Source organism: Zea mays, chromosome 8 (genome assembly GCF_902167145.1).
Source record: "Zea mays cultivar B73 chromosome 8, Zm-B73-REFERENCE-NAM-5.0, whole genome shotgun sequence".
Classification (NCBI taxonomy): domain Eukaryota; kingdom Viridiplantae; phylum Streptophyta; class Magnoliopsida; order Poales; family Poaceae; genus Zea; species Zea mays.
The window spans coordinates 95,819,825-95,964,003 of record NC_050103.1 but is presented as its reverse complement, the minus strand read 5'-3'; the positions used below and the strand labels follow the sequence as shown (position 1 = coordinate 95,964,003).

Here is a 144,179-nt window from a genome sequence, read left to right as displayed (position 1 = left end):
GGACGGAACCTCGTTGACCCAATTTGCACCATGATTTTTTAAGCAGTCATAGGTGCGTGTCTTGAGTCCCCTAAGGATTTCTGTGTTTGCCCTCTCAGCCTGGCCGTTGCTCCTGGGATGAGCCACAGACGTAAAGCAGAGCTGGGTGTTGATGCCCTCGCAATACTCTTGGAAGAGCCGACTTTTGAACTGGGTCCCGTTGTCCGTAATGATACGGCTTGGGACCCCAAATCTGTAGATAATCGACTTGAGGAAGGAAACAGCAGCACCCTGGGTGATACTGACCACAGGGGTGGCCTCTGGCCACTTTGTGAATTTATCGATAGCGACGAAGAGGAAACAGTACCCGCCAACAGCCCTGGGGAATGGTCCCAGGATATCCACCCCCCATACGACGAATGGCCAGGAGGGTGGAATCATTTGCAGAGCCTGAGCCGGTATGTGTATCTGCTTTGCATGGAACTGACATGCTTTGCAGGACTTTACCAACTCAGCTGTATCCTGGAGAGCGGTTGGCCAGTAGAAACCGTGCTGGAAGGCCTTACCAACCAGTGTGCGGGATGACGAATGACTTCCGCACTCACCTCCATGGATCTCTGTGAGCAACTCACGGCCCTCCTCCTGGGTGATGCCCCGCATGAGAATGTCGTTGGCGCCACGGCGATATAGATCCCCTTCTACCACTGTGTATCGTTTAGCCAACCGCACTATGCGCCCTGCGGACACATGATCTTTAGGAAGGATATTTTCTTTCAGGTAGTCCTGGATCTCGGAGATCCATGCATTGGGACCACTCTGAGATACTGGTTGTGCCGCTAAGAGGTTGGCAGGACCCTCTGTAGCACACACAATCCTTGGTGGGTTCTGCAGATGGAATGCCATCGAGACCGCTAGCTTCGAGGTGCTAGTCTCGCCCCCTTCACCCGGTTCGGCAGGCTGGGCGGTAGGTCTCAGCAGCCGTCTTTCGAAGACACCCTCGGGCACGAGTGCCCAAGTTGATGCCCTCGTGAAGAGTTCATCTGCCGCTGAGTTGTTAGACCGAGGAACATGTTGCAGTTCCAGGGCAATGAAGTCCTTTTCCAGCTTCCTTACGTGGAGGAGATAAGTTGCGAGCCTGGGGAAGGTGACACTATATTTCTTTAATGGAATAGGACTTACTATATTTTTTCTGGCGCTACACTACTTAGACATCCTAAGAAAAATATGGTTGCTTATTGTTTCTCAATTTTATGTCCTTTTTCCATTTTCTAAAAGAATGGGCAAAATCATAATTTAGGGGTTAAACTCCACTTAGGTTGGTGAACCAGGGTGTTCAATACTTTTATATGAGGTTACTTTTAATCAAGCATCTACTCGATTTTTCTTAACCCTAGCATAAAAGTTCTACTATTTTCCCTTTATGTCTATGGTTTAGGCAATATCCTAATTTAAATCATAATTTTCAGAAATAGTGCTGGACTAGGGTGGTTTTCTATTTTTGCTCTAAAGTTTATACTATATAGAGTCTAGCAAAATTGGTTTATGAAAGTCGGATAGAGGGGGTGAATAGGCAAAACCTATAAATTATAAACTTTGAAAACGAACTTCACCTGGGGTTAGGATTAGAAACAAATAATAATGAATACAGAGTGTGGAAGAGAGTTCTTCTTGCTATGAGTTGCTCAATCAATGCGGACAACTTCGGGAGCTAACTCAAACGATTGTAAGCAAGAGAACTTAGAGAGAGGGGAGAGGAGGAATCAAATCATAAGGTGAAGATCAACAAAAATGAACACAACAATTTGTTTCCCGAGGTTCAGTTCTAATGAACCTACTCCCCATTGAGGAGGCCACAGAGGACGGGTCTTTTTCAACCATTTCTCTCTCAAACGATCACTCAGACCGTTTGAGTGCTTCTTCTTAATCTCAAGGATCACAAAGACCCTGCAAGGATCACCATACACTTAGGTATCTGTTGCTAACTTTACAAGTCACTAGAGAGTTTAGAAGGAGGTGAAGAGAGCACGATTAAGGCTCACCCTAGTGTCGTGGATGGTTCGTCGCAAGGGCCCAGACGGTTCGCGCTCAGGTGAAATTCCAAAAAGCTTCTCCTGTCCGGAAGACCGGAATAATCTACGGTATTCTGAATAGTCGACTTAGAATTGATGTAGATGAACTTTATGCACTTGAGAAATGTTCAACTAGGCAAACTAGTTAGGCCATAAGATTTGTGATGGTCGTCAAACACCAAAATCGATTATAGAAAATGGTTGAGGACATTTCCCTTTCAATCTCCCCCTTTTTGGTGATTGATGCCAACACAAACCAAAGCAAATAGAAAGTATAGAAATGTAGCTAGTTTGCATTTTGCAGTTGTGCATAAGTTACTTTGAAATGAAAGCAGTTCTAAGTATATGAATGTTTTGCCATAATTAAAATTTTGGACCACATTTGCACCACTTAGCTTATTTTTGCAAATCTTTTGGAAAAGTATTTTCAAATTCTTTTGCAATTAGCCAATGGTATAAGAATATAATTTTGAAAGGCATTTCCAAGTTTTGAAGGATTCTCCCCTTTTTCAAATGCTTTTCCTTTAGCTAAATAAAAGCTCCCCCTAAAAAAGTTCTCCCCTTAGTTGTCAAGAGGGTTTTTGCAAATTTAACAGTTCCAATTTGGAAAAAGTTTTCAGAAAATAGGGTGGTGGTGCGATCTTTTGCTTTGGCCTATTAATTTCTCCCCCTTCGGCATTAAGCGTCAAAAACGAAGAAAACTAGAGGCCTTTAATAAGGAAGATATGTAAGTAAATACATGAGTAGAGCAATGTGTATACGATACTAACGAAGATGTAGTGGAAGCCTTGCCTTTGTGATGAGGACATCACTTCTATACATACAATGAATGGACCGATAACACGATCGCGTGCACGACAACTAAATCTCCAGGTACATTCTACCCTAGTCAATTGTGTTTCAGAGCTTACGCTTGGGGCCATGGATGTTTTGTGGATTAGGAACCTTGGAGAGGACCAGCAAGGACTTGGGAAAGGCCTAGGTGTTGAGGAGGAGCAGCAAGGGCGTCCACAACAGGAAGGAGATCAAGTTCGAGTCAGCTGTGACTCCATCTCGGGTTCCAGGACCAGTCTGCACTAAAATGGATGCCCAAGATGCATCCGGACTCCGATTGCGACGGACTGGATATGGTTGGAAAGATAACGAGATTATCCAACCAACCCAACTGGTTCCACCCTAAATTCATCCGGAGTCAACGGGAATCATCGAAACAAGTCAGCGTTCAGATTCTGTTTTGGTGCTGCGACACCGTCTGTTGGGCCGTTGGGCCGTGTATCGCGTCGGAGCCCATTAGGGGCGAGTCCAGGGGTCACGCACGCCCTAATACTCTATTTATTCAGTAGCCTCCGCCATATTTAGGTTTGGGTTTTGCTTAGATCAATTCTGTCAACAAACAGTGTCACCGTCATCGGCTTGTGAGACCCCCTCCCGTAATCAGTACAATTTTGGTTGCGTTTCTTTCCTGTTCTTGCTTGTGTTCTTGATTGCGCTTGCAGGGATAAGCCTTCGTGGCGAGGTCATTCGTGTGTCACAGGTGATAACCAACGGAGCCGTGGTGTAGTGATTGCGAGGAACCGTTTGCTCGGAGCCTTGGATCATCAACGTCGAGATCTCCACTCAATCAAATTATCGTATCTCACGGAAGATCGGGCCGCGTCTACTATCAATTGGTATCAGATTTCCAGGTTGCCCGTGAGGTATAATTCTACCTTTAGATTAGTTTTGTTTCGTCCCATAGTCCACAAAAAGCCAAAAAATTACGATCAGTTTATTCCGATCTAAAACCATCGCCTTAGCCTTTGCACAATTCAGTTTTAGAGTCCGCAGTTCTGAGTTCGTGTTCTAGTTGAGTTTGGTTGCTGGATTAGATTTGTTTTGGTTCAGTTTGATTGTGTCCATCCGCTTCCATCCTACAAAACCGACTCTATCCACAAAACATATCCTATCTCAAAAACTGACGCTATCCACAAAACAGATCCTATCTCTAAAACCGACCATATCCACAAAACAGATCCTATCTCTAAAACCGACCATATCCACAAACCAAATCCTATCTCTAAAACCGACCCTATCCACAAAATATATCCTATCTCTACAACCGACCTTATCCACAAAATAAATCCTATCTCTAAAACTGTCAGGGACCATAATTAGGGGTACCCTCAAGGCTCCTAATTTTCAGCTGGTAACCCCCATCAGCATAAAGCTGCAAAGGCCTGATGGGTGCGATTAAGTCAGGGATCAGTCCATTCGAGGGACTCGATCACGCCACGCCCGAGCCTAGCCTCGGACAAGGGCAGCCACCCCGGAGGATTTCCGTCTCGGCCGAGGCCCCCCTCCAGCGGCGAACATATTTCCGGCTCGCCCGAGGCCCTGTCTTCGCCAAGAAGCAACTCTGACCAAATCGCCGCACCGACCGACCAAATCGCAGGAGCATTTAATGCAAAGGTGGCCTGACACCTTTATCCTGACGCGCCCCCCAGCCGACAGAGCCGAAGTGACCGCCGTCACTTCGCCGCTCCACTGACCGGCCTGACAGAAAAACAGCGCCGCCTGTGCCGCTCCGACTGCGGTGCCACTTGACAGAGTGAGGCTGACAGGCAGTCAGGCCCGGCCGCAGGCACCATAGGAAACTCCGCTCCGCCCGACCCAGGGCTCGGACTCGGGCTAAGCCCCGGAAGACGGCGAACTCCGCTCCGCCCGACCCAGGGCTCGGACTCGGGCTAAGCCCCGGAAGACGGCGAACTCCGCTCTGCCCGACCCAGGGCTCGGACTCGGGCTAAGCCCCGGAAGACGGCGAACTCCGCTCCGCCCGACCCAGGGCTCGGACTCGGGCTAAGTCCCGGAAGACGGCGAACTCCGCTCCGCCCGACCCAGGGCTCGGACTTGGGCTCAACCCCAGAAGACGACGAACTCCGCTCCGCCCAACCCAGGGCTCGGACTTGGGCTCAGCCCCAGAAGACGACGAACTCCGCTTCGCCCGACCCCAGGGCTCGGACTCCGCCCTGGCCTCAGCCGACGGTCTCCGCCTCGCCCGAACCAGGGGCTCGGACTCGACCTCGGCCACGGAAGACAGACTCGACCTCGGCTTTGGAGGAGCTTCCACATCGCCCAACCTAGGGCGCAGACCAGCCACGTCAACAGGAGGCGCCATCATCACCCTACCCCGAGCCGACTCGGGCCACGGGGAACAAGACCGACGTCCCATCTGGCTCGCTCCGCCAGATGGGCAATGATGGCGCCCCGCAGGCTCTGTGACGATGGCGGCTCTCAGCCCCCTTACGGAAGCAGGAGGACGTCAGCAAGGACTCAACAGCTCTGACAGCTGTCCCTCCGCCAGGCTCCATCGCTCCTCCGACGGCCACGACATCACACCAGCTGGGTGCCAAAATCTCTCCGCCTGCCACAACGGCATGTACTTAGGGCGCTAGCTCTCCTCCGCTAGACACGTAGCACTCTGCTACACCCCCCATTGTACACCTGGATCCTCTCCTTACGCCTATAAAAGGAAGGACCAGGGCCCTCTTAGAGAGGGTTGGCCGCGCGGGGACGAGGACGAGACAAGCGCTCGCGCGAGGCCGCTCGCTCCCTCTCCCGCGTGGACGCTTGTAACCCCCTACTGCAAGCGCACCCGACCTGGGCGCGGGATGAACACGAAGGCCGCAGGATTCCCACCTCTCTCACGCCGGTCTCCGGCCGCCTCACTTCCCCCCTTCGCGCTCGGCCTCGCGCCGACCCATCTGGGCTGGGGCACGCGGCGACATTCACTCGTCGGCTTAGGGACCCCCCCCGTCTCGAAACGCCGACAGTTGGCGCGCCAGGTAGGGGCCTGCTGCGTGTTGATGAATAGCTTCTCGTCAAGCTCCAGATGGGCAGTCTCCAGCAACCTCTCCAACCCGGGACGTTGCTCCGTTTCGGGAGTCTTGAGTTCATGTCCCTCGACGGCAGCTACGACATGATACTCATTCCACCACCGGGCGACAACGGCAATGGCGGCCGACAACCCGCCCGCCGGCGGCGGAATCGACGACGTCTTCCCCGCGTGGTGGAAGAACAACCTTCGAGCTCATCCTGCCCTCTTCTCCACTGACGGAGGGGAAGGCGGGGCAACCAAGGCCAAGCAGGAGGCAGCGCCTCGTCGGCTGTCGAGCGAGTCGACAGCGCTAGCACCCCAACGGGGGGCGCACCGGGCATCGACCTCGCGCTTGAGACAAAGACGAGCGCTATCTCCCCGCGACACGCCTATCTCGAGCAAACGGACAACGCCAGCACGCTCGCGGAAGGCTTGCTGGGTGTCACCCTCGTGCCTAAGACGACGGTGCAGACAGTCCCCGACGTGACTTCATCACCGCCCGTCGACCAAGAGGTACCGACCGATTCCCATCCCACGTCATTTGGATTCAGCCTCAACCCGCCTAGCGGCTTCGCTTTGGCGGGCGCTCTCGTAGAGGCGAGTCCAAACCCTCTGGGGTTTCGTATGCGGTCACCTTGGGACCGGCTGACGGACGTCTCGACCTACGGGCCCTCTGGGTCCGAGGAAGACGACGAGCCCAGCTTCTGCTGGGATTTCTTTGGACTTGGCAACCCCAGTGCCATGCGGGACTTCATGACCGCATGCGACTACTGCCTTTCCGACTGTTCCGACGGCAGCCGCAGCCTCGGCGACGAGGACTGCGGCCCAGGCCGCGAATGTTTCCATGTCGATCTAGGGGGTCCCCCCGAAGGCAACCATCTCGGCATGCCAGAGGACGATGATCTCCCTAGGCCGGTGCCTCGCGTCGACATCCCACAGGAGCTAGCTGTGGTCCCCGTTCAGGCGGGGGGCCATGACCCACAGCTCGAGCAAATCCGCGGGGTGCAGGCCAGGCTCGACGAGGGAACAGGAACGCTTGAGCCGATCCGCCGGGACGTCGGGCAGGCATGGGCGGGCCAACCTCCGGTCGGAGAAATACGTCATCTACCCCAGGGCTTCTAGCATCGCATCACCGACGATGTCAGGGTCAGGCCGCCACCAGCATCCAGTGTGGTTGGCCAGAACCTGGCTGCAGCAGCAATGCTCCTCCGCGCGATGCCGGAGCCGTCAACCACCGAGGGGCGGCGAATCTAGGGAGAGCTCAAGAATCTCCTGGAAGGCGCCGCGGTCCGACGGGCCGAGAGCTCCGCCTCCCGAAGGCAGGGGTACCCCTCGGAACCTCATGCCGCGACTTCCCGTTTCATGCGGGAAGCCTCGGTCTACACCGGGCGCACGCGCAACACAGCGCCTGCGGCCCCGGGTCGCCTCGACAACGAGCACCATCACCGCGACCGTCGAGCCCACCTCGACGAGAGGGTGCGCCGAGGCTACCATCCCAGGCGTGGGGGACGCTACGACAGCGGGGAGGATCAGAGTCCTTCGCCCGAACCACCCGGTCCGCAGGCCTTCAGCCAGGCCATACGACGGGCGCCGTTCCCAACCTGGTTCCGACCCCGACTACTATCACGAAGTACTCGGGGGAGACGAGACCGGAACTGTGGCTCGCAGACTACCGTCTGGACTGCCAACTGGGTGGAACGGATGATGACAACCTCATTATCCGCAACCTCCCCCTGTTTCTCTCCGACACCGCCCGCGCCTGGTTGGAGCACCTGCCTCCGGGGCAGATCTCCAACTGGGACGACCTAGTCCAGGCTTTCGCCGGCAATTTCCAGGGCACGTACGTGTGCCCCGGGAATTCCTAGGACCTCCGAAGCTGTCGACAGCAGCCGGGAGAGTCTCTCCGGGACTACATCCGGCGATTCTCGAAGCAGCGCACCGAGCTGCCCAATATCACCGACTCAGATGTCATCGGCGCGTTTCTCGCTGGCACCACCTGCCGCGACCTGGTGAGCAAGCTAGGTCGCAAGACCCCCACCAGGGCGAGCGAGCTGATGGACATTGCCACCAAGTTCGCCTCCGGCCAGGAAGCGGTCGAGGCTATCTTCCAGAAGGACAAGCAGCCCCAGGGCCGCCCATCGGAAGATGCCCCCGAGGCGTCAACCCAGCGCGGCGCCAAGAAGAAGGGCAAGAAGAAGTCGCAAGCGAAACGCGACGCCGCCGACGCGGACCTTGTCGCCGCCGCCGAGTACAAGAACCCTCGGAAACCCCCCGGAGGTGTCAACCTCTTTGACAAGATGCTCAAGGAGCCGTGCCCCTATCACCAGGGGCCCGTCAAGCACACCCTTGAGGAGTGCGTCATGCTTCGGTGCCACTTCCATAGGGCCGGGCCACCCGCGGAGGGTGGCAGGGCCCACGACGCCGATAAGAAGGAAGATCACCAAGCAGGAGAGTTCCCTGAGGTCCGCGACTGCTTCATGATCTACGGTGGGCAAGCGACGAATGCCTCAGCTCGACACCACAAGCAAGAGCGCCGGGAGGTCTGTTCGGTGAAGGTGGCGGCGCCAGTCTACCTAGACTGGTCCGACAAGCCCATCACCTTCGACCAAGCTGACCACCCCGACCATGTGCCGAGCCCGGGGAAATACCCGCTCGTCGTCGACCCCGTCATCGGCGACGTCAGGCTCACCAAGGTCCTCATGGACGGAGGCAGCAGCCTCAACATCATCTACACCGAGACCCTCGGACTCCTGCGTGTCGGTCTGTCCTCCGTCCGGGCAGGCGCTGCGACCTTCCATGGGATCATCCCCGGGAAGCGCGTCCAGCCCCTCGGACAACTCGACCTTCCCGTCTGCTTCGGAACACCCTCCAAATTCCGAAGGGAGACCCTAACGTTCGAGGTGGTCGGGTTCCGAGGAACCTACCACGCGGTACTGGGGAGGCCATGCTACGCGAAGTTCATGGCCGTCCCCAACTACACCTACCTAAAGCTCAAGATGTCGGGCCCCAATGGGGTCATCACCGTCGGCCCCACGTACAAACACGCGTTCGAATGCGACGTGGAGTGCGTGGAGTACGCCGAGGCCCTCGCCGAGTCCGAGGCCCTCATCGCCGACCTGGAGAGCCTCTCTAAGGAGGTGCCAGACGTGAAGCGTCATGCCGGCAACTTTGAGCCAGCGGAGACGGTTAAGCCCGTCCCCCTCGACCTCAGCGGCGACACCTCCAAGCAGATCTGGATCGGCTCCGGGCTCGATCCCAAATAAGAAGCAGTGCTCGTCGACTTTCTCCGCTCGAACGCCGACGTCTTCGCGTGGAGTCCCTCGGACATGCCCGACATACCGAGGGATGTCGCCGAGCACTCGCTAGACATCCGAGCCGGAGCCCGACCCGTCAAGCAGCCTCTGCGCCGATTCGACGAGGAGAAGCGCAGAGCCATAGGCGAGGAGATCCACAAGCTAATGGCGGCATGGTTCATCAAAGAGGCGAAAGGCGTCAAGCTCAATCCCAAGAAGTGTGTCTTCGGGGTGCCCCGAGGCATGCTCTTGGGGTTCATCATCTCCGAGCGGGGTATCGAAGCCAACCCGGAGAAGATCGTAGCCATCACGCAGCACCTCGAGCCCTTGTTGAAGACACCCGGGGGCTACACGCGCCTCTGGGAAGGGCCGCTTGTCATCGCCAGAGCTCTGAAGCCCGGGACAAACGAACTGGCCGACAGTCAAGGCGAGGTCTACACCAACACTTCGAACGTCTAACAACTACGTTGCTTCTACCCTTAAGATGCTTTCGAGTTGTCCCCTTACCTTGCCCCCGCGCAAGTTTTAGTCGTCAAGGAAGGGTCAGCCCTGCCTCGGCAGAACCCGACCCTCCCTTAGGGGCTAAAAAGGGGGGGGAACCCCCCTGCGTCAAAATTTTCAATCAAAAGGATTTTGCGTTCCCCCGGCTATGTCGGAAGCAGGACCCTAAGGAGCGAACGCGGGCGCATGTAAGTGGCAAGGCCGACTGAGCCGAGGGACTCCTACGCCTCCGGGTTACGGACACCTCACTCGTCACCCGCCACGAAAAGTGACCCCTACTTGGGGAAGCCACCCTGCTACTGACAGGCGGGGCCGGACACGCAAAATGAAAGGGAAAGGAGTACGACTTCATGCAACGGTAACAAAGTGTTCAGGCCCCAGCGGCCGCAGAAAGACACACGCGCATCCAACAGAAACTGCTCCGACAGAGTTAGGCGTCGCCCCGGGAAGGAGCAGCGCCTTCGGCTTCGTCCCCGACCTCGGCAAAGTCCATTCCGGCTTCGGACGACGGCGCAGGCGGGAGGATCTATGCCTCAAAGGTGGTCACCAGCACTGCGCTCGGACCCGCGGCGGCCGCATCGAGCCTCTGGACTTCTGCCAGGGCGGCTTCATCTTCGTCAGGAAGGCAATACCCCTCGCTGACCCGCTCCAGGTCCACAACGTAGTGGGAAGCGAGCACGGCGAAGGACCGCCTGACGCCGTGGTGTAGCGCCTCGTGGAGTCTGCCGCGCACATGATCGCCCAAGACCTGCAGGCGACTTTGAGGGGAGCTTCCTGAGGGGACGTCGCCGGAGCCAAGGACCCGGCAGAAGTCCGAGACGGCCTCGGACATGGCCGCATGGTCGGCCTCCCTCTGCTCGACCGCCCCAGCAAGCGCCTCGGCAAGCGCCTTGGCGGACTCATCAAGGGCGGACTCGAGCTCTGCGAACAGCCAGAAGAAAGATCTCAAACACAAGCAGAGGAAACAAGCAGGAACGAAAACCGAAGATGGCCAAGGCGTACCTCCGGCTCGGGCACGCTGTTCCGAGGCTGCGACCTGGGCTACGGCTAGGTCGGCTGCAAGGGTCTCAGCCCGGCTTTCGGCCTCGGCAGCCCGGCCCCGAGATTGGTCCCGCTCATTGACGACCCGGTCGAACTCCGACTGCTGTCGTTGCGCTTCTGCGCACGCCGCGGCCGCCTCCGCGCGCGCCGCTGCCGCCTCGGCTCTCAGATCGGTGCAGAGCAACCGAAGGTCTGCCGCCTCGGCACCCTGCTGAGAGAGGCGCGCAGTGGCCCCGGCGAGCGAGGTCCTCAGGGATCGCAGCGAGCCCCAGACGTCGACCTCGCGGCGGATGAACGACGACTTGGCGGCGCTCAGATCCGTCAGATCCTGAGGGAAGGAAGCGGGGCGTCACGAAAGACGCCTTGGTCACAAAAGAGAAAAGGTATGCCTGAAACCGTTACCTGGAGGATTTTGGGGACGTCCCTGCAGAAAACCTCCAGCGACGACCGGAGCGACCCAACCGTTGCTTCGGCACACTCGCGGAGCTCGTCCCAGGACTGGTCCTCCCGTTCATCGTCGAGAACGAAGACGGGATCCGAGGCCTCACGGGTCCGGAACCGGAGCAACTGGCGCCGGCCCTCGGAGCTCCGCCGCACAGCGACAAGGCTGCCGCCCGGCGGGACGGATTGCGTCTCCACGCCCCCCTCCTCCGAGGCACCTAGCGCCGACGCCTCGGCCGTCTCAGCGTCGGCAGCGACCGGTCGCTCCCCTACTGGGACGGCGATGGCTTCAGTAGCGACAGGTGCCGGCACCGCCGGCACGTCCGGTGGGCCCGGGGCCACGTCCGCGTCAGCCACCTCCCCTAGCACAATGGCCGCCTCAGCAGAAGAGCCGGCCTCGGGAACTCGCTCCACGGCGACTGGTGCCGCCTGAGCCCCCTGCTGTGGAGCACCTTGCGAGAAGGTCAGCTGAACGGCAAGGTCCGGAGCGGCGCCGGCCGCGCAAGCCGGCGCCGTCTTAAGGGCCTTTTGGGGAGCCAGGTCGGTCAGGCCATGGCTTCGCTTGCTGAGGGGAAAAGAAAAATCACGGCCGGGGCATACGAATGAAAAGCCAGGACGAAGACATTCCAAGATACTTACCCGCTCCGGGCCATGATCAACCGTGCCTGGGGGGAGGTCTCTCGGTTCTCGACCCCCGGAGCCGCCGCCGAGGTCCGCTTCGCCGGCAACTTTGGCACCACCCTTGCTTTGGGCGCCCTGGACGCCCGGGGGGCGGACTGCCCAGGCACTGCCACGGCGACCTGAGGGTCGCTCCCCTGCGCTGCCGGCGTGGGCGGTGGCTCTCGGGGAGCAGACGCCTCGGCCTGGCTCCCCGGGGTCGCCTCAACTCCTCCAGCCGAGGGGTCAAGTACCCTCTCGGATTGCCCCCGCTCCTCGGGCCGGGACCCCGACGTCCCGACTCCGGGGACTGACGGCATCAGCCCGCTCGGGGGCTGGCTTGACGGCTCCTGGCCTAACCCCAAGCCAGGGCTGAGGCCAAGGCGGGCAGCCATGTCGTCTTCCTCGTCATCATCTTCATCATCGTCGTCGTCGTCGGGCGTTTCCGGCGACGGCTCCCTCGGGAGCCCCTCCCTCTCCTGCCGACGACGAAGCTTTTCCAAGGCGTCTCGAGCCCGCATCCGCTCGCGGGCCCGGGCCTTCTCCGCGTCCTTCTTTTTCTTCTTATCCTCCGCGGCAACCCGCCGCACTGCTCGGTCCACCGCATCCTGCGGGACCCGTGGCAGGGAAGGCTTGTGCCACCCCACCTCCTGAAGACGGAGGAAAATCCCAACCGTAAGAACCAGGAGCAACCCGATGCAAGAGGAAGGAAGGAGCGGACACTCACCAGAGTCACGCACCCTTGGTCTGGGCGCATCAAAGGCTGGGAGAAGGCGCTGGGGTCCGGTTTCCCCAATGCGACGGCCACCCGCCCATGGAGGACGTCGAAGGGAAGAGGGTCCGAGGACATCCGCGAGCCCTCCAAGTCAGCCTCCGGTGTCATCTCCCAAAGCGGCAACCGACGCTCCGCCAAGGGAAGCACCCTCCGGCGGTGGATGGCGGCAATCACTCCCGCGGCGGTGAGTCCCCCTTTCCGCAACACCTCCAAGGCCTTGAGAAGGGGTTCGAGGTTTTTCTGTCTCTCGTGCGGGGTCCCGTGGCGCCAAGCATCGGCGGCGACGGTGACTACTCGCTGGGAAAACGGCAGGAGCAACTCGCCGTCATTCCGGAGGTAGAACCACCGGCGCTGCCACCCTTTGTTCGAAGACACAAGGATGGCAGGGATGTACAGCGACGCCCGCAACTGCCTCAGGTGAAGGATGCAGCCGCCGGCCCGCACTGCCGCACGGACCTTTCTCTCCCCCATCGGCGAAGCGAAAAGCTCCGCGAAAAAGAGATGAGTCCACAGGTCCCAGTGGGGGGGCGATCCCCAAGTACCCCTCGCACACCGCTACGAAGATGGCGGCCTGCGAGATGGAGTTAGGGCTGATGTTGTGCAACTCCACCCCGTAGTGGTGCAGGATCGCCCGCATAAAGCGGCTCGCCGGCACACCAAATCCCCGCTCGTGGAAGGAGACGAAGCTCACGATGTACCCCGGCGGTGGGGACGGAGCGGCTCCGCTCACGGGGGGGAATCCATTCCGACCGCCGCTCATCGGAGAGAGGGTGAAGTAAACCCTCGCCAACGAGATCCTCTAGATCACTCGCCATCACCGTGGAAAAAGGCCATGGGTCGCGCGGCGAGATGATGGTCACCCGGTCGGCCATCACCGAGCAAAAGGGGTGGCGGCGCAAGGGACAGGGAGGGCAGTTTCCTCTTCTCTGGCTAAGTCTCTCGGGTTGCAAAAACCTAAGAGGGAGGCAGGAAGCGGAGCAAAGAACCATCGCCAGACCCTCTCCCGAGTATATAAAGACCAAGGCGAGACCGGTTCAACGTTCCGCCCGGACCGGACGCAGGATTCAAAAACACAAAGCGAAACAGCCGTCCCCTGAACGGCTCGCGCACGCGCAAAGGCCGCCCCGCAAACCGCACGCCCCGTCGCATTAACTCTGCGGCGGGACAGGCGGCGCCTCTAGCAGGAGAAGCGGGCGACACTTCGCCTTCGCCATAATGACTGCGTCAGAAAAGGTACGCCGCGTCGTTCGATTTCGTATCCTTTTCCTTTTTTCCTCTTTCTCTCTCTTGCAACAGGGACCGGGAAAGGGGGATACCCCGAAAAGGATCCTTCCCCGTGAAGGAACCGGGCTTCGAGCCTCCCTACTGATCAGAGGTTCGAAGGCTGGCCCCTCGGAAGGGTTCAACAGCCACCTCAGAGCGCGTGGGCTCCACACCCACTACTGGTCAGAGGTTCGAAGGTCGGCCCCTCGGAAGGGTTCAACGGCCGCCTCAGGCTACTCGGGCTCCGCGCCCACTACTGATCAGGGGTTCGAAGGCTGGCCCCCGAAGGGTTCACAGCCGCCTCAGACACAGAGCGAGGGATGACCATGGGTACGTTCGATACATAACCAAGGCTCGGGCTGCGCTCCCGAGGTACCCTAGGACATTTCCGAGACCAGCGGGAACGATCTTGTAACGGAGTCCCATCAGAGGGAGGCATCGAGCCCTCGGACCCCGTCGCCAGGGGACCGGGTCCGGCAGATCACCCGCAGGTACTTTTGGGCGTGCCTCTGGGCCCCTAGCCGACCCCTAACGAACGGGGCACGGACGTCCACTCGGATCACCCGCCTGCAGCTCACCGGAGACACCATGTTCGGCGCCCATCGAGGGCAACATGGCGCTCTCCCCCCCTCCTCCTTGCGGAAAGGCGACGCAGGGGCGTATATAAAAAAGTCGAGTCTGTCCCTGATCGCCCTCTCGCCCTGTGCAGAGGCTCGGGGGCTGCTCTCGCAAACCTGGCTCCGGCCGAACCGTTGACAACGCCAACATACCAGCCCGAGAACTTGGGACCCGACCGTACACCCGGGCTACGGCTAGCTTGCATGAGGGAACGACCAGACCAGCCGAAGCATTACGCGAGGCATTAAGACCTCGGAGGAGTCAAACCACTCCTCCGAGGCCTCGGGGGCTACACCCGGCGGGTGCGCTCGCGCGCACCCACCGGAACAAAACGCAACCGAGAAAGGCTGGTCCCCTTGCAAAAAAGTGCGACGAAAGCCTCCAAGCGAGTGCTAACACTCCCTTCGAGGCTCGAGGGCTACTGTCGGGGACCATAATTAGGGGTACCCTCAAGGCTCCTAATTCTCAGCTGGTAACCCCCATCAGCATAAAGCTGCAAAGGCCTGATGGGTGCGATTAAGTCAGGGATCAGTCCATTCGAGGGACTCGATCACGCCACGCCCGAGCCTAGCCTCGGACAAGGGCAGCCGACCCTGGAGGATTTCCGTCTTGCCCGAGGCCCCCCTCCAGCGGCGAACATATTTCCGGCTCGCCCGAGGCCCTGTCTTCGCCAAGAAGCAACCCTGACCAAATCGCCGCACCGACCGACCAAATCGTAGGAGCATTTAATGCAAAGGTGGCCTGACACCTTTATCCTGACGCGCGCCCCCCAGCCGACAGAGCCGAAGTGACCGCCGTCACTTCTCCGCTCCACTGACCGGCCTGACAGAAAGACAGCGCCGCCTACGCCGCTCCGACTGTGGTGCCACTTGACAGAGTGAGGCTGACAGGCAGTCAGGCCCGGCCGCAGGCACCATAGGAAACTCCGCTCCGCCCGACCCAGGGGTCGGACTCGGGCTAAGCCCCGGAAGACGGCGAAATCCGCTCCGCCTGACCCAGGGCTCGGACTCGGGCTAAGCCCTGGAAGACGGCGAACTCCGCTCCGCCCGACCCAGGGCTCGGACTCGGGCTAAGCCTCGGAAGACGGTGAACTCCGCTCCGCCTGAACCAGGGCTCGGACTCGGGCTAAGCCCCGAAAGACGGCAAACTCCGCTCCGCCCGACCTAGGGCTCGGACTCGGGCTAAGTCCCGGAAGACGGCGAACTCCGCTCCGCCCGACCCAGGGCTCGGACTTGGGCTCAACCCCAGAAGACGACGAAATCCGCTCCGCCCGACCCAGGGCTCGGACTTGGGCTCAGCCCCAGAAGACGACGAACTCCGCTTCGCCCGCCCCAGGGCTCGGACTCCGCCCTGGCCTCAGCCGACGATCTCCGCCTCGCCCGAACCAGGGGCTCAGACTCGACCTCGGCCATGGAAGACAGACTCGACCTCGGCTTCGGAGGAGCTTCCACATCGCCCAACCTAGGGCGCAGACCAGCCACGTCAACAGGAGGCGCCATCATCACCCTACCCCGAGCCGACTCGGGCCACGAGGAACAAGACCGGCGTCCCATCTGGCTCGCTCCGCCAGATGGGCAATGATGGCGCCCCGCAGGCTCTGTGACGACGGCGGCTCTCAGCCCCCTTACGGAAGCAGGAGGACGTCAGCAAGGACTCAACAGCTCCGACAGTTGTCCCTCCGCCAGGCTCCATCGCTCCTCCGACGGCCACGACATCACACCAACTGGGTGCCAAAATCTCTCCGGCTGCCACAACGACATGTACTTAGGGCGCTAGCTCTCCTCCGCTAGACACGTAGCACTCTGCTACACCCCCCATTGTACACCTGGATCCTCTCCTTACGCCTATAAAAGGAAGGACCAGGGCCCTCTTAGAGAGGGTTGGCCGCGCGGGGACGAGGACGAGACAGGCGCTCGCGCGAGGCCGCTCGCTCCCTCTCCCGCGTGGACGCTTGTAACCCCCTACTGCAAGCGCACCCGACCTGGGCGCGGGACGAACACGGAGGCCGCGGGATTCCCACCTCTCTCACGCCGGTCTCCGGCCGCCTCACTTCCCCCTTCGCGCTCGGCCTCGCGCCGACCCATCTGGGCTGGGGCACGCGGCAACATTCACTCGTCGGCTTAGGGACCCCCCCGTCTCGAAACACCGACAAAAACCGACCCTATCCACAAAACCGAACTCCCACCCTTCCAACACCTCGCCAGAAACCCTGATTTGGAGTCCAAACTTAAAACGACCGTAACTTTCGCCTCGGAACTCGAATCGGGCCCATTTTTTTTCAAATCGCACAGAATTAAATTTTGCATCCGATTCTTTCCGGGACTACCGGATCTGCTCTTTTTAAAATTCTCAAATTCGACTGGGAAATAGGACTTTTCATTTTTCAAACATTTATTCCGATTTTAGGGCAAACTTGCAGAAATTCCAGAGAACGCGTCATTGCACAAAAAAATCTGAAACTTGGTGTGTTATCTTCTTATGTGCTGCTGCAAAATAGAAAAATATAAAAAAATATATTTGAAAAAAAAGAAAATGCAAAAAAAAGAAGGGTAGCGCATAACCAGAAACGCCAGTGTTCTGTGCACCTCTGTGATTATTTTGCCCCAAGCCTGTTTTCTTGCTGCACCCATATACTTGTACCTCCTTTCTTGTGCCTTGGTCCAACTGTTCTATTACATTTTCTAGGCCAGCAACTAGGACGAGTACTTGGAACACTTATTCAGCATTGCTATCTGTTACTGACTTGTGTGCCACATATATATATATTTAGTCAGCCTTCCCAGAATTCCAGCTTTCTCTCGAGCAGAACAGGTACTCCTTTGCAATCACACTCACGCTCGTTGGACAGTCACACCGGTCACTATTTGCCACCTGCAGTGCTGGTAAAAACGTTGTAAGAGCGGGGTAAGACGCTTCATAATTAGTATTCCACCACCACCACCACCACCCTGAGAGATAGTTGTAGGGTTCACATTGTTTGTTGCCTTTTTGTCTCTGTTTGTGCTAACAATGACAGGACCAATGAATCAAATGGACAAGGACAAGGGGCCTAAGCTTAACGACGATGAGTGTGTCTCTCAGCTGGAATTGAAGGAGATGATGCGCGCGATGACTAAAGCTTTTAAAAAATACCAGGACTCTGCGGCGACATCCTATGAGCAGCTTGATCGATGAGTTGATAAACTTGTTACACGCATGGATGTACTGGAGGCTCGTCCCCCACCAACAACTCCAGCCCCATATCACTCTCATGTGGACGACGACAACGATGACAACGATGTTTATGCACCGCTGCCACAACGCTTCGCATGTAATCGACAAGGTATGGGAGGTAATGGTAGACGTCGTCATCATAATCCTGAACCAGACCATGATCCATTTGCTAAGATTAAGTTTTCTATTCCACCGTTCATGGGTTCTTATGATGCCGAAGCTTACTTAGACTGGGAGATGACAGTAGAACAAAAATTTAATTCCCATCTTGTTCTTGAGCAGCATAGGGTTAGACAAGCCACTAGTGAATTTAGAGATTTTGCTACCATTTGGTGGAATGAACTTGTTAACACACGTGCTGCACCACAAACATGGAATTCGTTAAAAGAGGAGATGCGAGCTCACTTTGTTCCCCCTTCTTATAGACGTGATCTTCGAAAAAAATTGCAACGCTTAGATCAGGGAGACATGTCGGTACAGGAATACTACCAAGAACTTCAGAAAGGTATGCTACGATGTGGGGGTAGTTAAGGATCCGGAGGATCAAATGGTTAGGTTTTATGGGGGATTGAGGCGGGAGATTCAGGATATTGTTGATTATAAAGAATATCATTGTATACAACGCTTGTTCCATCTTTCTATGTTGACAGAAAAAGAATTGCAGGGTCGTAAACAACGGAGGAGCAGCACTTTCGCTCCACACCAGCCACCGACGCCAGCCAAGGCGTCATCATCTTCGGGCATACGGACGTCCACATCTTCCACTGTACCTTCAGGTGTTGCAGCAAAACCTGCTACGACCACCTCTTCCACAGGTCGCTCCTCCGACATCAAGTGCCACCGCTGCCAGGGACTTGGTCATATTCAGCGAGATTGCCCCAGCAAATGAGCATACATTGCTACTGGTGATGGTGGGTATGTTAGTGCTTCTGATGTTGAAGATGAAGATACTGTTGGAGCTAACATTGCAGAGACTTATGATGGTGATGAAGAGGTTCTTGGTACAACAGCGACCGAGACCTATAAGGCCTTGATTGTGTAACGAGCTTTGAGTACCACGGCTAGTGACGACGACAACAGACAGCGCCACAACCTTTTCAACATGTTCCTCATCGTCAAGGACTGTCGTGTACATACCATCATTGACGGTGGTAGCTGCAACAACTTGGTGAACGTTGAGGTGGTCAAGAAGCTTGGCTTGACCACACAAGAGCATCCCCACCCTTATCACATTCAATGGTTTAACAACAGCGGTAAGTTCAAGGTAACAAAAACAACAAGGGTGCATTTTTCTATTGCCTCTTACCATGACTTTGCTGATTTCGATGTGGTGACTATGGATGCTTGCTCTCTTTTACTGGGACATCCTTGGGAGTTTGATACTGATGCTATTCACCATGGTAGATCTAATAAATATACTTTCATGCATAAGGGAAAGAAAATTGTGTTGCTTCCTATGACTCCCACTGAAATTGTCCACTTTGAACATGAGAAAAAGACTAATGCTAAGCAAAAAGGTGTTTTGAACTCTGAAAATCAGCAACCTATTAAGTTAAAAACTCCTACTTTGCTAGCCACTAGATCTGATCTTGATGAGTTACATGCCTCTGTTGGACTTTGCTATGCCTTAGTGTGCAAAAATGCTTTATATTCCATTGATGATAAGTCTATTACTTTGCCACCGGCTATTGCTAACCCTTTGCAACAGTATATGGATGTGTTTCCCTCTGAGATACCCCCTGGATTACCACCTGAGTTGCCTCCAGATTTTCGGGTTAGTCCCACCTTTAATATTTCAGATTTGAAGCCAAATATGGGTGACAAAGATGAGATCGAGTCGAGGACGACTCCAATTCAAGAGGAGGAGGATGATGAGGACATCACTTCTATACATACAATGAATGGACCGATAACACGATCGCGTGCACGACAACTAAATCTCCAGGTACATTCTACCCTAGTCAATTGTGTTTCAGAGCTTACGCTTGGGGCCATGGATGTTTTGAGGATTAGGAACCTTGGAGAGGACCAGCAAGGACTTGGGAAAGGCCTAGATGTTGAGGAGGAGCAGCAAGGGCGTCCACAACAGGAAGGAGATCAAGTTCGAGTCAGCTGTGACTCCATCTCGGGTTCCAGGACCAGTCTCCACTAAAATGGACGCCCAAGATGCATCCAGACTCCGATTGCGACGGACTAGATATGGTTGGAAAGATAACGAGATTATCCAACCAACCCAACTGGTTCCACCCTAAAATTCATCCGGAGTCAACGGGAATCGTCGAAACAAGTCAGCGTTCAGATTCTGTTTTGGTGCTGCGACACCGTCTGTTGGGCCGTTGGGCCGTGTATCGCGTCGGAGCCCATTAGGGGCGAGTCCAGGGGTCACGCACGCCCTAATACTCTATTTATTCAGTAGCCGCCGCCACATTTAGGTTTGGGTTTTGCTTAGATCAATTCTGTCAACGAACAGTGTCGCCGTTATCGGCTTGTGAGACCCCCTCCCGTAATCAATACAATTTTGGTTGCGTTTCTTTCCTGTTCTTGCTTGTGTTCTTGATTGCTCTTGCAGGGATAAGCCTTTGTGGCGAGGTCATTCGTGTGACACGGGTGATAACCAACGGAGTCGTGGTGTAGTGATTGCGAGGAACCGTTCGCTCAGAGCCTTGGATCATCAACGTCGAGATCTCCACTCAATCAAATTATGGTATCTCACGGAAGATCGGGCCGCGTCTACTATCACTTTGCCTACAACTCCGTTTCCCTTTCAATCTAAGACTAATTATCGAAGTACACATGGAAGCACATTAGTCTTAGATTAGGCATGAGAAGAATAAGAAATATGCATTTGTACCAAATGAAAGAGACATGACATGATCAAAGGTATAAAATGAGCAATGTGTGCAGGATTTCAATCAAAGTTCCGAGAATCTAAGACATTTAGTTCATTCTTAAGCTTGCTAAAAGTCTTTTCATCTAAAGGTTTGGTGAATATATCAGCTAACTGGTTGTGGGTGCTAACATAAGCAATTTTGATATCTCCCTTTGTTGGTGATCTCTCAGGAAGTGATACTGGATGTCTATGTGCTTTGTGTGGCAGTGTTCAACAGGATTGCCCACCATGGAGATTACACTCTCATTGTCACATAGGAGAGGGACTTTGCTCAATTTGTAGCCATAGTCCCTAAGGGTTTTCCTCATCCAGAGTAATTGTGCACAACAATGTCCCGCAACAATATACTCGGCTTCGGCGGTGGATAGAGCTACTGAATTTTGTTTCTTTGAATCACAAAACACTAGGGATCTCCCCAGAAACTGATAAGTCTCTGATGTACCCTTTCTATCAATCTTACATCAGGCATAATCAATATCAGAATACCCAATTAGATCAAAGGTAGATCCCTTGGGGTACCATAGCCCAAACTTAGGAGTGTAAACTAAATATCTCATGATTCTTTTCACGGCCCTTAGGTGGATTTCCTTAGGGTCGGCCTAGAATCTTGCACACATGCATACTGAAACCCTAATATTCGGTCGTGAAGCACATAAATAGAGTAAAGATTCTATCATCGACCGGTATACCTTTTGATCTACAGACTTACCTCCAGTGTCGAGGTCGAGATGCCCATTTGTTCCCATAGAGGTCTTGATGGGTTTGACATTCTTCATTCCAAACTTTTTGAGAATATCTTGAATGTACTTTGTTTGGCTAATGAAGGTGCCTTCTTGGAGTTGCTTGATTTGGAATCCAAGGAAATACTTCAACTCCCCCATCATGGACATCTCAAATTTATGCATCATAATTCTACTAAACTCTTCACAAGATGACTTGTGAGTAGACCCAAAAATAATATCATCAACATAAATTTGGCATATAAACAAGTCTTTGTCAATTGTTTTAGTGAAGAGAGTAGGGTCATCTTTTCTAACTTTAAAACCAAATTCAATAAACCAAATCCTTTTTTTTGGTTTTCTGTTTTTTATTCACAAATTCCAAATTACAGTTTGAGTTCAAGTTTCAAATTCAATAATGCACATTCAAAATTCTAGCAGGAGATGCAAGTATAATTTTATCTATTTGTACCCTACTTATTTAAATAAATGTTCTCATTTGTCAAAAATAGGTAAATGATTCACATCAATAATTAAAAAGCCCTTCATAACATTTAATTATATTAATTATGACCATAAATTTTAATCACATAAATTGATGTTTATTATTTACTTAGAAAAAACAATATCTATATTATTTAATTTGGATTCTTAGAGAATATTTCTAAACTTAAAAATTAACAAAAGATAGCCTCGTAGGACTACCCTGATTCTAATTTATTATTAGAAAACTTGTTTATATTTAATCTTGTGAGAACTCTTCCAAATACACAGAATTTGAATTCTATGGTGTTACAAATTCTACCCCCTTAAAAATAATCTCGTCCTCGAGATTAGTATTAGGAAGGGATGCAACTAGTTTGGTTTAGAATTTTCCTATATGGTTTAGGGACCAAAAGTTTTGTTCCAAGCTTTTAAATACTAGTTAGTAGATGATTAGGATAGTATGGATATAGTATGCCTAGCCATCTTACTAGGCTAGATGCAGTATGGTTATATCAAGTATAGTTCATGGCAAGGAAGGGTATATTAAGGGAAGACGTCATCCTGAACTGTGGATCTTGATTCCTCTTGCAGTTGGATTTGACTCATCTCCTTCCTTGTCGAGTTGAGCTCTTCTTTTCAGACCTTGATATCTTCATCCGGGATAGGGACAAGAGGTTTTAGTAGGTAGCTATAAGTTAAATGAGATTAGTCAGAATTTGGTTTGGTTGTTTGCTTCCAAATTGGTTGGATAAGTTATGTAACCTGTTATGTAGGTCAAGTTGTTGTGTATGGCCTAGTTGATCTAAGTCACCAATTTATGCTTAAATGAATTAGGAGTATGGTCTTATCCTTTGTTCCAGCATTGAGTAACTCACACTAGATTAGATCATATTAGATTAGATAGGGTCTAGATTAGATTGAATATGACTAGATTAGACTAGTTTAGGTTAGATAGATCTACTAGGGTAGAATAAATATTATTAGGACATGTTAGAATCTTTTGAGATAGGATGGATTATATGGTGTAGGTAGGTCAGAATCTCTGTTGGGTTAAAATAGTGGGGTTATGCAACTGTCGGATGGTTAAGGTAGTTGCATATGGCTGAGTTGGTCTATCGTTCTTAATTTAGTGCAGAGTGAACTAAGTTAAAACATATTTTACCGGAGTAGAGTCTAATCTATTTCATTAGTATTAACTTTCCTGTTACGTAACTTCCGTTATATTAGCTCAACTTAAGGTTAGCCTTCGTTGGGTTAGATTAATCTATCACATTAGATCAGATCTAGGTTGGATTGGTATTACCAGTTTGGACTAGATAAGATCTAATTAATTTGGACTAGATCATGGTTATTACTCTAGGATGAGGTAACCAAAGTTGTTAGTATAAGATGAACCTATAATAATAAGATAGAATCTTCTTAGATGAGATAGATCTATAAGACGGATCTATTAAGCAAGATATATTATAATGGGGATAATCTAGTTGTTTAGTTATTTTATAAATATTCTCCTTTATGCCTAGATGTATATGCAGATGCAATTGTGGACATTACTCCACAACCCATCACACTCAATCAAAGATCCAAATCAGACAAGTATCATAAGAACAAACATTGAAGCACATAGATACTTACAAAAAGAATGAGTTTTGTTTTTGTTCCTGAGATTAGGTCTCCTATTCCTAAAAGTCACTTTAGGTATAGGATTTCAAAGTGTGAAATCCACTTTTGTCTTTTAGAGTGAAAAGGTAAGAGTAATCAGAGTAAAGCAGCAGTGGATGAGAGAGATTAAGAAAAGTTTAGAAAGAATCAGAGTAGCAAAGGTAAGTAGATAATGGTTGTCCAGTTCTATCTAGGTTTTGTCCTACAGTCAATATCGCTCTTATACCACTTCTGTCACACCCGGGTTTCAGGAACACCAATACCCGGGCGCGAACATAATCACCAAGTGTGCTAGGACCAAGTCTTACACATATGATGAATCATGGTACATAAACGAATGTCACATCTTTACTATATAATAGGAGTTCTGTACAAAATAGTTAAATAATACATCATATGAAGACAACGATCCAGCAACCCAAAGTTGACTAGGAGACGACGACCTAGACCTCTCACGAACACATCGCAACATCCTCCATGCGCCTCATCCTGTGGTACCTGTTCTTGACCTGTGGGGGTGTGAGACAACAAGGGTGAGCTCACATACGTTCATCGCTCAACAAGTTGTGGGGAATAATATGCATGAACTCACCAAAGGTGGGAGCCCATGTGAAGTGTAAGGCTTACCAAAAGGATTGCTTTTAAAGTTGGTCAAAATTTTATTTGCAGTTACTAAGTGTAAGTAGATACCAACCCCAATAAGTAATAGATCAAAATTGATATCAACACCCACGATGCAATGCATATGACAAATTAAGTTTAGTTCCATAAATTAACCATGTGAGGGTCCGAGCCGCTCATGACCGTGAGCATGGCTGATATGCCAGTTTTACACTCTACATAGGTTACGCATCTTTACCCACAAGTCATGTTACCCATCTGCCAAGGGGTCATGAATCCCATACACCTCTACCAAGGAGGCGAGGCAGGGTAACACTACGAGGCCTTTACAAAGTTCCACTAACTTCAGAAAACCCGCTACAATTTCTAGGAAGCTCCAATGCAGGTATCCCTTGCCTTACGCCATCGCAGCAAAATCAACCAAGGACCTCCCTACACTGACCACTCCCCTACTTCCATTGCCCCTTTCGGGTAAGGTAGTCATCCACTAGCTTTCCTAATTAGTCAGCCAAGGGCGTCTCATACCACCCTTTTGGTAGCACTGTTTTCCTGGGTGGTCGCTCCATGTTCCAGTTAACAATATGATATTATCATGAACAATAATTAAACAACAACATAATTGGAACATGATCATAGTGAAACATTAGTTTCCCAAAACCAAGTAGAGCAATAGCAAAACTACCCAATAATTCATGTGCTTGCAAGGTGAGGCATAAATAATGCTAGGGAAACCTATTAGGTCCCATCAAATTAACATGAGCATGTCACAGTGATTAAAAGCGAACATTATTAGATAAAAAGGAGTGATCAAGGGCACAACTTGCTTGGGACTTGAGATTCCAGGTACCAGGATGATCTTCAAGATTCTCGGACCTCACTGCTATTCGTAGCAATACAAACAAACATAGTATAGGCAAAATTAACATCACACCAAACATAAACACAAACTGTATAATAATATTCTTCGCGTCGCTACGAGATCCTGGGCTCTAGAATCAATAAATTCGGAGCTACGGTTTAAAAGATATGATTTTCTAAAGGTTCAGGAGTCTGGTACAAAAGAAATCAAGTGCATAATTTTAATTTAAGTTTCATAGCAAAATAAAGTTATCATGGGATAAACAATATTATTATGAATTTAATGCAACTAGAATGGATTAATTTGGAGTTAAAATGAATTAAACAAGAATTAAACAAGTTTCTAGAATTGTTTTCATACTAAAATCCATTTTCTATATTAATATACTTATTTTATTCACTTATGGGCTGCGGCCACTATTTTCGAAGATTTCAGGGTGCACCTTATAAAAACCAGGGGCCTACTTTCAATGTTCTTTAAACTGACCTGGACTGCAGGTTTGTTTATCAAAAACATAAGGTCTTCCTTACAAAATGCATTGGCCGAAGGGGTATGGGCTAGTCACAGCTGTTGGATCGCCATCCGATGGTTGCGAATAGATCGAAGCCTTTAATGAATCGGTATTCAACATGGGCCACCGGATCTGAGATCCACGGTTGTATACGCTTGTTGCACCAGAATCGTTAGATTTGTGATCTATGGCCTAGATAAAACACGAAACGGTACACATTGACACCCCTCTGATCTCGATCTAACGACCCCAATATAACCGCGATGGGACGTTGTCTACACTTTGATCTCCACCGCCCGCCGCTAGATCAATGGTCCATGTCATTCTGGCTGGACTCCGGCGGCAACACACATCATGGACGGCGGCGCCATTGCCGTGAGTGCCACCCACACAACATAGTGCCCCAAACACGAGACCAACAAGTTCTACACGTTGCAGGGGTGATGGTGTGACCATCGGAGGGCTCCACACGACGGATTCAAGCGCCTCTGCCCCAGAGCACGGTGAGCAGCGGACTGCGGCACAAAGCATTACCGGCAACGAATTTCCCTCGCACCGAGGCATCTCTCCGCCCCCCCAAAGCCATGGACACAACCCGCGAGCTCTACTCTCCCTCCCAAACTGGCAAAAGAGGCCGGACTGGTGGTCCTGATGAGGATCGACCGCGGCGACCCTTTCTCTCTCATCCCACCTCCCTGTGCTCGGTAATGGCGTCTTCATTCACATGGCAAGCTACTCATACCAGCCCCAATGGCCAACGGAGGGTGCGGCTGGAAGGGGCGTCGTCCATATCGCGGATGCCGATCACGAGGCCGAGGACTTCGGGCTTCGATTTCGTTGGAAAGGTTACGAAGAGAGGTGGAAGATCTGACGTGTGGGCCCTTCTGTCAGCCTTCCATGCGAGCGCGCGATCAGCTGGTATCCAGGCCGACGCTCGGGAAAAAGGAAAAGTGAGCAAATGGGCTGGTACACGGAAAACCAAGGGGTCGTGGTGGATATAGATGACCAACATGCCGGCCCGGCACGATCTGGCACGGGCCCAGGCAAGCACGGCCCATGAGCCAACGGGCCGGCCCGGGTATACGGGTTGAACGGGCCGTGCCTAGAGAGTTCACGTGCCTGGCCGTTGGCGCAGGCACGGCCCTCTAGGCCACTTTTCGTGCCGGGCCAGCTCGCTAGGCACGCTAAAAAAACGGGCCGTGCCAGCACCAGCCCGCCAAAGTTCCCGAACAGCAGAAAATATAGACAAATTTAACCAAAGTTAAAAAAACAGCAGAAAATATAGACAAATATAATAAATGAGCTGTTTTGTGTAATGTTGCCTCATTAAAAACCTTTCTAGGTAAAACTCACCCTTGTGAGAAACCCTAGAAAGGAAAAAAGAGTGCAGCCAGCTCAAAGTTTAATCACTAAGTTTGTATCTGTTACAAATGTATATTACAATACAAAATAACTCTCTCACAATCACTCAATGACAAAGCAGTGAAAGCACAGATCAGATGACCACATCACAGTCTAGAAGACTAGAACTAAGTAGTAAATACCAAAAGTCACTAAGCAGCAACAGGTTCATCTTCATCAAGGAATAAGTTCTAGAATGAGTCCTCAAGCTCTTGATTGTCAACGGCATGTTGTTCTCTCTTTTCTCCTAATTCCCAATCTTTTAAGCAAGTCAACATCTCCACATTCTCAGGCAATAAGCATCGTCGTCGCTCCTCAATTATCCTCCCTGTCAAACTAAAACAAGACTTCAAAGAGACAGTAGATACAGGAACAGACATAATATCCCTTGCCATTATGGACAAAACTGGATATGTTAGCTTGTGGTCACGCCACTAGAGAAGTATATCAAAATCATTCTCATAAGAAGTGACATTGTCACTGTCTAAGTAAGCTGAGAGCTCACAAATAATCCTCCCAGGCCTGTGACTCACCAATACCTAATGGAAGGTCAAGCCTAGCAATCAGACGACACAACTCAGTTCGAGCAAAAATAGGATCATATTCCCAATTGTGTAGAGAACCATCATGATTGAAAGCAAGCCTAGACTGGACCCTAGCAGCGTGATCAACCTTCTTCCTACAGGCTTTCTGGTGTCTAAGCAAATGCCCACTACCAGCAGAAGATCTAGCAGATAAACGAGTCTTACACATTCTACAAATAGCAGCAATTCGAACATTGGACCCATTCACTTTCTCAAATACCTCATCAAAATCAACCCAGACAGTAGATTTACGCTTACCAACAGATGAGGTACCAGTACCACCATCGGTGCTGGTGGAGCCGACCGGAGTATCGGTGGCCGTAGCAGGCCCTCCACCAACGTTGGTCGGATTAGAACTTAGATCGACAGGAGCAGAGGTTAGATCGATACCGAGCAAAGCAGCAGCGTCAGCCTGCTCAACTGGGCCGTGCCAGCCCGAGCCCATCCCACACGTGCCAGGCCGGGCGCGAACCGGGCCAAAAAAACGGGCCTCGGGCCGGGTTAACGGGCCCGTGCCTCATGTACATCTATAGTGGTGGAGGATAGTGGAGAATGGGCCGGTTTTCAGGGGTTTGGCCCAACCCGTGGTAAAATCCTTTTTTTCATTTTCTGTTTTTTATTCACAAATTCTAAATTACAGTTTGAGTTCAAGTTTCAAATTCAATAATGCACATTCAAAACTCCAGCACGAGATGCACGTATAATTTTATCTATTTGTACCGTACTTATTTAAATAAATGTTCTCATTTGTGAAAAATAGGTAAATGATTCACATCAATAATTAAAAATCCCTTCATAACATTTAATTAATTTAATTAAGACCATAGATTTTAATAACATAAAATGATGTTTATTATTTACTTAGAAAAACAATTTCTATATTATTTAATTTGGATTCTTAGAGAATATTTCTAAACTAAAAAATTAACAAAATATAGCCTCGTAGGACTACCCTAATTCTAATTTATTATTAGAAAACTTGTTTATATTTAATATTGTGAGAACTCTTCCAAATACACAGAATTTGAATTCTATGGTGTTACATTATAGCATGCTCCTTCCCCTCGCTCTCCTGAGTTAGAACAACTCCAATGACTTTATCTTCAACTACGATATAAAACATAAAAGGGAAGCCACTCTTTGGTGCTTTCATCTCTAGAACCGAAGATCAAAATCATGCTGTTGCTCTGCCCCCAAGTGAAATCGGCACTATCCTTAAGCCGAAGAATGGAGTGAATGGATCAACCTTCCCGACAAGATTAGAAATGAATCTCCATAAATAATTTACTTTGACAAGAAACTTTTGTATTTCAAGCTTACTAGTGGGTGCTCCTATGTTCCGAATAGCCTTTATTCGGTTGGATCAACCTCTATGTCATGCTCATGAATGATGAATCCTAAGAATTTCCCAATCAACACTCTAAAGGCACATTTATGGAGGTTCATTTTTAGCCCATACCTACGCATCTTACCAAAGGCTTTGCTCAAATCGGCTAGATGAGAATCAAATGCAGTCGATTTGACTACTATATCATCTATGTATAATTTCACAATGTTTCCTAACTACTCATGGAAGATCAAATTCATAGCCCTTTGATAAGTGGCACCAGCATTATTTAACCCAAATGCCATGATGACCCACTCGAACAAACCAATAAAGCCTGGACATATAAAGGCCGTTTTGGAAGCATCCTCTTCAGCCATAAAGATTTGATTATATCCGACATTCCCACCAAGAAAACTAATGACTTTATTTCCTGATGCATATTAATCAAAATGTCGGTTATAGGCATAGGATATTTATCGTTAGGAGTTACCATGTTTAGATTACATAAATTAATCCAGACTCTAGCTTACCAGAGTCTTTCTTTTCTACCATCACAATATTCGAGATCCAATCCGCATATCTGCAAGGACTAATAAAATTAGCCTCTAAAAGCTGGTTTATTTCATCCTTGATCATAGGATGTAAGTCAGGATGAAACAATCTTGTTTTTGCTTGAATGGTATGAAACTTGGTTTAATAGACAGCCGATGCTCATTGTTGGGGGGCCTTCGTCCTCCGAAGGTCCTCAAAAACGTAATTTAACAACGTCTTCCAAGTATGGCTTATGGACAGGTACCTTCGGACTCAGGATAAAAGCATACACGACGGGAGGAGCATGGTCATGACGAAGGTTGCCGCTGCTCCGAAGCCACGCTCAAGGGAGTTTCGGCTCAATCGCAGAAAAGGGAACCGACTTAAAGGGGAAAGGGTTGTTTAGTCCTCATAGATTTATCTACAAGTCAATAATAAATGTAAAGGGCATGACTGTAATTTCTCAGAGGCTGCGTCTTGTGCCTATAAATAGATGAACAGTACCCCGTACTGTTCACGCGGACTTGTACTCGCTTTTGTGTCACACTTGTACTTTCTAGCCTTCTATCAAGTTGAAGGTACCTTTTGTAATTCAATATTGTTCTTATCTTTCCATGATTATATAATGAAGAATGAATAATGTGATATAATTATTTGTGTTGTTTCTCATATGTCATATGTTTCTTCTTCTATTTTAACATATACTGCAATGATGAAGGTATGCCCTTCATGACCTTCGTCTGAAGATCATTATATCCTAAGGGAAATAATGTTTTGACAGACGAAGGGCATTAAAATTTAACATTTTGTGTTGCCTTGTTCTTAACTCATAGCATTTGAGAACAAGTCCCCAACATTGGCGCCCACCTCCGGTGAACCCTTTTTCGACCACCTTCAGCAAGCACTGACCTTCGTCATGCCGCCGAAGAAAGCTTCAGCGCCAGGGGCTGCTGCACTACAGCCACTGGACGCAAATCAGGAGACCCTCTCTCTCCGAGAAGCCCAAAGCCAGAAGAGGAAGGCCACTAGTCCAACACTCCAGGAAGAAGAATTGGATCAAGAAATCAGAAATATGGAAATAATCCATTAGCAAGTACAAAGGAAGAAGGAGAAGATGGCCCGACTGGCTGATCTTCAAAGGTAGATCGACGAAGCCACTGAAGAAGTACGCCATCTTTCTCGAGACGAACAAGATCGAAGGCCCCAACACAGGGAGCTTCATCAAGAAGGCTTGTTCAACGAGGATGGATGGTATGATGATTTCAATCATGATACCTTTACCTTTGATGATGCTTCTCCTTTGGCAGCAGAACTGCATGCTATCCCATGACCCCCATCATACAAGTCACCTCAGCTCCCCATGTATGATGGGCATTCAGACCCGAAGTAGTTTTTGATGAGTTATGAAGCAACTATATCTTCATATGGAGGCAATGCAGCCGTCATGGCCAAATCCTTCATCATGGCAGTTCGGAATGTGGCTCAAACATGGTATTCTTCTCTTCGACCAGGGACTATTACTTCCTGGCAGAAACTCAAGGATATGCTAGTGACAAGTTTCCAAGGCTTTCAGACGAAGCCAGTCACAGCTCAGGCCCTGTTTCAGTGCACGCAAGACCATGAGGAGTATCTCCAAGCATATGTCCGAAGGTTCTGGCGTCTGAGAGCACAAGTGCCTACAGTGCCCAATGAAATTGTCATTGAGGCCATGATTAAGGGGCTTCGTTCAGGACCTACTGCCCAGTACTTCGCTAGAAAGCCTCCACAGACTCTGGAGAAGTTGCTTCAAAAGATGGATGAATACATCAGGGCTGACAATGACTTCCGCCAAAGAAGGGAGGGAGCTTACATGTTCTTTGAGATGACCAGGGGCTTCAGAGGAAGAATCCACCTGAGGCATGTCAGGTCAATTCACAACTCCACTCAGAGTGATGAAAGAGGAAGTCAGTTGCAGAGGCCACAGTATACTTCACAATCTTTGGGGCAACAACAAAGCTCTTTTAGGCCGCCAGCTCCAAGAGGCAGAGGCGCCAGGGGCTTCGGAGGAAGATATGGGAACCAGCCCAGAAAGATCTACTGCCTATTCTGTGGTGAAGACAAGGGTCATACTACAAGAATGTGCCAAATCACCATCCAAAAGCAGAAGGAGATCGCAGAAGCCAAAGCCCGACAAAGTCAATCGAAGCAGGTCCTACACACTGCTTCGTGTCACTCACCCTACATACCAGAATATGTGGGTAATCATCCTGCAACTTCTGTTGCTTCGGCTAGTCAGCCACAGGCTTCTTGGCCACAACTTCCACCTCCGCCGCCACTACAACATGCTTATTCACGAGGTCAGCAGCCATAAGGGAGCCATCAGACTCATCAACAGCGAGATCTCAGGGAGGAATCCGAAGCTCGCACAATCAACAGTACTGTGCCAGAATCAAAACACATCTATTAAGAGATATCCTAATTCTGAAGCATTTTTACATTCATTGTCATTTTCTTTTTAATAAGGAACAATCAATGTAAATCTAGTCTTGTCATTTTTAATTTCTTGTAATAGCTTCATTCTTGTCATAATGAAATATATCTTTCCCACAGACTCACGAAGCTCAAAAACCGTTGAAGCTCAAAAGTCGTTCCTAAGGGAATGCAGAGCTAAAAATCTTATTGCAAGTTTTACCGAAGCTACAAAAAGTCGTTACTAAGGAGCGCAGCGTAAGCCTACCGAAGCTACAAAAAGTCGTTCCCAAGGGAGCGCAGTGTAAGTTTTCTGCTCAAAAGTCGTTCCAAAGGGAATGCAGAGCCAAATACCGCCGAAATATAAGGCGAAGCGCGAAAAGTCAACGCGAATACCACCGAAATAGAAGGCGAAGAAGTTCAAAAGACGTTCCTAAGGGGATGCAGAACTTACACCGAAAAATAAGCGGTGAAACCGAAAAATAAACGACAAAGAGATTTTGACGGTTCCTAAGGGGACGCAGAGATTGTGTTTTAGCGTTGGTATGTGTCTTCGACATTAGCATCATTCTTTGCATCATATCGCATAGCATCACATCATACATCATATCACATCAATGACATCAATTGGAAACGAAGTCAATCTTCGGAGAATGCTTTACAAAAAATGAAAAGATGCCAAGGCACAAAGTAAGCTGAGAATTGCAGCTTCATCAGTTCTGATGTGGAAAGAGGGATCTATTGTTTATGAAGCATTGATGATTTTACAAAGTGTGGATGATTCTTACGAGGCATAAAAACTTTTCTTTACGAAGCATGAAAAGAAGGGAAGGTGTTTTTTCGCCGAAGGTTCAAAACGGTATGTACATAAAGTTTCATGCATCGCAAAGAACTGAATTACAAACAATTTACATATTACATTGAAAAATATAAAATATCACAGACTTAGTTCAGCAAATATTACATTAATATCCTAGAAATGTTTTTACAATAATTGCTATTCTTCCTTCAAAACTTTCTCTGCAACTTCGTTAAGCAGCTTGGTAACAACTTCGTCGACAATAGCTTCGGCCATATTAATAATTTCTATCGCTTTCTTTGTCCCTGGGTCGGCCAGTGGGTCGAATGGCTCTGGGGGAGCAGATAGTTCAGCTGCGGTAGAAGACATCAATTAGTTCGAAGTCACGAAAATAAACAACAAAGCTAAAAGCCATTAAGTAATACCTATCCATCTTTCGAGTTCTGCAGCTTTCTCAGCTTCTTTCGCTGCTTCTCGAGCATCATGAATATCTTTTTCGCTCTTCTTCATTATTTCATGAGCCATCCCTCGGCCGCCATTTTCCCAGATATTAGTGAAAAATTTTCCATCTATTGAACTTGCTTCGACCGAGGGGTCCTTCGTATCGTCAACAGATAAGGCAGCTTTGGCCTGGGCCAAGGTTTTAACATGTTTGCAACCTGCCTTCTCCAAAACGGCTGCAACCCCCCTCGCACCAGAGAATGCGCAGACGTCTCCGCGGTCACTCAAAATCTCCTCAGAAGCTTCAGCTTCACTACTGATCCACTCGATGACGCCCTCAAGGTCGCCCCATATGAAGTTGTCTTCGTTTGAGTAGGCGCCCACGTTGGCGAAGCTAGTCTTTATCTTTTTCACACACTCCACATATTTTTCAAAGCACCTTTCTTTGGATGCGCGAAGCTCTGCAACTGTTTTTTCAAAATAATTTTTCCAGTATTCGCTGGCATCTCGATCAGCTTCGGCAACAACACATTTTAATTTGGCCTCAGCTAATTGTTTCCGAAGGTCTTCAATTTCACTCTTTTGGGCCTCAGCTTGAGCTTTGGAACTAGCTTCGTCTTCTTTTATTTTGCTCACCAATGAAATTAACATTTTATCATTTTCAAGGCCTTCGTTCCTTAGTTCAATTACTTCCGAACGAAGGTTGTTTAGAGCCATTGTGTACCCTTCATCTTCAATGTTTTTCTGTGCCCTGAGGGCATTACTAAGGATCAAGCCCTGCAAGAGAAAGTACAGTATTAAGCATAAACAAATAATTCATTTCCAAATACAAAAAATGATTTTCATACCTTTATGCTATTATATGCTAAACTGTCAGCTAATTTATCATTCGACAATACCGAGAGGCCATCTTCTAACTTCGGGAATCCAAAGCTTCTTCCTATCTCTCGGCTGACGGATATCTCTTTGTTATCCAGGAGACAGTATAAAAAATCTTCTTCTCCGCTGCCATTAAACACCAGTGCCCCCTTCGGGTATTTCAGTTTTTGGGCATAATGGTGAGCTTCTCATTTTTCTTCCGAAGAAAGCATCTTTCCCGAAGCATGGCAGATAATATAATCAATGCTCTCTTCCAAAGCTTTGGGAGCAGAAGTAGCAACCTTTTCAGGCAAAGTTTGCTCTGAGGATTTTTCTTCTGTTGCTTTCTCTTCAATTTCTGAAGGTTTTTTCTTGGCAAGCTCTGAAGGCCCAGCTTCGGCACTTGCTTGGCTTACTGCAGCTTCAATTTCGGCCGGCTTCGTTTCAGCTTCGGTTTGCTTTTTTGAAGCCTCAGCAATTTTCCTTGAAGGAGTAGAGCTTAAATCCTTTACTGTCTCTAGTACGTCTAGTACATTTGCCATCCTTCTTCTTTTCGGAGTTACCGCAAGACTTTTTTGAGCCTTCGGCACTGTCACTTCCGCCGAAGGGCTTAAAATTTCTAACGTTTTTGTTCCTTCAGTTTTTGGCTCTTCGGCCTTATCTCTATCAGTCTTTGACTTAGCTTGCTCGGCTGAGGGCGCCTTCGGCATGATGGCCGGTTCTTCAGCCTTCTGCGTAGGAGGAATGTACTCCATTGGTTCAGCAGCTGAAGAAGTCTCCCCGCCAAACTCAGGCACCACGACCGGCTCAATATAACGTGGCCGGTGGGTAAGGACTTTCAACTTTTTGCTCTTCGGCGCAGACTCATCTGGAATGGCCGAAGCAGCAATCTTGGCCGAAGCAGCAACTTTCCTCTTCTTTCCCCGTCCCCGCTGCGGGTAGCTGTAGTCGGGGTAAACAAAATCAATAGCATCAAAAACTCTATTCAATCTCTTTTTTCCTCGGCTCCCGAAGGATGTGGATAATGCATTATCTTCTGCTTTGGAATATGGCCCAAGCAATTCATCACTTATAGATTCGATACATTTCAGCCAGTCGTCATTTGGTTCATCAAATTTATCTCCATATCTGAAGGTGTATTTTAGTCGAACCAAGTCACATTCGCTAGATTCGGTGACAGTCTCCGTCGGCATCTCCCAATCCTCCACAAGTGGCCATACCCTAAAAGTTATATGCTCTTGGATTAAATCTCTTGTACCAATGTAAAAACAGACAGTACCAAAGGCCTTCTGGCATGCTTCGGCGGCTTCATCAATTTCAACCTTCGGCCTTCGAAGGCCGAAGCGGGACCAAATGGGGCGCATAATAACCTCCTTAACATCCTCCCTCGCCACTAAGTCGTTCTTCACATAAAATTATTCTTCCATCCAATTCCCTGGCCACCTCTTCCGAAATGTTGGCACTGGGTAACTTGCGTTGGGACGGGCGATGAACCTGTAACAACCGAAGTTGTTGTGATACTGTTCCTTCCCCGTGGCCTTCGTCTCATACATGAGTTCGTGCATGCTGCAGAAGCACTTTGCACTCGGTTCTAGCCCGTGACTCCTTACTGCCCAGACAAAAATCCCCATCCTTAATATAGCTTCGGGGGTAATCTTATGCCTCCTATGCCTGAGCCGAGCCATGCACCAACTTCGTCGTCGCGTGTTGAAGCCTCGGGAGCCTTTGCCCAAGCTCGAAGGATGCCAGAGACCCACCGTCGACACCGTCGTGCCCCAGTTCGCGCCAGCGTGTGTGGACCGAGCGTTGTCTTCCACCGTTCGAGGAGTCAAGCCCACCGTCAAGCTCACCTTCGACCGTCGCTTCTCCCAGACCCTTGCCCTGCTTGACTCACCACCGGTAAGTCGCCGGTCGTGCTCGCCTCACTCTCTCCCTCTCTCTGTCTATAATATCAAAGGAAATGCATCGGGTTTGAATAGAAGAAAGGCAAAGGGGTTTTCTAAAATGTGTCATAGACTCAAGAGAATAGTGTCCGAGGACCTAAAAGCAAGGATATGTGTTTAATTAAAATCCAAGGGCTGACATGCAAAGTGTTTTTTCCTTTTCTTTATTTCGGTTTAATCCACAGAAAACCTTTGGAAATTCATAACTTGCGTTTTAGAGCCCTAAAATTCGTGAAATAAAATTTGTGGCACTTCTCTGTAATGGATCTACGGTTTAAAAAATGTTGCATGCTCAGTTTCTAGAACTTTTATGTTGGGTTTTGATTTAAGCAAAGAAACTGAGTTTTTCTTCTAAAATATTTTGGTGACTAGAATAATGACCGAAAAATATGATTTTATTTTTGTTTGATCCTGCATGAGAGTAATCCTCTGCGGTAATTATATTATGGGTATGCTCTTATATGAAAAATGGTTTTGTGAAGTAAAAAGTGAAGTTGCTGATTTCTTAGAAATTCGTAGATAATTAGCAAACTTTCTGGTATTGCTGTGAAACTTTTTGTGAACATTACTTTTGTGTTTTGTCACCTCTAAACCATTATGGACTACTGGTTGTATAGAATAATAGTGAGTTATAATTTAAAAATAGAAATGACTATTTTATTTAGAAATTCATAGAAAAAGATTTCTGGGAAGCATGTTAGTGCAAATTTTTGTGGTATGTCCTTATGCTATGTAATACATGGAAAAATTATAACACATGTTGTTTGGTCAGTTTAACGTGCTTTTCTGCCATGTTGCTTGTTATTTTGCACAATGAAAAATAGTGATCCAAACGAGTTGATGTTTTTGTGGTGAACTTTAGTAGCTAGTGTTTGCTCGCTATAATTTTTGTGGTATTTTTGGAGATCTCAAATCGGTAGTTGTTGTGTAAGCCCAAACAAGTAAGGTATAAGAATTAAGTGATTCAAAGTAATTCTTGATTTGGATATAATTAACTTGTACTTAATGAATATAACACTACTGTTTCTATAACCAAATCATCTAGTAAGTTCTTCTCACAAAAGGGTGACCAACTATTAAGAATAGGTAATATGTTGAATGTGTATTCAATGCTTGTGTAGTGTGCTTAGGAGTAAAATTATACCCTCCAACCCTGCTAAGTATAGGAAAGTAAATAGTTAAGTAAGGTAATCAAAATGTACATTATGTTTTGTGAGAAATGTCTTGCTTAAGGGAAATCAACCTGCAAGATAGGACTATCTTATAGAGGAAAAAGGGATGGGTTGTATCATTTCTTAAGTAAAGTAAGACCAACCAAGAAAAGACAGGCTACATGTTCTTGGACGATGTAGACTATCTTGTAGAACCATGGTAGATAAATTCTGAAAAGTAAACCATAAATAATGTTATCAAAATCATGCAACCATAAGCATCCTGCATCTTTGCACTATGCATCACCTACCCTCATACTCGCACACATGCATCAAACAGGATCGCAGGAGGGAGTGCTAATAGAAGGAGCCAAGGAGCTATCAAAGATTTCTGCTGAGGAAGTTGAACCTGAAGCCGAAGCTCAGGAGTGTCCTGACCATCGTCCTAGTTCCTTCGAGAAAGGCAAGCCCCAACATCTAATTCCCATGATTTACAGTAATTATTTATGCACTTACCTACCTATGCTTGTTGCATTAAGTTGTAGGAGTTGTTTCAAAATAATTGTTGCATTATCCTTGATCACCATTGTTATCCTACCTTTGTTACCTGGTTAAGTTAAGTACACTTAATTGCTTAGGCTGGCTTAGAACGGTAGAAGTCGGGTGATTTCCTGTCACCTGCAAGATATAGGTGGATACCTTATGCTTGATTGGGTATTTTCATCGGGAAACATTAATACTTGTGTGAATGTTAAACTTTAGACCGGGCGGAGTCTTATGTGGATTATAGGCCATAGTGGTCCCACCTGTGTCGATTAAGGATCGTATCGTTGTGGTCCCTCGAGTCAAGTTGAACACATGCCTTTCACTTAGCTGGCTGAATAATTCGTTCCGACCGCGAAGCCAGAGTATTATTCCAGCCGGGTTCGAGCTTGTGGTGCACTTACTAGCATGGTTGAGGAGTGTCAGGGACTCAGCAAGATAAGCCATGGTGTATGGCACACCATGACCCTCTGGTAGTCAGGAGGTCCCTGGGTATGGTGACTCATGTTGTGCCCGTGAAGTGCAGCCTGGCTGCTACTTGAATAGTATAGTGGTAACTGTATCCCGCAAAGTACTGTGGGTATGGTTTGTGTTAGGAATACCTCACGAGCTAATTCGAATCGCCATCACCCGAGAATATTGAGGACTTGACGTTAGTTATCTCATCATAGTAAGAACTACACCATGATAATCATGAGAATGATGGTATTGATGAGTATTGATGATATTAATAATTGTAATCAAGAGTTTAGGGGTTACTCTTGCTTGATTGATAATCAACACTACGATTTAACCTGATTCTTCATTTAAGTCATAATTACACTTGTAAAATGACCATGATCATTTAGCTAATCATGTGCTAATCTAGACTACAGCAGAATAGGTAATGTGGAATTGCTAAAAGATTACTAATAAGTTTGATACCCCTCTAATCTATAATAACATATTAACATCTGTACTGTTTCCAAATAAAGAGCCAACTCTAGATAAATCCTTACGTAATTCTTAATGTCTTTCACTTTATTATTTTCTGGTTTTGGACGGGTAAGTCTATTTGAGTACACTCCGGTACTTAGGGTTCTATTCCCAATGTTGTTGTAAATGGCCAGATGTTATATGGGTACTGTGAGCACTGTCTGTACCTGGCTACGAGAGAGGATTAGGCCATGGGCATGTCTTTTCTATTCTTCTCTCATGCTTTTGGTGGGTTGATAACCCTAATGTTGGCACTATATTTGAAAACCCCACATGTGTTGTGAGCTCTACTTAAACAAATGCTTCTGCTAAGACTTATCACTATTGTGATGATACTTATCTAGCTACATTTCTGCCTTCGTGCCAACTTAGTTGTAATTACTCTTTTTTACTCTGATCTACTTTATTTCTGTGAAATGTTGTATCATGTGATTCGATGAATGCAAAGCTATTATGATCTTGGTTGCGAAGGAAAAGTTTGAGATCCTTCACGATTTCACCACACCCCTGGATTTATATGGGCTCAAGTGAGCTAAATCACTGTAAGGCGGGTGGTTTTCATACTTGATGTCTTACAAATTTGGTCAAGTCATCGCATTCGTCCTACCTCATTTGGCTCCTTGTATGCTTCATATCCTAAAAGTCACCGAAGGGCAACGAGAAAGGGACAAAGTGAGAGAGGGGAAAGGGAGAGAAAGAACCAGGGTTTAACTGAGGTTCTCCCCCTATTTACCGTGTTCGACATCGAGAGCAGTTCCAAAAACATGCTTTATTTACAACTGTTCGAGGTATTTACTAGTAGGACGTGGATCTGCTCCGGCTGAACATCTACTATGGGCTCTCGTCGAAGGCATTACGACCGGCGATCCCTCCGACTCCTAACATGCGTAGTGCCCCACTTTGCTGGTATCCCCGATGGGGCTGCAGAAGCCGGGTGGTATTCGTTCTCCTCGTCGCTGGGGGGTTCTTCCTCACTGTTCTTAAAGGGACTCAGATCCGAGTCCGAGTCCATGCAGAGCGCGTCAAAGATGAGGTCCCTGTCGCTGTCGGCCATCCCTACAAACTCTAAGTCATCAGAGGTGGGGAGATGGCCATAGGCCACTAGGGCCACGATCACCACCAGGGCGTGGTGCAGTCAAGGCGAGAAGGCGTCGGGGCTGCTGCTAGAGCCACCATAGCAGCACGCCATTTCCGCAGCATATAACGTGGAGAGCTCCGCGTAGAACACGAAGAAAGCTGTCAGATTGTCAAACGAGGGGTTAGGACCCATATGAATCGTGATATGTCGCCTTATTTTGTTAGCATCAGAAAGTGGGCCCAACCCGTGACCTCGCGTGGCCCACGCATTGCAAGGTTGAGGGACTAAGGGCTTCCAAGACGGTGTCGGGGTTCTCGGGTGGGGGAGGTTGGGCGGGCGCTGCTCTTAACATGTCGCCTTCTCTGTTGATGACGAAATTGAGGCTTCCAAAGTGAATGGCCGCTTCGTGAGTGCAATCGATGCGGGGTCACCGTTGGCCCTTGCGGTCGTGCCAAGACTCCTTGGTGGAGGGAATCGGACTTTCGAGGCCCTGACCGCTTCGCCTTCGCCATCAAAGGAGAAGTTGAGGCTCCTGAAATGGATCATCGTTTCAGGGGGTTGATTGGTGTCGTGGCTAGCCACCTAGAGCTTGAAGAACTTCATTTGGAAACGTGCAAGCCTCCTACCTAGCATGCCAAATATCAGTGTTTCAAACCTCGCTCCGATAAGTAAATTTCTTATGTGTGTTTTGGGGTTTGGACGGTGTGAACGGTGGACGCATGATTTATACTGGTTTGTGCAGAATGTCCCTACATCCATTCATGAGCGGCTTGGGCTACAAGCACCATTGATGATTGTTGGGAACCTGCCTGCCTGGGCAAGTTGATCCGACGAGGGAGTGGAAAGTGTGTTTGCAAAGTTTAGCACGAAATGCCAAAAGCTTCGTTCATCTCCCGTGTGCGGGCACTGTACGAGGGTATTTATAGGTACTCGAGGGGCCGCCTGTCCCTGTCAAAGACATTTAGACCCTTGAGTACCCGGTTTATCCCCAGAATATTCCCACGAGGGGAGGTTACAAATAGTCATTAAGGTAAACCTTATTACAGACATGGCCCTTATCGCACTTGTCCTCACAAAGCCCATCACTATGGGCCGAATCACACATGGGCCTCCCCCGGCGGTGAGGGCGTGGGAGGTCCATAGACATCGGCAGGGCCTTCGTCTTGCAACACGAGAGCGAAGGGGGTCACACAGGTCTCTGTCCGGTCAACACCCCTCGACTTGTTCTGGCGTGTTCTGTGGATGTAGCCTTCGTCCGCGCGATGAGAAGACGAAGTCGTAGAGCAAAGGGTGGCGTGTTCGCCTTTGCCCCAACAATGATCAAAGCTCGTAGTAGAGGTTACAAGCGGGCAAGAGAGGGAGGAGAGGCTCCCAAGTCTCTTATCATGGTGGAGGTGGAGCTAAGGGTTACAGACTGGAGTCCTAACTAAGTCTTGGCTTGGCGGTGGGGCTCCGGCCACTAGGTCCTCGTCGATGCGTCCTCCTCCTGTTCGTCGGTCCTTCGTCCTCACGTCTGGGGTCCGTTCGTTGTTCGTGTGTGTGTCCCCATGTTAAAAGGGAAATGTGCCCTTAGGCCATTTCTAGTTGTTTTGGTGACTAAATGCTCAACACACCACTTTGAACTAGCCTTCTTCATATGAGCAAGAGTACAAGTTTAAATCAAGCAAATTGGAGATGAGAAGTCCAAATTAGTTGGATTGGAAGACCAAAAAGTGCAACTTTGGGTAAAACTACAAAAACGGGAGATTTAAGTATTTAAATAAGTTGCACTTACATTACACTATGGTTCTTGCACCTTTCTTTGACTTAGTTTGCATTTGGACTTAGTTTGCACATATTGCAAATCTTTTTGAAAAGAGATGAAAAAGATATGGTTCTCTCACTTAGTCAATTGTATTTGTTGCTAACTATGTTTGTCTAAGTGCTAGGGTTCATCTCAAAGAGAGTCAAAAAGCAGTAAAGAAATTTTGCTTAAAAGAGCCAAACTTGGGTCAGACTGGGCTTCACCAGACAGTCCGGTGTGCACCGGACATGTCTGGTGTTGGCCTGGTCAACAGGCCGCTCTCGAGGTTTGGCTGGGCTCGCTGGCTAAAAATCACCGGACAGTCCGGTATGCACCGAACATGTTCGGTGTGTCAGACGGACAACGACTCTCCAGGCGGCCAGCGGTCAACTCGCTAGCCACGTCAGCGCGCCAACGGTCAGGAGGGGTCACCGGACAGTCCGGTGTACCACCAGTGTCACCCGGTTTCAAAAGGCAAACCCAATGCGAACCATGTAGTGCCAGGATCATAAATTCATGAACACAACGATTACATAAATGTAAATCATTGCACAGTGCTCGAATAATAACATAAAGAAGTAATATTCATGTCAGAGACATCCACATAGTCATTAAGTTAATGTGTAATCAAAGTGCTAAAGCGAACACAGTAATGATAAGGCATTCACAAGCAGCTGACTAGTGGTTGCCACTTGTGGCGGAACCGCTCGAATCATTCCAGCTTAAGAGCTCAAGTCGCACCCTTAAAGGCAGCAACACACTTAAATCGGAATAACCCGTCAGTCCCTCGGATCTAGTCCGATAAAGCCACTTATCCAGGATCGAATACCACTAGCTCACTCGAAGGTGAGGCACAGAGAAATACAATAAAGCATAATACCACTAATTTAATAAGTATCAGTAGTAATTACATTATCAGAGTTTCAGAAATAATAACCATAAATTTTTAATGCAGGGGAATAACTAACGGAGAAAACCGAGTAACATGGCAAAGCCTGGCCACGCTACTCCTCCTGGTCCTCTCCTGCGGAAGCAGTAACCCACTCGACCGTCTATCCCGGTGGTAGGGATGAAGGCCAAGTCACACCATCAACCAAATCAAGGAGGTACCTGCAAAAATTATGCCACAAACAAGGCTGAGTATACTAATACTCAGCTAGACTTACCCGGTGTGAGGAGTCTACTCCTCTACCTCTAGACATGTAGCTGTTTGGCTGAGGGGTTTGGTTTGCCAAAAGCACTAGCTGAGTCTAAAAACAAGTTTTAGCTTTTCAAGTTCTAGAATAGTAATTTAGACTAGATGAGAACCTATCTGCTCATACATGGTATCAAACATTATATCAATCAATATCTTTTCCAGTCATCTCATTTCCACTTAATACTCAATGCAGTACAATGGATCAAGCAGTCTCATTAGCTGCGAGAAGCAGACGATTTGAATCGAGTTTTAACCTTGCAAGGTAAACCTAAACACACGACATGTCAGGGCACTCCGTCCCCACACATGTCAACCGTCCCCATCGATTCCCCGTTCGCGGCCAGGCCTCACCGCCTTGGCGTACAATGCTCCACTGACCTCGGTCGCCGTCGTGCAGTGGCCGCACTTGTACCCACGATATCTAGAATGGGAGACCCAGTCTTAGGTCGCGTGAGGGATAAAGTCCGCGCACGGCTTCACTCAGGTACTAGGTTTACCGGTTACCATATTTCCCGACATGTGTTTAGTACATTCAAACGCTTGACACAGGTATCCGCACGTTAATCCTTATTCCAATTTCGTCTCATAGACAACGCATCCCCATGTATCCGTGTCCACAGACCATCATCATTCTGTTATAAAAAAATGGATACAATCAATTCCTGACCTCGCGCGAGTGCTAGAAAAATCACTCGACTTCTACCGAGATCCTGATTTAGCATAGCAGCTACTCGAACTAACATACTAGTATCCATCTCAAAAGGAATCCTGAGTTCATGCAACTAGGGTTTCAACCAACTCCTACACTTAAGTGCACGGTACAAGCCTATAAACATTAAGTGTAGTAAAATAGCATATATAAACGGTTATGCATAAAACCGGGGCTTGCCTTTAATTTAACACTTAGGTAGTGTTTGCTGGGGGAGGTGCTCGCTTGGCGAGCATCCACTGGTTAAGTACATCCTTTCTTGGGTCGTCCACTGACTGCACCTTGTGGTTGGCACCACATCACTTACACGATCATCCTCTCTCGGTCCTAAATGGGATGCAAGATGCATATGTATGAATATGATAAAAAATATCACAAGATATACAAAGACACAGTAGCGAACTAACATTAATTTAGAAGACACCGTAAACCACCACACGTTATCATTAGTTATTTACACGTCATCGAGCATACGTAGTCACTACCACTGGAAAGATGACGACGCTTACTTTACTTAACCAATACAAACATGACCACACAAGCATGAGCACAAGTATTTACCACGTTCACTTTAATCATCCATTAGTTACCTAACATTAAATTAGTTAAGTACACAAGTTCGCTACGACTTATATATAGATAGACTTGTTGAAAAGGAACTAGACACGGCTTTAAAATTATTCACTAGGTAAACACTTATTAGACTCTCACTAATTTGGTTCACTAACTTAGCGAGACATATACTTGTTACTTATATAATTAGACCCAATTGTATTAGTTATATTATCATTACTGCAGGTTCAACCAATCATCAAACGAGGAAACAGTCGACTCGAGTCAAACACAATAGAGTAGAGCATCCACCAAACATAACAAAATCAGGACAGCAGCACAGCAGTCACTTGTTTTAATCATAACTCTTCAAATATTAATCCAAAAATAGCAAACTAAGACTTTCTGGAAAGCTTAAAATGTTCTCTACAACTTTGGTATTTTAACCTCAACAAGATTCAACACTTAGCAAGGTTAAAAGTGCTAACACAACAGATCTGTCTAGATTTGGGCAGATTCAGACTTGCAACTTCAAAAATTCACAACTACAGGTTCAGACATCCAAACAAATTGATCCTAGACTTTATGGAAAGGTAATAAAATTGTCTACATATCATTTATAAACATCTCAAGGTGATTCAATATTTAACTAAGGACAAAAGACACTAGAAGGCTTTGCTGTCCAGAATTAGACAAATTCAGTCTTCAGACTTTAAACATTCACAACTTAATCTTCAGATCACCAAAAAGAGTGATCCAAGACTTTTTGGAAAGCTTGGCAAAAGCACTACATACTTTTATAATCACCAAGAATTGATTCTATGCTGAACTGAATCAAACAATTCAGTTTTCGAAATCTGTTCTGTCAGTGGACAGAATACAACAACCAATTTGTAAAATTCATAACTCCTAATCTGTCAGGAATATGGTTATGCAATTTTAACACAAGCAAGATAAGAAAAGCATCTACAACTTTATTATAACGACCATGAACATATTATAACATTAAATTAGGCAAACAATGCAGTTTCTGAAATCTGTACAGAATTGGGCAGATTCAGTTACTGAATTTGTGAAAAGTACAACTCCTAAACGATCAGACTTATGGCTGTCAAATTTTAACACCAGCAAGATAATAAAGTTATCTACCACTTTTCTATAGCACATATCTACAGAAAATACAATTTAGTGCATCAAACATACAGCACAGGGAAATCACTGCGTGCAGTCCAAAACCGCAATTAATAAATTTCAGCTCCTATACAATTCAAGAATTGCCGCGTTCTAGATACTTGAATTATTCTAACACTTTGACAATTGTTAGAGTTAAAATGATCAAGTGAGAACTAACAAGTAGACTTACTAATTTTTATACAAGTTATTTCGCGCTCTAGAACTACCATACACAATTAATCAACGCATTCACCACAATCATCAAATCCGGCATACATATATATCGATGCGCTCTTCACATAGTAATTTGCATTTTCACTTAGACATCACATGAACACTACAAATTTTTACCCGCGACCATAACCATACATATTTATACTACAACAAGCAATTTATTGCGATTACGCACTTAACCAAACCATCTAACAATTTGGCTAACTAGAGCAACGACATAGCTGCTAAATAACATACACGTCGGCTTGCCTATTATCGTCGCAACCCGAGACACAACATATACTACAACATTTTTATAAACACACAGATTTACAAGTATTTTCGTACATCGACCAATTTATACGAATCGTAAACCACTAATCTCTAACTCGAAACTATCATGCGCTTACTTCCCAAATCATGAACACATAACGTGTATTGACCCGACTCAAGATATAGAGGAAGCGATGACTACTTTGGCATGTCATCACCTCTCTATATAAGCCAAAACAATTTCTACTATCGACTAAGAGTTCTAAGTATTAAACACATTATTTCTTTTCTCGCGCAAATAAACTTCAACTTAACACCGGTGACACCGATGGATTTTTACTAAACTCGTCATGCACATAACCCTGTCTCGCATACAACCATATTGTGGTGTGCACTCGAGACACTTCAATCAATGTGGCGCGACCACTAATATGTGAACTCCGACACTCATGTCTTAACAATATATCCTCCGCAACTAGCATTTTCTAAACTACTCGTCACATCAATAAATATATCCCCGATATAATCACGAATCCCATCACATCGCATAAAACAATTACACTTTTCACATAAACACATATCGATGCATTTCCCCAAACATAATCCGCATTTTGTAACTTAGTTTTTCGCATCAAACAACGCATCGCATAATTTTCCTATCAAAATATAAAAATGTCCGAGTTCTTTTCTACTTCAGTTTCTTCTCTACACGCGTCATTCATACAATTATATTTTCACACACATATTCACGCCATCGACTGAATCGTAAATAATACAAAATCCATAATTTTTCTAAAGCGAACAACCTGGCTGAAACCCGAGTGGAGTTGTGCATGCATGCATGTCGGTTTGGCTTCCTGTCGAGAAACGACACGCGAAGCGCGACGACGACACATGTTGCGATTAAACGACATACACAATTATTACACAGTTTATTAGTTCGGTCATTTTATTGAACACGAGAAACGCGGGACAGCGGGGTCTCACCATGGGTTTCGACGACGACGCAGAAACGCTGCGCAGAGCGACGACGTGAGGCCCGACTTGGCGAGCGTGACACAGAGAAGGGCGTCGCTGCTGCTGCTTGCTGCAGCATTACATCGAGCACGCCGAGGGCGCGACACAGAGGGGATTGTAACACCCCAGGTGTTACCATGGCCATAGCACATCTATGCACTAATGACTGTGATCACATGTGGAAGAAACTTGAGGAGAAGAGCATAAAAACTTTGGAGACCATGTTTTACCCAAGAATGTGAATGACCAAAAGAATTACCCAAGCTTTTGTGCAATTATCACCTTGGGAAGGAGGGGAGTAAACCCTAGACCCCTCTTGAACCCCTATCTCCTAAAACCTTGGTTGAAGGGGGGGGGGGAGATTAAGCAAATGTGCAAATCATGACCTAACCTTTGGCTAAAGTTAAGTAACATATTAATCTACAAATATAGAGAGGAAACATTGCAAAAAGATCCCTTAAGAAACCCCAAATCCATTCCTTAAATAGAGAGAGAGCTAGAGCTCTCTAATTCTCTCTAAGTCAAATTTTAACCCTAATCTAAAGATCAGACGTGTTCACTTAGTAAATGGCACCAAAACCATTTGGTCTGAATACCAAAAATGTGCCAAACCACCTAAGGTACACCCTGGAAAAATTTGAACCCAAGTCAAACTCATTTGACATGTCTTGGCATCACTTTTGTCGCGAAGTGGGCAGGGAGACAAGCCAGATTTGGCGTCCGCATATCTTCTGACCTAGGGCTTATCTTCCCTTGGAACTCACATACAAGAGATAGCCATAGGCGCCAGGAAGAGGTCTGCGCCGGATTTTTGCCAAGATTCACACGTATGCGATCTCACCAAGCTTTTGAACATGGGCAGAAGAACACCTCCACGTGTTCGACGCGTTCTGGGCGCGCCAGAGCACGCCCGCGCCCGACCCCGCACGCCCCGCGCCACGCCAAGTCGTGCCGGCGTCTCCTACTCGCGCCCGCGCCTATAAGTCACCCTCAGGCGTCGACCGTACTCCTCCGTGCACGCTCGACCTCACCGGAGCCCAAAACCACCGACGTTTGCCCCGCGCACGGCGTGCCCGCGGCCACCCGAGCCCCTTCCACCGTAGACTGGCCAACAGAGCCCTTCCCAGCCACGCCCGACCCTTGGAAGAGACCGTGCATGCCTCGGTGAAGCTCCCCGAGCAAGGAATCAGACTTTGCTTCGCCGGAGAAGCCAGTCCACGGTCACCGGACTTCACCCGATCGCCGGCGAACGTAGACCGGGTAAATCTATGCCCCATTCTTCGATCCTTGTGCACATAGCCTCTACGTCACCTCGTGGAGCTCATCGTGCCATTTGATTGAACTAGATCGCCGTGGTTTAGCCGGAACACCCGCCGCCGATGAGATCACCCGCCTGCGCACGTGGACCGGCTGATTCCGGCCACCTCCACCATCGAGCCGTACACCGTTGTGACCGCCAGGACCTCCTGGAGCCAACCCCGCCTCTCGCCGGACCTCCCTCGCCGTCGGTAAGCCGCGCCGCCCTTTTCTTTCCTGCGGGTACTGTTTGCATTAGGGGAAGGACCTCGGGGAAGAAGAAGGAAAGGTCGGGGGGATTTTTGAACTGTCAGTGACTCAGGGGAATAGTGGCGCAGGGGTAGATTTGAGTGGGTTGATTTGGATTAAACCCAGGGTCCTCGGTGTAAACTGTTTTTCCAGGAAACCTTTTTATTAATCTGTTTTAAATTCAAACAGAACTTGCAAAATTCATATCTTCTGTTTTATTCACCCAAATCGAGTCAAACCAATTTTGCCAGATCTTAAATAATGTAAACCACTTAGGAAAAATATAAAACCCCTCAGTGTTACAGGAAACTTTAGAGTTTTGAATTAAAAGATTAACTGGCCAAAAGCTAAAAGAAATAAGGAAAAATAGTTACACTATTTGACTGAGGTTAAGAAAATTTAGAGAAGTACTTGATCACCTACTAACCTGTTTAAAAATGATAAACCCCTCTGTATACCCCATTAAGGTAGACTTTGCCATTTAATTCACCTTGTGCTTAAAGTTAAAGAAAATAGAAAAGGTTATTTAAATAAAGAACCAGGGAGCACCCACATTTTTGTTAGTTTACTTATTCAGTATAGTTCACTAGAAAAAATTATTATATCCTGGTTTAGTATAAAATAAATGGGATATATTTTATTTTAAGAAAATAAGGAAAACTTAGAATAACCCTAGAAACATAACCCCAAGGAGAAAACACCCCAACCCTTGGGATAACTAAAGTTTTGTTATTAAGAATATAGGAAAAATATGAAATCTGTTGTTTGACATTTTTCAAATAACAAGATAGTAGTCAGTGCCTTTTTGACATAAAACTTTAGAAATCCACAACTAAAATATCCAGTAGGCCTTTTTCTGTGATTTTAACACAGAGGCCTAATATCACCTATGTAATTGGGCAAAAATACAATTTGGTAGAGAAATTCCAATTAAATCATAGCTATAGTGTAAAATGCCCTTTAAGGACTTATTCTTGTTAATTTTGCACAAGTAGTACCTGAATTGGTTTTCACCTCAAATTTATAGGACAAACCACAATGACCAATAGTAACCCCCTGTAAAATTTACAGAATTTTTGGAATAGGTTGAACCAATGTTGTAGTTCAACCCCACCCTAGAATTCATAAATAGAAAATGAAAAAGGAAATTGATAATGGAGAGTAATGTCATTTTAAACCCAACCAACAAAATCCCTCAATTGTCCACTAAAACATCTAGGGGAAATCCAAGTTCAATTCACTATGCTTATCCCCAACAAAATTCAAACCTAAAATGATAAGCATACACCACTAAAAGCCACGTATGACCAAGAAACCCTAAGTTACTAACTAACTTAGTTTTTCTTCATTTAGCATAATGTTTGTTAAATCCTGCATAATCATGACATACATATTCCTATTCATTGCATTCGATAGATTGCAACCTCGCTGACGGAGAGTACATCCTCGTGCCGGAGCAAGGAGCTGCTCAGGAGGTAGCCCCGGATCCAGCACCAGAGCCTGCACCAGAGGATCTGCCTGCCCCAGCTTTGGAAGGCAAGCCCCGGTTTATGCATAACCTGTTTATTATGCTATTTTACTACACTTAATGATTGTAGGATTGAATGTGCACTTAAGTGTAGGAGTTGTTTGAAACCCTAGTTGCATGATCTCAGGAATCCTATTGAGATGAATACTAGTATGCTAGGTCGAGTAGCTGCTTTACTAATTAGGGATCTCGGTAGAAGTCGAGTGATTTTTCTAGCACTCGCGCGAGGTCAGGACATTGATTGTACCCACTTTCATATCATACTGATGTTGGTCTGTGGACACGGATCCATGGGGAAGCGTGGTCTACGAGATGAAATTAGAATAAGGATTAACGCGCGGATACCTGTGTCAAGCGTTTGAACGTACTAAGCACATGCCGAGAAATATGGTAAATCGGTAAGCCTAGTACCTGATTGAACCTGGCAGTAGACTTTGCCCCTCACGCGACCTGAGATGTGGTCTCCCATTCCGGTTATGGTGGGTACAAGTGCGGTCACTGCACGACGGCAGTCGGGGTCAGTGAAGCATTGTACGCCAAGGCGGTGAGCCCTGATCTGCTGACGGGGAATCGATGGGGACAGTTGATGTGTGTGGGGACGGAGTGCCTCGCCACGTCGTGTGTTTAGGTTTACCTTGCAAGGATAAAAACTCGATTCGAATCGTCTTCTTCTCGCAGCTAATGAGACTGCTTGATCCATTGTACTGCATTGAGTAACAAGTGGAAATGTGATGATGTGACAAAAGATGTTGATTGCTAAATTTGCTTGATACCATGAATGAGTAGATAGTACATATCTAGTCTTAAGAGAGTCACACTAAAACTTGACAAAGTTAAAACTTGATTTATAAACTCAGCTAGTGCTTTTGGCAACCAAACCCCACAGCCAAACAGCTGCATGTCTAGAGGTAGAGGAGTAGACTCCTCACACCGGGTAAGTCTAGCTGAGTATTAGTATACTTAGCCTTGCTTGTGGCATAATTTTCACAGGTTCTCTAGAGGACATGGTTGCTGGAGTGACTTGGCCGTCCATCTTGCCACCGGGTTGGACAGTCGAGTGGGATCCTACCTCGGCTAAGGAGGAGCATGAGGAGTGATGGGACAGACTTCCTCATCTCTCTGTTTATTTTACCGTTAGTTTTATTCCGCTGCACTTCGAACAATGATGACTACTTTTGCTAAAACTCCGATGATGATGAAATAAGTTTAATACTCCTTATGTATGGTTTTATGCTTTATTGTATTTGCTCTGTGACTCACCATCGAGTGAGACTATGGTACTTGATCCTGTCAGTGGCCTCGTCGGACTAGATCCGAGGGATTGACGGGTTATTCCCATTTAAGTGTGGTCTAGCCTCTAAGGCGGGACTTAGGCACTTAAGTTAGAATAATTCGGGCAGTTCCGCCACAGCTGGTATCGGAGCTCGTACCACCACAGAGGAATCAATAAACCATAAATACCATCCTTTTTCAAAGTAAAACTGGTTAGAAACGAATGTTGGATAGATCGTTAGGACGATAAGGATAGACCTAGGACGTGAAGCCTTAGGATAATAGAGGGGTAGTTAGGTGGCTAAGTGATTAAGCCCTACAGGCTACCTTAAGGGATAGGATTTCTTCCCTATTCCCTCTAAGATTGATGTGAGGTCGTTCAGGACGAGCATGCATGCATCATTAATTAAACAAATGGATAATTGGGTAAAAACTTTTGATACAAATGATGACCAAATAAGTACCCCAGTACCGCTGCCATGGTTATAGAGAGGCTGAGTTGTGATTCCTTTTTCTTTTTATAATTCTTTTTCTTTTACTTACGCCTCACCGTACACAGATGACTTCTCACGGATCCTCGGACGAAGGGAATGCACTGTCCCACACTGACAGGCTTGCACGAGAGGGTTTTCCCCGTATTTTGTGGGAGGTACTTCAGGGGGCCGGTTACACGACGCCTCCTCAGTACGTGGTGCAGCAGTTCGAGAAGCACCGAGTGCCCCGCTGTAGGGTGAGGATGACCCTGGAGCCTCATCCCCTGTAGCTAGGTTGGCGTTCGCTGGACTCTGAGTCCTTTGGATACCGGGCTGAGGATACGATCGAGGCGATTGCTCTTCACGGACTGACCACTTTCTGCGGATTCCACCCCTTGGAGCTGTCCACTCACCCCATTGGCTTGTTCCCCGCTGAGAGGGAGGACGACCCAATGTGGAAGGACCGAGTGGAGCATGCCAAGGACATCTGGGCTATCTACCTAGGCCAGACTGCTCACTTGATGGTGCGGTGCATGAATGCCCTGTATCGTCTGCAAGTGATGCGTGGTGAGGCAATGTCCCATATGATGACATTGTTGGAGGCAACTAAGATCACCTTGGATAACAGAGAGGAGCTTGTGGTTGACTTATCCACTGAGATGGTGGAAAAGGACTTACAGGTGGAGCAACTGTCAAATGAGATCCAAGAGCTTGAGGAACTAGTGGGAACCAGGGAGAACACCATCGAGGTTCTCGAGGATCAGCTTATCAACACTCAGCAGCAGCTTGCGGAGGATAACGAGCACCTGGATATGCATCACTAGGAGATCCAGGACATGGAGGCCAACGAGGATGTCGACATCGAGGGAGGAGAGGAGCCTGCCTCCAGCTTGGACACTGCTGGCTCAGGGAGACCACCTTCCCCCGAGTCGAGTGTTGCCTCGTTTGCTCACTAGGTCGCAGGGATAGAGTTAGAAGTCGGTGATGGTAGAACTCCTCGAAGCTAGCTTAGCTTTTGCACCCTTAGGGTACTAGGCTAGATAGAGTTGAGTCTTTTGGGGTATTGATGTAATCGCGATAAACTCTTTTGGAAGCATGGTTGATGAATGTTGTCAGTCTTAATTAAGAATTAAAGTTTATGCCATGTGAAATCTTTTATGATTATGTGAGACTCTATCGGTTTTGCCTTTTGACTCTTTCACCGCGATTGAGCCTTGAACCTCAAAGTTGTGATATTGAGAATATATGTGATTTTTTTCAGATGGCCGGGAGAGCGCGTCGTGGTCAAAATGAGCGCGTTCCTCCACCACCGCCACCTCCTCCTACTCTGCAGGAGCTAATGGCTCAGCAGAATGAGATCTTGAGACAGCTAGCTCAGCGTCAGCCACCACCTCAGCACTATGGTGGTGGTGATCATCAGCGTCACCCCGCGGCAGCCACCTACCAGGAGTTCCTCAGTACCCAGCCACCATTGTTCACTAGGGCAGAGGACCCACTTGATGTGGATGTATGGTTGAGAGTGGTGGAATCCAAATTCCTGCTACTCCATGGAGTTTGTTCAGAACTAAGGTCAGGTTTGCCACCCAGCAGCTTCGCGGACCCGCGCGAACATGGTGGGACCATTTTCTTGCTATGCAGCCAGATGACCGAGAGGTGGAATGGAGAGAGTTCAAGGCAGCTTTCAGGGGGCACCATATACCAGCAGGCATTATGGACCGAAAGCTCAACGAGTTCCTGGCACTCACTCAGGGAAACCGGACAGTGTTATACTATGCTCAGGCCTTTAATGACCTGTGCCAGTATGCCGGGTATCATGCGGACACGGACGAGAAGAAGAGGGACAGGTTCAAGAGGGGGCTCAACACTAAGCTCCGTGACCGTCTCAACACAGTCAGGGCCAACAACTATAATGAGTTAGTCAACATGGCCATTTCTCAGGAGGACTGTATCACAGCTCGTCAGGCAGAGAAGAAGAGGAAGACCACTGTGGCAGGACCTTCAGCTCAGCCACAGCGCTTCAGGATCGTGTCTGACACTCAGAGCAGAGGACCTCAGCAGCAGCAAGGACGTTGGGTGATCCGACCACAACAGCAGCAGCAGGCACCCAACCGCACCCAGTTTCCAGCTCAGAGGAACAATCAACAGCAGCAACAACATCGTCAGGCCAATGACAACAGGTGTTTCACTTGTGGCAACACCGGACATTATGCCAAAAATTTCCCCAGGAACCAGCAGAGGCAGGGACAGAATGCCAACCAGAATCAAGGCAAGAGACAAAAAGTGCAAGTAAGGCAAGGTAGGCTAAACTTCACCACCATGGCCGATATTCCAGAGGGAGCACCCGTCTTGACTAGTATCTTTTCAGTTTTGAATTATTCCGCAATTATTCTTTTTGATTCGGGTGCATCACACAGTTTTATCAGTACCAAATTTAGTGCCAAGTGTCAGTTACCTTTTCTCCACACCAATGGGGGTATCACAATTTCTACACCCGGAGGCAGGGTTGCCACCTATCAGATCAATAGACACGTACCAATTAAGTTGGGTAGTTTCATATTTAAAACCACTCTCTTGATAATGGGATTGGATAGTGTGGATATCATCCTAGGGATTGATTGGTTATCGCGACACCACGCGGTGATTGATGTCGCAGCCAGAGCCATAGAAATCCACTCCCCTCTGGATGGCGAGATCACCTTGTACCTACCTGTCGGGGACCATAATTAGGGGTACCCCCAAGACTACTAATCTCAGCTGGTAACCCCCATTAGCACAAAGCTGCAAAGGCCTGATGGGTGCGATTAAGGTCAAGGCTCAGTCCACTCAAGGGACACGATCTCGCCTCGCCCGAGCCCAGCCTCAGGCAAGGGCAGCCGACCCCGGAGGATTCACGTCTCGCCCGAGGGCCCCCTCAAGCAACGAACACACCTTCGGCTCGCCCGAGGCCTAGTCTTCACCGAGAAGCAACCTTGGCCAGATCGCCACGCCGACCGACCGTATCGTAGGAGCATTTAATGCAAGGATCGCCTGACACCTTATCCTGACGCGCGCTCTTCAGTCGACAGAGCCGAAGTGACCGCAGTCACTTCGCCGCTCCACTGACCGACCTGACAAGAAGACAGCGCCGCCTGCGTCGCTCCGACTGCTGTGCCACTCGACAGAGTGAGATTGACAGCAGCCAAGTCCGGCCTCGGGCGCCATAGGAAGCTCCGCCTCGCCCGACCCCAGGGCTCGGCCCCCGTCTCGGCCTCGAATGGACTCTGCCTCGCCCGATCCCAGGGCTCGGGCTCAGCCTCGGCTCCGGAAGACAACAAACTCCGCCTCACCCGACCCCAGGGCTCGGACTCAGCCTCGGCTCTGGAAGACGACGAACTCCGCCTCGCCCGACCCCAGGGCTCGAACTCAGCCTCGGCTCTGGAAGACGACGAACTCCGCCTCGCCCGACCCCAAGGCTCGGACTCAGCCTCGGCTCCGGAAGACGACGAACTCCGCCTCGCCCGACCCCAGGGCTCGGACTCAGCCTCGACTCCGGAAGACGACGAACTCCGCCTCGCCCGAGCCCAGGGCTCGGACTCAGCCTTGGCCTCGGACGATGGTCTCCGCCTCGCCCGAACCCAGGGCTCGGACTCGACCTCGGAAGACAGACTCGACCTCGACCTCGGAGGAGCCTCCGCCTCGCTCGACCCAGGGCTCGGACCGACCACGTCACAGGGGGGGCCATCATTACCCTACCCCTAGCTAGCTCAGGCTACGGGGAACAAGACCGACGTCCCGTCTGGCTCGCCCCGGTAAACAAATAATGATGGCACCCCGCGTGCTCCATGACGACGGCGGCTCTCAGCCCCTTACAGAAGCAAGGAGACGTCAGCAAGGACTCGACAGCCCCGACAGCTGTCCTTCCGCAAGGCTCCAGTGCTCCTCCGACGGCCACGACATCACATGAACAGGGTGCCAAAACCTCTCCGGCTGCCATGACGGCATGTACTTAGGGCTCTAGCTCCTCTCTGCTAGACACGTTAGCACACTACTACATCCCCTATTGTACACCTGGGCCCTCTCCTTACGCCTATTAAAGGAAGGTCCAGGGCTCTCGTACGAGAAGGTTGGCCGCGTGGGAGAACGGGCCGACGCGTAAGTCTCCCGCTCTCTCCCACGCGGACGCTTGTAACCCCCTACTGCAAGCGCACCCAACCTGGGCGCAGGGCAACACGAAGGCCGCGGGTTTCCCCTTTCGCCTGTTTTCTTCCCCCCTTCGTGCTCCGTCTCGCGCCGACCCATCTGGGCTGGGACACGCGGTGACAATTTACTCGTCGGTCCAGGGACCCCCGGTGTCAAAACGCCGACAATTGGCGCGCCAGGTAGGGGCCTGCTGCGTGTTGACGAACAGCTTCCCGTCAAGCTCCAGATGGGTAGTCTCCAGCAACCTTTCCAACCCGGGACGATTCTCCGTTTCGGGAGTCTTGAGTTCATGTCCCTCGACGGCGGCTACGACATGATACTCCTTCGTCCGCCGCGCGACAGCGACAATGGCGGCCGACAGCCCGCCCGCCGGCGGCGGAATCAACGACGTCTTCCCCACGTGGCGGAAGAACAACATTCAGGTTTGTCCCGTCGCCTCCCCCGCTGACGGAGGAGGAAGCGGGGCAACCATGGCCAAGCAGGAGGCGGCACCTCGTCGGCTGTTGAGCGAGTCGACGGCGCCGGCGCCCCAACGGGGGACACGTCGGGCAACGACCTCGCGTCTGAGACGAAGACGAGCGCCGTTTCCCCGCAACACACCAACTCCAAGCGAACGAACGACGCCAGCACGCTCGTGAGGGACTTGCTGGGCATCACTCTCGTACCTGAGACGACGGTGCAGTCCGCCCCTGACGCGACTTCGTCACCGCCTGTCGGCCAAGAGGGACCGACCGGTTCCCATCTCGTGCCTTTTAGATCCAGCTGCGACCCACCGAGCGACCCCGCTTTGGTGGACGCTTTTATAAAGGCATGTTCAAACCCTCCGGGGTATCATATGCGGTCACCCTGGGACCGGCTGACGGCCGTCTCGACCTACGGACCCTCGGGTTCTGAGGAAGATGATGAGCCCGACTTTTGTTGGGATTTCTCCGGGCTCGGTAACCCCAGTGCCATGCGGGACTTCATGACCGCATGCGACTACTGCCTCTCCGATTGTTCCGATGGTAGCCGCAGCTTTGGCGACAAAGACTGCGGCCCAAGTCGTGAATGTTTCCACGTCGATCTAGGGGGTCCCGGCGAAGGCGACCATCTTGGTATGCCGGAAAACGGCGATCCCCCTAGGCCTGCGCCTCGCGTTGACATCCTCCGGGAGCTAGCTGTGGTCCCAGTCCCTGCGGGGGGTCAGGATGCACAGCTTGAGCAAATCCGCGAGGTGCAGGCCAGGCTCGACGAGGGAGCAGGAACGCTTGAGCAGTTCCGGCGGAACATCGGGCAGGAATGGGCAGACCGAGCTCTGGCCGGAGAAGTGCGTCATCTGCCCCAGGGCATCCAGCTCCGCATTGCCGACGACGTCAGGGCAAGGCCGCCACCGGCTTCTAGTGGGGTCGGCCAGAACCTGGCTGCGGCAGCAATACTACTCTGCGTGATGCCGGAACCATCGACCACCAAAGGGCGGCGTATCCAGGGAGAGCTCAAGAATCTCCTGGAGGATGCCGCGGTCCGACGGGCCGAAAGCTCTGCCTCATGAAGGCAGGGGTACCCCTCGGAGCATCGCGCCACGATTTCCCGATTCATGCGGGAAGCCTCGGTCCATACCGGGCGCACGCGCAACACAGCGCCTGCGGCCCCGGGTCGCCTCGGCAACGAGCACCACCACTGCAACTGTCGAGCCCACCTCGATGAGAGGGTGCGCCGAGGCTACCACCCCAGCCGTGGGGGACGCTACGACAGAGGGGAGGATCGGAGTCCCTCGCCCGAACCACCCGGTCCGCAGGCTTTCAGCCGGGCCATACGACGGGCGCCGTTCCTGACCCGGTTCCGAACCCCGACTACCATCACAAAGTACTCGGGGGAGACGAGGCCGGAACTGTGGCTCGCGGACTACCGACTGGCCTGCCAGCTGGGTGGAACGGACGATGACAACCTCATCATCTGCAACCTCCCCCTGTTCCTCTCCGACACCGCTCGAGCCTGGCTGGAGCATCTGCCTCCGGGGCAGATCTCCAACTGGGACGACCTGGTCCAAGCCTTCGCCGACAACTTCCAGGGCACGTACGTGCGCCCTGGGAACTCCTGGGATCTCCAAAGCTGCCGCCAGCAGCCGGGAGAGTCTCTCCGGGACTACATCCGACGATTCTCGAAGCAGCACACCGAGCTGCCCAACGTCACCGACTCGGACGTCATCAGCGCGTTCCTCGCCGGCACCACCTGCCGCGACCTGGTGAGCAAGCTGGGTCGCAAGACTCCCACCAGGGCGAGCGAGCTGATGGACATCGCCACCAAGTTCGCCTCTGACCAGGAGGCGGTTGAGGCCATCTTTCGGAAGGACAAGCAGCCCCAGGGCCGCCAGTCGGAAGATGTCCCCGAGGCGTCCGCTTAGCGCGGCACCAAGAAGAAAGGCAAGAAGAAGTCGCAAGCGAAACGCGACGCCGCCGACGCGGACCTTGTCACCGCCGCTGAGTACAAGAACCCTCGGAAACCTCCCGGAGGTGCCAATCTCTTCGACAAGATGCTCAAGGAGCCGTGCCCCTATCATCAGGGGCCTGTCAAGCACACCCTTGAGGAGTGCGTCATGCTTCGGCGCCACTTTCACAAGGCCGGGCCACCTGCGGAAGGTGGCAGGGCCCACAACAATGACAAGGAGGATCACAAGGTAGAGGAGTTCCCCGAGGTCCACGACTGCTTCATGATCTACGGTGGGCAAGTGGCGAACGCCTCGGCTCGGCACCGCAAGCAAGAGCGTCGGGAGGTCTACTCGATAAAGGTGGCGGCACCAGTCTACCTAGACTGGTCCGACAAGCCCATCACCTTCGACCAGGGCGACCACCCCGACCGCGTGCCGAGCCCGGGGAAATATCCGCTCATTGTCGACCCCGTCATCGGCAACATCAGGCTCACCAAGGTCCTCATGGACGGAGGCAGCAGCCTCAACATCATCTACGCCGAGACCCTCGGGCTCCTGTGGATCGATCTGTCCTCGATCCGGACAGGCGCGACGCCTTTTCACGGGATCATCCCCGGGAAACGCATCCAACCCCTCAGGCAACTCGATCTGCCCGTCTGCTTCGGGACTCCCTCCAACTTCAGAAGGGAAACCCTCACGTTCGAGGTGGTCGGGTTCAGAGGAACCTACCACGCAGTGCTGGGGAGGCCATGCTACGCCAAGTTCATGGCCGTCCCCAACTACACCTACCTCAAGCTCAAGATGTCGGGCCCCAACGGGGTCATCACCGTCGGCCCCACGTACCGACACGCGTACGAATGCGACGTGGAGTGCGTGGAGTACACCGAGGCCCTTGCCGAATCCGAGGCCCTCCTCGCCGACCTGGAGAGCCTCTCCAAGGAGGCGCCAGACGTGAAGCGCCATGCCGGCAACTTCGAGCCAGCAGAGATGGCTAAGTCCGTCCCTCTCGACCCCAGCAACGACGCCTCCAAGCAGATCCATATCAGCTCCGAGCTCGACCTCAAATAAGAAGTTGTGCTCGTCGACTTTCTCCACGCGAACGTCGAAGTTTTCGCGTGGAGTCCCTCGGACATGCCTGGCATACCGAGGGATGTCGCCGAGCACTCGCTGGATATCCAAGCTGGAGCCCGACCCGTGAAGCAGCCTCTGCGCCGATTCAATGAAGAAAAGCGCAGAGCTATAGGCGAGGAGATCCACAAGCTGATGGCTGCAGGGTTCATCAAAGTGGTATTCCATCCCGAATGGCTTGCCAACCCTATGCTTGTGAGAAAGAAAGGAGGGAAATGGCAGATGTGTGTAGACTACACTGGTCTAAACAAAGCATGTCTGAAGGTTCCCTACCCTCTGCCTCGCATCGATCAAATCGTGGATTCCACTGCTGGGTGCGAAACCCTGTCTTTTCTCGATGCCTACTCAGGGTATCACCAAATCAGGATGAAAGAGTCCGACCAGCTCGCGACATCTTTCATCACACCTTTTGGCATGTACTGCTACGTTACTATGCCATTTGGTTTGAGGAATGCGGGTGCGACATACCAAAGGTGCATGAACCACGTGTTTGGCGAGCACATTGGTCGAACGGTCGAGGCTTACGTCGATGACATCGTAGTCAAGACGAGGAAAGCCTCCGACCTCCTCTCCGACCTTGAAACGACATTCCGGTGTCTCAAGTTGAAGGGCGTGAAACTCAATCCCGAGAAGTGTGTCTTCGGAGTCCCCAGAGGCATGCTCTTGGGGTTCATCGTCTCCGAGCGGGGCATCGAGGCCAACCCGGAGAAAATTGCGGCCATCACCAACATGGGCCCCATCAAAGACTTGAAAGGCGTACAGAGGGTCATGGGATGCCTTGCGGCTCTGGGCCGTTTCATCTCGCGCCTCGGCAAAAGAGGCCTACCTCTGTATCGCCTCTTAAGAAAGACCGAGTGCTTCACTTGGACCCCTGAGGCCGAGGAAGCCCTCGGGAACCTGAAGGCGCTCCTCACGAACGCGCCCATCTTGGTGCCCCCGCTGCCGGAGAAGCCCTCTTGATCTACGTCGCCGCTACCACTCAGGTGGTCAGCGCCGCGATCGTGGTTGAGAGACGAGAAGAGGGGCATGCATTGCCCGTCCAGAGGCCGGTGTACTTTGTCAGTGAGGTATTGTCCGAGACCAAGATCCGCTACCCACAAATTCAGAAGCTGATGTACGCGGTGATTCTGACGCGGCAGAAGTTGCGACACTACTTCGAGTCTCATCCGGTGACTGTGGTGTCATCGTTCCCCCTGGGGGAGATTATCCAGTGCCGAGAGGCCTCGGGTAGGATTGCAAAGTGGGCGGTGGAAATCATGGGCGAGACAATCTCGTTCGCCCCTCGGAAGGCCATCAAGTCCCAAGTCTTGGCGGACTTTGTGGTTGAATGGGTCGACACCCAGCTTCCAGCGGCTCCGATCCAACCGGATCTCTGGACCATGTTTTCGACGGGTCGCTGATGAAAACAGGGGCAGACGCGGGCCTGCTCTTCATCTCGCCCCTCGGGAAGCACCTCCGCGACGTGCTGCGCCTCCATTTCCCGGCGTCCAACAACGTGGCTGAGTACGAGGCTCTGGTCAACGGGTTGCGCATCGCCATCGAGCTAGGGGTCCGACGCCTCGACGCTCGCGGTGACTCGCAGCTTGTCATCGACCAAGTCATGAAGAACTCCCACTGCCGCGACCCGAAGATGGAAGCCTACAGCGATGAGGTTCGGCGCCTTGGGGACAAGTTCTACGGGCTCGAGCTCAACCACATCGCCCGACGATACAACGAGACTGCGGACGAGCTGGCTAAGATAGCCTCGGGGCGGACAACCGTCCGTCCCGACGTCTTCCCCCGAGACCTACATCAACCCTCAGTCAAGACCGACGACACGCCCGAGCCCGAGAAGGCCTCGGCCCTGCCCGAGGCACCCTCGGCTCAGCCCGGGGCGCCCTTGGCTCAGCCCGAGGCACCCTCGGCCCCCGAGGGTGAGGCACTGCGCGTCAAGGAAGAGCGGATTGGGGTCCCGCCTAATCGAGATTGGCAGACCCCGTACCTGCAATATCTCCACCGAGGAGTGCTGCCCCTCGACCGAGCCGAAGCTCGACGACTAGAGCGGCGCGCCAAGTCATTCGTCTTGCTGGGGGACGGGAAGGAGCTCTACCATCGCAGCCCCTCTGGCATCCTCCAGCGATGCATATCCATCGCCGAAGGCCAGGAGCTCTTACAAGAAATACACTCGGGGGCTTGCGGTCATCACGTAGCGCCTCGAGCCCTTGTTGGAAACGCTTTCCGACAAGGTTTCTACTGGCCGACCGCGGTGGCCGACGCCACTAGAATTGTCCGCACCTGCCAAGGGTGTCAATTCTACGCAAGGCAGACCCACCTGCCCGCTCAGGCTCTGCAGACAATACCCATCACCTGGCCGTTTGCTGTGTGGGGTCTAGACCTCGTCGGTCCCTTGCAGAAGCCACCCGGGGCTACACGCACCTGTTGGTCGCCATTGACAAATTCTCCAAGTGGATCGAGGTCCGACCCCTAAACAGCATCAGGTCCGAACAGGCGGTGGCGTTCTTCACCAACATCATCCATCGCTTTGGGGTCCCGAACTCCATCATCACCGACAACGGCACCCAGTTCACCGGCAGAAAGTTCCTGGACTTCTGCGAGGATCACCACATCCGGGTGGACTGGGCCGCCGTGGCTCACCCCATGATGAATGGCCAGGTAGAACGTGCCAACGGCATGATTCTGCAAGGACTCAAGCCGAGGATCTACAACAACCTCAACAAGTTCGGCAGGCGATGGATGAAGGAACTCCCCTCGGTGGTCTGGAGTCTGAGGACAACGCCGAGCCGAGCCACGGGCTTCACACCGTTCTTTCTAGTCTATGGGGCCGAGGCCATCTTGCCCACGGACTTAGAATACGGTTCCCCGAGGACGAGGGCGTACGACGACCAAAGCAATCGAACCAACCGAGAAGACTCACTGGACTAGCTGGAAGAGGCTCGGGACATGGCCTTACTACACTCGGCGCGGTATCAGCAGTCCTTGCGACGCTACCACGCCCGAGGGGTTCGGTCCCGAGACCTCCAGGTGGGCGACTTGGTGCTTTGGCTGCGACAAGACGCCCGAGGGCGGCACAAGCTCACGCCTCCCTGGGAAGGGCTGTTCGTCATCGCCAAGGTTCTGAAGCCCGGGACATACAAGCTGGCCAACAGTCAAGGCGAGGTCTACAGCAACGCTTGGAACATCCGACAGCTACGTCGCTTCTACCCTTAAGATGCTTTCAAGTCGTTCGTACACCTCGTTCACATACAAAGTCTAACCATCAAGGAAGGGTCAGCCTTGCCTCGGCAAAGCCCGACCCTCCCTCGGGGGCTAGAAGGGGGGAACCCCCTCTGCGTCAAAATTTTCCTCGGAAAAGGTCTTTATGCCAGAACGTCTTTCGTGCTTTTCGACTACTTCGGAAGTGGGATCCTAAAAACGACGGAGTACACGTAAGCAGCCAAGGTCGACCGAGCCGAGGGACTCCTACGCCTCCGGGATACGGATACCTCACTCATCACCTTCTACGATAAGTAACTCACGCTCGGATAAGCGATTCCTCTGACCGAACAAGTCTTAATGCTCGGAAACTTTTCTGCCGAAACGATTTTTCGGGCCTTCTTGACTATATCGATAACAGAATCCTACGGACGAGTAAGAGTACACGTAAGCGGCAAGGCCAACCGAGCCGAGGGACTCCTACGCCTCCGGGATACAGATACCTCACTCATCACCTTCCGTGAAAAGTAACTCTCGCTCGGACAAACAATTCTGTTACCGACAAATAAGTCCAGATACTCAAAACGAGGGGAAAAGAAACGCAACTTTACGACACAACGACTATATGGTTGGGCCTCGGCGGCCGCAGAAAACAGACGCACGCTACAAGATGAACCGATCCTGCAGGCTCAGACATCGATGGAGGGGGAGCAGCGACACCCTCGGCGTCAACTCCACCTTCGGCGAAGTCCGACCGAGCCTCGGACGGCAACACGGGCGAAGGATCTCCGCTCCGAAGGACGACGTCAGCGCCACGCCCGGGCTATCGCCGCCAGGGTCTCCTCCAGGAATCCGACCCGAGCAGACGGCTCGACCGACCGCCCCGAAGCCTCAGTCAGCTGTCCCCCGAGGACATCAGCCCGGCTCATGGCCTCGACAACTCGACTCCGGCACTGGTCCCGCCAGTGGACGGCCCGGCCAGGCTCTGGCCGACGAAGTCTTCTTTTCGAGCCAACTCTGCCTCTGTCCACGCTGACACCGCTGCCTCCGGCTCCGGCTCATCGAAGAGCGGCTGAGGGTTCCTTTAACTAAGCAAGAGAAGCCTCGGGCGGCAAGGCCGACCGAGCCGAGGGACTCCTACGCCTCCAGGATACGGATACCTCACTCGTCACCTTCGCACGAGGCAACTCACACTTGGTTAAGCGGTTTAGTTAGCCGACAGGCGAGTCCTAGTGCTCGAAATGAGGAAAAACACGGCTCCATGCCAAAAATACATACATGTTCAGGTCCCAACAGCCACAATGAACAGTCACCGGCATTCAAGGTGCCATTACAAACGGAACTTCGGTTCCGTCCCCGCGGGTATGAACAACCTCCACACCGGAGAGCCTGCGGGGCGACAAGCTCCGGGCGACTCGCTAGCGACCTATGCAGCAGAAGCGATGGTCCCAGGACGGACGCTGCAGCTGGAAGGCTCTCGTTCGCGTCCCCACTCAAGGGACACGGACCAGACATTAAAGCCAAAGAGCCGGAGGCCTGGAGCCCAGATGGTGGCGGTGATCCCGTCGGCGACGAGGACTTCTTCAGCCGCCACCACCTCCGCACCGACGATGGAAGCCATCTTCCCACCGGCAGATCCCCACTCGGATCCTCCCGGAAGGGCAGCACCGGCCTCCGCGCAGAGGCACCGTACCGGAGCAAAGGCAGGACAGCCCAAGAACACGAACGCCGCCCTAGCAGCGCGCGACGTCTTGGACGGTCCTCCGGTGCGCGCGGCGCGACGACCGCTCTCGCGGCGGAAGGAGGCACCGGGAGCCGAGCCAGAGCCAGCTGAGCCAGCGAGCCCAACGCGCTGAAGCTGACGACGCTCGCCGCCGACCAGCCCCGCGTTGTCGAAGTCCGACCCTCCCGCTAGGACGGTGAGCGCCCTCTCCCCTGAATGCTGAGGGAGAAGGTGACCCACGAACCCGCGCGGGAGGTAGAGCTCCGGCTCAGTCCGGCCTCCGCCCCAGCCAGGATGATGAAGATCCTTGAAGCTGAGGGAGGGGCAGAGGCCGCAGCCCGGCTTGCTTCTCCCCACCCTGGAACTGGTGGTCACCGTCTTGGGTGACCACCGGCGAGGGGATGCAGCCGGGCTGCCTGATGAAAATCCTTGAAGCCGAACGATGGCTGAAAGGTACCAACTTCCACGAAGTTGCGTTCCTCCAATGACGACAAGGCGGAAGAACCGCGGGCGCTCCCCATCCGGGGGCTCGGAAGGTGGAAGGACGCGAGGCATGAAGGGAGTGCGAAGACATGGTTGCCTTCCAAGGGGGTCACCCTCCTTTTAAAGGCAACTCTCCCCACTTGCGTCCTCAGCCATCGCGGACCGAGTCTTCTCCAACACGCTCCAAGGTCCTCCCCCTACGACACGGGGGCTGGGCCCCACGCGTCATGCAAGCTGGCCCAAGGCGGAAGAAGCCAAATCGCCGCGCGCGGTGCGCGTAACTGCCCAGCGGTTACAAGCGCTTCTCCACTTTCGCCCAGACCAGTGGGTGAAAGAGCGGACCGCCATGCAGGCGGCATGCAACCGCACCAAGGGGGCACACCCTTTCGACTTCAACGCGTCCAGCATGGAGGCCCAGGCCCACACGTCATGTAACCGGCGTGCCGGTTACTATATGCGAGAAACTGCACGGCCACTCGTGCCAGTACCGTGCCTTCTCGACTGCAGAACCGGTGCCGCGACTCGAGGCGACCCTGCGCATGACCCGACAGTGCCAACCGAGCACATCGGTCACGGGTCAGTCAGCCGCGGGAGAAGGCGCGACGGTCGATATAGCCAGAAATGGGCCGGCAGTAATGGCGGTGGCAGGCGGGCAAAAGCAACAGTCAAGTCGTCAGCAAGCTCACGTCCCCTCCTGGGACAGCGAGAGAGCCCTCTCCCACGGCGTGAAGACGACGTGCCCGTGTTCCGTTCCTCGAACGGCTCGCGCACGCACAACGGCTGCCCCGCGAACCACTCGTCCCGTCGCATTAACTCTGCGGCAGGACAGGCAGCACCTTTGGCAGGCGAAGCAGGCGACGCTTCACCTCCGCCATGATGACCGCATCAAAAAAGGTGCGCCACGTCATTCGATATCGTATCCTTTTCCACTTCCTCTTTCCCTCTCTTGCCATAGGGACCGGGAAAGGGGATACTCCAAAAGGGATCCTTCTCCGCGAAGGAAGCGGGCCCCGAGCCCCCCTACTGATCAGAGGTTCGAAGGCTGGCCCCTCGGAAGGGTTCAACAACCGCCTCAGAGCACTCGGGCTCCGCGCCCACTACTAGTCAGAGGTTCGAAGACCGGCCCCTCGGAAGGGTTCAACGGCCGCCTCAGGCCACTCGGGCTCCGCGCCCACTACTGATCAGGGGTTCGTAGGCTGGCCCCCGAAGGGTTCTGACAGCCGCCTCAGAGCACCCAGAGCGAGGGATGACCCTGGGTACGTTCGATACATAACCAAGGCTCGGGCTACGCTGTCGAGGTACCCTAGGACATTTCCGAGGCCGACGGGAACAATTTTGTAACGGAATCCCACCAGAGGGAGGCATCGAGCCCTCGGACCCCATCAAAAGGGGACCGGGTCCGGCAAATCACCCGCAGGTACTTTTGGAGCGCGCCTCCGGGACACTAGCCGACCCCTAACGAATGGGGCACGGGCGTCCACTCGGATTACCTGTTAGCAACTCACTGGAAACACCATGTTCGGCGCCCTCCGAGGGCAACATGGCGCTTTCCCCCCTCCTCCTTGCGGAAAGGCGACGCAGGGGCGTAAGTAAAAAAGCTGAGTCTGTCCTTGACCGTCCTCTCGCTCTGTGCGGAGGCTCGGGGGCTGCTCTCGCAAACCCGGCTCCAGCCAAACCGTTGACAGCGTCAACATACCAGCCCGAGAACTTGGGACCCGACTGTGCACCCGGGCTACGACCAGTTCGCATGAGGGAACAACCAGACCGGCCGAAGCATCACGAAACGCGCTCAGACCTCGAAGGAGTCAAATCACTCCTCCGAGGCCTCGGGGGCTACACCCGACGGGTGCACTCGCGCGCACCCACCAAAACGAAACGCAACCAAGAAAGGCCGGTCCCCTTGCAAAAAAGTGCGACAAAAGCCTCCAAGCGAGTATCAACACTCCCTTCGAGGCTCGGGGGCTACTGTCGGGGACCATAATTTGGGGTACCCCCAAGACTCCTAATCTCAGCTGGTAACCCCCATCAGCACAAAGCTGCAAAGGCCTGATGGGTGCGATTAAGGTCAAGGCTCAGTCCACTCAAGGGACACGATCTCGCCTCGCCCGAGCCCAGCCTCGGGCAAGGGCAGCCGACCCCGGAGGATTCACGTCTCGCCCGAGGGCCCCCTCAAGCAACAAACACACCTTCGGCTCGCCCGAGGCCCAGTCTTCGCCGAGAAGCAACCTTGGCCAGATCGCCACGCCGACCGACCGTATCGCAGGAGCATTTAATGCAAGGATCGCCTGACACCTTATCCTGATGCGCGCTCTTCAGTCGACAGAGCCGAAGTGACCGCAGTCACTTCGCCGCTCCACTGACCGACCTGACAAGAAGACAGCGCCGCCTGTGTCGCTCCGACTGCTGTGCCACTCGACAGAGTGAGGCTGACAGCAGCCAAGTCCGGCCTCGGGCGCCATAGGAAGCTCTGCCTCACCCGACCCCAGGGCTCGGCCCCCGTCTTGGCCTCGGACGATGGACTCCGCCTCGCCCGACCCCAGGGCTCGGGCTCAGCCTCGGCTCCGGAAGACGACGAACTCCGCCTCGCCCGACCCCAGGGCTCGGACTCAGCCTCGGCTCCGGAAGACGACGAACTCCGCCTCGCCCGACCCCAGGGCTCGGACTCAGCCTCGGCTCCGGAAGACGACGAACTCCGCCTCGCTCGACCCCAGGGCTCGGACTCAGCCTCGGCTCCGGAAGACGACGAACTCCGCCTCGCCCGACCCCAGGGCTTGGACTCAGCCTCGGCTCCAGAAGACGACGAACTCCGCCTCGCTCGAGCCCAGGGCTCGGACTCAGCCTTAGCCTCGGACGACGGTCTCCGCCTCGCCTGACCCAGGGCTCGGACTCGACCTCGACCTCGAAAGACAGACTTGACCTCGACCACAGAGGAGCCTCCGCCTCGCCCGACCCAGGGCTCGGACCGACCACGTCACAGGGGGGCCATCATTACCCTACCCCTAGCTAGCTCAGGCTACGAGGAACAAGACCGGCGTCCCGTCTAGCTCGCCCTGGTAAACAAATAATGATGGCGCCCCGCATGCTACATGACGACGGTGGCTCTCAGCCCCTTACGGAAGCAAGGAGACGTCAGCAAGGACTCGACAGCCCCAACAGCTGTCCTTCCGCAAGGCTCCAGCGCTCCTCCGACGGCCACGACATCACATGAACAGGGTGCCAAAACCTCTCTGGCTACCACGACGGCATGTACTTAGGGATCTAGCTCCTCTCTGCTAGACACGTTAGCACACTGCTACATCCTCCATTGTACACCTGGTCCCTCTCCTTACACCTATAAAAGGAAGGTCCAGGGCTCTCGTACGAGAAGGTTGGCCGCGCGGGAGAACGGGCCGACGCGTAAGTCTCCCGCTCTCTCCCACGCGGACGCTTGTAACCCCCTACTGCAAGCGCACCCGACCTGGGCGCAGGGCAACACGAAGGCCGCGGGTTTCCCCTTTCGCCTGTTTTCTTCCCCCCTTCGTGCTCCGTCTCGCGCCGACCCATCTGGGCTGGGACACGCGGCGACAATTTACTCGTCGGTCCAGGGACCCCCCGGGGTCGAAACGCCGACACTACCCGATCAGGGTTGTACCCGTTCTTGTGCATTCACCATGATGGAGTCCCCAGTTGAGAGAATCCCTGTGGTCTGTGACTACCCAGATGTTTTTCCCGATGAATTGCCAGGGATGCCACCTGATAGAGACATTGAGTTCGCAATTGAATTGCAACCCGGGACCGCTCCTATCTCCAAGAGACCCTATAGGATGCCTCCCGCGGAATTGGCAGAACTAAAAAAGCAACTGCAAGAGTTGTTGGACAAGGGGTTCATTCGCCCAAGTACTTCACCATGGGGATGTCCGGCATTATTTGTGAAGAAGAAGGATGAGAGTTTGAGAATGTGTGTCGATTACCGCCCTCTCAATGCGGTGACCATCAAGAACAAATACCCACTGCCCCGCATTGATGTTTTGTTTGATCAGTTGGTGGGAGCCAAAGTGTTCTCCAAGATAGACCTTCGCTCGGGTTACCATCAGATCAAGATCCGTGCGAGTGATATTCCCAAAACGGCCTTCTCTACCAAATATGGGCTCTATGAGTTTTTGGTGATGTCTTTTGGGCTGACCAATGCCCCGGCTTATTTCATGTATCTGATGAACTCAGTATTCATGCCAGAGCTGGACAAATTTGTAGTGGTTTTCATTGATGATATCCTGGTCTATTCCAAGAATGAAGACGAACATACTGAGCATCCGCACATCGTGCTTCAGCGACTGCGCGATCATCTCTTGTATGCCAAGTTGTCTAAATGTGAATTCTGGCTGAGGGAAATTAAATTCTTGGGTCACACAATTTCTCAGGATGGGATATCAGTTGATCCTGAAAAGGTACAAGAAGTAATGGATTGGAAACCTCCTACCACAGTGAGACAGATTCAGAGTTTTCTAGGATTGGCAGGGTATTATCGACGATTTATTCCGGACTTCTCCAGAATTGCCAAGCCAATGACTGAACTGTTGAAGAAGGGAGTCATGTATAATTGGAGCCAGAAATGTGAGGATGCCTTTCATACACTAAGGCAACGCTTGACAACAACCCCAGTGCTAGCTCAACTGGACAACACCAAGCCCTTTGAAGTGTATTGCGATGCTTCCGGTACTGGTTTGGGATGCGTCTTAATGCAATATAACAGAGTAATTGCTTATGCCTCCCGAGCACTTAGACCCCATGAGTAGAACTACCCCACACATGATCTGGAGTTAGCAGCTGTGGTTCATGGTCTCAAGATATGGAGACATTATTTGATGGGAGCTCACTGTAACATTTACACTGATCATAAGAGTCTCAAATACATTTTCACTCAGGCAGATCTAAATATGAGGCAGAGAAGATGGTTAGAGTTAATCAAGGACTATGACTTGGAGGTGCATTACCACCCTGGCAAAGCCAACGTTGTGGCAGATGCCATGAGCAGAAAGGCCTAGTGCAATTGTATGAGCATGGATGCAAGAGTTACCACCCTGTGTGATGAGTTGTGCAAGCTGAACCTGGAAGTTGTTTCTTCAGGTGCCTTAAGTTATATCTCGGTGGAGCCCACATTACAAGAGCAAATAGTCAGGGCACAAATTGAAGACAAGGGTGTTCAGGTTATCAAGGAAATGATTAAGCAGAAAGCAGAAAAATACAAATGCTTCCGTCAGGACTGCAAAGGAATTCTCTGGTTTGGAGATCGATTGGTTGTTCCCAAGGTCCCTGAGCTCAGAAAGAAGATATTGGATGAAGCTCACCTTTCAAAATTCTCCATGCACCCCGGCAGCAACAAGATGTATCATGATCTCAGATCCTTATACTGGTGGACCAGAATGAAAAGGGAAATTGCCAAGTATGTATCCGAGTGTGACACCTGCTAGAGAATCAAGGCCAGTCATTTGAAGGCAGCAGGCCCTTTGCAACCCCTTCCCATACCATCTTGGAAATGGGAGGACATTTGCATGGATTTCATTGTGGGATTGCCCAATACCCCCCGGCACCATGATTCTATTTGGGTTATTGTGGATAGATTGACCAAGACCGCTCATTTCCTGCCAGTGCACACCACCCACAAGACAGAGAAATATGCAGAAATATATGTTGATCAGATAGTGCGTTTGCATGGTATTCCAAAGACCATTGTATCTGACACGGGAGCACTGTTTGTGGCACGATTTTGGGAGCAATTGCAGGAATCACTTGGGACCCATGTACTACGAAGCTCAGCATACCATCCTCAAACAGATGGCCAGACCGAAAGGGTAAATCAGATATTGGAAGACATGTTGAGGGCATGTGTGCTACACTATGGAAAGGATTGGGACAAGTGTCTTTCTTTGGCAGAGTTTTCTTATAATAACAGCTACCAGTCCAGTCTCAAGATGGCATCTTTTAAAGCCTTGTATGGGAGAAGGTGTAGGACCCCGCTGAATTGGTCTCAAGCAGGAGAGAGGGAAATATTTGGGCCAGATTTGGTACTTGAAGCAGAGGAAAAAGTCAGAATCATAAAGAAGAACTTAGAAGCTGCTCAGGCCAGGCAAAAGAGCTATCATGATAAGAGGCGGAAACCTCTGCAGTTTGAAGTGGGAGAGCATGTTTATCTTAAGGTGTCACCCACCAAGGGTGTCCAGAGATTTGGGATCAAGGGCAAGTTAGCTCCTCGCTACATGGGGCCCTACGAGATCAAGGAAACTTGTGGACCAGTAGCATATCAATTGAAGTTGCCACCACACATGTCAGCTGTTCATGATGTGTTCCATGTATCTCAACTGCGAAAATGTGTCCGCTTACCCACTGAAGTGCTACCTAAACCAGAAATTGAGATAGAACCAGACCTGTCCTATCAAGAGTACCCCGTCAAAGTATTGGATCAGAAAGAGAGATCAACGCGGGCAAGGTCGATCAGAATGTATAAGGTTCAGTGGAGTCACCATTCAGTAGAAGAAGCTACATGGGAGACTGAGGATTTTCTACGCTCTCGCTTCCCCGACTTTCTGCCCAAAAGAGTCGGTACGTAACCCAAACCCCCCCACCTTCCCTTTGAATACTAATATAAGAAAACTTAGAAGATAAGGGTAGTATAAGTTGTGGATTTGACTTAAAAAGGACTTCCTTCTGAAGTCGCAAAGAGAATGACATTCGAAGAGCAGTTAACTAGTGAAACTTGAATCAAAGAAGGAACAACACACCAACACACCTTCTTGGCACCCCTCCAAAGGACTCTACCTAAAATCTCGGGACGAGATTCCTTTAAGGGGGGAGGGTTGTAACACCCCAGGTGTTACCATGGCCATAGCACATCTATGCACTAATGACTGTGATCACATGTGGAAGAAACTTGAGGAGAAGAGCATAAAAACTTTGGAGACCATGTTTTACCCAAGAATGTGAATGACCAAAAGCATTACCCAAGCTTTTGTGCAATTATCACCTTGGGCAGGAGGGGAGTAAACCCTAGACCCTTCTTGAACCCCTATCTCCTAAAACCTTGGTTGAAGGGGGGGGAGACTAAGCAAATGTGCAAATCATGACCTAACCTTTGGCTAAAGTTAAGTAACATATTAATCTACAAATATAGAGAGGAAACATTGCAAAAAGACCCCTTAAGAAACCCCAAATCCATTCCTTAAATAGAGAGAGAGAGAGCTAGAGCTCTCTAATTCTCTCTAAGTCAAATTTTAACCCTAATCTAAAGATCAGACGTGTTCACTTAGTCAATGGCACCAAAACCATTTGATATAAATACCAAAAATGTGCCAAACCACCTAAGGTACACCCTGGAAAAATTTGAACCCAAGTCAAACTCATTTGACATGTCTTGGCATCACTTTTGTCGCGAAGTGGGCAGGGAGACAAGCCAGATTTGGCGTCCACATATCTTCTGACCTAGGGCTTATCTTCCCTTGGAACTCACATACAAGAGATAGCCATAGGTGCCAGGAAGAGGTCTGCGCCGGATTTTTGCCAAGATTCGCACGTATGCGATCTCAGCAAGCTTTTGAACATGGGCAGAAGAACACCTCCACGTGTTCGACGCGTTCTGGGCGCGCCAAAGCACGCCCGCGCCCGACCCCACGCGCCCCGCGCCACGCCAAGCCGTGCCCGCGTCTCCTACTCGCGCCCACGCCTATAAGTCACCCTCAGGCGTCGACCGTACTCCTCCGCGCATGCTCGACCTCACCAGAGCCTGAAACCACCGGCGTTTGCCCCACGCACGGCGTGCCCGCGGCCACCCGAGCCCCTGCCACCGTAGACCGGCCAACAGAGCCCTTCCCAGCCAAGCCCGACCCTTGGAAGAGACCGTGCATGCCTCGATGAAGCTCCCCGAGCAAGGAATCGGACTTTGCTTCGCCGGAGAAGCTAGTCCACGGTCGCCGGACTTCACCCGATCGCCGGTGAACGTAGACCGGGTAAATCTCTGCCCCATTCTTCGATTCCTTGTGCACATAGCCTCTACGTCACCTCGTGGAGCTCATCGTGCCATTTGATTGAACTAGATCGCCGTGGTTTAGCTGGAACACCCGCCGCCGACGAGATCACCCGCCTGCGCACGTGGACCGGCCGATTCCGGCCACCTCCGCCGTCGAGCCGTACACAGTTGTGACCGCCAGGACCTCCCGGAACCAACCCTGCCCCTCGCCGGACCTCCCTCGCCGCCGGTAAGCCGCGTCGCCCTTTTCTTTCCCGCGGGTACTGTTTGCATTAGGGGAAGGACCTCGAGGAAGAAGAAGGAAAGGTCGGGGGATTTTTGAACTGTCAGTGACTCAGGGGAATATTGGCACAGGGGTAGATTTGAGTGGGTTGATTTGGATTAAACCCAGGGTCCTCGGTGTAAACTGTTTTTCCAGGAAACCTTTTTATTAATCTGTTTTAAATTCAAACAGAACTTGCAAAATTCATATCTTTTGTTTTGTTCACCCAAATCGAGTCAAACCAATTTTGCTAGATCTTAAATAATGTAAACCACTTAGGAAAAATATAAAACCCCTCAATGTTACAGGAAACTTTAGAGTTTTGAATTAAAAGATTAACTGGCCAAAAGCTAAAAGAAATAAGGAAAAATAGTTACACTATTTGACTGAGGTTAAGAAAATTTAGAGAAGTACTTGATCACCTACTAACCTGTTTAAAAATGATAAACCCCTCTGTATACCCCATTAAGGTAGAGTTTGCCATTTAATTCACCTTGTGCTTAAAGTTAAAGAAAATAGAAAAGATAATTTAAATAAAGAACCAGGGAGCACCCACATTTTTGTTAGTTTACTTATTCAGTATAGTTCACTAGAAAAAATTATTATATCCTGGTTTAGTATAAAATAAATGGGATATATTTTATTTTAAGAAAACAAGGAAAACTTAGAAAAACCCTAGAAAAATAACCCCAAGGATAAAACACCCCAACCCTTGGGATAACTAATGTTTTGTTATTAAGAATATAGGAAAAATATGAAATCTGTTGTTTGACATTTTTCAAATAACAAGATAGTAGTCAGTGCCTTTTTGACATAAAACTTTAGAAATCCACAACTAAAATATCCAGTAGGCCTTTTTCTGTGTTTTTTAACACAGAGACCTAATATCACCTATGTAATTGGGCAAAAATACAATTTGGTACAGAAATTCCAATTAAATCATAGCTATAGTGTAAAATGCCCTTTAAGGACTTATTCTTGTTAATTTTGCACAAGTAGTACCTGAATTGGTTTTCACCTCAAATTTATAGGACAGACCACAATGACCAATAGTAACCCCCTGTAAAATTTACAGAATTTTTGGAACAGGTTGAACCACTGTTGTAGTTCAACCCCACCCTAGAATTCATAAATAGAAAATGAAAAAGGAAATTGATAATGGAGAGTAATGTCATTTTAAACCCAACCAACAAAATCCCTCAATTGTCCACTAAAACATCTAGGGGAAATCCAAGTTCAATTCACTATGCTTATCCCCAACAAAATCCAAACCTAAAATGATAAGCATACACCACTAAAAGCCACGTATGACCAAGAAACCCTAAGTTACTAACTAACTTAGTTTTTCTTCATTTAGCATAATGTTTGTTAAATCCTGCATAATCATGACATACATATTCCTATTCATTGCATTCGATAGATTGCAACCTCGCTGACGGAGAGTACATCCTCGTGCCGGAGCAAGGAGCTGCTCAGGAGGTAGCCTCGGATCCAGCACCAGAGCCAGCACCAGAGGATCTGCCTGCCCCAGCTTTGGAAGGAAAGCCCCGGTTTATGCATAACATGTTTATTATGCTATTTTACTACACTTAATGATTGTAGGATTGAATGTGCACTTAAGTGTAGGAGTTGTTTGAAACCCTAGTTGTATGATCTCAGGAATCCTATTTATTCAGCAGCCGCCGCCACATTTAGGTTTGGGTTTTGCTTAGATCAATTCTGTCATCGAACAGTGTCGCCGTCATCGGCTTGTGAGACCCCCCTCCCATAATCAATACAAGTTTGGTTGTGTTTCTTTCCTGTTCTTGCTTGTGTTCTTGATTGCGCTTGCAGGGATAAGCCTTCGTGGCGAGGTCATTCGTGTGTCACAGGTGATAACCAACGGAGCCGTGGTGTAGTGATTGCGAGGAACCGTTCGCTCGGAGCCTTGGATCATCAACGTCGAGATCTCCACTCAATCAAATTATCGTATCTCACGGAAGATCGGGCCGCGTCTACTATCAATTGGTATCAGATTTCCAGGTTGCCCGTGAGGTATAATTCTATCTTTAGATTAGTTTTGTTTCGTCCCATAGTCCACAAAAAGCCAAAAAAAATTACGATCAGTTTATTCCGACCTAAAACCATCGCCTTAGCCTTTGCACAATTTAGTTTTAGAGTCCGCAGTTCTGAGTTCGTGTTCTAGTTGAGTTTGGTTGCTGGATTAGATTTGTTTTGGTTCAGTTTGATTGTATCCATCTGCTTCCATCCTATAAAACCGACCCTATCCACAAAACAGATCCTATCTCTACAACCGATCCTATTCACAAAATAGATCCTATCTCTACAATCGATCCTATTCACAAAATAGATCCTATCTCTACAACCGACAATATCCACAAAACATATCCTATCTCTAAAACCGACCATATCCACAAAACAGATCCTATATATAAACCAACCATATCCAGAAAACAAATCCTATCTCTAAAACTGAACTTGTGCTCCATAGTCGTCGCTTCGGTTCCTGCCGAGTTGTGCCTTTGAAAACCATAACTTGAGGCACCTTCCATAAAACGGGCATAACTTTTCGCTCGGTGCTCCGTTTGAGCTCAAATTTTTACAGCAGATTCTTGACTCCATTCTGGTTGTATCCCAAACTCGCCTACGGCCTGTTTGGTTCGGTCAAAAAATTCAAAAAAAAATCGGGAAGATAATTAAAAAAAATGTTTAAGTGTTTTCACGAATTTCAGAGATCCTTTGTGAATTTCTCTAGGCCACAATACAACTCTGTTTCAAGTGAAATTTTGTGTGCTTCCATCCTTTGTGTTTTTGGATCAGTGGTAAAAAATTCAGAATATTTCGAGATCTTTTGATGGTACTCCTTTTGAAACGCGCCTTTGATTTCTACTAGTGCTGAAAAATCTGCCATATTTACAGAACTGCCATTCCCACTAGATACTTGTACCTCCTTTCTTGTGCTTTGGTCCAACTGTTCTATTACATTTTCTAGGCCAGCAACTAGGACGAGTACTTGGAACACTTATTCAGCATTGCTATCTGTTACTGACTTGTGTGCCACATATATATATTTAGTTAGCCTTCCCATAGCTCCAATTTTCTCTCGAGCAGAACAGATACTCTTTTGCAATCACACCCACGCTCGTTGGACAGTCACACCGGTCACCGTTTGCCACCTGCAGTGCTGGTAAGAACGTTGTAAGAGCGGGGTAAGACGCTACATAATTTGTATTTCACCACCTCCACCACCACCCTGAGAGATAGTTGTAGGGTTCACATTGTTTGTTGCCTTTTTGTCTCTGTTTTGTGCTAACAATGACAGGACCAAAGAATCAAATGGAATTGAAGGAGATGATGCGCGCGATGACTGAAGCTTTTAAAAAATATCAGGACTCTGCCTTGACATCCTATGAGCAGCTTGATCGACGAGTTGCTGAACTTGTTACACGCATGGACGTACTGGAGGCTCGTCCCCCACCACCAACTCCAGCCCCAGCTCACTCTCCTGTGGACGACGACGACGATGACGACGATGTTTATGCACCGCTGCGACAACGCCTCGCACGTAATCGACAAGGTATGGGAGGTAATGGTAGACGTCGTCATCATAATCCTGAACCAGACCATGATCCATTTGCTAAGATTAAGTTTTCTATTCCACCGTTCATGGGTTCTTATGATGCTGAAGCTTACTTAGACTGGGTGATGACGGTAGAACAAAAATTTAATTCCCATCTTGTTCCTGAGCAGCATAGGGTTAGACAAGCCACTAGTGAATTTAGAGATTTTGCTATCATTTGGTGGAATGAACTTGTTAACACACGTGCTGCACCACAAACATGGAATGTGTTAAAAGAGGAGATGCGAGCTCGCTTTGTTCCCCCTTCTTATAGACGTGATCTTCGAAAAAAATTGCAACGCTTAGATCAGGGAGACATGTCGGTACAGGAATACTACCAAGAACTTCAGAAAGGTATGCTACGATGTGGGGTAGTTGAGGATCCGAAGGATCAAATGGTTAGGTTTTATGGGGGATTGAGGCGGGAGATTCAGGATATTGTTGATTATAAAGAATATCATTCTATACAACGCTTGTTCCATCTTTCTATGTTGGCAGAAAAAGAATTGCAGGGTCGTCAACAACGGAGGAGCAGCACTTTCGCTCCATGCCAGCCACCGGCGCCAGCCAAGGCGTCATCATCTTCGGGCGTACGGACGTCCACATCTTCCACTGTACCTTCGGGTGTTGCAGCAAAACCTGCTACAACCACCTCTTCCACAGGCCGCTCCTCCGACATCAAGTGCCACCGCTGCCAGGGACTTGGTCATATTCAGCGAGATTGCCCCATCAAACGGGCATACATTGCTACTGGTGATGGTGGGTATGTTAGTGCTTCTGATGTTGAAGATGAAGATACTGTTGGAGCTAACATTGCAGAGACTTATGATGGTGATGAAGAGGTTCTTGGTACAACAGCGACCGAGACCTATAAGGCCTTGATTGTGCAACGAGCTTTGAGTACCACGGCTAGTGACGACGACAACAGACAGCGCCACAACCTTTTCAACATGTTCCTCATCGTCAAGGACTGCCGTGTACATACCATCATTGACGGTGGTAGCTGCAACAACTTGGTGAACGTTGAGGTGGTCAAGAAGCTTGGCTTGACCACACGAGAGCATCCCCACCCTTATCACATTCAATGGTTTAACAACAGCGGTAAGTTCAAGGTAACAAAAACAACAAGGGTGCATTTTTCTATTGGCTCTTACCATGACTTTGCTGATTTCGATGTGGTGACTATGGATGCTTGCTCTCTTTTACTGGGACGTCCTTGGGAGTTTGATACTGATGCTATTCACCATGGTAGATCTAATAAATATACTTTTATGCACAAGGGAAAGAAAATTGTGTTGCTTCCTATGACTCCCATTGAGATTGTCCACTTTGAACAAGAGAAAAATACTAATGCTAAGCAAAAAGGTGTTTTGAACTCTGAAAATCAGCAACCTATTAAGTTAAAAACTCCTACTTTGCTAGCCACTAAATCTGATCTTGACGAGTTACATGCCTCTCTTGGACTTTGCTATGCCTTAGTGTGCAAAAATGCTTTCTATTCCATTGATGATACATCTATTGTCTTGCCACCTGCTATTGCTAACCTTTTGCAAGAGTATATGGATGTGTTTCCCTCCGAGATACCCCCTGGATTGCCACCTGTGCGAGGCATTGAGCACAAGATTTATTTAATTCCAGGGGCGAGCTTGCCCAACCGTGCTGCCTACAGGACCAACCCCGAGGAGACTAAGGAGATTCAGCGCCAGGTCCAAGACCTTCTGGACCGCGGGTACATTCGTGAGAGCCTTAGTCCTTGTTCTGTTCCTGTTCTTTTGGTTCCTAAGAAAGATGGCACTTGGCGCATGTGTGTTGATTGTAGAGCCACTAATAACATCACAATTCGGTACAGATATCCTATTCCTAGATTGGATGACATGCTTGATGAATTAAGTGGTTCTATTGTTTTCTCTAAAATTGACTTGCGTAGTGGATACCACCAGATTCGTATGTCTTTAGGTGATGAATGGAAAACTGCATTTAAAACTAAGTTCGGTCTTTATGAGTGGTTAGTCATGCCTTTTGGGTTAACTAATGCGCCTAGCACTTTCATGAGATTGATGAACGAGGTTTTACGTGCTTTCATCGGTAAATTTGTGGTGGTATATTTTGATGATATTCTTATCTATAGTAAGTCTCAGATGATCGTATTGAACATTTACGTGTTGTTTTTGATGTTTTGCGTGATGCACGTTTATTTGGTAACCTTGAGAAGTGCACCTTCAGCACCGATCGTGTGTCTTTTCTTGGATATGTTGTGACATCGCAGGGCATTGAGATGGATGAGGCAAAAATTGTTGCCATCACGAGCTGGCCACTTCCAACCACGGTCACGCAGGTTTGAAGTTTTCTTGGTCTTGCAGGATTCTACAGGCGATTTGTGCGGGATTTCAACACCATTGCAGCACCTCTCCACGAGTTGACAAAGAATGGAGTGTCGTTTCATTGGGGACCATCACAACAACAAGCCTTTGATGCCCTCAAGTCGAAGCTCACACAAGCACCACTGCTGCAACTTCCTGATTTTGACAAGACATTCGAGCTCGAGTGTGATGCGAGCGGCATTGGGATTGGAGGAGTGCTCATTCAAGGAGGTAAACCTGTTGCTTTCTTTAGTGAAAAAATGAATGGTCCAACTCTGAATTATTCTACATATAACAAAGAATTATATGCTTTAGTACGAGTTTTACAAACTTGGCAACATTATCTATGGTCTAAAGAATGTGTCATACATTCGGATCATGAATCTTTGAAGTATCTTAAGGGACAATCTAATCTAAACAAACGACATGCTAAATGGATTGAATTCATAGAATCATTTCCTTACATTATTAAGCATAAAAAGGAAAGGATAATGTAATTGTTGATGCTTTATCTAGACGTTATACTATGTTGTCCCAACTTAATCATAAAATATTTGGTTTGGAGACTATAAAGGAATTATATGATGCTGATTTGGACTTCAAAGATGCTTTTGAAAATTGCAGAGAGGGAAGAACGTGGCAAAAATTTATGCTGCGTGAAGGCCTTCTCTACCGTGCTAACAAGTTGTGTGTTCCAGCTAGCTCCGTTCGTCTTCTACTCTTGCAGGAAGCACATGGAGGTGGCTTGATGGGACATTTTGGTGTTAAGAAGACCGAGGATGTGTTGTTTACTCATTTCTATTGGCCTCGGATGCGTCGTGATGTTGAGCGCTACGTCACCACGTGCAACAAAGCTAAGTCCCGACTTAACCCCCATGGTCTTTATTTGCCTCTTCCTGTTCCTCGTGCACCTTGGAAGGATATTTCTATGGATTTTGTTTTGGGATTGCCTAGAACAAAGAGGGGGAGTGATAGTGTTTTTGTCATTGTCGATCGTTTTTCAAAGATGGCACATTTTATACCCTGTCACAAAACTGATAATGCTTCACATATTGCTGATTTGTTCTTCACTGAGATTGTGCGTTTGCATGGTGTGCCAAATACTATTGTTTCTGATAGGGATGCTAAATTTTTAAGTCATTTTTGGAGAACTTTGTGGTTTAAATTGGGAACAAAGTTGTTGTTTTCTACTACTTGTCATCCCCAAACTGACGGGCAAACAGAGGTTGTTAATCGCACTTTATCTACCATGTTGCGGGCTATTTTGAAGGATAATTTGAGGTTGTGGGAGGAATGTTTGCCACATATTGAGTTTGCTTATAACAGATCGATTCATTCCACAACCAAGCTTAGTCCATTTATGGTAGTATATGGTTTTAATCCTCGTGCCCCAATTGATTTGCTACCTTTACCACCTTCTGAAATAGTGAACTTGGATGCTACACAACGTTCTAAATTTATTCTTAAGTTACATGAAACAACTAAGTTGCAAATTGAAAAGATGAATGAAAAGTATCGTATTGCTGCTAATAAAGGTAGGAAGGAAATGAAATTGGAACCTGGTGACTTGGTGTGGGTTCATTTGAGAAAGGATAGGTTTCCTGATTTGAGAAAGTCTAAACTTATGCCACGAGCTGCAGGTCCTTATAAAGTTCTTGCAAAAATTAATGATAATGCATATACACTTGAGTTGCCGCCACATTTTGGGGTTAGTTCCACCTTTAACATTTCAGATTTGAAGCCATATATGGGTGACGAAGATGAGGCCGAGTTGAGGACGACTCCAATTCAAGAGGAGGAGGATGATGATGACATCACTTCTATATATACAATGAATGGACCGATAACACGATCTCGTGCACGACAGCTAAATCTCCAGGTACGTTCTACCCTAGTCAATTGTGTTTCAGAGCTTACGCTTGGGACCATGGATGTTTTGATGATTAGGTACCTTGGAGAGGACCAGCAAGGACTTGGGAAAGGCCAAGGTGTTGAGGAGGAGCAGCAAGGGCGTCCAAAACAGGAAGGAGATCAAGTCCGGATCGACTGCGACTCTATCTCGGGTTCTAGGACCAGTCTGCACTAAAATGGACGCCCAAGATGCATCCGAACTCCGATTGCGACGGACTGGATATGGTTGGAAAGATAACGAGATTATCTAACCAACACAACTGGTTCCACCCTAAAATTCATCCGGAGTCAACGGGAATCGTCGAAACAAGTCAGCGTTCAGATTCTGTTTTGGTGCTGCGACACTGTCTGTTGGGCCGTTGGGCTGTGTATCGCGTCGGAGCCCATTAGGGGCGAGTCCAGGGCTACGCACGCCCTAATACTCTATTTATTCAGCAGCCGCCGCCACATTTAGGTTTAGGTTTTGCTTAGATCAATTATGTCATCGAACAGTGTCGCCGTCATCGGCTTGTGAGACCCCCTCCCGTAATCAATACAAGTTTGGTTGCGTTTCTTTCCTGTTCTTGCTTGTGTTCTTGATTACGCTTGCAGGGATAAGCCTTCGTGGCGAGGCCATTCGTGTGTCACGGGTGATAACCAACGGAGCCGTGGTGTAGTGATTGCGAGGAACCGTTCGCTCGGAGCCTTGGATCATCAACGTCGAGATCTCCACTCAATCAAATTATCGTATCTCACGGAAGATCGGGTCGCGTCTACTATCAACATGGTTGCTGGAGTGACTTGGCCGTCCATCTTGCCACCGGGTTGGACAGTCGAGTGGGATCCTACCTCGGCTGAGAAGGAGCATGAGGAGTGATGGGACAGGCTTCCCCATCTCTCTGTTTATTTTACCGTTAGTTTTATTCCGTTGCACTTCGAACAATGATGACTACTTTTGCTAAAACTCCGATGATGATGAAATAAGTTTAATACTCCTTATGTATGGTTTTATGCTTTATTGTATTTGCTCTGTGACTCACCATCGAGTGAGACTGTGGTACTTGATCCTGTCAGTGGCCTCGTCGGACTAGATCCGAGGGATTGACGGGTTATTCCCATTTAAGTGTGGTCTAGCCTCTAAGGCAGGACTTAGGCAATTAAGTTGGAATAATTCGGGCAGTTCCGCCACAGGGATGTCGAGGCTGCTGTTGTGGACTGGCGCTGCTGCACAGCGCAGATCGGGTCCACGCTGGTTCGACGGTGGCCAAGGAAAAGGAGCGGCGTCCAACGCGACAGGATGAAGACCCGCCTGAAGGAGTCGCTGGCCACAGCAATAGAGGGGAGCTCGATGCACACCGGAGGCTCGTCCATGGCTAGGAAGTAAGGGAGCTCGGTTGCAAGGAGAGGCTAGCGGCCATGGGAGTCCTAGGCGCCTGCACTTGGGGATTTCCTGCGCCAGGGAGATGCAGAGGGCGCCTGCTCTTGTAGAAAGGCTGGGCGTCATGGGGCAGAGAAGAGCAGGGGTCAAGTGCCATGGCAAGAAGAAGGGCTCGACCCACTGCTCAAAGCCAGCCATGGAAAGGGCGTCGGTCAAGCCATGCCATGCTCTAGCGCGAGCTTGGCGCCTCCAGCGCCCAGGGGGAATTTCTGCAGGGCAAAAAGAAACGCCAGGGGAGCTTGAAATTGAGGGGAACAGAGAGAGGGTCGGATTCCAAACTTTGGGGTGTCGAGCTCCATCTTAGAGGTAGCAGCGCCATGGGAGAAGCTTGGTTGGGGAGGGCTGCCGGGCCTGGGGCAGAGGAGGCCGGCGTTGAGGGAGTTGTTGAGGGGAGCGACTGCTCGAGCTCGGACCTAGAGAAATGCTCTACGCGCTAGGAGCCTGGGGGAGGGGGACGCTGTGCAGGGCACTGGTGCCAAGGACGCCAGGTTGGAGCACCTGCCGAGGAGGAGATCCTCCTAGCACCACAGATCCGCTTAGGGGAAGGGGCGCCTGGATAGGAGAGCAGAGGCACCGCGGTCCCGTGTGCTTGAGGGGTGCCGAGTTGGGGAGGCTGGGCGCCTGCACCAGAGGAGCTCGGCCATGGAGGCTTCTGCCCCATGCGTTAGGGAGGAGGGGCTGGAGCTTGGAGATGGCGCCCTGGCTGCTACCGTTTGGGAGAGAAGACATGGAGAGGGAGAGCGCACGGATAATTTAACGAGGCATCACTGGAATTCCATTGGCCGAAGGCGCGGTCGCTCGGTACTGGTTGAAAGGAGCAGCTGCAGGCCATTGGCTGCTCTACGGGTGCGCCAGGAACAGGTGCGTGCATCCGTGAGAAGCCTGGCGACCAGGAAATGGAAGAAGGGAGCGACTGCCAGGGGGCTTCTGCTTTTAAGGCGACAACCACGAGCGGCATTGGTGGCCTCGGCCGGATGCTGCTGGTTGGCTGGTGCCAGGCATTGGTGAAGAGAATGGTGTCAACGACTGGATGAGGAGGGTGACGACGCCGATTGGTTAGGAGGGAGGTGGTCAGCTGTTGGTTGATTTGCGCAGCTCACTCGTTGGCTGAGACCGACGCAGGGAACAGAGCGAACTAAGGTCCGGACGAACGCGAGCCCACAAAATAAAATGATCTGAAACATTTTATTTGGGTGTCGCTTGGAAATTAAATTCTCGCGCATAGGTAGAATAAAATGAATCGAGATCGATAGGCTTCGGGTTCGTAATCGAAATAAAGCGAGTCGGATTAATAGAAATCATTGCTGATGCTGATTTTCGAATTTAGATTGGACACAGAGATTTTAAGCCGAATTGGAGAAAAATTTATTAGAGGACAACACATTGGAGATTCCGCTTGAGAGTACGGACTCGGATTAATTTTTGGACATAGATCGAACATCGAGAAATTGGATTCGAATACAGCTCGACTAGCAACTGTCGAGCGCTTGATTAAATGAGTTTTAGACGAGATTTATAAATCGAGATGGATTATCGAGTTCATATTCGTGCTGAGAAATAAAAGTTTTAACAGGCTCCAAAACTGGCTGTTTCTCGCGATCGAATAAAATCGGAAATCGGTGAAACCTTCTCAAGTAACTTGATAAATGGAGATAAACGCGGCCGAGAAATAGAATTTTTCACTTAGCATTCGAGATTAGGATAAATCTCCTGACATAACGCGAAATAGACACCTGGGGTGTCACAGCCTTCCCCCCTTAAAAGAATCTCGTCCCAAGATTCGAATGAGGATCTTTAAGGGTGGAGAAGCATGTAACTCCCAGACTGAAGATAGATGCAAATTCATGAGAGGGTATCTGACGAGATACGGAAGATAGATTTGGATAGAATATCGCGACATGTTGAGACAAAATGCAGCGATCACTCTGAGAGAATGTCCACAAAAGATAGCACATCAATATAGTCTCGTAATGGATCACTACTATTAACCGCGATACGAGAGCGTGCTGAGCAGCTCAACCATGTGTGCACCATAGTAGGCTCTCGGTTTCGTCGCGGCACCATCGGTCGTTAGTCATAACACCATTACCAACGTAACCAATAAGAAATCCACATAGCACAGATAGACGGAGCCCATGAGAGTATGGCTCAGAAAATAAGAATGTGACCGGAGTTGAAGCAGAGATTATTGGCAAAAGAGCATCACATGAGAATTTTCTTCAACTCAGAGAACTATTTTATGATCAACATGGAGATTATCAGGCAAGAGACTAGTATGATATTTGATATGAGGAGGAAACACTCATGAGATCATGGTTGGCAACTTGCTGAGACATGAGAGAACTAAAGACAACAACAAAATCCATTGAACTCGATGGATACACCATTTAGAGATAAAAATTGATAAAATAGTGTCATGATCCTCGAAGAAGGGGGTATGAGAATGACCAGAAATAAGATATTAGGTTGATCCACATCCGATACTTGAGAACAGGTTATAGCAGATAACCGGATAACGGGACAGACTCAATGAAGGATCTAGAGATTCGGATGATAAGCCACAACATGATTCGCAAAGGAAAAGATGACTAGATCCAGGCGAAAAGAGAGATCATCAACCCAGATGGCTTCTAGGTTGAGCAGAGGAAAATTTAATGAGGATTTTGGACAAGGTTTCCAAAAAGAATTTGAGTCTAGATATGGTTTGTGTGAACAGACAGTAAACCAATTTTTTTTACGTAAACAAGTGCACAAGGAAGCTTTAGTCGATTTAAGGCTCAAGCTATGGGATTCTACAAGTTGTGTAGGTTTAACTTCAAGGGTAAAACACATAAGGGTTAGAAAATACCAACTCAAGCACGATTTTTTAAGAGGTTTCACTTGCTAAACTCAAAGTTGTTTGGAGGGGGGTCTTTTCATGAGCAGAACAGACAACCTTTTTTTTTGTAAAAAGGGTTGAACAATTACAATACCTCCTAGATAGCAAGACAAGAGAAACACATAACACGACCTAACAATACTTACCAATCCGATGCGAGGTAAAACATTTCTTATAGTTCCTAACATACCAGTACATCACATTATTCACAAGTTCTTATTATTGGAATAAAGGTGAGAGAAGCATGTTGATGCACAAGAGACAACTATAATGCGACAATCATGATGCATGCTCATTCTAGTCGTCTTCTCAGACCTAACTAGTTTTTCGGATGTTTCTACAACATCCTAATAGTAGTAGTAATAGCCTTTATGGCCTATATAAATAGCCACCTAGTTACCCATTTATTTCCTAAGGCTTCACGTCCTAGGTATATCCTTATCGTCCTGACGATCTATCCAACATTGGTTTCTAAGCATGTTTTACTTTAGAAAAGGTTGGAAATCATGACTTATTGACTTCTCTGTAATGGTATTCGCTCCGATACCAGCTGTGGCGGAACCGCCCGAATTATTCCAGCTTAAGTGCTCAAGTCGCACCCTTAAAGGCAGCAACACACTTAAATCGGAATAACCCGTCAGTCCCTCGGATCTAGTCCGATAAAGCCACTTATCCAGGATCGAATACCACTAGCTCACTCGAAGGTGAGGCACAAAGAAATACAATAAAGCATAATACCACTAATTTAATAAGTATCAGTAGTAATTACAATATAAAGGAGTTTCAGAAATAATAACCATAAATTTTTAATGTAGCGGAATAACTAACGGAGAAAACCGAGTAACATGGCAAAGCCTGACAACGCTACTCATCCTGGTCCTCTCCTGCGGAAGCAGTAACCCACTCGACTGTCTATCCCGGTGGCAGGGATGAAGGCCAAGTCACACCATCAACCAAATCAAGGAGGTACCTGCAAAAATTATGCCACAAGCAAGGTTGAGTATACTAATACTCAGCTAGACTTACCCGGTGTGAGGAGTCTACTCCTCTACCTCTAGACATGCAGCTGTTTGGCTGAGGGGTTTGGTTTGCCAAAAGCACTAGCTGAGTCTAAAAACAAGTTTTAGCTTTTCAAGTTCTAGAATAGTAATTTAGACTAGATGAGAACCTATCTGCTCATACATGGTATCAAACATTATATCAATCAATATCTTTTCCAGTCATCTCATTTCCACTTATTACTCAATGCAGTACAATGGATCAAGCAGTCTCATTAGCTGCGAGAAGCAGACGATTCGAATCGAGTTTTAACCTTGCAAGGTAAACCTAAACACACGACATGTCAGGGCACTTTGTCCCCACACATGTCAACCGTCCCCATCGATTCCCCGTTCGCGGTCAGGCCTCACCACCTTGGCGTACAATGCTCCACTGACCCCGGCCGCCGCCGTGCAGTGGCCGCACTTGTACCCACCATATCTAGAATGGGAGACCCAGTCTCAGGTCGCATGAGGGATAAAGTCCGCGCCCGGCTTCACTCAGGTACTAGGTTTACCGGTTACCATATTTCCCGACATATGTTTAGTACATTCAAACGCTTGACACAGGTATCCGCACGTTAATCCTTATTCCAATTTCGTCTCATAGACAACGCATCCCATGGATGCGTGTCCACAGACCATCATCATTCTGTTATCAAAAATGGATACAACCAATTCCTGACCTCGCGCGAGTGCTAGAAAAATCACTCGACTTCTACCGAGATCCTGATTTAGCATAGCAGCTACTCGACCTAGCATACTAGTATCCATCTCAAAAGGAATCCTGAGTTCATGCAACTAGGGTTTCAACCAACTCCTACACTTAAGTGCACGGTACAAGCCTACAAACATTAAGTGTAGTAAAATAGCATATATAAACGGTTATGCATAAAACCGGGGCTTGCCTTTAATTTAACACTTAGGTAGTGTTTGCTGGGGGAGGTGCTCGCTTGGCGAGCATCCACTGGTTAAGTACATCCTTTCTTGGGTCGTCCACCGACTGCACCTTGTGGTTGACACCACATCACTTGCACGATCCTCTCTCGGTCCTAAATGGGATGCAAGATGCATATGTATCAATATGATGAAAAATATCACAAGATATACAAAGACACAGTAGTGAACTAACATTAATTTAGAAGACACCGTAAACCACCACACGTTATCATTAGTTATCTACACATCATCGGGCATACGTAGTCGCTACCACTGGAAAGATGACGACGCTTACTTTACTTAACCAATACAAACATGACCACACAAGCATGAGCACAAGTGTTTACCACGTTCACTTTAATCATCCATTAGTTACCTAACATTAAATTAGTTAAGTACACAAGTTCGCTATAACTTATATATAGATAGACTTAGTTGAAAAGGAACTAGACACTTAATTGGGCTTTAAAATTATTCACTAGGTAAACACTTATTAGACTCTCACTAATTTGGTTCACTAACTTAGCGAGACGTATACTTGTTACTTATATAATTAGGCCCAATTGTATTAGTTATATTATCATTACTGTAGGTTCAACCAATCATCAAACGAGGAAACAGTCGACTCGAGTCAAACACAATAGAGTAGAGCATCCACCAAACATAACAAAATCAGGACAGCAGCACAGCAGTCACTTGTTTTAATCATAACTCTTCAAATATTAAACCAAAAATAGCAAACTAAGACTTTCTGGAAAGCTTAAAATGTGCTCTACAACTTTGGTATTTTCACCTCAATAAGATTCAACACTTAGCAAGGTTAAAAGTGCTAACACAACAGATCTGTCCAGATTTGGGCAGATTCAGACTTGCAACTTCAAAAATTCACAACTATAGGTTCAGACATCCAAAAAATTGATCCTAGACTTAATGGAAAGGTAATAAAATTGTCTACATATCATTTATAAATATCTCAAGGTGATTCAATATTTAACTAAGGACAAAAGACACTAGAAGGCTTTGCTGTCCAGAATTAGACAAATTCAGTCTTCAGACTTTAAACATTCACAACTTAATCTTCAGATCACCAAAAAGAGTGATCCAAGACTTTTTAGAAAGCTTGGCAAAAGCACTACATACTTTTATAATCACCAAGAATTGATTCTATGCTGAACTGAATCAAACAATTCAGTTTTCGAAATCTGTTCTGTCAGTGGATAGAATACAATAACCAGTTTGTAAAATTCATAACTCCTAATCTGTCAGGACTATGGTTATGAAATTTTAACACAAGCAAGATAAGAAAAGCATCTATAACTTTCTTATAACGACCATGAACAGATTGTAACATTAAATTAGGAAAACAATGCAGTTTCTGAAATCTGTACAGAATTTGGGCAGATTCAGTTACTGAATTTGTGAAAAGCACAACTCCTAAACGATCAGACTTATGGCTGTCAAATTTTAACACCAGCAAGATAATAAAGTTATATACCACTTTTTTATAGCACATATCTACAGAAAATACAATTTAGTTCATCAAACATACAGCACAGGAAAATCACTGCGTGCAGTCCAAAACCGCAATTAATAAATTTCAGCTCCTATACAATTCAAGAATTGCCGCGTTCTAGATACTTAAATTATTCTAACACTTTGACAATTGTTAGAGTTAAAATGATCAAGTGAGAACTAACAAGTAGACTTACTAATTTTTATACAAGTTATTTCGCGCTCTAGAACTACCATACACAATTAATCAACGCATTCACCACAATCATCAAATCCGGCATACATATATATCGATGCGCTCTTCACATAGTAATTTGCATTTTCACTTAGACATCACATGAACACTACAAATTTTTACCCGCGACCATAATCATACACATTTAGACTACAACAAGCAATTTATTGCGATTACACACTTAACCAAACCATCTAACAATTTGGCTAACTAGAGCAACGACATAGCCGCTAAATAACATACACGTCGGCTTGCCTATTATCGTCGCAACCCGAGACACAACATATACTACAACATTTTTATAAATACACAGATTTACAAGTATTTTCGTACATCGACCAATTTATACGAATCGTAAACCACTAATCTCTAACTCGAAACCATCATGCGCTTACTTCCCAAATCATGAACACATAACGTGTATTGACCCGACTCAAGATATAGAGGAAGCGATGACTACTTTGGCATGTCATCACCTCTCTATATAAGCCAAAACAATTTCTACTATCGACTAAGAGTTCTAAGTATTAAACACATTATTTATTTCCTCATGCAAATAAACTTCAACTTAACACCGGTGACACCGATGGATTTTTACTAAACTCGTCATGCACATAACCCTGTCTCGCATACAACCATATTGTGGTGTGCACTCGAGACACTTCAATCAATGTGGCGCGACCACTAATATGTGAACTCCGACACTCATGTCTTAACAATACATCCTCTGCAACTAGCATTTTCTAAACTACTCGTCACATCAATAAATATATCGCCGATATAATCACGAATCCCATCACGTCACATAAAACAATTACACTTTTCACATAAACACATATCGATGCATTTCCCCAAACATAATCCGCATTTTGTAACTTAGTTTTTCGCATCAAACAACACATCGCATAATTTTCCTATCAAAATATAAAAATGTCCGAGTTCTTTTCTACTTCAGTTTCTTCTCTACACGCGTTCATTCATACAATTATATTTTCACACACATATTCACGCCATCGACTGAATCGTAAATAAAACAAAAACCATAATTTTTCTAAAGCGAACAACCTGGCTGAAACCCGAGTGGAGTTGTGCATGCATGCATGTTGGTTTGGCTTCCTGTCGAGAAACGACACGCGAAGCGCGACGACGACACATGTTGCGATTAAACGACATACACAATTATTACACAGTTTATTAGTTCGGTCATTTTATTGAACACGAGAAACGCGGGACAGCGGGGTCTCACCATGGGTTTTGACGATGACGCAGAAACGCTGCGCAGAGCGACGACGTGAGGCCCGACTTGGCGAGCGTGACATAGCGAAGGGCGTCGCTACTGCTGCTTGCTGCGGCATTACATCGAGCACGCCGAGGGTGCGACGCAGAGGGGATGTCGAGGCTGCTGCTGTGGACCGGCGCTGCTGCACAGCGCAGATCGGGTCCACGCTGGTTCGACGGTGGCCGGGGAAAAGGAGCGGCGTCCAACGCGACAGGATGAAGACCCGCCTAAAGGAGTCGCTGGCCACAGCAACAGAGGGGAGCTCGACTGTGGGGGAGCTCGATGCACACCGGAGGCTCGTCCATGGCTAGGAAGTAAGGGAGTTCGGTTGCATGGAGAGGCTAGCAGCCATGGGAGTCCTAGGCGCCTGCACTTGGGGATTTCCTGCGCCAGGGAGATGCAGAGGGCGCCTGCTCTTGTAGAAAGGCTGGGCGTCGTGGGGCAGAGAAGAGCAGGGGTCAAGTGCCACGGCAAGAAGAAGGGCTCGACCCACTGCTCAAAGCCAGCCATGGAAAGGGCGTCGGTCAAGCCTTGCCATGCTCTAGCGCGAGCTTGGCACCTCCATCGCCCAGGGGGAATTTCTGCAGGGCAAAAAGAAACGCCAGGGGAGCTTGAAATTGAGGGGAACAGAGAGGGTCGGATTCCAACCTTTGGGGTGTCGAGCTCCATCTTAGAGGTAGCAGCGCCATGGGAGAAGCTTGGTTGGGGAGGGCTGCCGGACCTGGGGCAGAGGAGGTCGGCGTTGAGGGAGTTGTTGAGGGGAGCGGCTGCTCGAGCTCGGACCCAGAGAAATGCTCTGCGCGCTAGGAGCCTGGGGGAGGGGGACGCTGTGCAGGGCACTGGCGCCATGGACGCCAGGTTGGAGCGCCTGCCGAGGAGGAGATCCTCCTAGCACCACGGATCCGCTTAGGGGAAGGGGCGCCTGGATGGGAGAGCAGAGGCGCCGCGGTCCCGTGTGCTTGAGGGGTGCCGAGCTAGGGAGGCTGGGTGCCTGCACCAGAGGAGCTCGACCATGGAGGCTTCTGCCCCATGCGTTAGGGAGGAGGGGCTGGAGCTTGGAGATGGCGCCCTGGCTGCTGCCGTGTGGGAGAGAAGACAGGGAGAGGGAGAGCGCAGGGATGATTTAACGAGGCATCACTGGAATTCCATTGGCTGAAGGCGCGGTCGCTCGGCACTGGTTGAAAGGAGCAGCTGCAGGCCATTGGCTGCTCTGCGGGTGCGCCAGGAGCAGGTGCGTGCGTGCGTGAGAAGCCTGGCGGCCAGGAAATGGAAGAAGGGAGCGACTGCCAGGGGGCTTCTGCTATTAAGGCGACAACCACGAGCGGCATTGGTGGCCTCGATCGGCTGCTGCTGGTTGGCTGGTGCCAGGCATTGGTGAAGAGAATGGTGTCAACGACTGGTTGAGGAGGGTGACGACGCCGATTGGTTAGGAGGGAGGTGGTCAGCTGTTGGTTGATTTACGCAGCTCACTTGTTGGCTGAGACCGACGCAGGGAACAGAGTGAACTAAGGTCCGGACGAACGCGAGCCCACAGAATAAAATGATCCGAAACATTTTATTTGGGTGTTGCTTGGAAATTAAATTCTCGCGCATAGGTAGAATAAAATGAATCGCGATCGATAGGCTTCGGGTTCGTAATCGAAATGAAGCGAGTCGGATTAATAGAAATCATTGCCAATGCTGATTTTCGAATTTAGATTGGACACAGAGATTTTAAGCCGAATTGGAGAAAAATTTATTAGAGGACAACACATTGGAGATTCCGCTTGAGAGTACGGACTTGGATTAATTTTTGGACATAGATCGAACATCGAGAAATTGGATTCGAACACAGCTCGACTAGCAACTGTCGAGCGCTTGATTAAATGAGTTTTAGACGAGATTTATAAATCGAGATGGATTATCGAGTTCATATTCGTGCCGAGAAATAAAAGTTTTATCAGGCTCCAAAACTGGCTGTTTCTCGCGATCGAATAAAATCGGAAATCGGTGAAACCTTCTCAAGTAACTTGATAAATGGAGATAAACGCGGTCGAGAAATAGAATTTTTCACTTCGCATTCAAGATTAGGATAAATCTCCCGACATAACGCGAAATAGACACCTGGGGTGTCACACCACTAATCTGGTGTAGAACTCCTCAAAGTCCTGGAACTCCTAAAAGTTCTTCGTGTTGCAGTCATCTTCTCCTGAGCAGTGGTTGCAATGTGGACAACCTATTTGTTGGGGGTTTCCTCTTCCAAAGGTCCTCAAAAACATGACTGATCATATGTTTTTAGTATGGCGTGGATTATTACAGGAGGCTTCGGCTTCGGAATGAAGGTCTTCTCTCATGACAAGGGTAAAGGTGTAACCCGAAGGTGATAAAAATGGACGACGAAGCTATAGACAAAGAGGTTCGACTTGAAGTGATGACAAAGAGCAAGTATGATGATGATCGAAAAGGGACAAATACTATTTAATCCTTAATAGTTCGTGTTATGATTATAGATGGATGTTAAGGGCATAAATGTACTTTCACTCGGGCTGTGTCCTATGCCTATAAATAGATGAACAGTAGCACTGTACTGTTCACGTTGGATTGTAATCGCTCTCGCGTCAACACCTTCGAGCAAGCCGAAGGTATCAATGTAATGTTAATATTGTTAATATTCGCATATGTTTTATGAAATATAAATATATGTGAATTAATGAAGCACAATAATTGTATTCATCTCTTACATTCCCGTTCATATATTAATTTGATGAAGGTATGTCCTTTTTGACCTTCGTCTGATGAGCATTACACCTAGAGGTAGATAATGCTTCAGAAGACGAATGTCCTTAATAATTAACAGTCATGTTGTCTTGTTCTTGACTCATAGCATTTGAGAACAAGTGAACAACCCTACTGTTTTATGTTTAAGCAAGGGTGAGTACACATCAACATACCCAACAAATGTCCTATTTGGGTGAAGTGGACTACCTGTATGTGGGGTTAGGTTCAAGGCAGTTGCTTTTAGTTCGTCGGGTATTTATAATTAGTAGAAGCCAACTTTTATCGTAGAACTCGAGTTGTTATCCCAAAAGGCACCTCCTTAGAGAGGAAAATACCAGAAACCATAAGTATAGCCATCATCATTAAACCATCATCATAAATGTATCTAGAGTATCTTTAATCAAAGAGGATCCAAAGGCTGCTCTTAACCGTGAGCACAATCGATATACCAGTTTCTAACCCTAAGCAGAGGTTGCACACTTTACCCACGAGTCGTGATTCCCTTTCTGCCCATGGTTCTAGCCTCCCCATTGATCACTTCTGAGGTGACCCAGCAGGGTTTCACTACGTAGCCTTTACAAAGATTCCCTAGAGGTCATAGCCATCCGTTAGGTATCTCCAGTTTTATAAACATAGTACCTCTCCCCACAGGAGGGGTGACTAACAAAAAGCAAAACGAAAGAACCTCGGCGCCTAGCCTCGGCAAAGCAAGCACTGTGCCTGGACCCCATTGATGGCACGATAGCAAAGCAACTACACCTCTAGCTCCTCCAATTAATTAGCTAAGGATGCCCCATTGCACCCTCATGGTTCGGGTGGTCTCTCAATGAACAGGTCCTTACGGATAGGTACTCAAGAAATAGCCCGAGCCCGCTAAAGTGACACAAGTTCATCATCATATCCAGAATAAATCATCGTATTATAAAGTAATTCTCATCATATTCATTAATTAAAGTAAAGCATTAGCATGATATTGATCATAATTGCCCAATCCCAAAAAGATAATCAAGGACAGAGATAAGCAGAAACTAGTAAATCCTTAGGTTGATCATAGTATGTGGGAGAGAGAATTATAAAGTAAATATGACATAATATGTCAAAGGACACTTGCCTTCACCAAGCTGCTGTTCAGGGACTTCTCCTGCAACTCCCTCGGGGAACACAGACTGCTCGTTGTCTACACGAAACAATCATTCATTCAATACACTTGGAGAATAGCAAATGAACAATACACCATACATATGCAACAGAGTAATCACAGGTTCAGCATAAGTAACAATAGCTAAGGCCGAGGCTACATCGGCGTCAGCGGGACCTAGTTAGGTGGCTCAGCCACGCTGGTATGGGCACAGCGCGTCGAGCATAGAGAAGAAAGGGAGATGGGGTTAGACAAAGGGGATTCTCGTCTTAGCCGAGGGCACGACGCTGGCTCAGACGGCTGACAGATTCTCCGGCTTGCCCGAGGACGCGGGGCGGGCTCGGACGACTTACAGACTCTCCGCCTCGCCCGAGGGCACGAGTCTGGCTCGGACGAGTGACAGACTCTCCGCCTCGCCCGAGGGCGTGGGGCTGGCTCGGACGACTGATGGACTCTCCACCTTGCCCGATGGCGCGGGGCTGGTCGTTGGGTTTCGGGCAGACGAATAGGTTTAGGCTCGGGTTAATTAGAATCCAACTGTTGGATCTGGGGTGAAAGGCAGAGATCGAGGTGGCCGGCTCCGGCGTTGTCCCATGGCCACCCGAGGAGGCGTCACCCACGACCGCGGCGAGGAACTCGCCGGAGACGAAGGAAGCGGGTTTCTGAGGGTCCTAGGGCGGTCGGATGGTCTAGGGAGGTTGGTGTAACGCCCTAAATCCATCAATGAAAACAATTTTGTTTGAATTATTATTTTGTTGTAGAAAGGAGAAAGTTATTATTCTCGAAATAATAAATTAGTAATATAAATAAATAAAACAATTTCTTGAGTACTAAAATTTACAGTGTTTTATGCATTCATGCCATAACATATGTTTTGTTTGATTTGGTATTCAACTCCAATTTTTAGATTTAATTCTGAATAAATCTCATTTTATAAAATATTAATGAATTGTTAAAATAATAGTTTTTTGTTTTGTTAATAATAACTTTGAGATTATTTTGTTTTCGAAATATATATGTTTACACCTTAATTTAGATTTATTTCTTGGTATAAAACTCTTTATAAACATATAAAGACTTGGTAAATAAATTTTGTTTGTTTCTCTGGAAAACATATATATATGTATATTAAATTATTTATATATTGTTTTGGTTTTATAAAAGAAAGAAAAACAATAAAGTAAAGAAAAAAAAGAACAACAAATCGAGCGGACTTACCTCACGCATGTGACCTTCGGCCGATTGGCCCAGGTTGACGCCCAAACACCCGTGCTTTCTCCCTCTCTCAGCCTTGCAACTTGCAAGTGGGTCCCATTGAACCTTTCCTTTCTCCTGTTCATCTTCGCGAGCAAACCAGGCGCTACCTTCTCGTCTCGATGGAAAAAGCCGCAGCCACCAAACGCGATTGGAATGCGCCACTGCCGGTCCACCTCCGCCCAGGTAAAACGGCCGCTGCCCACACTGCTAGCATCGCTTGCCTCCCCGGCCGCCCACTCACCTCCCTGCTTTAATGGAAACCTAAGCCGACGTCTCTCTTTCCCCAATAGCCACCGTCATTATTTCTCCGCGTGTCGCGCTATTGATGGTTGTTCTTGCTTTAATACTGTGTTGTCTTATTTTTTATTGCGCTTAGTGATCGAAAATAAGTACTCCCTCCGGTTTCCTATTAGTTGTCGTTTAGGACAACGACACGGTCTCCAAAATATAACTTTGACCAATGTTTTTTGTTAAAATACAACTGAACTCTTAATACATTTCTACTTTTATAAAAGTACTTTTTATGATAAATTGGTGTATATAAATATTAAGTTTCAAAACTAAATAACAAAATAGTTATTTATAGTCAAAATTTTATAAGTTTGACTCGAACCTTATCCAAAACGACAACTAATAGGAAACCGGAGGGAGTAGTTAAAATTGGTGTCCGGTGAACTCGAGGACCAACTTCGTCAGCAAGCACGTTCATCATGTCGTCGAATAAGACAGCGGCATCAGGGCTGTTCTTACTCCCTTAGACACCAATCAACATGGGATCCTTCTAAAGTAGGCCTAAAGCCAAAAAAGAAAGTTACTGGCCAATACCACAAGACGAGGAGCTAGATCAAAAAATCAGCAACCTAAAAGTTATTTATCAACAGGTGGAAAAGAGAAGGGAAATGATGCTTCGACTGACCGAGCTCCAAAAGAAGATTGACGAAGCAGCTGAGAAAATGCGAAATATTGCGCAGGATACTGAGTAAGGTGTCGAGGACCATAATTAGGGGTACCCCCAACACTCCTAAACTCGGCTGGTAATCACCATCAGCACAAGCTGCAGAGCCTGATGGGCGTAATTCAGGTCAAAGCTTCGTCTACCTAAGGGACGCAATCTCGCCTCGCCCGAGCCCAGCCTCGGGCGGGAACAGTAGTCCCAAACGGATTCACGCCTCGCCCGAGGGCCTCCTCAAGCAGCGGGCGCTCCCTCGACTCGCTCGAGGCCCAGCTCGGGCAGGCTTCGCGGTGAAGCAACCTTGGCCAGATTGCCTCGCCAACCGACCGTATCGCAGGAGCATTCAATGCGAGGATCGCCTGACACCTTATCCTGACGCGCGATCCTCAATCAACAGGGCCGAAGTGACCGCAGTCACTTCGCCCCTTCACTGACTGACCTGACAAGAAAACAGCGCCGCTCGCCCCTCTCCGACTGCTGTGCCACCCACCAAGGTGAGGCTGACAGCAGCTGAGTCCAGCCTCAGGCGCCACAGGAAGCTCCGTCTCGCCCGACCTTGGGCCTCGACCTCAGGAGAAGTCTTCGCCTCGTCCGACCCCAGGGCTCGGCCCCCGCCTCGGCCTCGGAAGATGGACTCCGCCTCGCCCAGGGCTCGACCTCGACCTCGGGCGGAATCGCGTCTTCGCTCGGCCTCAACCTCGACCTCGAAGGAGTTTCCGCCTCGCCTGACCTTGGGCTCAGACCGACCACGCCACAGGGGGGATCATCATTACCCTACCCCTAGCTAGCTTAGGCTACGGGGAACAAGACCGGCGTCCCATCTAACTCGCCCCGATAAACAAGTAATGATGGCACCCCACGTCCGCCCATGACGACGGTGGTTCTCAGCCCCTTACGGAAGCAAGGAGACGCCAGCAAGGTCCCAGCAGCCCCGACAGCTGTGCTTCTTCAGGGCTCAAGCGCTCCTCCGACGGCCACGACATCGCATGCACAGGGCTCTAGCACCTCTCCGACAGCCACGTTGGCATGTACATAGGGCTCTGGCTCCTCTCTGCCGGACACGTTAGCATATTGCTACACCCCCCATTGTACACCTGGACCCTCTCCTTACATCTATAAAAGGAAGGTCCAGGGCCCTCGTACGAGAGGGTGGTCGCGCGGGAGGACGGGCTGACGAACAGGCTCTCTCTCTCCCTCGCGAACGCTTGTAACCCCCTACTGCAAGCGCATCCGCCCTGGGCGCAGGATAACACGAGCCGCGGTTCTCTTTCCCCCTTGTGTTCCATCTCGCGCCGACCCATCTGGGTTGGGACACGCAGCGACAATTTACTCGTCGGTCCAGGGACCCCCCGGGGTCGAAACGCCGACAGTTGGCGCGCCAGGTAGGGGCCTGCTGCGTGTTGACGAACAACTTCCCGTCGAGTTCTAGATGGGTAGTCTCCAGCAACCTCTTCAGCCAGGAACGCTGCTCCGTTTCGGGAGTCTCGAGTTCATATCCCTCAACGGCAGCTACGACATGGTACTCCTTCCTCCGCCGCGCGACAGCGATAACTGAAAGGGAATTAGGCTTACACCTAGTTCCTAAATAATTTTGGTGGTTGAATTGCCCAACGCAAACAATTGGACTAACTAGTTTGCTCTAGTGCATAAGTTATACAGGTGCTAAAGGTTCACTCTCAGCCAATAAAAAGATCAAGTTTTGGATTCAACCAAGGAGCAAAGGGCCAACCGAAGGCACCTCTGGTCTGGCGCACCGGACAGTGTCCGGTGCACCACCGGACATGTCCGGTGCACCAGAGGACTCCAACGCGAACTTGCTACCTTCGGGAATTTCCAGAGGCGACTCCGCTATAATTCACCGGACTGTCCGGTGCTCCAAGGGAGGTCGGCCTCAGGAACTCGCCAGCTTCGGGAAACTCCAACGGCTAGTCCGCTATAATTCACCGGACATGTCCGGTGTGCACCGGACTGTCCGGTGCAACTCCGGAGCAACGGCTATTCGGCGCCAACGGCTACCTGCGACGCATTAAATGCGCGCGCAGCGCGCGCAGAAGTCAAGCGTGCCCATACTGGCACACCGGACAGTAAACAGCGCATGTCCGGTGTGCACCGGACATCCAGGCGGGCCCACAAGTCAGAAGCTTCAACGGTCAGAATCCAACGGAACTGGTGGCGTGGCTGGGGCACCGGACATGTCCGGTGTGCACCGGACTGTCCGGTGCGCCATCGTGCAGACAGCCCCACCAACGGTCAAGTTTGGTGGTTGGGGCTATAAATACCCCAACCACCCCACCATTCATTGCATCCAAGTTTTCCACTTCCCAACTACTACAAGAGCTCTAGCATTCAATTCTAGACACACCAAAGAGATCAAATCCTCTCCAAATTCCACACAACGCCATAGTGACTAGAGAGAGTGATTTGCTTGTGTTCTTTCGAGCTCTTGCTCTTGGATTGCTTTCTTCTTTCTTGATTCTTTTATTGCGATCAAACTCACTTGTAATTGAGGCAAGAGACACCAAACTTGTGGTGGTCCTTGTAGGAACTTTGTGTTCCAAGTGATTGAGAAGAGAAAGCTCACTCGGTCCGAGGGACCGTTTGAGAGAGGGAAGGGTTGAAAGAGACCCGGCCTTTGTGGCCTCCTCAACGGGGAGTAGGTTTGCAAGAACCGAACCTCGGTAAAACAAATCCACGTGTCACACTCTTCATTTGCTTGCGATTTGTTTTGCGCCCTCTCTCGGGAACTCGATTTTATTTCTAACGCTAACCCGGCTTGTAGTTGTGTTTATATTTGTGAATTTCAGTTTCGCCCTATTCATCCCCCCTCTAGGCGACTATCAATTGGTATCGGAGCCCGGTTCTTCATTAGAGCCTAACCACTCGAAGTGATGTCGGGAGATCACGCCAAGAAGGAGATGGAGACCGGCGAAAAGCCCACTACAAGCCACGGGAGCACTTCATCGGAAGAGTCCCGCACCAAGAGGAGGGAGAAGAAGAAGAGCTCCTCCAACAAAGGGAAGGAGAAGAAATCTTCTTCTCACCACAAAGAGAAGAAGGAAAAATCTTCTTCCCACAAGCCGCATCGGAGTGAGGACAAGCCAAAGAGGATGAGGAAAGTGGTCTACTACGAGACCGACACTTCATCAACATCGACCTCCGGCTCCGATGCGCCCTCCGTAACTTCTAAACGCCAAGGGCGTAAGAAGTTTAGTAAGATCCCCCTACACTATCCTCGCATTTCTAAACATGCACCTCTACTTTCTGTCCCATTAGGCAAACCACCAACTTTTGATGGTGAAGATTATGCTAGGTGGAGTGATTTAATGCGATTTCATCTAACCTCACTCCACAAAAGTATATGGGATGTTGTTGAGTTTGGTGCACAGGTACCATCCGTAGGGGATAAAGACTATGATGAGGATGAGGTGGCCCAAATCGAGCACTTCAACTCTCAAGCTACAACAATACTCCTCGCCTCTTTAAGTAGAGAGGAGTATAACAAAGTTCAAGGGTTAAAGAGCGCCAAGGAAGTTTGGGATGTGCTCAAAACCGCGCACGAGGGAGATGAGCTTACAAAGATCACCAAGCGGGAAACGATCGAGGGGGAGCTCGGTCGGTTCCGGCTTCGCAAAGGGGAAGAGCCACAGCACATGTACAACCGGCTCAAGACTTTGGTGAACCAAGTGCGCAACCTCGGGAGCAAAAAGTGGGATGACCACGAGGTGGTTAAGGTTATTCTATGATCTCTTATTTTCCTTAACCCCACTCAAGTACAATTAATTCGTGGCAATCCAAGATATACACTAATGACCCCCGAGGAAGTAATCGGGAATTTTGTAAGTTTTGAGTGCATGATCGAAGGCTCGAGGAAGATCAACGAGCTTGATGATCCCTCCACATCCGAAGCTCAACCCGTCGCATTCAAGGCGACGGAGGAAAAGAAGGAGGAGTCCACACCAAGTCGGCAACCAATCGACGCCTCCAAGCTCGATAATGAGGAAATGGCGCTCGTCATCAAAAGCTTCCGCCAAATCCTCAAGCAAAGGAGAGGGAGAGACTACAAGTCCCGCTCCAAGAAAGTTTGCTACAAGTGTGGTAAGCCCGGTCACTTTATAGCTAAATGTCCATTATCAAGTGATAGTGACAGGGGCAACGACAAGAAGGGGAGAAGAAAGGAGAAGAGGTACTACAAGAAGAAGGGCGGCGATGCCCATGTTTGTCGGGAGTGGGACTCCGACGAAAGCTAAAGCGACTCCTCCGACGACGAGGACGCCGCCAACATCGCCGTCACCAAGGGACTCCTCTTCCCCAACGTCGGCCACAAGTGCCTCATGGCAAAGGACGGCAAAAAGAAGGTTAAATCTAGATCATCCACTAGATATGAATCCTCTAGTAATGATAATGCTAGTGATGAGGAAGATAATTTGCGTAACCTTTTTGCCAACCTCAACATGCAACAAAAAGAGAAACTTAATGAATTGATTAGTGCCATCCATGAAAAGGATGATCTCTTGGACACCCAAGAGGACTTCCTTATTAAAGAAAATAAGAAGCATGTTAAGGTTAAAAATGCTTATGCTCTAGAAATTGAGAAATGTCAAAAATTATCTAGTGAGCTAAGCACTTGGCATGAAACAATAGACAACCTTAGAAATGAAAATGCTAATTTGTTAGCTAAGGTTGATTCTCACGTTTGCAATGTTTCAATTCCCAACCCTAGAGATAATAATGATGATTTACTTGCTAGGATTGAAGAATTGAACATATCTCTTGCTAGTCTTAGATTAGAAAATGAAAATTTGATTGCTAAGGCTAAAGATTTTGATGTTTGCAAAGTTACAATTTCCGATCTTAGAGATAAAAATGATATTCTACATGCTAAGATTGTTGAACTTAATTCTTGCAAACCATCTACATCTACCATTGAGCATGTCACTATTTGTACTAGATGTAGAGATATTGATGTTGATGCTATTCATGATCATATGGCCTTAATTAAACAACAAAATGATCATATAGCAATATTAGATGCTAAAATTGCCGAGCATAACTTAGAAAATGAAAAATTTAAATTTGCTAGAAGTATGCTCTATAGTGGGAGACGCCTTGGCATCAAGGATGGCATTGGCTTCCAAAGGGGAGACAATGTCAAACTTAATGCCCCTCCTAAAAGATTGTCCAACTTTGTTAAGGGCAAGGCTCCCATGCCTCAGGATAACGAGGGTTACATTTTATATCCTGTCGGTTATCCCGAGGACAAAATTAGGAAAATTCATTCTAGGAAGTCTCACTCTGATTCTAACCATGCTTTTATGTATAAGAGTGAGACATCTAGCTCTAGGCAACCAACCCGTGCTAAGTTGCCTAAAAGGAAAAATCCTAGTGCATCAAATGATCATGACATTTCTTTTAAAACTTTTGATGCATCTTATGTGTTGACTAACAAATCCGGCAAGGTAGTTGCCAAATATGTTGGGGGCAAGCACAAGGGGTCAAAGACTTGTGTTTGGGTACCCAAAGTTCTTGTGTCTAATGCCAAAGGACCCAAAACCATTTGGGTACCTAAAGTCAAGAACTAAATTTATTTTGTAGGTTTATGCATCCGGGGGCTCAAGTTGGATCATCGACAGCGGGTGCACAAACCACATGACAGGGGAGAAGAAGATGTTCTCCTCCTACGAGAAAAACCAAGATCCCCAACGAGCTATCACATTCGGGGATGGAAATCAAGGTTTGGTCAAAGGTCTTGGTAAAATTGCTATATCTCCTGACCATTCTATTTCCAAAGTTTTTCTTGTAGATTCTTTAGATTACAATTTGCTTTCTGTATCTCAATTATGCAAAATGGGCTACAACTGTCTATTCACTGATATAGGTGTCACTGTCTTTAGAAGAAGTGATGATTCAATAGCATTTAAGGGTGTGTTAGAGGGTCAGCTATACTTAGTAGATTTTGATAGAGCTGAACTCGACACATGCTTAATTGCTAAGACTAACATGGGTTGGCTCTGGCACCGCCGACTGGCCCATGTTGGGATGAAGAATCTTCACAAGCTTCTAAAGGGAGAACACATTTTAGGATTAACAAATGTTCATTTTGAGAAAGACAGGATTTGTAGCGCATGCCAGGCAGGAAAGCAAGTTGGCACCCATCATCCACATAAGAACATAATGACGACCGACAGGCCACTGGAGCTTCTACACATGGATCTATTCGGCCCGATCGCTTACATAAGCATCGACGGGAGTAAGTACTGTCTAGTTATTGTGGATGATTATTCTCGCTTCACTTGGGTATTCTTTTTGCAGGAAAAATCTCAAACCCAAGAGACCTTAAAGGGATTCTTGAGACGGGCTCAAAATGAGTTCGGCTTAAGGATCAAGAAAATTAGAAGCGACAACGGGACGGAGTTCAAGAATTCTCAAATTGAAGGCTTCCTTGAGGAGGAGGGCATCAAGCATGAGTTCTCTTCTCCCTACACGCCGCAACAAAATGGTGTAGTGGAGAGGAAGAATCGAACTCTTTTGGACATGGCAAGAACCATGCTTGATGAATACAAGACTTCGGATCGGTTTTGGGCCGAGGCGGTCAACACCGCTTGCTACGCCATCAACCGATTATATCTTCACCGAATTCTCAAGAAGACATCATATGAACTCCTAACCGGTAAAAAGCCCAACATTTCATATTTTAGAGTTTTTGGTAGCAAATGCTTTATTCTTGTTAAAAGAGGTAGAAAATCTAAATTTGCTCCTAAAACTGTAGAAGGCTTTTTACTTGGTTATGACTCAAACGCAAGGGCATATAGGGTCTTTAACAAGTCCACTGGACTAGTTGAAGTCTCATGTGACGTTGTGTTTGATGAAACTAACGGCTCTCAAGTAGAGCAAGTTGATCTTGATGAGATAGGTATTGAAGAGGCTCCGTGCATCGCGCTAAGGAACATGTCCATTGGGGATGTGTGTCCTAAGGAATCCGAAGAGCCTCCAAATGCACAAGATCAACCGTCCTCCTCCATGCAAGCATCTCCACCAACTCAAAATGAGGAAGAGGCTCAAGTTGATGAAGAAGAAGATCAATCAAATGAGCCACCTCAAGATGACGACATAGATCAAGGGGGAGATGCAAATGATCAAGACAAGGAGGATGAAGAGCAAAGGCCGCCACACCCAAGAGTCCACCAAGCAATCCAACGAGATCACCCCATCGACACCATCCTCGGCGACATTCATAAGGGGGTAACTACTAGATCTCGTGTTACCCATTTTTGTGAACATTACTCTTTTGTTTCCTCTATTGAGCCACACAGGGTAGAGGAAGCACTCCAAGATTCGGATTGGGTGGTGGCGATGCAAGAGGAGCTCAACAACTTCACTAGGAATGAGGTATGGCATTTAGTTCCACGTCCTAACCAAAATGTTGTAGGAACCAAATGGGTCTTCCGCAACAAGCAAGATGAGCATGGTGTGGTGACAAGGAACAAAGCTCGACTTGTGGCCAAGGGATACTCCCAAGTCGAAGGTTTGGATTTCAGTGAAACCTATGCACCCGTAGCTAGGCTTGAGTCAATTCGCATATTATTAGCCTATGCTACTTACCATGGCTTTAAGCTTTATCAAATGGACGTGAAAAGTGCCTTCCTCAATGGACCAATCAAGGAAGAGGTCTATGTTGAGCAACCTCCCGGCTTTGAAGACAGTGAGTATCCTAACCATGTCTATAAGCTCTCTAAGGCGCTTTATGGGCTCAAGCAAGCCCCAAGAGCATGGTATGAATGCCTTAGAGATTTTCTTATTGCAAATGGATTCAAAGTCGGAAAGGCCGATCCTACTCTATTCACTAAAACTCTTGAGAATGACTTGTTTGTATGCCAAATTTACGTTGATGATATTATATTTGGGTCTACTAACGAGTCTACATGTGAAGAATTTAGTAGGATCATGACACAAAAGTTCGAGATGTCTATGATGGGGGAGTTGAAGTATTTTCTAGGATTCCAAGTCAAGCAACTCCAAGAGGGCACCTTCCTAAGCCAAACGAAGTACACTCAAGATATTCTACACAAGTTTGGGATGAAGGATGCCAAACCCATCAAGACACCCATGGGAACTAATGGGCATCTCGACCTCGACACGGGAGGTAAGTCCGTGGATCAAAAGGTATACCGGTCGATGATTGGTTCATTACTCTATCTATGTGCATCTCGACCGGACATTATGCTTTCCGTTTGCATGTGTGCAAGATTCCAATCCGACCCTAAGGAATCCCACCTTACGGCCGTAAAACGAATCTTGAGATATTTGGCTTATACTCCTAAGTTTGGGCTTTGGTATCCTAGGGGATCCACATTTGATTTGATTGGTTATTCGGATGACGATTGGGCGGGGTGCAAAATCAACAGGAAGAGCACATCGGGGACTTGTCAGTTCTTGGGAAGATCCTTGGTGTCTTGGGCTTCAAAGAAGCAAAATTCGGTCGCTCTTTCCACCGCCGAAGCCGAGTATATTGCCGCAGGCCACTGTTGCGCGCAATTGCTTTGGATGAGGCAAACCCTGCGGGACTACGGTTACAAATTAACCAAAGTCCCTTTGCTATGTGATAATGAGAGTGCAATCAAAATGGCCGACAATCCCGTCGAGCATAGCCGCACTAAACACATAGCCATTAGGTATCATTTTCTTAGGGATCACCAACAAAAGGGAGATATCGAGATTTCTTACATTAACACTAAAGATCAATTAGCCGATATCTTTACCAAGCCTCTTGATGAACAAACTTTTACCAAACTTAGGCATGAGCTCAATATTCTTGATTCACGCAATTTCTTTTGTTGACTTGCACACATAGCTAGTTTGTATACCTTTGATCATATCTCTTTTATATGCTATGACTAATGTGTTCTCAAGTCTATCTCAAACCAAGTCATAGGTATATTGAAATGGAATTGGAGTCTTCGGCGAAGACAAAGGCTTCCACTCCGTAACTCATCCTTCGCCGTCGCTCCAAGAGACTCTCCATCGTTGGGGGAGAAAGCAAAAGGACTTCGTCTTTGGGGGAGAGAGAGTAAGAGCCCAAAGCACAAAGATCGGACTTCGTCTTTGGTATAATCTTAACTCATTCATTTATGACCAAAGGGGAAGAAAGCACTTCGAGGGCTCTAATGACTCCGTTTTTGGCGATTCATGCCAAAGGGGGAGAAAGTACTAAGCCCAAAGCAAAAGGACCGCACCACCACCAATTTCAAAAACTTCGTGTTTTCAAAGAATTTTATCAATTGGTATCCTATTATGTTCAAAAGGGGAAGAAAGTAGTATTTCAAAAATGATATATCAAAACCCTCTTGAACACTAAGAGGAGGACCTCATTTAGGGGGAGTTTTGTTTAGTCAAAGGAAAAGCATTTGAAATAGGGGGAGAAAATTTCAAATCTTGAAAATGCTTTGCAAAATCCTATTCATTTACCTTTGACTATTTGCAAAAGATTTTTGAAAAGGATTTACAAAAGAGTTTGCAAAAACAAAACATGTGGTGCAAACGTGGTCCAAAATGTTATATAAGAAAGAAACAATCCATGCATATCTTGTAAGTAATCATATTGGCTCAATTCCAAGCAACCTTTGCACTTACATTATGCAAACTAGTTCAATTATGCACTTCCATATTTGCTTTGGTTTGTGTTGGCATCAATCACCAAAAAGGGGGAGATTGAAAGGGAATTAGGCTTACACCTAGTTCCTAAATAATTTTGGTGGTTGAATTGCCCAACGCAAACAATTGGACTAACTAGTTTGCTCTAGTGCATAAGTTATACAGGTGCTAAAGGTTCACTCTCAGCCAATAAAAAGATCAAGTTTTGGATTCAACCAAGGAGCAAAGGGCCAACCGAAGGCACCTCTGGTCTGGCGCACCGGACTGTCCGGTGCACCACCGGACAGTGTCCGGTGCACCACCGGACATGTCCGGTGCACCAGAGGACTCCAACGCGAACTTGCTACCTTCGGGAATTTCCAGAGGCGACTCCGCTATAATTCACCGGACTGTCCGGTGTACACCGGACAGTGTCCGGTGCTCCAAGGGAGGTCGGCCTCAGGAACTCGCCAGCTTCGGGAAACTCCAACGGCTAGTCCGCTATAATTCACCGGACATGTCCGGTGTGCACCGGACTGTCCGGTGCAACTCCGGAGCAACGGCTATTCGGCGCCAACGGCTACCTGCGACGCATTAAATGCGCGCGCAGCGCGCGCAGAAGTCAGGCGTGCCCATACTGGCACACCGGACAGTAAACAGCGCATGTCCGGTGTGCACCGGACATCCAGACGGGCCCACAAGTCAGAAGCTTCAACGGTCAGAATCCAACAGAACTGGTGGCGTGGCTGGGGCACCGGACATGTCCGGTGTGCACCGGACTGTCCGGTGCGCCATCGTGCAGACAGCTCCACCAACGGTCAAGTTTGGTGGTTGGGGCTATAAATACCCCAACCACCCCACCATTCATTGCATCCAAGTTTTCCACTTCCCAACTACTACAAGAGCTCTAGCATTCAATTCTAGACACACCAAAGAGATCAAATCCTCTCCAAATTCCACACAACGCCATAGTGACTAGAGAGAGTGATTTGCTTGTGTTCTTTCGAGCTCTTGCGCTTGGATTGCTTTCTTCTTTCTTGATTCTTTTATTGCGATCAAACTCACTTGTAATTGAGGCAAGAGACACCAAACTTGTGGTGGTCCTTGTAGGAACTTTGTGTTCCAAGTGATTGAGAAGAGAAAGCTCACTCGGTCCGAGGGACCGTTTGAGAGAGGGAAGGGTTGAAAGAGACCCGGCCTTTGTGGCCTCCTCAACGGGGAGTAGTGTAACACCCGGATTTTAGGGGTCCAAAACCCGGGGTTAACATAAACACCAGGTATGCTGGGACCAAGTCTCACACATATGATGTATCGTGGCACAGGATCGAATGTCACATCTTTATATATAACAGGAGTTCTATACAAAATAAATAATTACATTATAAGGAGACAACGGTCCAGCAACCCAAAGTTGACTGGGAGACGACGGCCTAGATCTCTCACGAACACTTCGCAGCATCCTCCATGCGCCTCATCCTGCGGTACCTGTTCTTGACCTGTGGTGTATGTGAGACAGCAAGAGTGAGCTCACATACGTTCATCGCTCAACAAGTTGTGGGGAATAATGTGCATGAACTCGCCAAAGGTGGGAGCTCACGTGAAGTGTAAGGCTTACCAAAGAAGATGGTTAGAGCTGAGCATTGCTTTTAAAGTTGGTCAAAATTTTATTAGCAATTACTAAGTATAAGTAAATACCAACCCAATTGAATAGTAGAACAAAAGTAACAACCTCACCTGCGATGCAATGCATATGACAAATTGAGTTTAAGTTCCATAATTTAATCATGTGAGTGTCCGAGCTGCTCATGACCGTGAGCACGGCTAGTATACCAGTTTTACACTCTGCAGAGGTTGCGCATCTTTACCCACAAGTCGTGTATCCCATGTCGCCAGGGTTTGCAAGGCCCTTAGACACTTCCGAGGTGAATGGCTAGGGATCCACTACGAGGCCTTTACAAAGTTCCACTAGCTTCCGAAAACCCGCTACAGTTTATAGGAAGATCCAGTACAGGAATCCCTTACAGGACCGCCATCGCAGCAAAATCCTCCCGAGGGCCTCCCCGCACTGACCTCTCCCCTACTGCCCTTGCCCCTTTCGGGTAAGGTAGTCTTCCACTAGCTTTCCTAATTAATCAGCCAAGGGCGTCCCATTAAACCCTTGTGGTAGCACTGTTTTCCCGGGTGGTTCTCCATGTTCCAATTAACATAATGATCTCAATATGAACAATAAATAATAACTGATAACAAAAGTGTAACCATGAATAGTGTATCTCCATACCCAAAACCACATATAGCACTAGCAAGTACTACCCAGAAAGTTCAGTGGTGAACAAGGTATAAAGATAGACAAACTAGGGTAACCTATTGGGTCCCATCAAAATTAACCTATGCAGATCATTATGATTAATTAGAACATGAGTAGGTGAAAAGAAGTGATCAAGGGCACAACTTGCCTGGGCCTTGAGAATCCAGGTACCAGGATGATCTTCAGATGGCACGTGACCTCACTGCTAGTCGTAGCAATTCAAACAAACATGGTATAGGCAAAATTAACATTACACCAAACATAAGAACAAAATACACATTAATAATATACATATTAAAATAAGATCACAGGAAAAAGAATTATTAATTTTTGAGTTATAGAATTCAAGTTATGAATTTCCTAAGATTTAAGGTGATTATAATAGGATTACATGATACATTTATTTTCTAACAGAGTTCATGTCAAAACAGTGATTCTAAATGATAGAGAATATTATTACAAAATTTTAGGAATTGGAATGACTCAATTTGGAGCTAAAATGAATTTTCTATGCATTTTACAAGTTTCTAGATTTGTTTTTGTATTAAAAATGAATTTCTAATATTAATTTCTCTGTTTTTAATACTCTCGGGACTGGGCGTCAAATTCCAGAAAACTCAGGGGCCACAGAGTAAGTTTTCCGTGACACAGTGAATAGTAATAGGTGGACGGCGGGTTTATTTCCCGGAAACCCGAGGACTCTTTAAAAAAAATGACCCGCGAAGGGGTATCGGCGTTCCAGAGCCGTCCGATTAGAAACGGACGCGCCAGATCAGATCTTATCTATTATGAAGCGTTACGCGATGACGTCCCTTGGATCAGAGACCGACGATCCCGATTTTACGAGATCCCGAACCACCGTTGGTCGTCGATCTACCATCCGACGGTCACGACCCAACGCGGCGAAGGGGTATGCTACTTCTAATCTCAGCCGTCGCTGGTGGATCTAACGGTGCACAGCGTTTCCCCCAAACTCCAGCTCGGAACGGCGGCGCCGCCCAAGACTCACGGCGAACCATCGCCGGAGAGAACCCAATCTGACGTTCCGGTGCCCTAGAGCTCAATCAAAGGCTACTACTCTATGCTTAGGGGATGGCGAACGTGGTAGAAGGGTTATTACCGACAATCTCGGCGCGCAGAAGGTCCGGCGACGACGATGGCGGATCCGCGGCGGCGAGTCGAAGTTCGGCGAGGAATTGCGCCACGTCCAGTGGCCGACTTCGCCCGCGAACGACTCGACACCCTTCGAATAGACTTGGAGACGCTCCAAGGCCAGTCACCGGGGACCCGACGCCGACGACCACGCGTTTTGGTCACGGCGGCGAACTTGGCCCGAGGAAATCACGACGGCGGTTGGGTGGCTGGCGAGGGGTTGTGACTACCGGTGAGGATGGGAAGGGGGGGGTCGCGGAGCTTCGGCTTTATACCCAAGGAACGACCCGCGGCCGTTACACGGAGGCCGAGAATCCATGGTGAGCCATGCGGAGTCCGCGCGGCGCGATCGGCGAAGCTGTTGAAGATGAACCCGACGAGCGGGCCCCGCGGACCAGAGAGAGGGAGGGCAGGCGAGCGCGGGACGAGAGACTGGGCAGGGGCCCCACATGTCAGCGAGAAGGCAGGGAGGAGCGAGCGCTGGAGGATGACAGGTGGGACCCGCGTGTCGGCGCCGTGGTGGAGTGGGCTGCGCGCGGTAACTGTTTAAGTGGGCCGAAATGAGGTATGGCGGCCCATGAGGCTGTTTTCGTTTTATTCTTTTTATTTTCTGTTTTTTTTTTCTTCATTTTCAAACCCAATTTGAATTCAAGTTTAAATTCAAACTTCTATGGCTCATCACTTCAACTTATTTTTGTGAAATTAGGGATATTAATTCTGAATATATTTATTTATATATATATTATTTATATTTTTGTTTTATATCCCTTCTCTTTTCTTATTTCCTAACTCTAAGATTTGAATTAGGTTTTTAAATCCTCAATTCACATCATTAATGTAGCCTTATTAATATTTTCTTTATTATTAAATGCACAAGCAATTAAACTCCAGCATGATGTACAATTTAATGGCTTTTATTAATCCTTTATTTTTACATGAGGTGTTCCCTTGTGATAGTAAGTAGATACAACACACATATATAGATAAAGGAAAATAATCCTTTTATTTTATATGCACAAATTGGGTATTACAAGTAGGTTTGCAAGAACCGAACCTCGGTAAAACAAATCCACGTGTCACACTCTTCATTTGCTTGCGATTTGTTTTGCGCCCTCTCTCGGGAACTCGATTTTATTTCTAACGCTAACCCGGCTTGTAGTTGTGTTTATATTTGTGAATTTCAGTTTCGCCCTATTCACCCCCCCTCTAGGCGACTATCAACAACGACAGCCGTCAGCCCGCCCGGCGGTGGCGGAATCGATGACGTCTTCCCCCCGTGGCGGAAGAGCAGCATCCGGGTCTATCCCGCCACCTTCCTCGCCGCAGGAGGAGGAGGCGGGGCAACCGTGGCCAAGCAGGAGGCGGCACCTCGTCGGCTGTCGAGCGAGTCGACAACACCGGCACCCCAGTGGGGGACATGTCGGGCGTTGACCTCGCGCCTGAGACGACGACGAGCGTCGTTTCCCCGCAACACGCCAACCCCGAGCGGACAGATGACGCCAGCACTCTCGCGGAGGACTTGCTGAGCGTTAGCTTCGTACCTAAGATAACGGTGCAGTCCGTCCCCAACGCGACTTCGTCACCGTCCGTAGATCAAGAGGTACCGTCCGTTTTCCATCCTATGCCTTTTAGATTCAGCTTCGATCCACCAAGCGACCCCGCTTTGGTAGACGCTTTAATAAAGGCATATCCTAACCTTCCGGGGTACCATATGTGGTCAACCTGGGACCGACTAACGACCGTCTCAACCTACGGGCCCCCGGGCTCCGAGGAAGACGACGAGCCCGACTCTGGTTGGGATTTCTCTGGGCTCGGTAATCCCAGTGCCAAGCGAGACTTCATGACCGCATGTGACTACTGCCTCTCCGATTGCTCCGATGATGGCCACAACCTTGACGACGAGGCTTGTGGCCCAAGTCGCGAATGTTTCCACGTCGATCTAGGGGGTCTCGACGAATGCAACCACCTTGGTATGCCAGAGGACGACGATCCCCCTAGGCCTGCGCCTCGCGTTGACATCCTGCGGGAGCTAGCTGTGGTCCCAGTCCCTGCGGGGGGTCAGGACACACAGCTCAAGCAAATCCGCGAGATGCAGGCCAAGCTCGACGAGGAAGCAGGACAACTTGTGCAGCTCCGGCAAAACATCGGGCAGGAGTGGGCAGGCCGAGCACTAGCCAGAGAAGCGCGTCATCAGGCCCAGGACGTCCAGCACCGCATCGCTGACAATGCCAGGGCAAGGCTGCCCCCGGCTTCCAGTGGGGTCGGCCAGAACCTGGCTGCAGCGGCAATTGTACTCCGAGCGATGTCGGAGCCATCCACCACCGAGGGGCAGCGTATCCAGGGAGAACTCAAGAATCTCCTGGAGGATGCCGCGGTCCGACGGGCCGAGAGCTCTGCCTCCCGAAGGCAAGGGTACCCCCCGGAGCATCGTGTCGTGACTTCCCGATTCATGCGGGAAGCCTCGGTCCACACCGGGCGCACGCGGGACGCAACGCCTGCAGCCTCGGGTCGCCTCGGCAACAAGCACCACCGCCACGACCGTCGAGCCCACCTCGACGAGAAGGTGCGCCGAGGCTACCACCCCAGGCGTGGGGGACGCTACGATAGCGGGGAGGATCGGAGCCCCTCACCCGAACCACCCGGTCCGCAAGCTTTCAGCCGAGCCATACGACGGGCGCCGTTCCCGACCCATTTCCGAGCCCCGACTACCATCACTAAGTACTCGGGGGAAACGAGGCTGGAACTGTGGCTTGCGGACTACCAGCTGGCCTGCCAGCTGGGTGGAACGAACGATGACAACCTCATCATCCGCAACCTCCCCCTGTTCCTCTCCGACGCCGCCCGAGCCTGGCTGGAGCATCTGCCTCCTGCGCAGATCTCCAACTGGGACGACCTGGTCAAAGCCTTCGCTGGAAACTTCCAGGGCACATATGTGCGCCCTGGGAACTCTTGGGATCTCCGAAGCTGCCGCCAGCAGCCAGGGGAATCCCTGCGAGACTACATCCGACGATTTTCGAAGCAGCGCACCGAGCTGCCCAACATCACCGACTCAGATGTCATCGGCGCGTTCCTCGCCGGCACCACTTTGCCGCGACCTGGTGAGCAAGCTGGGTCACAAGACTCCCACCAGGGCAAGCGAGCTGATGGACATCGCCACCAAGTTCGCCTCTGGTCAGGAGGCGGTCGAGGCCATCTTCCAGAAGGACAAGCAGCCTCAGGGACGCCAACAGGAGGACGTCCCCGTGGCGTCCGCCCAGCGCGGCACGAAGAAGAAGGCCAAGAAGAAGTCGCAAGCGAAACGCGATGCTGCCGACGCAGATCTTGTCGCTGCCGCCGAGCACAGGAACCCTCGGAAGCCTCCCGGAGGGGCCAACCTGTTCGATAAGATGCTCAAGGAGTCATGTCCCTATCACTAGGGTCCCGTCAAGCACACCCTTGAGGAATGCGTCATGCTTCGGCGCTACTTCCATAAGGTCGGGCCCCCGGCGGAAGGTGGCAAAGGCCGAGACAACGACAAGAAGGAGGGCGACAAGGCAGAAGAGTTCCCCGAGGTCCATGACTGTTTCATGATCTACGGTAGGCAAGTGGCGAACGCCTCGGCTCGGCACCGCAAGCAGGAGCGCCAGGAGGTCTGCTCGGTGAAGGTGGCGGCGCCAGTCTACCTAGACTGGTCCGACAAGCCCATCACCTTCGACCAAGGCGATCACCCCGACCACGTGCCGAGCCCAGGAAAGTACCCGCTCGTTGTCGACCCCGTCATCGGCAACGTCAGGCTCACCAAGGTCCTCATGGACGGAGGCAGCAACCTCAACATCATCTACGCCGAGACCCTCGGGCTCTTGCAGATCGATCTGTCCACGATCTGGGCCGGTGCGGCGCACTTTCACGGGATCATCCCCGGGAAGCGCGTCCGGCCCCTTGGACAACTCGATCTGCCCGTCTGCTTCGGGACTCCCTCCAACTTCCGAAAGGAAACCCTCACGTTCGAGGTGGTCGGGTTCCGAGGAACCTACCACGCAGTACTGGGGAGACCATGCTACGCCAAGTTCATGGCCGTCCCCAACTAACACCTACCTCAAGCTCAAGATGTTGGGCCCCAACGGGGTCATCACCGTAGGATCCACGTACCGACACGCGTACGAATGCGACATGGAGTGCGTGGAGTATGCTGAGGCCCTCATCGCCGACCTGGAGTGCCTCTCCAAGGAGGTGCCTGATGCGAAGCGCCACGCCGGCAACTTCGAACCAGCGGAGGCGGTTAAGTTTGTCCCCCTCGACCCCAGCAACGACGCCTCCAAGCAAGTCCGGATCGGCTCCGAGCTCGACCCCAAATAGGAAGCAGTGCTCGTCGACTTTCTCTGCGCGAACGCCGAGGTGTTTGCATGGAGTCCCTCGGACATGCCCAGCATACCGAGGGATGTCGCCGAGCACTCGCTGGATATCCGAGCTGGAGCCCGACCCGTGAAGCAGCCTCTGCGCCGATTCGACAAAGAAAAGCGTAGAGCCATAGGCGAGGAGATCCACAAGCTGATGGCTGCAGAGTTCATCAAAAAGGTATTCCATCCCGAATGGCTAGCCAACCCTGTGCTTGTGAAAAAGAAATGTGGGAAATGGAGGATGTGTGTAGACTACACTAGTCTAAACAAAGCATGTCCGAAGGTTCCCTACCCTCTGCCTCGCATCGATCAAATCGTGGATTCCACTGCTGGGTGCGAAACTCTGTCATTTCTCGATGCCTACTCGGGTTATCACCAAATCAGGATGAAATAGTCCGACCAGCTCGCGACCTCTTTCATCACACCCTTTGGCATGTACTGCTATATTACTATGCCATTTGGTTTGAGGAAGGCAGGTGCGACATACCAAAGGTGCATGAACCACGTGTTCGGAGAGCACATCGGCCGAACGGTCGAGGCTTACGTCGATGACATCGTAGTCAAGACGAGGAAAGCCTCCGACCTCCTCTCTGACCTTGAAACGACATTCAAGTGTCTAAAGGCGAAAGGCGTAAAACTCAATCCTGAGAAGTGTGTCTTTGGAGTCCCCCGAGGCATGCTCCTGGGGTTCATCGTCTCCGAGCGGGGCATCGAGGCCAACCCGGAGAAAATCGCGGCCATCACCAACATGGGGCCTATCAAAGACTTGAAAGGAGTACAAAGGGTCATGGGATGCCTTGCGGCTCTAAGCCGCTTCATCTCGCGCCTCGGCGAAAGAGGCCTACCCTTATATCGCCTCTTAAGGAAGACCGAGCGCTTCTCTTGGACCCCCGAGGCCGAGGAAGCCCTCGGAAACTTAAAGGCACTCCTTACAAGTGCGCCCATCTTGGTGCCCCCCGCTGCAGGAGAAGCCCTCTTGATCTACTTAGTTGCAACCACTCAGGTGGTCAGAGCCGCGATCGTAGTTGAGAGACGAGAAGAAGGACATGCACTGCTCGTCCAGAGGTTGGTCTACTTCATCAGCGAAGTGCTATCCGAGACTAAGGTACGCTACCCGCAAATTCAGAAGCTACTGTATGCAGTAATTCTGACGTGGCGAAAGTTGCGACACTACTTCGAGTCTCATCCGGTGACTATGGTGTCATCCTTCCCCCTGGGGGAGATCATCCAGTGCCGAGAGGCCTCAGGTAGGATAGCAAAGTGGGCGGTGGAGATCATGGGCGAAACAATCTCGTTCGCTCCTCGGAAGGCCATCAAGTCCCAAGTCTTGGCAGACTTCGTGGCTGAATGGGTCGATACCCAGCTACCAACAGCTCCGATCCAACCGAAACTCTGGACCATGTACTTCAATGGGTCGCTGATGAAAACAGGAGCAGGTGCGGGCCTGCTCTTCATCTCACCCCTCGGGAAGCACCTCCGCTAGGTGCTAGGCCTCCATTTCCCGGCGTCAAACAACATGGCCGAGTACGAGGCTCTGGTTAACGGGTTGCGCATCGCCATCGAGCTAGGGGTTCGGCGCCTCGATGCTCGTGGCGACTCACAGCTTGTCATCGACCAAGTCATGAAGAACTCCCACTGCCGCGACCCGAAGATGGAGGCCTACTGCGACGAGGTTTGGCGCCTGGAAGACAAGTTCTACGGGCTCGAGCTCAACCACGTCGCTCGACGGTACAACGAGACTGCGGATGAGCTGGCTAAAATAGCCTCGGGGCGAACAACGGTTCCCCCGAACGTCTTCTCCCGAGACCTACATCAACCCTCTGTCAAGACCGACGACACGCCTGAGCCCGAGGAGGCCTCGGTCCAGCCCGAGGAGGCCTCGGTCCAGCTCGAGGAGGCCTCGGCCCAGCCCGAGGCACCCTCGGCCGCCGAAGGTGAGGCACTGCGCGTCGAGGAAGAGCGGAATGGGGTCACGCCTAATCGAAACTGGCAGACCCCGTACCTGCAATATCTCCACCGAGGAGAGCTACCCCTCGACAGAGCCGAAGCTCGGCGACTGGCACGGCGCGCCAAGTCGTTCGTCTTACTGGGTGACGAGAAGGAGTTCTACCACCGCAGCCCCTCAGGCATCCTCCAACGATGCATATACATCGCCGAAGGTTAGGAGCTATTGCAAGAAATACACTCGGGGGCTTGCGGTCACCACACAACACCTCGAGCCCTCGTTGGAAACGCCTTCCAACAAGGTTTCTACTGGCCAACCGCGGTGGTTGACGCCACTAGGATTGTACTCACCTGCCAAGGGTGTCAATTCTACGCAAGGCAGACGCACCTGCCCGCTCAGGCCCTACAAACAATACCCATCACCTGGTCGTTTGCTGTATGGGGTCTGGACCTCGTTGGTCCCTTGCAGAAGGCACCCGGGGGCTTCATGCACCTGCTGGTCGCTATCGACAAATTCTCCAAGTGGATCGAGGTCCGACCCCTAAACAGCATCAGGTCTGAGCAGGCGGTGGCGTTCTTCACCAACATCATCCATCGCTTTGGGGTCCCGAACTCCATCATCACCGACAACGGCACCCAGTTCACTGACAGGAAATTCCTGGACTTCTGCGAGGACCACCACATCCGTGTGGACCCATGACGAATGGGCAGGTAAAGCGTGCCAACGGTATGCTCCTGCAAGGACTAAAGCCGAGGATCTACAATGACCTCAACAAGTTCGGCAAGCATTGGATGAAGGAACTACCCTTGGTGGTCTGGAGTCTGAGGACGACGCCAAGCCGAGCCACGGGCTTCTCGCCGTTCTTTCTAGTCTATGGGGCCGAGGCTATCTTGCCCACAGACTTAGATTACGGTTCCCCGAGGACGAGGGCGTACGACGACCGAAGCAACCAAACCAGCCGAGAAGACTCACTGGACCAACTGGAAGAGGCTCGGGACATGGCCTTACTACACTCGGTACAGTATCAGCAGTCTCTGCGACGCTACCATGCCCGAGGGGTTCGGTCCCGAGACCTCCAGGTGGGGGACTTGGTACTTCGGCTGCGACAAGACGCCCGAGGGCGCCACAAGCTCACTCCTCCCTGGGAAGGGCCGTTCATCATCGCTAAGATTTTGAAGCCCGAAACATACAAGCTGGCCAACAGTCAAGGCGAGGTCTACAACAATGCTTGGAACATCCGACAGCTACGTCGCTTTTACCCTTAAGATGTTTTCAAGTCGTTCATATACCTCGTTTTCTATACATACACAAATAAAGTCTAACCATCAAGGAAGGGTCAGCCTTGCCTCGGTAAAGCCCGACCCTCCCTCGGGGGCTAGAAGGGGGAACCCCCTCTGCGTCAAAATTTTCCTCGGAAAAAGTCTTTCTGCCAGAACATCTTTCGCGCTTTTCGACTGCTTCGATAGCGGGATCCTTAAAACGACGGAGTACACGTAAGCGGCAAGGCCGACCGAGCCGAGGGACTCCTACGCCTCCGAGATACGGATACCTCACTCATCACCTTCTGCGATAAGTAACTCACGCTCAGATAAGCGATTCTGCTGACCGAACAAGTCTTAACGCTCGAAAACTTTTCTGCCAGAACGATTTTCATGCCTTCTTGACTATATCGATAACAGAATCCTACGAACGAGTAAGAGTGCACGTAAGCGGCGAGGTCGACCGAGCCGAGGGACTCCTACGCCTCCGGGATACGGATACCTCACTCATCACCTTCCGTGAAAAGTAACTCTCGCTCGGATAAACAATTCTGCTACCGACGAACAAGTCCTGATACTCGAAACAAGAGGAAAGGAAACACAGCTTTACAACACGACAATGATATGTTTGGGCCTCGGCAGCCGCAAAAAACATATGCATACTACAGACAAACTGTTCCTGCAGGTTCAGACATCAACAGAGGGAACAACAGCACCCTCGGCGTTGTTTCCACTTTCGACGGGATCTGGCCCGGCCTCGGACGACGACACGGGCAGAAGGATCTTCACCTCGAAGGAAGATGTCAGCACCGCGCCTGGGCCATCGCCGCCAGGGTCTCCTCCAGGAACCCGACACGAGCAGACGGCTCGACCGGCCGCTCCGTAGCCTCAGCCAGTTGTCCCCCGAGGACATCAGCCCGGCTCATGGCCTCGGCAGTGGGACTCCGAAGTTGGTCCCGCTTATGGATGACCCGGCTAGGCTCCAGCCGCCGCTGTTGCGCCTCCTCGGCCTGGGAAGTCACCTGCTCCTGGGCCGACGAAGCCCCTTTTCGAGCCGACTCCGCCTCTATCCATGCTGACACCGCTGCCTCCGGCTCCGGCTCATCGTAGAGTAGCCGAGGGTTCCTTAACTGAGCAAGAGAAGCCTTGAGTGGCAAGGCCGACCGAGCCGAGGGACTCCTACGCCTCCGGGATACGGATACCTCACTCGTCACCTTCCGCGCAAAGCAACTCACACTCGGTTAAGCGGTTCAACTAGTCGATAGGCGAGTCCCGATGCTCGAAATAAGGGGACAATACGGCTTCACGCCCAAATACATAGATGTTCAGGCCCCGACAGCCGCAATGAACATACACCGACACTCAAGGTGCCATTTGAAAGAGAAATGTGCCCTTGGGCCATTTCTAAGTATTTTGGTGATTGAGTGCCAACACAAGTGGACTTATGCAAAGTTATGGACAAAGTGCAAATCAAGTAAAAAGGAAAAATCAAGTTGGAAAGGAGATGGCTTTGTTCAGCCAAAGACAGCTCGGTCTAGGTGCACCGGACTGTCCGGTGGTGCACCGGACAGTGTCCGGTGCGCCAGGCCGGCGACTGTCAGCTGGCTGCTCTCGGGAAGCAATTAACGGCGTACGGCTATAAATCACCGGACTGTCCGGTGGTGCACCGGACTGTCCGGTGAGCCAACTACCGGCCGGGCCAACGGTCGGCCGCATAATCCGCATGCGACGCGTGGCAAGAGCCAACGATCAGAAGGGGCACCGGATTGTCCGGTGTGCACCGGACAGTGTCCGGTGCGCCAACGGCTAGGAATCTGCAATGGTCGGCTTCGCCAAATAAGGAAAGAAATCCGCACCGGACAGTGTCCGGTGGTGCACCGGACTGTCCGGTGCGCCAGGCTACAGAAGGCAAGAATTGCCTTCTTGAAATGCTCTCAATGGCTCCTGGCTGCCTTGGGGCTATAAAAGGGACCCCTAGGCGCATGGAGGAGCACACTTCATTCTTGCGCACTTGTTCGACATTCGTAGTGATTTGAGCTCCGTTCTAGTGAGAACTTGGAGATATTGTCTTGAGCTCAAGTCTTGATCTTGTGTGTGCGTATTCGCTGTGGATTTGAGTGTGTTGCTTCCCTCCCTTACTCTTGTGCTTCCTATTGATTCTTATTGTAAGGGCGAGAGACTCCAAGTTGTGGAGATTCCTCGCAAACGGGAAAAGAGTAAAGTAAAGAAGAACACCGTGGTATTCAAGTTGATCATTGGATCACTTGAGAGGAGTTGAGTGCAACTCTCGTCCGTTGGGACGCCACAATGTGGAGTAGGCAAGTGTTGGACTTGGCCGAACCACGGGATAAACCACTGTGCCATCTCTGTGTTGATCTCTTTGTGGTTATCGTGTTGTGCAAGCTCTCCTCTCTAGCCACTTGGCTTAATTGTGCTAACTCCTAATCAAGTTTTGTGGATTAAGTTTCAAGTTTTTACAGGATCACCTATTCACCCCCCCTCTAGGTGCTCTCAATTGGTATCAGAGCCGTTCTCTTCAAGAAAGGGACTAATTGCCCGAAGAGATGGATCCTAGGGGCAAGGGGATGGTGGTCAATGATAAGGAGAAGGAGTCCTTCGTCAATGATCCAAAAGATGACAAGCCTACTGACTCGGGCTCAAGCCACAAAAGAAAAGACGGGAAGAAGAAGAAAACAAGGCGCATCAAGGAGATCGTCTACTACGACGACAGCGATGAGTCCTCTTCTTCCCAAAAAGACGACGACAACTATGAGAAAAAGAAAACGGTCAATTCAAACTTTTCTTTTGATTATTCTCGTATTCTGCAAAATGCAAATGCTCATTTACTCTCCATTCCACTTGGTAAACCTCCTCACTTTGATGGAGAGGACTACGGATTTTGGAGTCACAAAATGCGTAGTCACTTGTTCTCTCTGTGACGGAACCTCCCAAGTAATTAGGCCCACCTACAGTTGTCCTTGTCTAACGGACCTCAGACAACCCTGTAGGTGCCCCTAAACTACTTGACAAGTTTGGTATCTTTCCTTACCTTACCAGGAACGATTTACCCGTCTTGCAGACATTACAGAACATCAGAGATAAAGAAATGCGGAAGCGATTACATAAACTTACATTTATTAAAAAGTAAGATCAAGTTGGTTATTACAGACCAGAAATATAAGCGAGTGCCGAGTAGTAATATTACACATACTAAGGGAGGCACAAACTCCTCCCGATAGTTTTAAGTAAAAGTTCTATATGGAGGACCAAGTCCTCCCGCACTTCAGTCTTGTTTCTCCTCCTTAGGAACCACCTTGGCACAGAAGCAACAGAAATCTGCTACTTCCTCACCTAAAAACAACGAAGGGATAAACCCTAAGTATGGAATTACTCAACAAGTCTTACCCAACTAAAGAAAAGACTCTCAAGGGTATGCTGGTTATGTGGGAGTCAAGGTAAGGCTTTTCAATAATCAAAGACTCTGTTTTGCAGAAATGCTTACTAAAGTGGATCCTTAAAATCCAGTTTTATTTGTCAAGTTAAGTAGAATTACCTGTAACTAGAGTTCTTTCTACCCTAGTTCAATCACTGGTCCTGCACTAGCCAATTTCTTAACAAAAACCCATCATCTTTAGTGGAATGCTACGTGTAGGGCAGTGACCAAGTCTTCATAACCGCGAAGGTACGGCGATTCGAATCGATTATACTCAGATGAGGATCTCCAATCACACGACATATGTAGTACTTAACCCTTGCATATGTCAACCCGCCACCGGGGTTCTTAAGACCAGATCAGGTTCACGCAAACCGAGAGCACAGATACACCACCGTCCAGCCTCTTGCCACGGAGGGTACACGCTACTCTCGCCACCGCTCCACGCCCATTTCGTGTTATCTTATTCTGGCCTTAGTCTGCCCGAGGCAAGGCTTACCCATGACGAGGCATGTGACCAGTTAAAGGGTCCTCGATCATCAAGCCTACATCGAGACAGTCCTTAATCGACTCAGACGGAGATACTACACCGAGACTCTCTTCTCGTGCAAGTCACCCGCCCGGTCTCAGCTTAATCTTTTTAACCCAAAAACTTGGTACCTGGCAGAGGTACATCTTTTCTGATGTTGAATCCATCATGGCCATGATGGATCCACCACCAAATTTTATTTTCGAAAACAACCCTCCCACTTTGCCAAACATCTTTTGTAAAACAAATCCTTTTGTTTTTCTAGAGCAATACTAAGCATAGTAAAACCTTTTTGTAAAAACAGGGTTTCAAGGAAGGTAATCAAGTTCAAGGAAGGTAATGCAAGAATTGTTTTATCAAGCAACTCCTATCACCTAATGCAGCAAGCAAGTGAGAAAGATTTTAAAAACATCAAGGGAGGTGGCAAATGCACCAGGGCTTGCCTTCGTTCACAGGTGAGTCTGGCTCGGATCCACAAATATCAAAGTAGAAGCAGTTGCCTGCCTGAGAATCCGATGGTGGTGGTGTCCTCTCTTTAGTGACTTCCACTTCTTCTTCGCGTTCTAACATAACCATATATATACATATATAAGAATGAATGCCATGTAATGCGCATGAGAGTGCGAAGATAATAAAGATTTATTATCTAAGTCTTGAATACAACTTTCCTTCACGAAACTCCGAGAACTTAGGGTTTCCGGAGTCGGTAAAGGAGTTCATAGGGCAGGGGGTGGTTTTGGGTTCTAGTTATCAAACATGGTCCAAATCAACTCAAACCCTACCCAAGACTTCTAAATATTGCGTTAAGTTCCCATAAAAAGTTTGGGCATTTTTGGACTTACCAATTATTTTCTAAAAATCCATAACTAATACTTTTAACTACTTTAAATGCCCTAAAATTTCTTATTTCCACTAAAAATCACAAAACTATTTTTATTAAATTCTAGGGAAAATAACAAGCCTAGGAAAATTGGTTTCACAATTTTACCATTTTTCTACATTTTTTTATAATTGTTTTGACTCGGGAGGAAAAAGAAAAAGAAAACCTGTGAATAGTACTGGGCCAGAAGTAGCCCATACGGCCCAAACATCAGAGAAAACGGGGCGCGCCCGCGCCCGCGCTGGCATCTATGCAGAAAAGACCTCGGGTTCTCGGCTATCTGGAGATAAGTTATTTTACTGTTTCGCCGTGTCGCTGACAGATTACAGAATAGCCCTCCGGTTTCTATTCCTTCGCATGGTGAAGTCCTCGACGACGGCAGCGAGCGGAGGAGCTCCGGCGAGCTAGCAGGCCGGTCGATTGGGGAAAGGACTGACGCCCTTCTTCGGTCGAAACCGAATTCACGCCCCAACCATTGATTCCCCTAAGTTAATTGCACAAATGGTGAACTAATGTGGTCTGGCCACGGTGAGCGCGCGGATGAACCAAAGATCCATGCGTTCCCGACGGTCAGTGGACCCCTAGTCTAATTGGACGGGTCAGCAAGCATCATAGACATGTGAGAATGCTTAAACGAGGGAGAGGGAGGGTTGGACTGACCGGAGTATGGCTGGCCGCGGTGAGGTTGGGCTTCGGGTGGCGGAGAACAGATTTGGGGCGAACGTGAAATTGGAGAGATGTGGGGAGTAATCGGAGCTGCGCGTGGGTTCTCTGGACGCACAATTACCTAGCAGCACTGGCCAAGGCTCCAATTTATAGATCCCAGAGGCGGCGGCCGTGAATTTTGAGCAAGACGCGCGGCGGCCGGAGGTGGAAGAAAGCACTGGCGCATGTAAATCCGTGGCTAACGGCGTGGCAATCTCCCCGACGACGATGGGACAGCCTTAAGGTGTCACAGCGGTGCGGTGGAAAGGCTAAGCCACGCGGCGCATGGCCGGGAGGCGGTGGTCACCGGCGAGTTAATCCGCTTCGGCTGCCAGGCAAGGGGGGAAGTACGACGGGAGTCATCGGAGTGGAGTCCAGCTCACTGGCGGCGAGGATTTTTACCGGGCGGGACTTATCCGATGGCCACGGCGCACGAATCACAGCGACCGGCAATCAACGGCGACGAGCCACCGACGACAAGCAAAAAGGGGGGGGGGTTTCAGGATCTTTTGCAGTTAACCGGTACTGTACCATCAGAGCCCCCATTCAGTTGCCTGACAACCCATATTTAGGTCACATTTTCTCTAAAATTTGCATGTGAACTTCATCAAACCTCTGTACCAAAGTTGCAGAGTTACAAACCAGCTACAATTCTACTATCGGGCTTGAACACCTTTGAGTACTAAATCAAGGTTGAATTCATACTCAAACCTGGCTCCATTACACTGAACCTCTGAATTTCAGACTGAATCAGCCTGACAACCAATCTTTAGGCTTGATTATCTCCAATATTTCCTTAACAACAATGCTCACACTCTTAAGCAAAGTTGTTCTCCTATAATTGAGCTTCAATTTTGATGTGGTGACCTAGGGCAAATTCTCAATAATTTGGAAGATACAATGCTCCAAAGTTGAGCCCTCAACACTGAATTTCAGACTTAGAATAGAACCTAATTGAGGTCCATTTTGCATTTAAGTCCAAAACTCAATATTTGGCTTTCAAGTCCACACATTTGTGAACTAAAGGACTTAAGAAACTTATTTGACTTGGTTTTTGCACTTTAGCCCAAAAGTGGACTAATTTTGCACATAGGCCCCTAGGGTTTGGATTTAGGGTTTTCCAGGGTTTCAATTAGGGTTTTTAGTATCCCAGGGGTACAAATGTGATTCAACTTTATTTTGGGGATATTTTATAACTATTTCCCTAAAGTCTTTAGGTTTTCTCAACTTGGGTTAGGTCTTACCCCTTTAATCCCTATTTAGGGTTAAGTTTCCTATCCAGGGTTCTATTTGCAAAACACTTAAACAATACAACTTGTTTGAAATTTTTGCCTAGTGAATGCACTCTAGGTGTATCAAACATATGCAATGCCAATGCTTATGATGCCATGCTCAAGTTTTAGTTACAGTAACACCAGGGGTGTTACATCCTTCCCCCCATAAAAGAATCTCGTCCCGAGATTAAAAGTCCTAGGGTAAGTAACGGAAAAGGAAATGTGTCACATTTTTATTTCCTTATTTCTGGTACAAGGCAGGGGTGATGTGGGGGTCACTTCTTTATTACACAATTATACAAGCTTTACAATTTACAAGAGGCTAAAAAGCCTGGGAAATTCTTATCTAAAAAGTCTTGAGTTTCCCATGTAGCCTCATCTTCGGAATGCTGGTTCCACTGTATCTTATAAAACTTGAGAGTTTTTCTCCGGGTAACCCTGTCCTTTTGATCCAAGACTCGAATAGGGTGCTCAGAGTATGTCAAGTCCGGTTCAAGGACAACATCTGTCACTTCAACGGTTCGATCAGGAACCCGAAGACACTTCTTCAATTTTGACACGTGGAACACATTATGCACAGCAGACAATGTTTCGGGTAGTTGGAGTCGGTATGCCACTGGCCCATATCTTTCCAAAATAAGAAAAGGACCAATATATCATGGTGCAAGCTTCCCTTTAACCCCAAAACGCGATACTCCCTTCATTGGTGAGACCTTCAGGTAGACATAGTCTCCTTCCAGGAAATATAAGGGCATTCGCCGTTTGTCTGCATAACTCTTCTGACGAGCTTGTGCTTTCTTCATATTATGAATAATTTTCTGAACCTTATCCTCGACCTCCTTCACCATATCAGGCCTAAAGAAGCACCTTTCCCCAGGTTCAGACCAATTTAGCGGAGTACGACATCGTCGTCCATATAAAGCTTCAAAGGGTGCCATCTTGATACTTTCTTGATAGATATTATTATATGAAAACTCTGCCAAAGGCAAACATTCATCCCATTTCTGTGAGAAGTCCAGAACACATGCCCGCAGCATATCTTCAAGTATCTGGTTCACTCTCTCAGTTTGTCCACTGGTTTGAGGATGATAGGCCGAACTATGGAGCAGTTTAGTACCCAGGGATTTATGAAGTTCTTCCCAGAATTTGGATACAAATTGTGGTCCACGATCCGACACTATAGTCTTTGGAACACCATGCAAACTGAGAATACGGGCGATGTACAACTCCGCATAGGTAATGACGGGATATTTTACTTTGACAGGGAGGAAGTGGGCGATCTTGGTAAGTCGATCAATGATAACCCAAATAGAGTCATACCCTTTTGCGGTCCTGGGCAATCCCACAATGAAGTCCATACTTATGTCTTCCCATTTCCATGTTGGTATTGGTAGTGACTGCAATGGACCGGCAACTTTCAAATGTATGGCTTTGACACTTCTGCAGGTGTCACATCTCGCCACATAGCGTGCAATTTCGATCTTCATCTTTGTCCACCAGTAATGTTGCTTCAAGTCTTGGTACATCTTAGTGCTTCCGGGATGAATAGAATAGCGGCTAAGATGTGCTTCATCAAGAATCTGCTGGCGGAGCTCTTCATTCTTTGGCACTACTATGCGGTTATTAAACCATACAATGCCTTGTTCATCTTCTTTGAAACATTTGGCTTTTCCAGCCCTTAACTTCTCACGAATATGTCTCATGCCCTCATTATCCTTTTGGGCATCAATTATCCTTTGCAAGAGGACTGACTCAAGCTTTAGCTGATTCAAAGTTCCTTGTTGGACCATTCCCAGGTTTAGCTTCTCCATCTCTTGACATAAAGTGTTGTCAGAGGTCTTCACCGTAAGACAGTGACAGGAAACCTTACGGCTTAGTGCATCTGCCACAACATTGGCTTTGCCTGGGTGATAATGAATTTCCAGTTCATAGTCCTTAATAAGCTCAAGCCATCGTCTCTGCCTCATATTCAATTCTGACTGGGTGAAGATATACTTCAAGCTTTTATGATCTGTATAGATATGACAGACATTTCCCAGCAGATAGTGACGTCAAATTTTCAGGGCATGAACCACAGCAGCTAGCTCCAGATCATGAGTTGGGTAATGCTCCTCATGTTGGCGTAACTGCCGTGAAGCATACACAATTACTCGGCCCTCTTGCATTAGTACACAGCCGAGTCCACTGCCAGATGCATCACAATATACATCAAAAGGCTTGGTGATGTCCGGTTGAGCTAATACCGGAACAGTGGTTAACAATGTCTTCAATTGTTCAAAGGCTTCATCACACTTCGAAGACCAATTGAATTTAACATCATTCTTCAATAAACTTGTGATTGGCTTCACAAGCTTAGAAAAGTCTGGTATAAATCTGCGGTAATATCTAGCCAGTCCAAGGAAACTTCGGACCTGATGAACAGTGGTCGGGGGTTTCCACTCCAAAATGTCCTTGACTTTGCTGGGGTCTACCGCAATCCCTCTGGCAGATAGAACATGTCCTAGAAATTGAATTTCCTCCAGCCAAAACGCGCATTTGCTGAACTTGGCATACAACTGATGTTCCCTCAGGCGCGTTAACACGATCCGTAAATGTTGGGCGTGCTCCTCTTCATTCTTGGAGTATATCAAAATGTCATCAATGAAGACCACCACAAACTTGTCTAGCTCGGGCATGAACACCGAGTTCATCAAATATGTGAAGTGGGCCGGAGCATTTGTTAACCCGAAAGACATTACCAGATATTCAAACAACCCATATCGCGTAGTGAAGGCGGTCTTTGGTATATCTTCGGGCCGAATACGGATCTGGTGATAGCCCGATCAGAGATCAATCTTTGAAAATACCCTAGCTCCAGTCAATTGATCAAATAGAATATCAATCCTTGGAAGAGGGTACTTGTTTTTGATGGTGACCTCATTCAAGGGCCGATAATCCACACACATTCGTAAGGTTTGATCCTTCTTTTTGACGAATATGGCTGGACAACCCCATGGCGATGAGCTTGGCCGGATAAATCCTTTTTCCAGGAGATCTTGCAATTGAATCTTCAACTCTGCCAACTCATTAGGAGGCATACGGTACGATCTTCGAGAAATAGGAGCCGTACCGGGCTTCAACTCTATTACGAACTCTACTTCCCGCTCAGGTGGCAATCCCAGCAAATCCTCGGGAAAGACATCAGGGAACTCACATACTACCGGGATATCCTTAATTTCCAGTACCATAACTTCATAAACTCTGCCAGTGGTTTTGTTTGGAATAGGGATGGGCAAAATAATTTCTTCTTGATTATGACTCAACCTGATGGTTCTTTGATCAGTATTGAGTGTTGCTTTATGCTTGGCCAACCAATTCATACCCAAAATAACATCTATGTCTTGGCCTTTAGGACGATCATATTGGTAAGAAAGTCCCGTCCGGCCAATGATACGGGCACTTGATAGGCCACTTCTCTAGTAAAGATTTGTCCCCCAGGTGAGTGTATTTTAAATCCCTCTTTTGATTCATGGTATACAATGTGATGTTGCTCCACAAATTTCTTGCTAATGAACGTATGCGAAGCACCAGAATCAAAAAGAATAATTGCAGGGTGACTGGCCACGAGAAACGTACCCATCATCACCGGTTCTCCTTCCGGTGTAGTGGCCACTTGAGTATAGTATACGCGTCCCGTCTTCTTGAAATTTTTGCCCTTAACATTTCCCTTGCTTTGTGAGGAATTTCCCGATCCTTGCTGATTATTTGCTTGATTCTGCTTGGGATATGGGCAGTCCTTGATGAAATGTCCAGACTTGCCACAATTAAAACATCCGGTTGAAGAGCTAGGCAAGGCAGGGAATCGAGTGCCCGGGGCACCCGGCTGACTTGGGGCAGTGGGGGCTTTATTGGGACGAATAATTATCGGCTGCTTGAAAGGGAAGGTTGGTGCACGTGGAGGAGTCTGATTAGAAGGCCGGAGAATAAACCGTTGCCTTTTTGCCTGGCCCTGATTAGTCTTCTCACCACCAAATCCCTTGTTCTTTCCGGATCCTGCATATTTTGCTTCAACAGATAGGGCTGTGCTGACAGCCTTTCCATAAGTCAAGTCAATACAAGCAGCCATTTTTCTCTGTAGCCGATCATTTAATCCTCTCATGAAGCAATTTCTCTTTTTCAGATCAGTGTTCACCTGATCAATTGCATATTGTGATAGATGATTAAACTTGTTGAGATACTGATTGACAGTATCTCCTCCTTGTTTTAACTTCATGAACTCTTCTTGTTTCATATGCAGAACGCCTTCGGGTATATAATGCTCACGGAATGCCACTTTGAATTCCTCCCAGGTTACTTGATGATTGGCTGGCTGAACGGCCACAAAATTACCCCACCAAGTGCTGGCAGGGTCGCGTAGTTGTTGCGCTACGAATAACGGCTTCTGTGTCTCTGAACAGCGCAGAAGACCAAATTTCTGCTCAATAACTCGTATCCATTCATCAGCTTCCAGTGGATCTTCAGCTTTCACAAATAGTGATGGACGGGTTTCCGAGAAGTCTAGATAAGTAGTTTCGCGGGGGCCTTGTTGATAGCCCCGCCCACCAGGCTGCTGGAACTGTTGGCCCGCCATTTCTCTTAGAAAGCGGGTATTGTCAGCAGTTGCGTTCACTAAGGCAGCAATTGCATCAGCCAATGTCAGAGGAACAGGAGGTGGATTAGGTGTGGATTCCCCTCCCCAGGAAGTACCAGCTCCATCCTGAGCTCGAGTCTTGGAAGGCATCTGTGGCAACAACATTTGAAAACAATATGATATGTCAAAGAAAAAGCCATTCCATTTTACATTACCAAAAGTAATGTTACAGACTCAAGACTCTTACAACAGGGTACAATACCTAGTATACAATAGCATTACCTATTATACACCAGTACAACCTACAATACACTACACTACTTCTACTTCTATTACACCTTTAGTCCTGCTTCCCATTGCTCTTGGCGGCCTCATCGTCAGGTGTGGGAGTCCATACGTCAACCAGCCTCATGGAAGGAGGGGGTTCAAAAAGGTCTAACTCCCCACCCAGCGCGTGTCCCGCAACGTGGGAGGGTCCGGCTTCCGCCTCAGCAGGGTGTGCAGGTGCACTAGGGTGTAATTGCGAATACAGTACATGGACTTCCTCATGTAACGTATTGCAATAGACCTGCAGGTCGTCGACAGTTGAGCTAAGTTCCTTGATTCAGGCTTGAGCCCTTGCTTCCTTAGCACATGCCAGCAAACGAGACTGTACTGCCCAGTCGAGTGCTAAGTCCCGATCAGCAAGCTGATCCCGCAGGTGACGGATGTCCCTTCTTAGTTCATTTATCCTATCTCCGTCCGCAACCCAAGCGTTGGTCCTGTGTTGCAACTCCGCTTGAAGTCGACTTACTCGGGCTTCAAGATCTCCTATTGGGTCATTACTCCCGCTGCTACTATTCTCATGTCGAGGGGCCAGTTGATGCCGAGGCACCCCGATTGGTCCAGTTGACTTGCGCGCCGTTAGCCTGGTACGTGGCAGCATCTTTCTAAGGGGGAAAACTTTATTAGTATAATTCTTAGCATGATGCATGTATAAGTACAGAATCAACCTTAGTCGATTCAACCTTCTATACATTGCACTCTTCCTATCTGGTCTTTAAGATAAACTCTTCATAATACTTAGGTAAGAAGAGAAAAGAGTTTTTAGGTAAGACTTTTTAGAAAATCCTTTTGAAGATGCCTCATAATATCTGCAAAGAAGGGCTTCACTCCGATACCAGCTGTGACAGAACCTCCCAAGTAATTAGGCCCACCTACAGTTGTCCTTGTCTAACGAACCTCAGACAACCCTGTAGGTGCCCCTGAACTACTTGACAAGTTCGGTATCTTTCCTTACCTTACCAGGAACGATTTACCCATCTTGCAGACATTACAGAACATCGGAGATAAAGAAATGCGGAAGCAATTACATAAACTTACATTTATTAAAAAGTAAGATCAAGTTGGTCATTACAGACCAGAAATATAAGCGAGTGCCGAGTAGTAATATTACACATACTAAGGGAGGCACAAACTCCTCCCGATAGTTTTAAGTAAAAGTTCTATATGGAGGACCAAGTCCTCCCGCACTTCAGTCTTGTTTCTCCTCCTTAGGAACCACCTTGGCACAGAAGCAACAGAAATCTGCTACTTCCTCACCTAAAAACAACGAAGGGATAAACCCTGAGTATGGAATTACTCAACAAGTCTTACCCGACTAAAGAAAAGACTCTCAAGGGTATGCTGGTTATGTGGGAGTCAAGGTAAGGCTTTTCAATAATCAAAGACTCTGTTTTGCAGAAATGCTTACTAAAGTGGATCCTTAAAATCCAGTTTTATTTGTCAAGTTAAGTAGAATTACCTGTAACTAGAGTTCTTTCTACCCTAATTCAATCACTGGTCCTGCACTAGCCAATTTCTTAACAAAAACCCATCATCTTTAGTGGAATGCTACGTGTAGGGCAGTGACCAAGTCTTCATAACCGCGAAGGTACGGCGATTCGAATCGATTATACTCAGCTGAGGATCTCCAATCACACGACATATGTAGTACTTAACCCTTGCATATGTCAACCCGCCACCGGGGTTCTTAAGACCAGATCAGGTTCACGCAAACCGAGAGCACAGATACACCACCGTCCAGCCTCTTGCCACGGAGGGTACACGCTACTCTCGCCACCGCTCCACGCCCATTTCGTGTTATCTTATTTTGGCCTTAGTCTGCCCGAGGCAAGGCTTACCCATGACGAGGCATGTGACCAGTTAAAGGGTCCTCGATCATCAAGCCTACATTGAGACGGTCCTTAATCGACTCAGACGGAGACACTACACCGAGACTCTCTTCTCGTGCAAGTCACCCGCCCGGTCTCAGCTTAATCTTTTTAACCCAAAAACTTGGTACCTGGCAGAGGTACATCTTTTCTGATGTTGAATCCATCATGGCCATGATGGATCCACCATCAAATTTTATTTTCGAAAACAACCCTCCCACTTTGCCAAACATCTTTTGTAAAACAAATCCTTTTGTTTTTCTAGAGCAATACTAAGCATAGTAAAACCTTTTTGTAAAAACAGGGTTTGAAGGAAGGTAATCAAGTTCAAGGAAGGTAATGCAAGAATTGTTTTATCAAGCAACTCCTATCACCTAATGCAGCAAGCAAGTGAGAAAGATTTTAAAAACATCAAGGGAGGTGGCAAATGCACCGGGGCTTGCCTTCGTTCACAGGTGAGTCTGGCTCGGATCCACAAATATCAAAGTAGAAGTAGTTGCCTGCCTGAGAATCCGAGGGTGGTGGTGTCCTCTCTTCAGTGACTTCCACTTCTTCTTCGCGTTCTAACATAACCATATATATACATATATAAGAATGAATGCCATGTAATGCGCATGAGAGTGCAAAGATAATAAAGATTTATTATCTAAGTCTTGAATACAACTTTCCTTCACGGAACTCCGAGAACTTAGGGTTTCCGGAGTCGGTAAAGGAGTTCATAGGGCAGGGGGGTGGTTTTGGGTTCTAGTTATCAAACATGGTCCAAATCAACTCAAACCCTACCCAAGGCTTCTAAATATTGCTTTAAGTTCCCATAAAAAGTTTGGGCATTTTTGGACTTACCAATTATTTTCTAAAAATCCATAACTAATACTTTTAACTACTTTAAATGCCCTAAAATTTCTTATTTCCACTAAAAATCACAAAACTATTTTTCTACATTTTTTTATAATTGTTTTGACTCGGGAGGAAAAAGAAAAAGAAAACCCGTGAATAGTACTAGGCCAGAAGTTGCCCATACGGCCCAAACATCAGAGAAAACGGGGCGCGCCCACGCCCGCGCTGGCATCTATGCAGAAAAGACCTCGGGTTCTCGGCTATCTGGAGATAAGTTCTTTTACTGTTTCGCCGTGTCGCTGACAGATTACAGAATAGCCCTCCGGTTTCTATTCCTTCACACGGTGAAGTCCTCGACGACGGCAGTGCGCGGAGGAGCTCCGGCGAGCTAGCAGGCCGGTCGATTGGGGAAAGGACTGACGCCCTTCTTCGGTCGAAACCGAATTCACGCCCCAACCATTGATTCCCCTAAGTTAATTGCACAAATGGTGAACTAATGTGGTCTGGCCACGGTGAGCGCGCGGATGAACCAAAGATTCATGCGTTCCCGACGGTCAGTGGACCCCTAGTCTAATTGAACGGGTCAGCAAGCATCGTAGACATGTAAGAATGCTTAAACGAGGGAGAGGGAGGGTTGGACTGACCGGAGTACGGCTGGCCGCGGTGAGGTTGGGCTTCGGGTGGCGGAGAACAGATTTGGGGCGAACGTGAAATTGGAGAGCTGTGGGGAGTAATCGGAGCTGCGCGTGGGTTCTCTGGACGCACAATTACCTAGCAGCACTGGCCAAGGCTCCAATTTATAGATCCCAGAGGCGGCGGCCGTGAATTTTGAGCAAGACGCGCGGCGGCCGGAGGTGGAAGAAAGCACTGGCGCATGTAAATCCGTGGCTAACGGCGTGGCAATCTCCCCGACGACGATGGGACAGCCTTAAGGTGTCACGGCGGTGTGGTGGAAAGGCTAAGCCACGCGGCGCATGGCCGGGAGGCGGTGGTCACCGGCGAGTTAATCCGCTTCGGCTGCCGGGCAAGGGGGGAAGTACGACGGGAGTCATCGGAGTGGAGTCCAGCTCACCGGCGGCGAGGATTTTTACTGGGCGGGACTTATCCGATGGCCACGGCGCACGAATCACAGCGACCGGCAATCAACGGCGACGGGCCACCGGCGACGAGCAAAAAAGGGGGGGGGGGGGTTCAGGATCTTTTGCAGTTAACCAGTACTGTACCATCAGAGCCCCCATTCAGTTGCCTAACAGCCCATATTTAGGTCACATTTTCTCTAAAATTTGCATGTGAACTTCATCAAACCTCTGTACCAAAGTTGCAGAGTTACAAACCAGCTACAATTCGACTATAGGACTTGAACACCTTTGAGTACTAAATCAAGGTTGAATTCATACTCAAACCTGGCTCCATTACACTGAACCTCTGAATTTCAGACTGAATCAGCCTGACAACCAATCTTTAGGCTTGATTATCTCCAATATTTCCTTAACAACAATGCTCACACTCTTAAGCAAAGTTGTTCTCCTATAATTGAGCTTCAATTTTGATGTGGTGACCTAGGGCAAATTCTCAATAATTTGGAAGATACAATGCTCCAAAGTTGAGCCCTCAACACTGAATTTCAGACTTAGAATAGAACCTAATTGAGGTCCATTTTGCATTTAAGTCCAAAACTCAATATTTGGCTTTCAAGTCCACACATTTGTGAACCAAAGGACTTAAGAAACTTATTTGACTTGGTTTTTGCACTTTAGCCCAAAAGTGGACTAATTTTGCACATAGGCCCCTAGGGTTTGGATTTAGGGTTTTCCAGGGTTCCAATTAGGGTTTTTAGTATCCCAGGGGTATAAATGTGATTCAACTTTATTTTTGGGGATATTTTATAACTATTTCCCTAAAGTCTTTATGTTTTCTCAACTTGGGTTAGGTCTTACCCCTTTAATCCCTATTTAGGGTTAAGTTTCCTATCCAGGGTTCTATTTGCAAAACACTTAAACAATACAACTTGTTTGAAATTTTTGCCTAGTGAATGCACTCTAGGTGTATCAAACATATGCAATGCCAATGCTTATGATGCCATGCTCAAGTTTTAGTTACAGTAACACCAGGGGTATTACACTCTCTCCATCCAAGCATATGGGAGATAGTAGAGAGTGGAATGCAATTTGATAGTAATGATAGTCCCATGTTTATTAATGAGCAAATTCACAAAAATGCACAAGCTACTACTGTTCTTCTAGCTTCATTGTGCAGGGATGAATACCATAAGGTGAGCGGCTTGGATAACGCCAAGAAGATTTGGGACACCCTCAAAATCTCACATGAGGGGAACGACGTCACCATGCTCACCAAAATGGAGTTGGTGGAGGGCGAACTTGGAAGATTCGCAATGATCAGGGGCGAGGAGCCAACCCAAACATACAACCGGCTCAAGACCCTCGTCAACAAAATAAGGAGCTATGGAAGCACGCGATGGACGGACCACGACGTCGTCCGCCTAATGCTAAGGTCGTTTACTGTCCTTGATCCACATCTTGTGAACAATATTCGTGAGAATCCTAGGTACACCAAGATGACGCCCGAGGAGATCCTTGGAAAGTTCGTAAGCGGGCGGATGATGATCAAGGAAGCAAGATACGTTGATGATGCATTGAATGGCCCAATCCAAGAGTCTCAAACCATTGCTCTCAAAGCAACAAGGAGCAAGGAGGTGCTACCTAGCAAGGTGGCAGAAGTTGAGGCGACCGGGCTTAATGATGAAGAGATGGCACTCATCATTAAGCGTTTCAAGACGGCGCTAAGGGGTCGCAAGGAGCATCCAAACAAGACCAAAACGAAGGGGAAGCGCTCATGCTTCAAATGTGGTAAGATTGGTCATTTTATCGCTAACTGTCCCAATAATGATAGTGACCAGGAACAAGGGAACAAGAGGGAAAAGAAGAAAGCTTACAAGAAGGCTAAGGGCGAGGCACATCTTGGAAAGGAGTGGGACTCGGATTGTTCGTCGTCCGACTCCGACAATGAGGGACTCGCCGCCACCGCCTTCAACAAGTCGGCCCTCTTCCCCAACGAGCATCACACCTGCCTCATGGCAAGGGAAAAGAAGGTAAGCACTCGTGATACTAGTACTTATGCTTCCTCAAGTGATGAAGAATCTAGCGATGATGAAATAGACTATTCATGTTTATTCAAGGGCCTAAATAGAACTAAGGTAGATAATATTAATGAATTAATTGATGCCTTGAATGATAAAAATAGGTTGTTAGAAAAGCAAGAGGATCTTTTGTATGAAGAACATGATAAGTTTGTAGAGGCACAAAATTCCCTTGCTCTAGAAATTAAAAGGAATGAAATGCTTTCTTGTGAATTGTCTACATGTCATGACTCTATTTCTAGCTTAAAGAGCATAAATGATGATTTGAGTGCTAAGTTAGAAATAGCTAATAAATCAACATCTTGTGTAGAACATGTTGTAGTTTGCACTAGGTGTAAAGATTTTAATGTTGATGCTTGTAGTAAACACCTAGTTTCAATTTCTAAATTGAATGATGAAGTGGCTAGTCTTAATGCCCAACTTCAGACTACCCAGAGTGAATTTGACAAACTAAAATTTGCAAGGGATGCCTACACGATTGGTAGACACCCCTCAATTAAGGATGGTCTTGGCTTCAAGAGGGAAGTCAAGAACTTAACAAACCATAAGGCTTCCATCTCCGTCAAGGAGAAAGGGAAGGCCCCTATGGCTAGTAGTGCTCAAAAGAACCATGCTTTCATGTATCATGATAGGAGACATTCTAGGAATGTTTATAGAAGTTATGATGCTTTTGATTCTCATGCCATGATTGCTTCTAGTTCCTCTATTATGCATGATAGAAATATGGCTAGGAAAAATGCTATGCCTAGAAGAAATGTTGTTCATGTTCCTAGGAAAACAAGTAATAAACCTTCTACAATTTATCATGCTTTAAATGCTTCCTTCGCTATTTGTAGAAAGGATAAGAAGGTAGTTGCTAGAAAATTAGGGGCAAAATGCAAGGGAGATAAAACTTGCATTTGGGTCCCTAAGGCTATTTGTACTAACCTTGTAGGACCCAACAAGAGTTGGGTACCTAAGACCCAAGCCTAAATTTGCCTTGCAGGTTTATGCATTCGGGGGCTCAAGCTGGATTATCGACAGCGGATGCACAAACCACATGACGGGGGAAAAGAGGATGTTCTCTTCCTACGTCAAGAACAAGGATCCCCAAGATTCAATCATATTCGGTGATGGGAACCAAGGCAAGGTGAAAGGGTTAGGAAAAATTGCTATTTCATCCGAGCACTCTATTTTTAATGTGTTCTTAGTTGAGTCGCTTGGATATAACTTGTTGTCTGTGAGTCAACTTTGTAATATGGGATATAACTGTCTATTCACAAATGTAGATGTGTCTGTCTTTAGAAGAAGTGATGGTTCATTAGCGTTTAAGGGTGCACTAGACGACAAACTTTATTTAGCTGATTTTACAAAAGAGGAGGCCGGTCTAGATGCATGCTTAATTGCTAAGACTAGCATGGGCTGGTTGTGGCATCGCCGTTTAGCACATGTGGGGATGAAGAACCTTCACAAGCTTCTAAAGGGAGAACACGTGATAGGTCTAACTAATGTAACTTTCGAAAAAGATAGACCTTATGCAGCTTGTCAAGCAGGTAAACAGGTGGGAAGCTCTCATCATGCCAAAAATGTGATGACAACATCAAGACCCCTGGAGTTACTTCATATGGACCTCTTCGGACCCGTCGCCTATCTAAGTATAGGAGGAAGTAAGTATGGTCTTGTTATAGTTGATGACTTTTCCCGCTTCACTTGGATATTCTTTTTGCAGGATAAATCTGAAACCCAAGGGACCCTCAAGCGCTTCCTAAGGAGAGCCCAAAACGAGTTTGAGCTCAAAGTGAAGAAGATAAGGAGCGACAATGGGTCCGAGTTCAAGAACCTTCAAGTGGAGGAGTATCTTGAGGAGGAAGGAATCAAGCACGAGTTCTCCGCTCCCTACACACCACAGCAAAATGGTGTGGTAGAGAGGAAGAACAGGACGCTACTAGACATGGCGAAGACGATGCTTGGTGAATTCAAGACACCTGAACGGTTTTGGACGGAAGCCGTGAGCACGGCTTGCCACACCATAAACCGGGTGTATCTTCATCGCCTCCTCAAGAAGACGTCGTATGAGCTTCTAACCGGTAACAAACCCAATGTGTCTTACTTTCGTGTATTTGGGAGCAAATGTTACATTCTAGTGAAGAAAGGTAGGAATTCTAAGTTTGCTCCCAAAGCTGTAGAAGGGTTTTTGTTAGGTTATGACTCAAATACAAAGGCGTATAGGGTCTTCAACAAATCATCGGGTTTAGTTGAAGTCTCTAGCGACGTTGTATTTGATGAGACTAATGGCTCTCCAAGAGAGCAAGTTGTTGATCTTAATGATGTAGATGAAGAAGACGTTCCAATGGCTGCAATGCGCACCATGGCGATTGGAGATGTGAGGCCACTGGAACATAAGGAGCAAGATCAACCTTCTTCCTCAACAACAGTGCATCCCCCAACTCAAGAAGATGAACAGGTTCATCAAGAGGAGGCGTGTGATCAATGGGGAGCACAAGATGATCATTTAATGGAGGAAGAAGCACAACCGGCACCTCCAACCCAAGTTCGAGCGACGATTCAAAGGAATCATCCCGTCGACCAAATATTGGGTGACATAAGCAAGGGAGTAACTACTCGTTCTAGATTAGTTAATTTTTGTGAACGTTACTCCTTTGTCTCTTCTATTGAGCCTTTCAGGATAGAAGAAGCCTTGCTAGATCCGGACTGGGTGTTGGCCATGCAAGAGGAGCTCAACAACTTCAAGAGAAATGAAGTTTGGACACTGGTGCCTCGTCCCAAGCAAAATGTTGTGGGGACCAAGTGGGTGTTCCGCAACAAACAAGACGAGCACGGGGTGGTGACAAGGAACAAGGCACGACTTGTGGCAAAAGGTTATGCCCAAGTCGCAGGTTTGGACTTTGAGGAGACTTTTGCTCCTGTGGCTAGGCTAGAGTCAATTCACATATTGTTAGCCTATGCTACTCATCATTCTTTCAGGTTGTTCCAAATGGATGTGAAGAGCGCTTTCCTCAACGGGCCAATCAAGGAGGAGGTGTACGTGGAGCAACCCCCTGGCTTTGAGGATGAACGGTACCCCAACCACGTGTGTAAGCTCTCTAAGGCGCTCTATGGACTTAAGCAAGCCCCAAGAGCATGGTATGAATGCCTTAGAAACTTTTTAATTGCTAATGCTTTCAAGGTTGGGAATGTCGATCCAACTCTTTTTACTAAGACTTGCGATGGTGATCTTTTTGTGTGCCAAATTTATGTCAATGACATAATATTTGGTTCTACTAACCAAAAGTCGTGTGAAGAGTTTAGCAGGGTGATGACTCAGAAGTTTGAGATGTCGATGATGGGCGAGTTAAGCTATTTCCTTGGATTTCAAGTGAAGCAACTCAAGGATGGGACCTTCATCTCCCAAACGAAGTATACGCAAGACTTAATCAAGCGGTTTGGGATGAAGGACGCCAAGCCCGCAAAGACTCCAATGGGAACCGATGGACACACCGATCTCAACAAAGGAGGTAAGTCCGTTGATCAAAAGGCATACCGGTCTATGATAGGGTCTTTACTTTATTTATGCGCTAGTAGACCGGATATTATGCTTAGTGTATGCATGTGTGCTAGATTTCAATCCGATCCAAGGGAGTGTCACTTGGTGGCTGTGAAGCGAATTCTTAGATATTTAGTCGCTACGCCTTGCTTCGGGATCTGGTATCCAAAGGGGTCTACCTTTGACTTGATTGGATATTCAGACTCCGACTATGCTGGATGTAAGATCGATAGGAAGAGTACATCGGGGACGTGCCAATTCTTAGGAAGGTCCCTGGTGTCGTGGAGTTCTAAGAAACAAACCTCCGTTGCTCTATCCACCGCTGAGGCCGAGTATGTTGTCGCAGGACAGTGTTGCGCGCAACTACTTTGGATGAGGCAAACCCTCAGGGACTTTGGCTACAATCTGAGCAAAGTCCCACTCCTATGTGATAATGAGAGTGCTATCCGCATGGCGGATAATCCTGTTGAACACAGCCGCACAAAGCACATTGACATCCGGCATCACTTTTTGAGAGACCACCAGCAAAAGGGAGATATCGAAGTGTTTCATGTTAGCACCGAGAACCAGCTAGCCGATATCTTCACCAAGCCTCTAGATGAGTCGACCTTTTGCAAGCTGCGTAGTGAGCTAAATGTCTTAGATTCACAGAACCTGGATTGATTTATAGCATACATGTGTTTTATGCCTTAATCATGTTCCTTAATGCATTTCATTGTTTATTTATGGTGCTCAAGTTGTACAAGCACTCCCTGGACCTCACAAGTCTATTTGCAAGTGATGCACATATTTAGGGGGAGATGTGCTACAACTTGACCCTTTGAGACTAACTGTGTACTTGAGTTTGCTTAATTTAGTCTCAAAGGAGGTTTGAAAGGGAAAGGTGGACTTGGACCATGCAAGACTTCACTGCACTCCGATGAAAGAGTAACTAATTCCGAGTTCATCTTTGTCCTCGTATTGCCTCTTTACTCTTAGTTGAAGATTTTGGTGAGGCAATGGGGTTAAAAGGCCAAAATTGATCCCGTTTTGGTGCTTGATGCCAAAGGGGGAGAAAATAAGGCCAAAGCAAGAAATGGATTAGCTACCACTTGAGAATTTTGAAAAAGTAGAGTTAGAGTTTTTGTTTGTCAAAATACTCTTGTGTGTCTCTTATTGCCCCCTTGTAGGGAGAAGGCTTGATTACGGGAAAAAGGGGGAGTTTTTGAATCGTTGATCAATTTCTCTTGAAATATCTCTCTTTATGTTTCAACAAGTGGGTTTGACTTAGAGATAGGAAATTGAGGTTGATTTGCAAAAACAAACCAAGTGGTGGCAAAGAATAATCCATATATGCCAAATTTGAATCAAAACAAGTTTGAGTTCTCATTTGTATTGATGTTGCACTTCCTTTAGTTGCTTTTTATTGTGTTGGCATAAATCACCAAAAAGGGGGAGATTGAAAGGGAAATGTGCCCTTGGGCCATTTCTAAGTATTTTGGTGATTGAGTGCCAACACAAGTGGACTTATGCAAAGTTATGGACAAAGTGCAAATCAAGTAAAAAGGAAAAATCAAGTTGGAAAGGAGATGGCTTTGTTCAGCCAAAGATAGCTCGGTCTGGGTGCACCGGACAGTGTCCTGTGCGCCAGGCCGGCGACTGTCAACTGGCTGCTCTCGGGAAGCAATTAACGGCGTACGACTATAAATCACCGGACTGTCCGGTGAGCCAACTGCCGGCCGGGCCAACGGTCGGCCGCATAATCCGCATGCGACGCATGGCAAGAGCCAACGGTCAGAAGGGGCACCGGACTGTCCGGTGTGCACCGGACAGTGTCCAGTGCGCCAACGGCTAGGAATCTGTAATGGTCGGCTTCGCCAAATAAGGAAAGAGATCCGCACCGGACAGTCTCCGGTGGTGCACCGGACTGTCCGGTGCGCCAGGCTACAGAAGGCAAGAATTGCCTTCTTGAAATGCTCTCAACGGCTCCTAGCTGCCTTGGGGCTATAAAAGGGACCCCTAGGCGCATGGAGGAGCACACCAAGCAACCTTTGAGCATTGTTGATCACTCACACTTCATTCTTGCGCACTTGTTCGACATTCGTAGTGATTTGAGCTCCGTTCTAGTGAGAACTTCGAGATATTGTCTTGAGCTCAAGTCTTGATCTTGTGTGTGCGTATTCGCTGTGGATTTGAGTGTGTTGCTTCCCTCCCTTACTCTTGTGCTTCCTATTGATTCTTATTGTAAGGGCGAGAGACTCCAAGTTGTGGAGATTCCTCACAAACGGAAAAAGATTAAAGTAAAGAAGAACACCGTGGTATTCAAGTTGATCATTGGATCACTTGAGAGGAGTTGAGTGCAACTCTCGTCTGTTGGGACGCCACAACGTGGAGTAGGCAAGTGTTGGACTTGGCCGAACCACGGGATAAACCTCTGTGCCATCTCTGTGTTGATCTCTTTGTGGTTATCGTGTTGTGCAAGCTCTCCTCTCTAGCCACTTGGCTTAATTGTGCTAACTCCTAATCAAGTTTTGTGGATTAAGTTTCAAGTTTTTACAGGATCACCTATTCACCCCCCTCTAGGTGCTCTCACCATTACAAACAGAACTCTGGTTCCACTCCCGCGGGTACGAACAACCCCCACATCGGAGGGCCTGCGGGACGACAAACTCTGGGTGGCTCGCCGGTGACCTCTGCAGCAGCAGCGATGGCCCCAGGGCGAACGCTACCGCTGGAAGGCTCTCGTTCGTGTCCCCTCGCGGGGGATGAGAACTAGCCATTAAAGCCAAAGAGCCAGAGGCCCGGAGCGCAGGTGACACCGACGATCTCATCGGCGGAGAAACCTTCTCTGGCTGCCACCACCTCAGCACCGCACCAGCGAGCGCCGGCCGCCCCAAAGCGCACCGGCAGGTCCTCACTCCCGTCCTTGCCACGAAAACGAGAACGGAACCATCCCAGAACACGAGTACCACCCTCGCGGCGTACGACGTGTTGTGAGACCCTCTGGTGCGGCCGACCACAGTCACCCGGACAGAGGACGAAATGCTGCACCCTGGCCGGGCAGCAGCAGTTTGCCTTCCCTCGCATGGCTGGAGGATGCCTCCTCCGTAGAGCTAGAGGATGGTTTCCACCCCCAGATGTCGGAGGAAGAAGCGGGACACCAGCCCACGCGAAGGCAGGCCCTGGCTCGCCTCGCCCTCCTCCCCAGCAAGGATGATGAAGATCCTTGAAGCTGAGGGCGGGGCAGAGGCCGCAGCCCGGCTTGCTTCTCCCCACCATCGAACCGGTGGTCACCATCCTACGTGACCATTGGTGAGGGAATGCAGCCGGGTTGCCTGATGAAAATCTTTGAAGCCGAGCGATGGCTGAAGGGTGCCAACCTCCGCGAAGTTGCGCTCCTCCAACAGCAGCAAGACGAAAGCAACGCGGGTGCTCCCCATCCGGGAGCTTGGAAGGAGGAAGGGTGCAATGCATGAGGGGAGTGCGAAGGCGTGGCTACCACCCAGGGGGTCGATCCCCTTTTAAAGGCGACTGTCCCCACTCACGTCATCAGGCGTCGCGGACTAAGTCTTCACTGACGTGCTCTAAGGTCCTCCCCCTACGACACGGGGGCTAGGTCCCACACGTCATGCAAGCTGGCCCGGGACAGAAGAAGCCAAACCGCCACGCGCGGAGCGCGTAACCGCCCCGCGGTTACGAGCACACCTCCATCTTCGCCGAAACCAGCGGGCGAAAGGGCGGACCGCCATGCAGGAGGCGTGCAACTGCACCCCGGGGACGCACCCCTTCGACTTCGACGCATCCAGCATGGAGGCCCAGGCCCACACGTCATGTAACCGACGCGCCGGTTACTACGTGCGAAAAACTGCACCGCCACTTGCGCCAATACCGCGCCTTCTCGACTGCGGAACCGGTGCCGCGACTCGAGGCAACCCTGCGCATGGCCCAACTGTGCCAACCAAGCACATCGGTCACGGGTCAGTCAGCCGCTGGAGAAGGCGCGACGGTCGATACGGCCAAAAATGGGTCGGCAGTAATGGCGGCAGCAGGCGAGCGGAAGCAACGGTCAAATCGTCTGCAGGCTCACGTCCCCTCCTAGAGCAGCAGGAGAGCCCTCTCCCATGGCGTGAAGACGACGCGCCCGTGTCCCGTCCCTCGAACGGCTCGCGCAACGGCTGCCCCGCGAACCACCCGTCCCGTCGCATTAACTTCGCGGCAGGGCAAGCGACACCTTTGGCAGGCAAAGCGGGCGATGTTTCACTTCCGCCATGATGACTGCGTCAAAAAAGGTGCACCACATCGTTTAAATTCGTATCCTTTTCCTTCTCCCCTTTCTCTCTCTTGCTACAGGGACCGGGAAAGGGGATATTCCGAAAGGGATCCTTCTCCGCGAAGGAAGCGGACCCCGAGCCCTCCTACTGATCAGGGGTTCGAAGGCTGGCCCCTCGGATGGGTTTCGACAGCCGCCTCAGAGCACTCGGGCTCCGCGCCCACTACTGATCAGAGGTTCGAAGGCTGGCCCCTCGGAAGGGTTCGACAGCCGCCTCAGAGCACTCGGGCTCCGCGCCCACTACTGATCAGAGGTTCGAAGGCTGGCCCCTCGGAAGGGTTCGACAGCCGCCTCAGAGCACTCGGGCTCCGCGCCCACTACTGATCAGGGGTTCAAAGGCTGGCCCCTTGAAGGGTTCGACAGCCGCCCCAGAACACGCAGAGCGAGGGATGACTCTGGGTACGTTCGATACATGGCCGAGGCTTGGGCTACGCTCCCGAGGTACCCTAGGACATTTCCGAGACCAGCAGGAGCAATTCTGTAACGGAATCCCATCAGAGGGAGGCATCGAGCCCTCGGACCCTATCAAACGGGACCGGGTCCGGCAAATCACCTGCAGGTACTTTTAGAGCGCGCCTCTAGGCCACTAGCCGACCCTTATCGAACGGGGCACGGGCATCCACTTGGATCACCCGTTAGCAACTTACTGGAGACACCATGTTCGGCGCCCCAAGGGGCAACATGGCGCTTCCCCCCTCCTCCTTGCGGAAAGGCGACGAAGGGGCGTATGATAAAAGCTGAGTCAGTCCTCGATCGTCCTCTCGCTCCGTGCAAAGGCTCGGGGGCTGCTCTCGCAAACCTGGCTACGGCCAAAACGTTGACAGCGTCAACAGACCAGCCTGAGAACTCGGAACCCGACCATGCACCCAGGCTACCGTCAGATCGCATAAGGGAACAACCAGACCGGCCAAGGCATCGCGAAAAGCATTAAGACCTCAGAGGAGTCAAACCACTCCTCCGAGGCCTCGGGGGCTACACCCGGCGGGTGCGCTCGCGCGCACCCACCGGAACAAAATGTAACCGAGAAAGGCCGGTCCCCTTGCAAAAAAGTGCGACAAAGCCTCCAAGCGAGTACCAACACTCCCTTTGAGGCTCGGGGGCTATTGTCGGGGACCATAGTTAGGGGTACCCCCAACACTCCTAAACTCAGCTGGTAATCACCATCAGCACAAGCTGCAGAGCCTGATGGGCGCAATTCAGGTCAAAGCTTCGTCTACTCAAGGGACGCAATCTCGCCTCGCTCGAGCCCAGCCTCGGGCGGGAACAGTAGTCCCAAACGGTTCACGCCTCGCCCGAGGGCCTCCTCAAGCAACAGGCACTCCCTCGACTCACCCGAGGCCCAGCTCGGGCAGGCTTCACGGTGAAGCAACCTTGGCCAGATCGCCTCGCCAACCGACCGTATCGCAGGAGCATTCAATGTGAGGATCGCTTGACACCTTATCCTGACGCGCGGTCCTCAGTCAACAGGGCCGAAGTGACCGCAGTCACTTCGCCCCTCCACTGACTGACCTGACAGGAAAACAGCGCCGCTCGCCCCTCTCCGACTGTTGTGCCACCCACCAAGGTGAGGCTGACAGCAGCTGAGTCCAGCCTCAGGCGCCATAGGAACTTCCGCCTCGCCCGACCTTGGGCCTCAGCCTCAGGAGAAGTCTTCGCCTCGCCCGACCCCAGGGCTCGGTCCCCGCCTCGGCCTCGGAAGATGGACTCTGCCTCGCTCGACCCCAGGGCTCGGCCCCCGCCTTGGCCTCGGAAGATGGACTCCGCCTCGCCCAGGGCTTGGCCTCGACCTCGACCTCGGGCGGAATCGTGTCCTCGCTCGGCCTCAACCTCGACCTCGGAGGAGTTTCCGCCTCGCCCGACCTTGGGCTCGGACCGACCACGCCACAGAGGGGATCATCATTACCCTACCCCTAGCTAGCTCAGGTTACGGGGAACAAGACCGGCGTCCCATCTGGCTCGCCCCGGTAAATAAGTAATGATGGCACCCCGCGTCTGCCCATGACGACGACGGTTCTCAGCCCCTTATGGAAGCAAGGAGACGTCAGCAAGGTCCCAGCAGCACCGACAGTTGTGCTTCTACAGGGCTCAAGCGCTCCTCCGACGGCCACGACATCGCATGCACAGGGCTCTAGCACCTCTCCGA

At 49.1% G+C, this 144,179-nt stretch overlaps 1 protein-coding gene and 1 pseudogene across 1 annotated transcript; both read right to left on the bottom strand.

Moving 5' to 3' along the window:
* Positions 1-46,149: 46,149 nt before the first annotated feature.
* LOC109941825 (uncharacterized) lies at positions 46,150-82,037 on the bottom strand. The gene is given in 4 exon segments (XM_020543049.1): positions 46,150-46,328; positions 46,419-46,564; positions 81,698-81,851; positions 81,854-82,037. Coding segments are annotated over 4 exon segments (663 nt in total).
* Positions 82,038-89,446: 7,409 nt separating this feature from the next.
* On the bottom strand, positions 89,447-90,669 carry LOC109941824 (uncharacterized; annotated as a pseudogene).
* Between the last annotated feature and the right edge of the window lie 53,510 nt (positions 90,670-144,179).